The sequence below is a fragment of the Canis aureus genome, chromosome 1 (genome assembly GCF_053574225.1).
Source record: "Canis aureus isolate CA01 chromosome 1, VMU_Caureus_v.1.0, whole genome shotgun sequence".
Classification (NCBI taxonomy): Eukaryota; Metazoa; Chordata; class Mammalia; order Carnivora; family Canidae; genus Canis; species Canis aureus.
This window is the reverse complement of record NC_135611.1, coordinates 100119235-100225449: the sequence shown is the minus strand read 5'-3', so window position 1 is coordinate 100225449 and position 106215 is coordinate 100119235. Positions and strand designations below refer to the sequence as shown.

The 106215-nt window shown below is 50.7% G+C and overlaps 7 protein-coding genes and 1 long non-coding RNA gene across 29 annotated transcripts; 2 read left to right on the top strand and 6 right to left on the bottom strand.

The window, feature by feature from the left end:
* Positions 1 to 5664: 5664 nt before the first annotated feature.
* LOC144322125 (uncharacterized) lies at positions 5665 to 18020 on the top strand. Of its 4 annotated transcripts, XM_077911734.1 has the most exons (5): positions 5668 to 6108; positions 7089 to 7170; positions 7619 to 7745; positions 8088 to 8204; positions 8753 to 18020. In XM_077911734.1, the coding sequence occupies exons 3-5, from the start codon at positions 7625 to 7627 to the stop codon at positions 10204 to 10206; spliced, it is 1692 nt and encodes a 563-aa protein (XP_077767860.1). In that variant the 5' UTR covers positions 5668 to 6108; positions 7089 to 7170; positions 7619 to 7624; the 3' UTR covers positions 10207 to 18020. The 4 variants fall into 4 exon arrangements, with proteins under 4 accessions (XP_077767874.1, XP_077767860.1, XP_077767876.1 ...); XM_077911750.1 differs by lacking the exon at positions 7089 to 7170 and having other exon boundaries at positions 5682 to 6108; XM_077911742.1 differs by lacking the exons at positions 5668 to 6108; positions 7089 to 7170 and adding an exon at positions 7823 to 7941.
* Positions 14170 to 22676, bottom strand: SLC27A5 (solute carrier family 27 member 5). Its single transcript, XM_077911391.1, has 10 exons — positions 21923 to 22676; positions 20935 to 21144; positions 20373 to 20531; positions 17586 to 17710; positions 16594 to 16788; positions 16420 to 16510; positions 15623 to 15821; positions 15298 to 15395; positions 14994 to 15124; positions 14170 to 14910 (listed from the first exon to the last, which is right to left on the bottom strand). Exons 1-10 carry the CDS (start codon positions 22599 to 22601, stop codon positions 14734 to 14736), a joined length of 2064 nt encoding a protein of 687 aa, XP_077767517.1. The 5' UTR covers positions 22602 to 22676; the 3' UTR covers positions 14170 to 14733.
* A 1098-nt stretch (positions 22677 to 23774) lies between these two features.
* ZBTB45 (zinc finger and BTB domain containing 45) lies at positions 23775 to 30352 on the bottom strand. 10 transcript variants are annotated; one of them, XM_077911679.1, is made up of 4 exons: positions 29836 to 30352; positions 29074 to 29207; positions 26442 to 27731; positions 23775 to 24692 (listed from the first exon to the last, which is right to left on the bottom strand). In XM_077911679.1, exons 3-4 carry the CDS (start codon positions 27724 to 27726, stop codon positions 24436 to 24438), a joined length of 1542 nt encoding a protein of 513 aa, XP_077767805.1. In that variant the 5' UTR covers positions 27727 to 27731; positions 29074 to 29207; positions 29836 to 30352; the 3' UTR covers positions 23775 to 24435. The 10 variants fall into 10 exon arrangements, with proteins under 10 accessions (XP_077767805.1, XP_077767824.1, XP_077767798.1 ...); XM_077911698.1 differs by having other exon boundaries at positions 26442 to 27726; XM_077911672.1 differs by having other exon boundaries at positions 29074 to 29177.
* An 8259-nt stretch (positions 30353 to 38611) lies between these two features.
* Positions 38612 to 42475, bottom strand: LOC144322213 (uncharacterized). The gene is made up of 3 exons (XR_013387794.1): positions 41971 to 42475; positions 40388 to 40593; positions 38612 to 38935 (listed from the first exon to the last, which is right to left on the bottom strand). It is a non-coding gene; the product is annotated as an uncharacterized LOC144322213 (long non-coding RNA).
* Positions 42476 to 42866: 391 nt separating this feature from the next.
* Positions 42867 to 48894, top strand: TRIM28 (tripartite motif containing 28). The gene is made up of 17 exons (XM_077911316.1): positions 42867 to 43221; positions 43564 to 43676; positions 43877 to 44009; positions 45603 to 45738; positions 45814 to 45930; positions 46010 to 46124; positions 46283 to 46429; positions 46529 to 46643; positions 46764 to 46870; positions 46969 to 47005; positions 47087 to 47132; positions 47213 to 47465; positions 47547 to 47866; positions 47947 to 48070; positions 48149 to 48235; positions 48312 to 48449; positions 48547 to 48894. Exons 1-17 carry the CDS (start codon positions 42882 to 42884, stop codon positions 48721 to 48723), a joined length of 2505 nt encoding a protein of 834 aa, XP_077767442.1. The 5' UTR covers positions 42867 to 42881; the 3' UTR covers positions 48724 to 48894.
* A 692-nt stretch (positions 48895 to 49586) lies between these two features.
* CHMP2A (charged multivesicular body protein 2A) lies at positions 49587 to 52525 on the bottom strand. Of its 3 annotated transcripts, none has more exons than XM_077911932.1 (6): positions 52366 to 52525; positions 51357 to 51573; positions 50304 to 50483; positions 50093 to 50223; positions 49940 to 50001; positions 49587 to 49867 (listed from the first exon to the last, which is right to left on the bottom strand). In XM_077911932.1, the coding sequence occupies exons 2-6, from the start codon at positions 51522 to 51524 to the stop codon at positions 49602 to 49604; spliced, it is 807 nt and encodes a 268-aa protein (XP_077768058.1). In that variant the 5' UTR covers positions 51525 to 51573; positions 52366 to 52525; the 3' UTR covers positions 49587 to 49601. The 3 variants fall into 3 exon arrangements, with proteins under 3 accessions (XP_077768058.1, XP_077768069.1, XP_077768080.1); XM_077911943.1 differs by having other exon boundaries at positions 51357 to 51569; XM_077911954.1 differs by having other exon boundaries at positions 49610 to 49821.
* A 596-nt stretch (positions 52526 to 53121) lies between these two features.
* Positions 53122 to 56382, bottom strand: UBE2M (ubiquitin conjugating enzyme E2 M). Its single transcript, XM_077911977.1, has 6 exons — positions 55718 to 56382; positions 54431 to 54525; positions 54260 to 54298; positions 54046 to 54149; positions 53723 to 53786; positions 53122 to 53636 (listed from the first exon to the last, which is right to left on the bottom strand). Exons 1-6 carry the CDS (start codon positions 55824 to 55826, stop codon positions 53496 to 53498), a joined length of 552 nt encoding a protein of 183 aa, XP_077768103.1. The 5' UTR covers positions 55827 to 56382; the 3' UTR covers positions 53122 to 53495.
* Positions 56383 to 60477: 4095 nt separating this feature from the next.
* Positions 60478 to 70091, bottom strand: MZF1 (myeloid zinc finger 1). Of its 8 annotated transcripts, none has more exons than XM_077911371.1 (6): positions 69947 to 70091; positions 67843 to 68275; positions 67230 to 67413; positions 66508 to 66578; positions 66273 to 66393; positions 60478 to 62099 (listed from the first exon to the last, which is right to left on the bottom strand). In XM_077911371.1, the coding sequence occupies exons 2-6, from the start codon at positions 68236 to 68238 to the stop codon at positions 60646 to 60648; spliced, it is 2226 nt and encodes a 741-aa protein (XP_077767497.1). In that variant the 5' UTR covers positions 68239 to 68275; positions 69947 to 70091; the 3' UTR covers positions 60478 to 60645. The 8 variants fall into 8 exon arrangements, with proteins under 8 accessions (XP_077767497.1, XP_077767499.1, XP_077767486.1 ...); XM_077911373.1 differs by lacking the exon at positions 69947 to 70091 and adding an exon at positions 69696 to 69914; XM_077911360.1 differs by lacking the exon at positions 69947 to 70091 and adding an exon at positions 69568 to 69707.
* Positions 70092 to 106215: the final 36124 nt, after the last annotated feature.

The following is a 106215-nucleotide window of genomic DNA, read 5'->3' as shown; positions in this document are numbered from 1 at the left end:
GTCAGAAAGGGGCCTAGACACCTTCAAGATGGGGCTGGATGCCAAAGGAACAAAGCTTGTGACCCCACGGTTGCCTTTACTGTTTTACTTACAAGCTTGGGGGAAGGGAGAGGGCCTGGATTGGGGTTAATCACAAATGCTCAATGATTTAGTCAATAATTGAAACTCCATAAAATCTCTCACAGTTCCTGGTTGGTAAACACATCAAGGTCCTGGGATTGTGGTGTGCACTGAGAAAGGGAAGCCCTGCCCATCTTCCCACCCTCATACCTTGCTGTAGGCACTCCTTCCCTTGTGGTATTTCTAAGTTGCATTCTTTACAATAAGCACGTAATAGTACATAAAACACTTTCCTGAGTTCTATAATTTGTTCTAATGAATTACCAACCTGAGGGGCGGGCAAGTATGAAAACCGTGAACCAGTAGTGTGCCAGGCAGAAATGTGAGTAGATTGGGCACCTCATATGAAGTGTGGCCATTCTTGTTGGACTGAACCTTAACCCTCTGGGATATGCAGACTGTGGGCAGTTGTGTCACAACTAAATTGAACTGTCCTATGGCCAGGTGGTGACAGAGAATTCGAGAATCAGTATTGAGACAGAAAAAAAGAAAAACTCTGTTATTAAAAAAAAAAACTCTGTTATTAGAATAATACCTATGCAGAGCCACCAGGAAATACCTAAATATACATTTGTAATAAAATATTTAATATAGAGAGTATACACAGGAGGAAGCAAAGACTGAGCCAACAATTAGAAGACTCTACAGAGCAAAATATGAAGCTAAACAATTGTCAGGATTAAATCTTTTTTAAACAAGATTTTATTTATTTATTCATGAGAGACACAGAAACAGAGGCAGAGACGTAGGCAGAGGGAGAAGGTGGCTCCAAGCAGGAAACCCAATGTGGGACTCGATCCCAGGACCCCAGGATCACGACTGGAGCCAAAGGCAGATGCTCAACCACTGTGCCACCCTGGTGCCCCAGGATTAAATCTTTAATTAATTCTAACACTTATTTTTCAAACAATTTTCTTCAAAAAATTAATTTCTGAATTTTCAGAGTTAAGAAAAATGAATACTAATTATATATTATTTTTAAGTATTTCAAACCAGATCATGAAGTATGACAGATTTCCCTATTTAATAAGAATTCTAGGGTTCTTAACAAATGTCTTATGCCCACCACAATTTAAGGCCATCCATATATGATCAAAGGCAGTAAGACTTTCAGGAAGCCCTGGAACATCTAGAGAATGAGGTAACCTTCTAATACGAGCACACACCTAGGAACACATGGCAACTCCAAGCCGAGCATGGGCAGGCAGGACAGCTGATATAAGGCCAGCAGTGCCAGTTTCCAAATCACTGCCCACTCCAGCAGCCAGCAGCCCTGAGAGATGAAAGGTAGGAGCAAATGAGGTTATGATTCCTGCAGCAGTCAAGAATAGAACCCTCTGAACTAGGATGGAGTGTGAGAGGATGCTGGTGGCTAGAGGCACTTTCTGACTCCCAGACACAGAAGGCTGTAACACTGTTAGGTATGTGGCCCAAGACAGGTGTGGTGATTTCCACAAGTCACAGAGGTGCCCAACATTAATGCAAGGCTGCCCGGGACAGGAGCTGAATGTCAATATTCCCAACAACCTCGAGTTGCACATTCTTAGTCCAGTATTTTAGATGTGAAGAAACTTAAATCACAGACAGGGGACATCAGGGCCCATTATCACACAGGTTATGGTCAGAGGAACTCACCTGCAAACTTAGGTGAGACTGACCTACCCTGGGCCTAAGCTGACTCTCCTCCTCCATGTTGCTTTAAAAAATATATATATATATGGGAGGGACAGAGGAAGAGGGAAAGGGAAGAGCAGACTCCCTGAATTGAATGGGGAGGAGAGCCCAACTTGGGGCTCCATACTTCCATCCATGACCTGGGTGGAAGTCCGATGCTTAACTGAATGAGCCACCCGGTAGCCCCCCTCCATGTTGCATTCTGCATCCAACTGGACATGTGCATATATTTTATGCAAGTTTGAAGCATTTGGGCTTGGAAACACCAGATACAGAACATCTCATTTGATTCTGCCACTCCGAAACAGTGTAGACCTTTCTCTTCCCAAAGTTAGGAGGGAATAATTCTTGCATGTCCCTAATTGTGGATGGTGAGGCCTGTAAGAATGCATCCCATGCTAAGAGGCTTGCCTGTATTTCAAAAAAGATCCCACTTGGACTGTTTGTACACAAGTATGCTACCTTGTCAAAGTGTAACCGAACTTAAGGGATTCACTGCTTAGCGTGCATTAAATTGAACACAACCCAAGGAAGTGTTAAAGAACTTTTTAATTACTTCTTACTAAATAAGTAAGGAACCAGGGCACTGTGTACCTGTAGGGTTAGTACAGGAAGCTTTTTTTTTTTTTTTTTTTTTTTTTTGAGAGAGAGAGAGAGAGAACACAAGCTGGGAGAGGAGCAGAGAGAAGGACAAGCAGACTCCTGCTGAGCATGGAGCCCGACACAGAACTTGATCCCAAGACCCTGAGATCATGACCTGAGCCAAGATCAAGAGTCGGAAGCTTAGCCACCACCCAGGTGCCCAGCAGGCTTTTTATTCAGTGTATTAGGGTGTGGAGACAGGGAGCTTGCATATACACTAAGGAACCTACACACATTGTATTACTTAGGTACTTTGGTTCAACTGTGTCTTGGTTTGCTGTCTTGATGGAAGTAAATTACTCCCTTTGGGTTTGTTGTGTCTTTTTAAACACTAGACATTGCAGAACATCCTCCCACTCTGCTGGTCTCTCCTGATTCCCAGCCCCTTGCTGTGACCTCATATCTCATCCTTTCCCCTCATGCCTCATCTCTTTCTCTCAGGTCCCCCAACACCAGTGTCCCCTTATTGTGTCCTCACTTGGTCACATGTCTTTGAAATGCCTTGTTAACATGCTATTTGATGACATTCATTTGTTCTTTCCAAAGACCAAGACCTGCTGCCCAACATGGTGCTCCTCTGCCACCAGAGGCTAAGGCTGTACCAAACTGCCCAGACAGGTAAGTGAGCAAGGGACCTATCATGTCACTTTGTACTTGCACCTGCGCAGAGTCTCCCAGTCTGGGCTTTCAAACCTAATTCCTGTCCCCTGGGCAGTGACCCCATGGACTCCATCCTGGCTGTGTCCAATATGCACTCAGTTAACTGGCATGTCTCTGTTTTTTCAGCTGTTAGCATGGAGCAGGGGAAGAGCAGGTGTTATATGACCAGAAAGATAACCATCATGAAATATACCCAGAGCCTTTTCCCTACAAAGATATATACTACCAGGAATAAAGCTGCTAGAGCCATCTGCAGCTGGGTGAAGGACATTGCTCCCACTACAGGTCCCTCTAGCCTTCTTCTCTCACCTAAGTGAGAGAGATCATAGTCAGCAGGGGCCAGGGTTTTTAGCAAATACTTTGAGAATGCTGTAGCCAGGGAAGGCAGTTGGGGTCAAGGAAAAAAAAATGAAAGAAAGAAACTACGGTGGTGGAGATATGCTCCTCAGACACAGTGCTACTAAAGATTGGGATTTCATTGGAAGATTTAGTATGATCCTCTCCCCTCTCACCTTTTACACATCAGTGGAATTCCAGTGTAACAGGATTACAACTAAAAGAGATGCAAGACACGGACTCTCTCTGGAGAGGAACACTTACCAGAGCACAAAGTCTACAGAACAGACAAAAACTAGACCACTAGAGGAATTTGAAGCCTCTAGCACCCATAGTTACAACAAACATTAAGTACAGTCCTACTTCGACCCATATTACCAAACCTCCTGTTTACTTTTGTTCCTGTTACCAAACATATTTCTCGCTTTCAACAACAAATGACAAGGCATATCAAAAGGCAAGAAGAAACAGGCTGAGCACACACAAAGCAATCATCAGAATGACAACCAGATAGGACACAGAGGTTGGGAGTATCACACAGGATGTAAAATAACTATGATTAAGATGTTAAGGGTCCTAGTGGAAAAAAAGTAGACAAAATGCAGGAATAGATGGATAATGTAAGCAGAGAGATGGAAACTCTAAGGTAAGATCAAAAGTTAAGGCTAGAGATAGAAAACACTAGTAGTAATGAAGAGTGCCTTCAACTGGCTCATCAGCAGGCTCAACCCAGCCAAGGAAAGAATGGATGTTCAGCACAATTCAGCACAATGCAAATGCTTATTACTATCTGTTTCACAGATGAGGACACAGGGGTTCACAGAAGTCCAACCAGGTTAGCTAGGGTCCCACCACCGGCCCCAGGCAACACCCTCCCCATGCCCCCCACAACCCCCCACCGCCAGCCACCTGGCAGTGCAATCTTGTTCAGGGTGAGATCTGAATCAGGGATATGGAGCTACTCTGTGTACAGAGGACGAGTGTTGCCATTTTTATTTCATTTCCAATTTCATTAAATTGTGAGTTTACCAAACAATTAGCATTTCTCTAAATAGTAGGCAATCAAGATCCTTCTAGTCTAACTAATTACACGTTATAGGGATAATTTTAAAATACTTAGTTTTAAAGAAATTAAATGTCTCCAAACATTCAAACAGTGCTTGAAATGTTAATGCCTCTAAGCTTCTGAATAAGTCACGAGTTTAATATGTTAGATTTTCTTAAACTCTTTCAAAGCGAGCATCTATAGCGGAGATAGATGCATATAGAAGGAGGCAGGAAAAAAAAAAGAAAAAAAAGAAGGAGGCAGGAATAATGAACGAACTTGACACACGTTAATTCCGTATTTCCTTAAAACGGTGGGTAATATGCGGTGGGTAACATGACTGTACCACCTTATGCATGCAGATTACCGACCCTGAAAAAAACCAAATCGTCCCAGTGGAGCAACAGAGGGAAAACCTCTTCTTCTCTGCCAGCAGTCCACCCGTGTGCAGAGACTGCCTTTCCTTTTGTTTTTAGGTGTGACAGACACTCAGGTTGGTCCCGAGGAAAAGACACCGAGGAATCAATATCGTGATGTGCCAACAACACCCAGACGACCCAAAGACAAGCAAGTCCGGGAAAATACATTCTGCGCGGTCCAGTTTAGTAAGGTAAGCAGATGGGTTAGGGACGTCTCAGAGAACAATTCAAACTCAAGAAAAATTTAGGCTGGGGGCTTGCAGCCCTTGGGGTAGAGGCTGCAAAAGTGATATTAACCCTTCACAGGACACAGAGAGGCCAAACCCGAGCCCAGGCCTCCAGAGGCAGCGCTGGGGTGGACACTGCCAGGCTCGCTGCCAAAGCGCCAACGCTCGCACACGCACACAGCCCGCCCGCAACGACACTGGGCTTTGTCCTTAAAGCCCCAGGCTGGGGTCGCCTCCCGGGACCTCAGCAGTTTCCGCTTCTGCGCGTCCAGCATTTAGTGTCGGCGGCCGCTTGGGTGCACGCCGGGATCCCAGGACCCCGAGCGCAGGCCCCCCAGCCGGGCGACTCCCCACCTCACGCGCGTGGGCCCACGGAAGCAGGGTCGTGCCTGCGGGAACCCATCTCCCAGAGCGCTGCGCGGAGATGCCTGACGGTCTCCAGAGGCGTGGGCAAGGATACCGCCCGACTGGCCGCCGAGCCGGCGGAAACTACGCTTCCCAGAAGGCGCCGCGCGTGCGTCCGCAGCGCTCATGGGGCCAATGACGGCTTGCGGAGGCTGGACTTCCGGCGTCCGGGGGCTGTCACTTTGCTGCCGGGCGTGGGGCCACACCGGTGTCGGGGACTGAGGCGCGACCGGCCCGGGCCGGTTTTCCAGAGGCTTGGAGACCCAAGGCGAGGGCTGCGAGGAAGGCGCGAGCGGAGGGCCGCAACGCGCACGCCGTGATCGTGGGCGACGGTCGCGTCCCCCGAGCCTGGGTTTCTCCGGGTGTAGCCTGGGACGCCCCGCAAGGCTGTGGGGCGGTGCCCAGAGTCACGTGTTCTCCGACCCCCGGGCGGCAGGGGCGGCGGCGTCCTGGGCGTCTGTGCCCTCGAACGACGGGAAGACTGAGGCCTGGAGCCGGGACGTCGCGTTGTGCGTCGCTTTCTGCGCGTCCTCAAGCAAGGGTTCTGATGGCGACCGCGGCGCTGACAGAGCCCGCACAGGTGAGTAGAGGAAGCGTGAGACCACCAACCGCCCGCTTCCTCCTCGAGGCACCCGAGCCTCGACTCAGGGAGAGACTTTACTTGGACGTTTTGTCTCCCCTCCCGGTCCGTCCTAGGCCCGGGGGCTCAGGCCAGTGGAGCGTGCACGTGCGAGATCCCCACTTCTGGCAGCCAAAGGAGTGAGGTGTAGACGGAAGTTCCCAGCAGAGGGTCCCACGCGTGCAAAAGCTGGGAGGGGAGACTGAGCCTAGGTGCTTCGGGAACTGAGCTTCCAGACGTGAGCAAGGAAGAGAAATAGCAGGCTGAGGAGTTACGTCGGGGCCCGGGGAGGAATCGAACAGAGCCAGGACATGCTTTAAGTTAGGATTTTTAAAGTATCCCACCGTTTCCTTGGCGGAGAAATGACGCAGAGCGGGGGTGGCTGTGTGCACGGAGCAGGCACTGCCACAGTCCGGGTAGCCGAAGACGGCACCTGCTGCAGGCACGCTGGGCCAGCGGAGACGGAAAAGGGGTTGGATTCCCGTGGGTCTGAGGTCTCAGGTGTGGCGTGTGAGCCAGTGGCCCTAGTAGAGCACAGTCCCAAGTTTTTTGGCCTGAGCACCCAGAGGAACGGAGGTGCTTTAGACAGGAACAGGAATTTGAAGGGAAAGCAGGCTGCGGAGTAAGATCAGGGAGTCTGTGATGTCCCAGGGTGGAGGTATGGTGTGGACCGGGAATTGCAGATGCCTAAGGATAGGGGCCTGACATTCTGAGCCAAGGCAAGGCCTGGGAATCAAACTTAGGAAGGAATCTCGTGGATGCGGCCAGGGATGGGTAGCACTCCAGGGAGATGAAGAAAGGCCGGTAGCCCCCGGGGCTCTTGGTGGGGGATAGAGGGGTGGAGCTTGGCTAGTGGCTGAAGGCAGGGTTTTGGCCAAGGAAATGGGGGAGGGACCATAGTTTGGAGGGAGGGTGGAACCGGCTTCCTGTGTGCCCACCAGATCCTTGGGGCCCCTCCTGTAGTGACTGGAGGGGATCAGCCGGCCAGTCGTTCATGCTGAAGGAGCAGTCTTGGGATGTCAGGCAAGTTCAGCAGAAGGGGGCATCCCTACGAGCATGGGCATGTCCTGCAGGGTCCATAGCTGGAACTTGTACAATTGCTAATTCCAGGAACAGTTAAGGGTATGTCTGGGGAGGTCAGTCTGTGCAAAGGCTGGAGCATGAGTGTGCACTTGGGCCTGCCTTTGGGGTGGTAGCCATCTGAAGGCCGAGAGCTAGCTCTGCTTACCTTGTGTAAGTGGCCAGTCAGGAGGCCGAGAAGGCATCTATGCCCTAGACAGGTAGGGTTTAGGAAAGAGGAGGGAAGTTGCATCTGCAGAGTTGCAGAGCCTGGGGAGAGGAGGGTGAGGGGGAGCAAGGTAAGCCTCTGAGGGATATTGGGAAAGATAGCCCTTGGGACAGGGAGGTGGGTCCTGGGTCGTCATCAGCCATAGCTTAGATCGTGTCCATCCTCCCCTGCCCACTGTTGTAGAGCCTGATGGCCTTTGAGGATGTGGCCGTGTACTTCTCCCAGGAGGAATGGGAGCTCCTGGATGCAGCCCAGAGGGCCTTGTACTGCCACGTGATGCTAGAGAACTTCGCACTTGTGGCTTCACTGGGTAAGGCCCTGGGTTTTCCATGGGAAGCTCTGTTGTTGCCAGCACTAACCCCTTATCTCCTGTTGGCCTATGAGCAGCCTCATACCAGCTGGCTGAGTGTCCCTGTGCCGCTGTGGCGCCTCTGTGTCCAGGCTCGGTCCCTTTCATCTGGTGCTGCCAACACGGTTCTCCTCACAGGGACCATTGAACTCTTCCTGTGAGTCTTGCCATGTGGTGTGTGGTTTTCTTGGTTGCACAGATGACACCATCTATACCCCGTAAAGCCCTGACTTCTGCCATCTGTTGGGCGGTAGGTTGTCCTGAGCTGGGCCTAGCCCCTCACTTGCTTGTCTTTTCTTACAGGGCTCTCTGCGTCACGACCCCGGGTAGTCATGCAGCTTGAGCGTGGCGAGGAGCCCTGGGTTCTCAGTGAGACAGATGTGATGCCAGCCAGGAATGCTCAGAGGAAGGCCAGCCCTGGTGAGTGGGGACTCAGAGGGAGTGAGCTTGGGCCTATCTGCCGCCACGCTTCTGTCCCCTTTCCCTGCCTTCCTGGAGGCTCTCATCTCCCACCTCCTGCCTGACTCCCTCCCGTCCTCCTTATACCATCAGCCACTCCTGGAGGCTCTGGCCTTGGCTTGCCCATCAAGGGGGAGATCCCAGGGTACCCCATGCCAGGCAGTGGGCCACAGCCTTTACCAGGACAGTCTGTGACCCACACTCATGGCACTGGCCACACTATGGGAGAGGCAGTGGTGGTGGTGGAGGGGGGGTGCGCGGCGGCGGCACAGGCAGGGACAGGGTTTGAGAGTAGGGCCTGTAGCATCAGGTAGCTATCTGTGTAAGGAACAAAAGCAGGCTTGAGTCCCCTGGGACAGAAGTGAAGTACATACACTGGTATCTGGCCACTGCGTTTCTCCCCAGCTTGCACACCCAGTCCTTAGCATTCCTTTGCCTGACCACTAGGCATGCCCCAACCATCCCGTCTGGCCAGGATGACCCAGGATCCACCATTTCTGTGCCTTCAGGTTCCCGTCATCTGGCATACGACAGGGTGGTTCCTGGAGAAGCAGCGCTGCCAGGGGCCCTCCATGATGGCTCCCGTCCAGCGCCTACAAGGGTCCTTCCCTTCACTGGCATGTGTGATCGTGGAAAAAGCCTGGAGGACTGGCAGGGCATCTCCCCTTCTCAGGAGAAAAAACCCACAGGGGTGTCTGTAATCTATTGGGAACGGCTCCTGCTAGGTCCTGGCAGTGGGGAGGCCAGTGTCAGCCTCAGGCTGACCTCTCCACTGAGGATGGCTGAGGACAGCTCACCCAGGGAGAAGGCCCTTATGAACCGCCCCGTGCCAGGCAAGCAGCTGAGGGCATGTGGGGGTCAGAAGCCATATGGGCGGGAGGCCCCTGGGAGAGCCTTCCCCAAAATTCCAGAATTTGAGGCTGGTCTCACCTCTGGGCAAGGTGGTAAGGGTACAGCTAGCCACAAGCCTCATGGACTCCCTGCTGGCCAGGAGCCCCCGACCTGGCATCAGCTGGGCAAGGCCCTCCACACAGGCACTGGCCTCCTTTCAGGGGAGAAGCCCTTCGAATGCAGGGCATGCAACAAAGTGTTCGTGAAGAGCTCCGACCTGCTCAAGCACCTGCGCACCCACACTGGGGAGCGGCCATATGAATGTGCTCAGTGTGGCAAGGCCTTTAGCCAGACATCACACCTGACGCAGCACCAGCGCATCCACAGTGGTGAGACACCCTATGCATGCCCAGCCTGTGGCAAGGCCTTCAGGCATAGCTCCTCCCTGGTGAGACACCAGCGCATACACACAGCTGAGAAGTCTTTCCGCTGCAGCGAGTGTGGCAAGACCTTCAGCCATGGGTCCAACCTCAGCCAGCACCGCAAAATCCACGCAGGTGGGCGGCCCTATGCGTGTGCTCAGTGTGGCCGCCGCTTCTGCCGCAACTCACACCTGATCCAGCATGAGCGCATGCACACGGGTGAGAAGCCTTATACCTGTGCTCTTTGCGGTGCTGCCTTCAGCCAGGGTTCCTCGCTGTCTAATCACCAGCGTGTGCACACAGGCGAAAAGCCCTTTGCCTGTGCAGAATGTGGCCGTGCCTTCAGTCACAGCTCTAACCTCACGCAGCATCAGCTACTGCACACGGGTGAGCGGCCCTTCCGCTGTGGGGACTGCGGGAAGGCTTTTGCCAAGGGCGCAGTGTTGCTCAGCCACCGACGCATCCACACGGGTGAGAAGCCCTTTGTATGCACACATTGCGGCCGTGCCTTCCGAGAGCGCCCAGCCCTCTTCCACCACCAGAGGATCCACACAGGAGAGAAACCTGTGCGGAAACCGCGGCGTGGGACAGGCCTGTGCCCCCAGGCCAGGCCTTCTTTGGGAGCATCATCAGAGGGTTCACTGGGGAGGGAAGCTGGGCCCATTCCCACTTCAGGTCCAGCCACAGTTTCAAAGCCTGCTGAAGCCTGAGTTCACAGCTGGTTGTCTAAACACCTGGGTCGCCCACACATCCACATTTTGGGGAAGACATGGCCTTGTACTGTGGTTCCATCTGCACATGGTGATGATGTTTGCCATTTCAGCCACAGGTCATCCCAACGGTCAGGCTGCAGAAATATCGGGGCTGTGTGGATGCTGGGACTTTGGTAGGGCAGAGACCTGGCAGAGTGCTGTTTCATGCCTATTATGACCTGGGTACTCAGGTGAGGAGGAGGAGGGTTGGAGTGCTGGGGAGGTGATCCTAGAAGGTTCCCACGTCTACAGCAATGACTGCCAGGCTGACCCTCAGGATGTTCCTTCAAGACCTCATTTCATCCAAGGCCTCCTGTGAGCAGACCCAGGGGGTAGGAGGTCATGTGCTGTCTGGTGTTGGCCTTGGGCTCTAAGTCTCAGCTTCCACCTCTGGAAAAGAATGGGAAGGAGGGAGGTAGAGAGAGATTCAGGCCTACCGAGGGTATCTGCAGGACCCTGATAGGCAGGATCTTGATAAGGGCCAACATGTGCCCCTTGCCACCCCTGTGAGGTGGCTGCTGTGGTTGGTACCCCACTTCTCAGATGAGGAAACTGAGGCAGAGAGAGGGGATGTGAGTTGCACACAGCAGAGCCAGGACATGGCTCCTGGCCATAGGCTCAGCATCCCGAGCTCAGCACTTGCCCCCATGCTCTGGCACCCATGCTCTAGTCTGCCAGTGTGAGAGCTGGGTGATGCCAGGCCTGGCTACCTGCACCTAGAACTCCCACAGACGGTGGAGCAAGTAGAGGTAGAGGGCCCTGGGTTGGAGAGAGGGAGACCAACATCAAGAATGATGGCTCTTCAGTCATGCTCTTCCATTCAGTTTCTCATCCAAGCCTCAGGATTAGCCACATCCTCTTGTTACCAAAGGCTCCCTTACAGGAGCCTTTATATCCCCACTGCCCTGAGAAGAGGTGATCATAACAGGTTTGGGGGAGACCAGATGGGACTACTTGTTTCTGCAGAGTCTGGTGGACAGGTGTCCACCTGTTCTCTTGCCTCAAGTGGAAAGGGGATTTGCCGTTCCCTAAGGCCATGTGTGTGCCTCCTCCCATCATGGGACACCTCCACATGGCTGGGACACTGAGTCTGATGGGTGGGGTGGGGCACAGGTTTCTCCCTGTGGCTCTCAGCGGACCAGCATCCATTGTGACCTGAGGCTTTACTCCCAGGGATGTTAGTGGACTCTTGGGAACAAAAAAGAAAAGACCCAAAAGTAGAAGTTGGAATGGACGTATATTGTGCAAATCCTTGCACAACACTATGGAAATGCACAGCCTGGCCTCCCCTCCCAACATCCAGATTATGGTTCGGGAGTGTTTAACAACACAGTCTTCACAGAGCTGTGAAGTTTTGCTTCAACCAGGTCCTTTTGAGGGTCTAAAGGTTAGCTACACAGCTTGCCTGTTCCCCAAATAAGGGTCTGGGACGTTTATGTAATGACAGCCAAAAGTTCATGGGAGTCTGCGAAGAGACTTGGGCTATGTTAGACATCATGAAGTTGCCCAAGTCTCTGTTTTTTTTTAATAATTTTTTTCCAAGTCTCCGTTCTACTATAAGATGAGTCTTTGTAGATCCAGGCTCGGCAGCCTGAGATAAGGGGGTACCCTAGTCCCATCACCTCCAAGGTTCGCAGCCTCCTGTCACACAAAATGAACACAGAAATGATGTGTCTCCCCTCTCTCCCCCTCGCATCCACCTGCCAGCACGTTCAGACTTATCTTCCATCTCTGGAACCTCGTAAGTAAGTCCTATAATGAGGGGAGATGTGGCAGCAGTGAGAGATGTCTTGCAGGGAACTGGGTCACCAAGATCGTTGGAGTATAGTTCCACTGAACCAGAACTTCTGGTATGGTGCAGGACCTTGAACCACTGTCCACCCCTCCTGGACTCCTCTGCTCTGACCTTGTTCCTACTCCATTTCCCCCAGATTCACTTTCAGGAGGGTGACTTGAGTAGGCCACAGCCTCACTCCACACTCTGTTCGGAGACCTCTGGGGAATCCATGGGATTTGGGATAAAAGGCATCTGTCAAACACCAAGTGGGTACTCAGCAAATTATATTCAACCTTTTCTTCATCTTCAACTGAAGCTCCTGGAGTCCAGTTGCCAACCTGAGCCCTCCTGACCCTTCGACCCTCCCATCTCCCTATGTGTGAGGCATCCTGCTATCTCTCACTTCCTCCATCTGAAACCACTGCTCCCAATACCCAGGACTTCAGTGGCTCTCACCTTGATCAGCAACTATTATAGTCACCTGCCTTCATCCATGTTTTGGCCTTTACATTGCCCTCCTCCAGTCTTCTGTGGTCATGCTGGGTCCTATCATGCTGGGCTGATTGTTCTGGTGTTAACCCTGAGCAGGCTATGCATGTAAGTTTCCCTGGGTTCCTGGATCAAGATGGACTGAACACACACCTCACTTGGTTCAGAAACCTAATGAAACTTTATGGAGGAGTGTGTTTAGAATATAAACCTACAAGTATTAAGGATGGAGTAAGAGGTGTCAGGCAATGGCATTCTGAAGCTAGGATTGGATGGGAATGGGTGAACCTTCACTGATTTAGTGAGAGCCACATACAAAGTTGCCACTGGGGGAAGTGGAGGGTGGTCCCTGCAGGCTTATGCTTCAGAGCTCCAGAGGGCTTGAAAACCAGCAGCCTCTACCCTGAGTCTCTTTGAGTTACACACCACAGAGTTCTTTGTGACCCCTACCCTCTACCTAACAGCTCCCACAGTGACCCAGGTGTCATTACCAGTATCCGAGCTCTCCAGGCCTACAATCCCAATCTTCGTATCACAGGTGCCGCGGCCTACAACATCTGTAGCAGGCAGGCAGGCAAGCAAGCAGTGATTTCTGCCATAGAGCACAGACCTCTTCACTGAGGATTTTTTTTTTTTTTTGAGATTTTGTTTATTCATGAGAGGGGCAGAGACCTAGGCAGAAGGAGAAGCAGGCTCCCTGCAGGGAGCCTGATGTGGGACTTGATCCCAGGACCCAGTGATCACGACCTGAGATAAAGACAGACCACTGAGCCGCCCAGGTGCCCTTCGCTGAGGATTAATGTGGTATTCCCCTTTTCTTGGTGTACAGCTCTTAAGATACCTGGGCAGCACCTAAAGCCCCTGACATGGGGTGGATTTCACTCCCTAGAGGTTCATTGCCCTCAAATTCTTATCTGCATTTATCCTAATTCCCAAAGAAGTAGTTCCGGTCCCTGAGACAGGATTATGCTTCCATAACGTTTTGCTACTCATGACTCCACCTCTTTGTTTCCTTGGCCCACAGTCTAGAGTTCCATAACAATCAAGTAACATTTAAAGCTTCTGACAGAACATGTACTACACTTTTCTGAAACCAGCAAAAGCATGCTCCTTCCTACAGTTCTCACAATGCCTGGAGGGCTCTTCTGGCCCCTAAGACTGGATTTCATCTTCCAGAGGGCTCTGATCTCCACACCCCCTTGCCTCAGGACTTGCATCAGGGCTTTTGCAGGTTCATTCTGCCAAGGACATCTTTTCTCTAGTTCCTTAGCCCCATGTCCTTGTCTCACCATGATAGCACTTCCCCTTACATACTCCAGACCATATCCACATCTGCTGACTTGGGGCCAGCCCATCAGAGGACACAAAAAGACCTATAGATAGATTGAACCTCATCTCTGAATCTTGGAATGGCTTCAAGGCTGCTATAACCTCCAACACTGGTGGTCTTGCTCAGACAGGCCATTCCCTGAGGCTTGTCAAGATCCTTGGTGGGGAAGCTGTGTGTGTGTGTGTGTGTGTGTGTGTGTGTGGAGGGTGAAGTAAGCTAGGTCCTGAATTCCTTGCTTGTACCTCTCTCTGCTGTTGGGGAAGAATTTCTTCTGCCCTTCAAGGTCTTTCTAGCTTCAATAAGAATGAAATTGACATGAGACATGTTAACAGGAGAATATCAAATTTAATTTGGTTCAGATGAGGAATGCATACAACCATAAAATTCTAAAGACAGGCAAAATAAGGCATACATATACTGAACTGAGAGAGGTCTAGGAATTTTATAGGAAAGAATGCAATTTAAAGGAAGATGAAAGAGTAAATACTCGGTAAACAAATGGTCTTTGGGCCATTCAGAAACAAGACAAGAATGTGATCAAAGAGCCCTTGCTAGATTCCTATCAACATAGTTATTTTTGGGAGAGAAAGCTTCTGAATTTGCTCAGGTTTTAATGCTTTTAACACAAAATGATCTTTATGCCAAAGTGACCAATCTTGGGGCTGTCTGCCCTTGGCCCCTGTACACATAGATATCTGTGTACACATCCAAGTTTATTCTCACTCCACTACTGGGCCTAGCATCATCTCACTCTGGAGCTGGGGTTATGGCCAGGCTGGGATTCATGATGACCTTTACCAGGTTTGAGGGGAAGGTGACCCTGCACAATGGGAGTGGTAGTCAGCATTGGGCACTACCACTTCAGATGTCTTGTGGACTGGCCAGATGGTCAGAGTCTCCAGGTTCCATTGCACACAGCCTGGTACATGTCCACTGTCAGGGGCCGGAAGGCCTTGGCTTGGTTGTCCAACACGAACAAGGGGTCAGTAATTACGCCTACATTGAAGCCCTCACGCACCAAGCGGGACTTCACCAGTTTGAATGTGCTTGTGATCGCTAGAGTGTCCTGCAGGGGTAATAAGCATAATCTCGACTGTGGGCCCCTGTCCAAGACCTCCCATCCACCTACTTCTGTCACCCTGAGCTCACCTGGATGCGGATGAAATGGGGTGCAGCATAGGCAGGGAGCCAAGTGCGGACATGCTGGTACATCCTCTGACCATCAAAAGTCTGGCCGGGGGCCAGCTGCACCGCAGCCATGCCCACCTTGCCCTCACAACCTGGGAAGCACAACAGTCACTCAGCTCATTCACCTCACAGTGCCCATGGCCGACCCTCTCACTTGGCCCATCACTGCTCACTGGCTGTGCCCCAGCAGCTCCCCCCACCTGTAATATCTGGATAACACTACTCTGCCCACAAGGCTGTTTAAAATGAAGCAAATCCTCCACACCTGGTACTGACACACCATAGACGTTCACCTCCTGCAGGAAGTCCACCAGTGACAAAACGCTTTCTACCTCCCGCGTGGACACGTTCTCACCTTTCCATCTGTGGGGTTGAATCCACTGCTAGCGAGCACAACCTTGGCTAAGGGGAGGCCCCTCTTGCCCACCAACCACCAAGCCCCTCTTCCTATGAGATCTGATCACTGGTTCTGCCCAATTTCGGCCCCTTCGGGATCGAGAAGCGATGCCCCTTGGGCCTGGAAGTCCCACTTCTTCAGCCCTCCTCCCTCAAAGGTCCAGGAAGCCCCGGCCACCCGCCCAGGACCTGACCGGAAGGTGTCCCCAAGGCGGTCGCGAAAGTAAAGGAAGCCTTCTTCATCCATGGCCAACACGTCGCCGGTGTTGAAGTAAACGTCGCCCTTGCGCCGCACATCCCGCACCAACTTTCGTTCCGACAGTTCTCGTGCCCCGCGGTAGCCCAGGAAAGGCTGGTGGCGCAAAACCTGGGTCAACAGGAGCCCTGCCTCCCCTAGGGGTAGGAGTTGGAATTAGGGCATTAACCATGGCCAAGAACTGCACAACCCATCAGCCCCCTGTCAGAGGTTTCCAACCGTGGTGGACCAACTCTTCAAAACTGCCAAAGAAGAGACAGAGAGAGACCTAGAGATAAAGATGGGAAGAGTGAGATACAGAGACTGGGGGACAGGAGACATTGGGGAGCCCACTAGAAATAGAAAAAGGATAACAAGGGATGCACAAAGGACAGAGACAGATGGTGGTGGGAAGAAAGTGATATGGCCAAGACCACGAAAAACGCCAGGAGAAAAGACCCTAGGAGAAGGTACTGGACAAGAGATTGATGCCTGGGAGGATATAACTACCACAAATAGAGACCCAGAGACCTAGCAGAACAAGAGATTGAGGCAGGGGATCCAAGCAGAGCTGAGAAGATGAGAGACAGAGGGTCCCAGGCAGTGGTCAGACAAGCTGAGAACAGGGTCCAGGTGAGGGCAGCAGACACCACCACAGGGCACTGACCTCAAGGCTTTGGGCAGCCTGTTCCAGCGAAGGAGCAGATGGTCCCCTGCCCTTCCCACACCCAGGGAAGGTTTCCCCGACCCTTGTACCTGGCCCCACAGGGACGCAGAATCCCCGATTGTCCCTGACAGGCTCCTCCGCGTCCGTGTCAAACTGTACAAGCTCAAAGGGGGACAGCATCTGAGTGGAGGGTGGGAAAGTGTCAGTAGAGGCCCTGTGAGCTCAGTCTTAATCAGGGCCACTGCCCCACTCAACCCACTCACTCGAAGGAAGCAGCTCATCTTGCCCAGGGCCCCACAGCGCCCTGGATAGTTGATGAAGCCAATATTGCCTTCCGTGGAGCCGTAGATTTCCAAGATCTGAATGGGGCCAAAGCGCTGTTGGAAGGACTGCCACACATCTGCCCGAAGTCCATTGCCCATTGCCAAGCGGACTGTATGTGTCCGGTCCTCTGGTCGCTGCAGAGACATCCCAAGAACGGTGAAGAGGAGCATGCCCTAGAACCCTTACCTATGAGGGCTTTTAGTCCTTACCTGAGGAATTACCTGGGAGGTGATAGGGAGGGGGGTATCCATACCTAAGTAATCCACCAAAGGTTCTTACTTGAGAGTAGTTATCTGGAGTCTGTTTATGGAAGTTACCTGAGGGGAAGTTACCTAGAAGCCTTAACTGGAGGGATACCTAGGGGCAACTGAGGCCTTATCTGGGGCTTACCTAGGGGAAATATCTGGGATCTTATATAGGGGTAGTACCTGGAACTGTTACCTGGAGGGGTTACTTGGGGGCATTTACCTGGAGGTAAACGGGGGAGTGACTTAAGTTTCAACTTGAGGAGAGACCTGGGGGTCTTACCTGGAGGTAGTTACCTGAAGCATTTTACCTGGAATCCATACCTCATTGCTGTATAAGTTCACATCTAGTGAGTTTACCCTGAGGCATCCTCTGTTCTAGGCATTTTACATATGTTTTATACTCACAAATACTCTCTTTATTATCCTAATTTTCCAAATGGGGACATTGAGACTGATAGAGGTGAAGTCATTTGCCCAAGGTAGCACTGATGATCATCATACATAGGTAGCCATGTTTGGAAACTGTGTGGGATAAATTATCTGTGGATGTTGCCTAGGGTGTTTTACCTAAGGGACCCTGGTCAGGTCCTGTACCTGAATCTACCTGAAACCTTCACCTGAAATGACATCTGGGATTTCATACCTGAGGTGATCACCATGAAGCCCTAATCTTAGCACCTCACCTGTGGAGTGTTACACAGGTACCGTAGAACCTCGCCCACATACAGGATCACAGTCACACCATGCTGCCGACAGTTATCCCAGAAGCGAGAAGCAGAGAACTTGGGGGCCAGGACACAGGTTGCTCCTGAAGGGGGAGAGGAAAGGGTTTCAAGTCATACTTCCATGTCGCTATGATAAGTTGTTTTGATCAGCTGTGGCCCTCTGACTCACAGGGTTTGGAGTTCATCTGTGTGTCACTGACTAAGCCAGGAGTGCCCACATGAGAAAGGTATAGGTGGGTATGGGGTTGAATCCTATCTTCAGAATATGTAACAAGCTCACTGCTTTGTACAAAGTGAGTACTGCTAAATAATCATTAATGATTATAAATGTTTTATGAATGTCTAGCTGGGCAGATGAATAGGTGGTGGCATAGATGGATGGGTGGGTGAGGAGGTAGGTTAGTAGATGGATGTGTGAGTTGGTGGAAGAATTGTTTTGAAGGATGGACACATGGATTAAGAAATTTTACGGGCCACTACTTATCACTCTGGAAAGTGATCCTTTCTTAGCTGATCACCTCCTCTGCAGCTGACTTTATGAAAGGCACTCTCCCTACCTCAACCCTAATCCTCGACAAAGCCCTGCAAGCTAAATATTATCATCCCCTCACTCAAAGGGACAATTGCTCATGTGCCTGGTGAGGTAGAAAGTCTGTGTCTTCTTTGAGGCTTTATTTTTGTCAGGAGGTAAAATACAATGCCTTCTCTGTGAAAATAGATGCTGGCCCTTGAAATGACAATTTTGTTTGCCACCCCTAATGAAATGCCTGATTCAGGAAAGGTCTTCAAGAGCTGGTAAAACCAGTGCAGGGGTGGGGTGGGGCTGGGTAATGCCTGGGTGGCTCAGCGATTGAGCACCTGCCTTCTGCTCAGGGTGTGATCCTGGGGCCCCGGGATCAAGTCCCGCATCAGGCTTCCTCTATGGAGCCTGCTTCTCCCTTTGCCTGTTTCTCTGCCTCTCTCTCTCTCTGTGTCTCTCATGAATAAATAAATACAATCTTTAATAAAGAAATAAATAAAACTGGGGGGGAATTGATAGGGAGTTTTCCGATTAAACCTCCCAAATATATATTTGTCTAAACACTACATTGTACACCAGAAACTAATATAACATGTCAACTATACAAACATACATACGTACATACATACATAGAGCTCCCTAATTCATCTTAGCCTCTGTAAAGTACAAGAACAGTTATGAGCTGCCTTCAGTGTGATGTATTAGAAAATCAAAATGCAGGGATGCCTGGGTGGCTCAGTCGGTTAAGCATCTGCCTTTGGCTCTGGTCATGATCACAAGATCCTGGGATTGAGGTCTGAGTTGGGCTCCCTGCTCAGCAGGAAGTATGCTTCTCCCTCTCCTTCCCCCTGCTTGTGCTCTCTCTCTCTTTCTCAAATAAAATCTTTATTATTTTTTTTTAGATTTTATTTATTTATTCATGAGAGAGAGAGAGAGGCAGAGACACAGGCAGAGGGAGAAGCAGGCTCCATGCAGGGAGCCCAAAACGGGACTCAATCCCAGGTCTCCAGGATCACACGCTGGGCTGAAGACAGGCGCTAAATAGCTGAGCCACCCAGGGATCTCCCATCAAATAAATAAAATCTTTATAAAAAGAATATTTAGGGATCCCTGGGTGGCGCCGCGGTTTAGCGCCTGCCTTTGGCCCAGGGCGTGATCCTGGAGACCCAGGATCGAATCCCACGTCGGGCTCCCGGTGCATGGAGCCTGCTTCTCCCTCTGCCTGTGTCTCTGCCTCTCTCTCTCTCTCTGTGTGACTATCATAAATAAATAAAAATTAAAAAAATTAAAAAAAAAGAATATTTAAAAATAAAAAAAAAAATTTAAAGGAAGTATAATACACCCCACCAAGGTTCTTGCCAACAGTACATTGAAGTGAATCCAACATCTCTAGAGGAAATTACAGTGTAACAAGAAATGCAGGAGAAAGAGAAGCAGAGACCAAACAAGCAAGTACAGTGAGAGGACTTTAACCTTAATAAAACAATTTGACAATCGGAGGAATTTAAGCATGACCTGTAGCATCAGATGGTATTAGAGCTACTATTAATTTTGTCAGGTGTGGTATCACTACTGTGACAGTTCTTAAGTCCTTATGCATTAGAGATACATACTAAATACTTACAAAAAGATACAGTATCTAGGATTTGTTCTAAAATGATTCAGAAATAAAGAAGGGAATACGTATCAAATAAGATTGGCAATGTGTTAACAACTGTCAAGGGTGAATGAGGATATGTGAGACATCATCAAATCATTTTCTCTACTTTTGCTCTACTGTGTATGTTTGAAAGCAAAATGCTGATGGTGGCTGAAGCTAAGTGGTGGGTACCTGAAAATTCATGTAGAAATATTTAGAAATGTGTATATATTTCAAAATTGTCACAAAAACTCAAAAAGAAAATACTGGAGCCTTCCCAGTCTGAATTGCTAGTCAGGTGTCCAGGAAAATAGCCCAGTGGGATGCTTGGTGAACACCTAACCCTCAATGACTATCCCAGCACTCATATCAGCTTGTCACCTTCTGACAACAGCAAAGCCCTTAGGGACTCTAAGTAACCAAGTCTCTGCCCAAGTAGCCCTGGGGCCTGCTTCTGTGTGTCCCTTGTCAAAGGTAACAACCTTGGCATTGGATTACTTGTGGGGCCTTGTCACCCTGAAAGCCCCACCCTGATGTTGAGTCTGGAGGTCCCATGAATTGGAGGGGTCTTCAAAAAAGGGCTTACCGAGCTCCAGGCAGCTGAGGACCCCAAGGATAAGCCCCGTCACATGGTACAGAGGCAAGACTGTGTAGACCACGTCATCAGCTGTGCCCCCACACAGGGACAGCATCTTGCACATCTGCAGCAGTCGCTCATGTGTGACAATGGCCGGCTTTGGGAGCCCTGGGAAATGGAGTGGGAAGGGTGGGTGGTGAAAGGACAGCACAAGAGGGGGCCAGCACATAGGAGTGGGTCTCCGTGGTCAGGTCTGCAGTGAAGGGCTTGGGGCTCTTAATAGGTGATCAAGTCCGGGCATTAGTGGGTGGGCTCAGGGAAGAACAATTGGATTTGGAGTGCAGAGGGTAAATTCCAAAGCTCGGTTGGGAGTTTCAATGGCTGTTTACTGGGCAGAGGCAGGAATTTGGCACTGACCAGTAAAAACACATTAGGGGTCAGAGTTCAGGCAAGGTGTTGCAATCATAGGGCAGGATGGGTTTCAGAGGTCAAGTTTGAGGCACATGTCAAGCTTGGGGTCAGGGCAGCATTAGGGTTCAGAGGTCAGGGCTAGGGCTGCGGGCACCCTCACCAGTGGTCCCTGAGGTGTAGATAAACAGGGCAGGGCTTTGTGGTGTGATCCCGGCACGTAGGTCAGTGGGCACAGGGTCAGTGGGTGCAACATCAAGAGCTGCTCCCAGAGCCCCCACTCCTGGTGTTGGGGAGGACTGGCTGAGGTAGAAGCATCGGATGTTCTCTGCCTGCAGCTTGGGAAGGACCTCTTCCAGGTTCTCCTGGAGGTCTGCAGGGATAGGTCAGAAGAGAAATTGGGAAAAGGCCCACATTTGAGGTCAGGAGGGGAGCCCCGAGACCCAAAGATAGGGGAGAAGAGCCTATTGCAAGCAACACAGGAAGTAGCTGGCAGAGAAAAATTTACACATTCCTGTGTTTTGTTGGCAAAAAGGATTGAAAGAGGGGTGCCGGGGATCCCCGGGTGGCTCGGCAGGTTGGCACCTGCCTTCAACCCAGGGCATGATCCTGGAGTCCCAGGATCGAGTCCCACGTCGGGCTCCTTGCATGGAGCCTGCTTCTCCCTCTGCCTGTGTCCCTGCCTCTCATGAATAAACGAATAAAATCTTTAAAAAAAAAAAAAAAAAAGAAAAGAAACAGGGGTGCCTGGGTGGCTTAGTTGGTTAAGCAGCCAACTCTTGGATTCAGTTCAGGTCATGGTCTCAGAGTGCTGAGACTGAGCCCAGTGAGCACTGGATGGGACTCCATGCTCATTGGGGAGACTGCTCAAAGATTCTCTTTCCCTCTGCTTCTGCTCCCCCCACCCCACTCACTGTCTAAAACAAATCTTAAAAGGAGGGGGATTGAAACAAACAAGGTAAAGAAAAATCTCTGGTGCCCTCAAAATTACTTTCCAGCAATTAAATTTTGATTCTAATTGCCTGTAAGAGTAGGTGGGAAGCAAGGAGCTCCTTGCCTAGCCCCTACTAGGACACTGTGAACTGCAGTCCTCCACGTCTGTCCCTTGCTCCCTCACTCCTCTGTCTTCTACTAGCCTCTGGGGTCCTCACCTGGATCCACCACCAGCAGCCGAGCCCCAGAGCTCAGCACAGAGTGCACCAGAGGTTCCCCCCGAGCATGCGGATTAATCCAGGCCACCGGGCAGCCCAGCTTGGCCAGCCCCAGCCACAAACCCAGGGCTGGAATGGTCTGGGAATCCAGCACCAAGAGGGCAGCTGACTCCCCGCCAAGCAAGTCCGTGAGGCCTCCCAGCTCAGCCTTCAGGGCCCACACAGCCTGGCATGCCCTGTCGTCCAGCTCCCTGAAAGTGAAGGAGCGGCTCCCTGGCCCCTTCCACACCAAGGGTGCATGGCCCGGCTGTGCTCGTGCTCGCCGTTCAAAGGAATCCACAAAAGTGTCGGGCGGTTGGTGGCTCATGCGTGCTCTGATGTGCAGGCCAAGGTGGAGGATCCTGATGATATAGGCCACATCTGCAGGCAGCCAGCGCAGCCCTGGAGGTGACCGTGCAGGCAGCAAAGTCAGTGTGAGGGCCGCGGCTGCCAGACTCAGCCAGTGGGGCATCCAGGGACAGAGCCAGGGCCGCACCAGTATGGCCAGGCCGAGCAGCACACAGAAGATAGAATCTCCCAGGAGCCAGCGCAGTGCCAGGGCCACAGCAGCAGGCCATGCAGGCTGCTGCAGGCCATGCAGCAGCAACAGTACAAAGGCTAGTCGCAGCCAGATGCCCATCGCACCAGCACCCTCCTCAGAGAAGTGTCTACAGAGTGCTAATAACTTCTGCCAGGGACTGCCTGGCCTAGATATTTGACCCCTTAGTCCCGCCCCCCACCCTTCAAACATGGTAGCCTTGGAGCTGTTGACAGCAATGCTTCTGCCCTCAGGACTCCACCCCCAGCACTTTTTAACCCAACCTGTTTGCTTCACTGTGCCTACCTCTAGCCAAGTACATGGCTGGCACTCAGTAAATACTTTAGGGAACAAATGCAGTGCCTAAATTCAAGCTCAGTTCTAATATCCCCACCCCCACCCACGTGCTGGGTTTTGAGTCTGCCTCTCCCCCTGGCATCCATGGAGACTACCCTTGGGTTCAGGAGGCTAACCTCCCCAACCCCCAACTTGGGCAGAGCAGTCTATGCATGGTTGACCTGAAAGCCTTACCCCCTCACCTCTGGGAGACAGTCACAGATGGGGAGATCAGAGAGGTGCTGCCATTGACCTAGGAGCCCACAGGTCTTCAGCTCAAACTCTGCTCCACCTGCTCCAAATCCTTAAGATAGGGCACCCAAGGTTAGACAACACCAATGCTCTGGAAGCAGAACAGTGGCTGCTTTCTGGGCTGGCAGCTGAACTGATGCGGGGTCTTGTGACGCTGGTTCACTACCAGGAATCAGTATCTTCAGCTGCCTGCTTAGCAGCCCAAGAGTCCTGGCTGCTGCTCCTTCTTTGCCCCCTCTCCCTTGCACTTCAGAACTTCTGGCCAGGGTAGTTATCCTGGGGCTCAGATCCCCACATGGCAACCTGGCCTCAAAACTCCCTTGGACTCTCCCCAAAAGTAAGATACTCAATCACCATGCCCATCAGAATAGGGGAGTGGAAGCCTAAAGCCCAAAGGGCCTTGAGATTCTGTCAGGAAGATCCGGGGAAAGGGGCTTCAAAATCAGCATCTTTCCCACAAATGGCTTCCCTCTTCCAGACACATCTCAAAGCTGGCCTGTACTTCTCCCCACAGAACCTAGGGCTCTAGAAGAGTCAAGTGCCAGTCATATGTGCATCCCACTCCCTCCCAGAGAACAGAGGTATGAGATGGCCAAGCAGGCCATCCTGTCTCTGCCTGGGGAGCCTGGGAGATTAGGTTAGCTGCCTAGGGACGGAAACATTGAGCCCCTACACGCACAGCCAGTCTGTGATGGTGAAAAACGCTTGGGTCTGGGAGCTCACAGCTTCTGGGTTTGGAACCCATGGCCCACAGTACTTTATTAGAGAGTGGGAGTCTCAAGGCCCTGTCCCAGTCCATGATGGGCCCACCTGAGCCCCCTAGATGCCAGATTGAGGGAGGGGTAGTTCAGGGTGGGGAGCCAGGGATCATGCCCGGCTTGGCATGGGGCAGAGGAGCAGCTACAGAATCTACCCACTCACACAAGGAGTCAGAGCCACAAATCTTGGGCCTGGCCCAAGGGTCTGAGCAGCCAGTCTGAGTTTAGGTTGGTGATGATCCAGTTCTCAGGGGTGGTCGGGTCCCTGACCAACCCTAGCCCCAGGCTGCCACCATCAGGAGGGTCTAACCATGAGGAAGGAGAGGAGTATGAAGGGATGGACCCCTGGTCAGGTCTGGAGAAAAGAGTGGAAGCAGAGGGAAGGCCTGCACTTCGAGGAAAGCATGGCTTGGTGATGGGAATGTGGTCAAGGCGTCTAGGCAGGTATGAGCCGGCTCGGCAGGGATGTTACCGGTCCCGCAGTGGTTGTGGGCTAGTTCCATGGGAAGTCCCCTAACACAGAAGAGGGTGGCCTACAGCGCGGGGGCGTGGTCAATTCTGCGGTGGGTGTAGCCAGGCCCAGACCTGGATCAAGGCGCAGGGTGCGCGGCCAGGTGGCGCTCGAGCAGCGCGCGGTGTGAGAAGACTTTGCCGCAGGCGGGACAGGGCGCACGCTCAGGCCGGTGCGTGCGCATGTGCACGTTGAGAGAGCTCTTCTGCGTGAAGCGCTTGGCGCAGACAGCGCACTGGAAGGCACGCACGCCTGTGTGCGTGACCATATGCTTCAACAGGTAGTCGCGCAGCGAGAAAGATCGCCAACACACGGCGCATTGGTGGGGCTTCTCCCCTGTGGGCGACAGGGCATGCCGCGCACGTACGTCAGCTGGGAAGGGGCCTGAGGAGCCTTTGCTGGGCAATGACTCCCCTCTCCTTCTTGACTGCCCATCAACCCAGAATCCCCCGGTCTGTTAGGGACACTCCCTCCCCTCCGGAACCACCCCTTACTCCGGGACCTTCCTGCCCAACAGGGTCCGCCTCTAACATAACCCAGTATGTCACCTTGCTCAGCGGGGAGCCCTTTTCCCAGATCCTTACTGTCATACCAGGATACTATGGTTAGGGGCCTCAAACTCTAACAGGTACTCTCCCAAATGGAAATCCTGGTGGCCTGGGACATCATTGCCCATTAGGACTGACCAGAGTTCTCCCCCCACCTCCTCGGACTTTCCTTCCCCCCACTCCTGCTATGCCCATGGAACATTCTGAATTCTCTGATCACTGGCCACCATTCTGGGGACAGTCTGGCAAAGCCCAGCACTCTTTTATGGGAAGAGACAGAGACATACTTGCCCTCTTCCCACTGGAAGCCCCTGTTGCCCAGAACCTTTGTCTGCTGGCAGCTATAATGCACCTGGAGTGACAGCACAGGCTGCATTGACCCCTGGAGTCACCAGGTATTAACAAAAAACCTATCTCAGTGGCAGAGGACTGCAGGGCAGTGCCTGGGCAAGGCCTGGCACCAGGCTAAGGCTACACAAAGTTGGCAAATCTTGGCTGGTACTACCTTGGGGCCCCTGGCAGCTCTCCACAGGCTGAACACCTATGCCTGTATCCTCTCTCCTTCATCCTCAAGACAGCCAGGTGGGGATTTTAAACTGTAAATCACATCACTCTCCACCTCAGAACATTGATGCCTATCCCACCATTCACAGTGCAATCTCAAATTTCCGGCCCTGCAGAACTCCCCACTCCACTCCCACAGAACTTCCAGCCAAATCTTTGCTTTTCCTAACAGCATCCAGTTCAGCCCTGAAAGCAGTCTTTGACATCCCATACCCCTGTCCTCCACTTGAGCCCCTAGGGAGCATCCTACACATCCTGCAACTCCCCCAGGACCTGCCAGCCACCATCTCAGCACCTAGCTTCACAATCTCCACTGGACCACCCTAGCATACTCTGTACCTCTCCCTCAGCCACTGCAGAGCTGCCTCTCAGACACATTGAGGTTTTAGGCCACCTTTCCGTGGTCTTCACGGACCTTCCTCCTTCTGCAGCTTCAGGGTTCCCACAATGCAGCCCCATCTCCCTTCTCTACCCCCTGATCAGGCTACCTCTCTGCTGACTCTGCACGCTCTCCCTAGGCTAGTGAACTCACCCTCCCTCACATCTAGTCCCAGTCACTGGACCCACTGATAGCCAGGAGACCAGGAAGCTCCCTGAAGCACTGTTCCCCAACCTGGCTATGTACCCCTGCCAAGACTCCATCCCTCCTGACCATCCCAAGCTCCATCCTGGTGACTAAAGGCTCCACTGCCAGCTTTCCAAAAGTTCTGGGCAAGTTCCTGCTCCTTAACCCTGCCTTAGAATTCCCCCAGCATCAATAAATGGAGGTAGGGGATGGGTAAGAGTGCCTGCTTCTCTATGTGAAAGGGACTCCCCTCCGCCCACATCTGGAGCTCAATTTCCAAGCTCCCCTAGGGTCAGGGAAAAGCATCAGAACCTCATGAGTGTGTCCACCCCACTTGCCCAGTGCCCAGTTCTCCCTCAGGCTTGAATCTCCAAAGACCAAGGGGCTCAGAGACTCATCCCAGCTCACCAGAGTGGATGAACATGTGCTTGGTGTAGTTTTTCCGCGAGCTGAACGTCTTGCGGCAGTGACTGCACTCATAGGCAGGCGGCTCGGCCGTACCTGGGGGTCGGGCAGGGGTGGCCGAGGGGGCCGCAGCGGGAGCAGCGGGCGGGGCTGGAGCCTCCCCGGGAGGTGCGCTGGGGGCCGCATCAGGCTGGAGTGCCGGGTAGAAGGCGGAGGGGAGGGCAGGAGCAGGCCCCGAGGGCGCGGGAGGAGGTTGCGCAGGCGGCCCAGGAGCGCCCAGATGAAATGGGAAAAGCGAGACTGGGGGCCCCGGGGTCTTCACGCCCGGGGCATGGGATCCAGACAGGACACAGTCAGGCGGAGCCGGGTTCTCGGTGGCACAGGCTTCCGCGGCAGTGCCATCCTCATCTTGCCAAGCAGGGACGTAGCTCTCCTGGAATACGTCTTCCGCCGCCGAAGCCCCCCTAAGGAAATCCCTCCCAGGGCCGCCGCCGTAGTCAGAGAGGCCAGCAGGTGCAGGCGGCTCCTCGCACGCGCTGGCAGGGGCGGCGGTGAGGAAGCCGGCGGCGGCGCAGTCGGGGAAGGTAGGGGGTGCCTGGCCCTCTCCTGGGCCGCCGCCTTCGCCGTCCTCGCCGTCGGTTTCATCATCGGTCTCCTCGTCGCCATCACCGCCATCATCTGGAGCTGCCGGTAGGGAGGGGTCGACATCTGACCCCTCTGTCTTGGTGGGCGCAGTGGGCGCAGGCAGCTGCAGGCGTGCGGGCTGGCGCTGCTTGCGGCTATGAGCGGCACCGGTGTGGCCCGGAGGGCGCGCGGCAAGCAGGTGGCGCAGGCGATGTCGTAGCTGCGCAGGTGCAAGAGGTGGGGGCACGGGCGTGGGCAGGGGTGCAGGCGCCCCCGGGACCGGGGCACGGGCACGGGCAATGATCTGTGTGCACTCGTCTATGACTGTCTGGATGCGCAGCACCGACGCGGCCGTGAGCACCTGCAGTGCTTCGCCCTGTGCCACCACAAGTGAGCCGCTGTAGAGGAACTCGACAAGCTGGCGCACTGTCTGCGCCGGCACCACCGGTGGCACGCGGATCTCGGAGTGGCCGAGAAGCAGCTTGTCCTGGAAGAAAGGCGAGCCAGCAGCCAACACACAGCGGTGTGCACGCAGTGAAGCCTCGCGGATCCTCACAGTCACGTCGCAGAAGTGACCGCCCAACCGCTGCCCGTTGAGGGTCTCGAGCAGCGAGCGGGAGAAATTCTGCAGGTGTATGTGGTGCACCGCCTCTGCTGCCGCCATCTGCACTGGATGAGGAGGATGTGGGGAGGTCAGCCAGGGACCCCGCCCCATTGTCCCTTGAGCCCTTATCACAGGATAAGGCCCATGGGCACATCACAACCCCAGGCTTTGGGAACCTCAGCCATCCCCAAAAGGCCCCTTGCAGTTCTGTTCCCATACCCAGGACTCCCCTCAACCCCCACTCCCAATCTCCAGGACCTCTGCAGCTCCACCTCCGAAGCCCCCAGCACACCTGTTACAAGGTTGGGAATATCAAAGATCTGCCTCCCTCTCAAGTCTTGCTTACTCCTCAGGGCAGGGTCCAGGGCTCAGCTTCCCCTATATTGCCCCCCTTTCCCCTAACTCCAAATCCATAAACCTCCCCCAAGTCCCCCTCCCAGGGGCAACTCTGTGAAGACTGCAGGGGCCCCCATACCCCATGGGCTGCACACTTTACCCACTCCCCACCCCAGCTAGCTGTGACTCCTCCTCATCTGGCTTCTTTTTGATTTCCCTTTGTCACATCCCCCAAACTTGCAGCATCCGAGGCCCAGTGGAGACCCAGGTCTGTTGGCTCAGAATTGGGTTATGTTAACTAGTGTATACAGAGGTCTTCGAGGGGCTGAGGTGGCACGAAATGACTCCTGGACTAAGCAATTCAGGGTGTGCATAGTCACGAAGGGTTGAGAATAGGTTGGGGATTAGCCTCGCAAGTGTCCTATAAGAGAAAAATACATGGTTTCTGGCCAACCCCAGCATAGCAGATAGGGAAGAACCTCCAGCAGCCTGGTGTTTTTGGAATCTTGATATGGCCTGTAGGACACAAGGTATGGGTGTGGCATAGAGAGGGGGCTTGTGTGGACTGTTCACGGTGTATGATTGGGAGGGCAATGATGGAGCAGCAGCAGTCTCCAGATCAGGATGATTCTTGTGAAAACTTTGGCCTCCTAATTCCAGCATTGATCACCCTCAGCGGAAAGGGGAGGGGATCCCCCCCCCCCGCACCCCAGGAATCTAAGAAGCTCTGCTACTTCCTCCCTCAAGCAGGCACCATGCTCATGAGGACTCAGTCTTCCCTCTATCAAAGTTGGGATACCTGGCTCATCCAGCACCGAGCCCCACACACCTCCAATCTAGGGGAGGGCAGTCAGGACACAGGACACACCCTGACACTTACCCACTCCCCCACCAACCAGGCAGGGTCACACAGCCCTAAAGTGTAGCCTCTCTCTCTCTCTCTCTCTTTTTTTTTTTTTTTTGAGTGTAGCCTCTCTTAACCTTTGGGGTCTAATGGTGTCTCATTACTCTCCCCCCCCCCGTTTTCTCATGCGGGAAGCACCTCCCTTTCTCGCATGCTCCACATCTCACCCTCAGATCACTTGGCACACCTCCACTGCCCCGGTACCGCTGGGAGCGCTGGCCGAGGCTGACGGAGTCATCTCCTTGTGTTCCCCCGCCTCCCAGTCTATTCCCTGCGACAGCCAGAGGGAGCCTGTTGAGACCTGACAGATAGGGACCCTCCAGCGCTCAGAGCCCTCCATGGCGATGAATTAATTCTTGGCAATCCCTCAAACAAGCCAAGTCTTTGCACGTGCCGTTATCTATACCACAGCCCTTTCCCCGTCTTCATTCACCCACCATCTAAAGAACTTCAAATCCGTGCCTGGTCGACTGGGGCGGAAACCCGCGCATCAACCCGGACGGCTTTAAAGCCTGCCTTTTCCGACCCACCTCCGCCCTGCTCCCGGTCTCTGATTCAGTCCAGAAGCTGCACGGCCTTCTTGGCGCTTCAGAACAAAGGCCCACCCTCCGGGTATGGCGCCGCTTCGCGCTGCCACGCCTTTGCCCACGCCATACACTTTGATCCAAGCACCCTTCTCACACTCTGCTCACTTGCTCGCGCCCTCCCCTGAACCGCGAGCCCCTTCTCTGATGCGCTCCGCCTGCACCCGCTGCAGACCCGGACAGCCTGTATTTCCCGCCTCCGCGCGCTTGCCAGAGCCATGCCCCCATCCTGCAGCGCCCCCTCACGTCCACAGCGTGCGCTCCAGGCCCAGCACCGGTACCCCTCCCCTGGCACGCCCCGCCGCCGGTGGGCCCCGCAGCAGGGGGATGCCCGCAAGACCCCACCTCCGGCTCCTCCTCAGGCACCAGGCCGGGACGTGGTCTTCTCCCGCTCGCCACCGACAAGGCCGCACTTTCGGGCTGCGACGCTGGCGGAACCCAAGTCCGCAGGCGCTGTGGAGTTGGGGAGCGCTAGGTCAGAGCACGTTTCCGGTGTTTCTATGGCGATCAGCCGCCGCTGCCAGGCTGCACTTCCGGTTCTAGCAGACTCGGAACTAAAGTCTCAGAGGCTCTGGCGCGGGGGCAGCGAGGAATGTCTGTGCCAGAGGACGCTTTCAGTGTCGCCTTAGGGACGGGGTAGAGAAGGGACCAGCGCTGTCCATCCGCGGGCCACGCCCCCGTGCGCTCCCCGCTGTGCTGGAGCTGGAGCGCTGCGACCCAGGCTGGAAATGCGGTCTGAAGCCCCAGATTGGTCTCGGCTGGCTCAGACTGCACTGCGACCCCAGGTGGCAGCCTTCAGCCCTTAACATGAATGAAAGCAGCAGTAGGGCTCGCCCTCTCTGGTCCACCGGACTCCAGCCCTGCGTGGAGAGCAGAGACATTTCTGCAGCCTACCTCCACTCCCGCCGGCGGCTACGAGTGTAATGAGGGAGCAGACACCACCCCAGGCTCTGGCTACCACCTTCCGCCCCTTCTGTCTCTAAGCCTGAGTCCAGGTAGAAGGTGGAGGTGGCCTGTCTCTATGCCGCCTACCTCCTCACACACACAGCAGGCCCACCTGCCCCAGGGCAGGAGGTGAACAAATAAATGAGTGGATATTGAACTAAGTGCCTTCTGCATGCAGCACTCTGAGAGACACCTCAGAATAAAAGAAGGGCAGGGGTGAGATGGGTGGTGCGTCTGCCAGGATGGTGATGACCAGCCAGACTCCAAAGACCAGAAGTCACTTTAGGGGACAGAATATGTAGGAAGAGCTGTCCGGGCAGAGGAAACAGCCGTGGTCTTCAAGGACCTTGATGGGGTTGGCTATCCAGGATACCGTGAACCAGGCTTGATGGTGAGGCTGGAATGGTGGGCTGGCCTAGTTTTAAGCTTTGTTCATGAGGGCCAGAGGGCAGGCAGGACGACAAAAAAGTCAGAAGATTCCTGAGACCTCAGAGGACCCCATGCCTTGTTCAGTATGTGTGGAATACAGCATGGGGGGAGAAGGGGTGCTGATTTAGCTTCACCTATGAGGACAAGATTAGAGTACCTGCCTCCCACCTTGGGCAGCTGTATTGTAGATGTGTTAAAGGTCAAGAGAGGAACCACTGTCCGTACTGACAGCCTATCCTGTGGCCCATGCCCTGAGGAACCTTATTAAAACTCAAATCTAATGGCCTTAGTGTCTTTCTTCAGAATCTGGGCCCCTCTGGATGGCCTGCCCAGCCTCAGTAGCCCCTCTCCAATCCTATCACTGCTCATTCTTCCTTGGTTCTACCTACCTCAAGGCTGGCTCGTGCCATTCCCTCTTTTTGTAGCACTCTCTCACATAGCTCAGCTGCCACTACCTCCTCCAGGGACTCTCCTGAATGAAGGCCTCCCTGTCTTCTATCACAGGGCCTGTAAGGGTAGGAGTCATCTGTGTCCCTCACCTTGACAGGCAGCTGCTGCTACTACTACTGAATCAGGAAAGGAGGTGCTAACAGCAGCTTCACCCTGTCGTGGGCTGACTACTACTGAATCAGGAAAGGAGGTGCTAATAGCAGCTTCACCCTGTCGTGGGCCTGATTCCACAGGATTCTGGGACATTGTCAGTCACAGGGGAGCAGAATTCTAAAATACCCCTTCCAAGATTCCATGCACTTTTTTTTTAAAGATTTTATTTATTCATAGTCACACACACAGACAGAGAGAGAGAGAGAGAGAGAGGCAGAGACACAGGCAGAGGGAGAAGCAGGCTCCATGCAGGGACTCCATCCAGGGTCTCCAGGGACTCGACGTGGGACTGCAGGCGGCGCTAAACCACTGTGCCACTGGGGCTGCCCATGCACTTTTTTTTTTTTTTTTTTTTTTAGATTTTATTTATTCATGAGACACAGAGAGAGAGAGAGAGAGAGAGAGAGAGAGAGAGGCAGAGACACAGAGGGAGAAGCAGACTCCATGCAGGGAGCCCGATTCGGGACTCGATCCCGGGACCCGGTATCATGCCCTGAGCTGAAAGCAAACATTCAACTGCTGAGCCACCTAGGTGTCCCCCATATCCAGGACTTATACATAGTAACAGTACATGGCAGATATAATTAAGGTTACTAACCAGCTGACCTTAAAATGAGATGATCCTTGATTGCTTGGATAGGCCAAAGGTAATCATAGGCCTTTCAAGGCAGAGGAGGGAAAAAGAGAGAATTGAAGTAGAAGGATTCCAGGGGCTTTGAAACCCCATGTGACAAGAAATATGGGGGGGGGGTGTCCAGAATCTGAAAAGAGGCTCACATGACAGCCAGCAAGGAAAATGGGACCTCAGTCTACAACTGCACAGAACTGGAATCTGCCAACTGCCTGAATGAGCTGGGAAGCCAATTTTCCCCCAGAGTTTTCTGATAAGAGCCCAGTCCTGCCCAAAACTTGATTGCAGCCTCTGTGAGACCTAGAGCAGAGGTCACTGCCTGGATTTCTGACCAGCAGAAAAGTAAGCTAATAGATGTGTGTTGTTTTAAGCTACTGAGTTTGTGGTAATTTGTTAAGTAGCAATAGAAAATGGATTAAGCTGCCAGAGACTCAGGGTCTGCACACAGTAAGTTTCTGATAAATGCCACTGTTGGGATCCCTGGGTGGTGCAGCGGTTTAGCGCCTGCTTTTGGCCCAGGGCACGATCCTGGAGACCCGGGATCGAATCCCACGTCGGGCTCCTGGTGCATGGAGCCTGCTTCTCCCTCTGCCTGTGTCTCTGCCTCTCCCCCTCTCTCTGTGTGACTATCATAAATAAATAAAAAATTTAAAAAAAGATAAAAAAATAAATGCCACTGTTTTTCCATCTGATGAATACCTTCCCCTTGCCTCTCCCTTGCTGAATGCTTCATTTCTGCCTTATCAGCATCTATCAGCCACCTTGGTGGTCTTATTACCCCATTCTACAAGCAGAGGGATGCAGGGGTGAGAAAGGGAATGAACCATTCAGATACATGGCTAGAACAACCTCAGGCAGGTAGAAAGGCATTTATGGGGTTCTGAGAAGAAATAGTGGCTTTCCTAAGTTGAAGAAAGCAAGAGAATTGTGGACTGGGCTGCTATGGGGATTGTGGAGTTGGGAGAGGAGAGCGGGAGGACCCCAGTCCCACCTGCATGTTTGAGGAACTATGGGGAGAGCAATGGATCCAGTGGAGCAGCAAACACAGGAGGCCGAAAGGGCAACAATGGCTGCTCAGACCTCAGCAGGGAAGGCCAGAAGGGGACAGGATAGGGGATAGGATTCAGGGTAGGAAGGAGAGGACATGGGTGGCTTCAGAGAAGGTCTTAGTGGATGAGGCTGAGATAGAGGACTTGGTCCAGTAGGAGGCAGGAGAGAGAAACACAAATCCTGACCAGTCTCAGGCAGCAAGAGAAGTGGGAGCTACAGCCTCCAGTATCACAAGCCTTGAGGAGACATCTGTTTTGCTTTCCTCTCCAAAGGCCTTATCACAGTGGTTGTGGGGGCATTTTGAGAAATAAATAATATATCTAAGGACACAGGTTTAATAAGCCAAGTTAGGATAAATGTGGCCTGAAAATATTGGAAATTTTAGGCCAGGTCCTAGGGTCTTAGTGGCAGTAGGTGAGGAGGGGCAGGTGGCACTAGCTGACAGACCATCAAGGGAAGAACCTGTGAGATTTCAACAGTCACAGACACATGAAAGGAGAGGAAATTAAGGCTACTAATTGACTGGGCCTCCTCAGCTGCCAAGAGGCAGGAAGCCCTGATCCCTCACCCCCTTCACAACCACACACACAGCTTAGGCCAGAAGTCAGAAGGCTCAGTCCCTGCTCCCAGCTCAGGGTTCCCAATCTCCCTCCACCCTCCATTACTAGCTTCTCACACAGGATCTCCTTCAGTGGCAGCCACTGCCCACAGGTAAACACTGCTCAGGTCCCACTGTCTACAAGCCCAGCCCTACCCTAATGGGGCTGGATGGTGCCAGGTATGGGATGCAGGTCCCAAGATTCAAGTACATACCTCAATCTGCCAGGAGCTTCCCCTTGGCCAGGGGTCCGACACAAAGCCCATCTCTGGAAAATGCTTCCCAGTACAAGGCAGATAGGATAGAGACAGGAAGGTCCTGGGCAAGGCAGGTAGGTACCAGCTGTGGAGGGTCTAGCCCTCTTGATAAGACTGAGAGGAAATGGGGAACCCTCTGGGTAGGGGAAGAGTAACGACAGGATCCCATTTCTACACTGATAAGGTCTTGGAAGCTTGGGAGAGGGCTAGGGATAACCCAGCCCCAGGCCCTGGTGAAGTGTATGAAAGATGATAGGAGCAGTAGGTCAGATAATGCAAGATGCCTACAGGACTTATCAAAAAAGAAATATCCAGACAGGGATCAAGGACTGTTGAGGAAGGGGTGGAGGGGGAAATGGACAAGGGATATTTGCGATAAGAGAGAAAATATTTAATTTGCTTTCATATGTAAAAGACCAGAGCATCCTGCTAGTCCTTGGACAGAGACCTGAGGAAATCACAGGGAAAATAGGAGACCTAAATTGAAAGTAATAATCATCATAACACAACTACCATTGTCACTCCTCTCGGGTCCCTGCACAGGGTCCTGTACTGGTTCTTGATTTAATTTTGAAAAGTGAAAAAAACAACAACAATAAGAAACACGAAGTACAATACAGCACACACTGGAACACTCACACCCCCAAATTAACAAATGTTCTTGTTTTGCCTGTTTTCTTTAGAGATCTATTTATTTATTTGAGAGAGAAAGAGCACGAGCCTGGGTAGCAGTAGCGGGAGAGAATGTCCAGTGGACTCCCCTCTGAGCATGGATCTGGACACAGAGCTCAATCTCATTACCCTGAGATCATGACTAGAGTCAGACACTTAACTGGCTAAGCCAACCAGGAGCCCCTGTCCTTTTTTTTTTTTTTCTCCCTACTTTTAGTACACACACACACAAAAGGCAAAAAAATTTTTTTTCTTTCTTTCTTTCTTTTTCTTTTTTTTTTTTTTTTTTAAAGTAAGGCTTGTAGGCAAAGGAGAAAGCCCCTCAAGGTGGCACACCTGGGCACTTCTGTCCCTTAAAGGCCTTTTGTTTCATCCTCAGTTTAACAGATCTACTGAAGCCAGATTAATGTTTTTGGTTTTGTTTAGTTTTTTTCACATGTGATAACTTTTTAAAAGTTAATGTTTAGGGGTACCTGGGTGGCTCAGTCAGTTAAGCATCTGCCTTTGGCTTAGGTTATGATCCCAGGATCCTGGAATAGAACCCCACATCAGGCTCCCAGCTCATGGGGAGTCTGCTTCTCCCTCTACTCCTCTCTCCTGCTTGTGCTCACACAGTCTCTCTCTCTAAATAAATAAATGAATAAAAGTCATTAAAAAAAAAAAAAAGAAAGAAAGTTAGGGATGTCTGGGTAGCTTAGCGGTTGAGTGTCTGCCTTCAGCCCAGGGCGCAATACTAGAGTCCCGGGATGGAGTCCCACATCGGGCTCCCTGCATGGAGCCTGCTTCTCCCTCTGCTTTTGTCTCTGCCTCCCTCTCTCTCTCTCTCTGTGTCTTTCATGAATAAATAAATAAAATATTAAAAAAAAAAGAAAAGAGTTGCACACTCAACTGACTGAACCATACAGGCACCCCTAAGGTAGATGTGAATTGGTACTTCATAATGGTTCGATTTGCATTTCTCTCATAACTAATGGTGTAGAATATCTCTTCATGTTCTTATTATCCAGGACATTTGTATAAAAGCTGTATTAAGGGGCACCTGGGTGTCTCAATCAGTTAGGTATCTGCTGTCAGCTCAGGTCATGACCCCGGGATCCTGGGATTGTGCCTGGAGCTGGGCTCCCTGCTCAGCAGGAAGTGTGCTTCTCCTCCTTCTGTCTCTCTCCCGGTTCTTGCTCTCTAGCTCTCTCTCTCTCCAATCAATAAATAAAATCTTAAAAAAAAAACCAAAACCTAACTCTCTCAATAAAAATAAATAAATAAGTAAAAGTTGTATTAAGGTATAGTTTATATGCCATAGAATACACCCATTATAGATATTCTTCAAAGAGTCTTAGCAAATTAATATTCATCATTGTACAGCTATCACCACAATCCAGTTAATTTTTATTAAAGATTATTATTATTTTTAATTAGTCTGTATGCCCAATGTAGGGCTTGAACTCACAACCCCAAGATCAAGAGTTGCATGCTTTACCAATTAAGCCAGCCAGGCAACTTACCACGATCCCGTTTTAGAACATTATTCTTTACCTTAAAATTTCCTTTGTACAGTCTGCATCCGTTTCTGCTTAGAGTGACTCCCAGTGTCTGGCTACAGATTTATAGGCCCCTCTGGGAAGACAATTAAAGAATAGTAGACCTTAGTTTCTGTCAGGACAACCTCTACTCCTGGATGGGCCCACTGGCTACTTGTTTCCTTTCCTGTAGCCTTTCATTAGCTCCCATGAATGAGAAACTAGCTCTAAAGACTTAGGTTTCAGGCAAACACTGGCGAGAACCTCTCAGAGAGTGTTGGATGGGTCCCCTTGTATCTCATGAACAATCTTAGTATTGCTGACCTTAATGTGGGAGTGACAGCCTATCTACTGCCCACTCATGTGCCCCCCTTCAGATGATCGTATTCATACCACACCCTCTCTCTAGTCACCTCATAGTGTACACAATCGATAATCCTGACTTGCTCAGGAATCTTATTATGGGTTGGGGAATAATATTTTCTGAATTCTAGAATTTAAGTATCTAAGCAAGAATTGGAACTGAAATACAGTTCCCCTTGGAAAGGCAGAATCAGTGCTGAATTTCCAGTGAGGGGCTGGCTTAAAAGTGACATCATATGTGACAGATGGGCTTACTTTCCTGGCTCTTTGAGAACCTTTAAGGATTCATTGTATGTCAGCCAATGACAGTCACTATTTTTTTTTTTTTTTTGATGCTTGAATTGTATCATCAGGTTTGGTTTCTGTGTCCTTTTAACATGTTCCTGTCATTCTTGTCATTCTTTGGGCACTTATTTTGTGACAAAAACAAGATGTTCCAGGCTCACCTAGGACTCTTCCTGTTTAATCTTGGAATTAGTAATTTCCTTCAGGAGCCCTGGTTCCTCTTTGCAGGAAAAGGGATGAAATTCTGGGTTATGGATGTCTCCTGTCCTTTCCCTCTCTGCCCTTCCTGGGAGCTGCAGATTCCCTTGGGAAGGAAGCAGATGGAAGGGGTGAGGGCATCCCCCGAGCCCAGGATTAGGTTGGACTCCTACAGATTGTGGGGCTATGGACAACTCCTATTTTCTGGGGATTAGTTTTCCCATCTGTGAAATGTAGACTTCAGCAGGCAGAAAAATGGTCCCCAAAGATGTATACATCCTAATCCCTGGCCCCTTGAAATGTTATCTTATTAAAAAGAATCTTTCCAGTTGTAATTAAAGATCCTGCAATGAGGAAATTATCCTGCATTATTTGGGTATGCTCAGATGTAAATTCACATGCATCCTTATAAAAGTGAGGCAGAGGGAAATTTGTCAATTAGTTTGCTCAAGCTGCCATTACGAAGTACTATAGCTGAATGGCTTAAACAACCAAAATTTACTTCTCACAGTTCTGGAGGCCCGGGAAGTCCAAGATAAAGGTGCTAGCAAAGTAGGTGTCATTCTTAGGCCTCTTCTCTTGGCTGGTAGGAGGCTGCTATATCATTGTGTGCTCACATAACCTCTTCTTTGTCACCACAGTAAGCTCATTTAAAAAAAAATTTTTTTTAAGTAGGCTCATACCCATTGTGGGGCTTGAACTCACAACTCTGAGATCAAGAGTTGCACGCACTACAGACTGTGCCAGCTAGGCGCCCCTAAATTTTTGTTTTAAGCTATCTACCAATTTTATGGTCGTATGTTACAGTAGCAACAGGAAACTAATGGAGAAAATATAGTGATTTAAAAGGGCAGTTTAGAGGATCTAGTGCCTGGCCTGCATGGATGCTTATCTTCTGTTTTCCATTTCCCACCCATCCATTCCCCACCTGCGACCCTGCACATGGGAGTTGCATTATGTCATCTTCCGATAAAACCTTTTATTAGCTCCTCATTACAGTTACAGAAAATCCTAGCTGAAAGACCTGTATGGGGCCAACATCCATATTTCTAATAGCACCAGCAGGAGGGAGATCTAAGTGCAGTCAAGAAGAGAATGTGTAAACATATTCCTTATTCCCTATTTCCTCTCTCACCAGCCCCTGGCAACCGCCAACCCACTTTCTGTTCTATGAACTTTTTAACCTTTTGATGAAGGCTTGTAATATAGAGAGAAAAACATACACATTATTCCTACAGTAAGCACCCTGGGTAATCAAGTCTTATAGCAAAAAGTGGAATGTCTTGGGCTCCCAGAAGTCCTTTGTGCCTCTCATAGCTATTGCCATCTTGAGTTCCACCACAGACAAGCTTTGCTGGTCCATATGTAGAACCACACAGCGTTTGCATGTCAGTGTCTGGCTTCTTTTCCTGAGTGCACATCTATGTCATTGGGGCCCAAACTCACAACTCTGAGATCAATAGTAGTGAATAGCATGCTTTACTGACTGAGCCAGACAGGTGTCCCAAGAATCAACTGTATTTTATTTTATTTTATTTTATTTTATTTTATTTTATTTTATTTTATTAATTTTTTAAAAATTTATTTATGATAGTCACAGAGAGAGAGAGAGGCAGAGACACAGGCAGAGGGAGAAGCAGGCTCCATGCACCGGGAGCCCGATGTGGGATTCGATCCCGGGTCTCCAGGATCGCGCCCTGGGCCAAAGGCAGGCACCAAACCGCTGCGCCACCCAGGGATCCCCTCAACTGTATCTTAAAGTATACATGAGGTGTCTGGGTGGTTTAGTTGGTTAAGCATCCGACTCTTAATTTTGGCTCGGGTCATGGTCTGAAGGTTGTGAGGATTTTCTCTCCTCCTCTCTCTGCCCCTCCTTGCTTGCATTCTTTTTCTTTCTCTAAAACAAAAACAAAAACAAAACATAAAGTATACAATTCAGTGGCATTAAGTAGATTCCTGATGTTGTACAACTATTACAACTACCTAGTTCCCAAATGAAATCTGTGAAGGTGGAGAAAGAGATTGAAGTGATGCAGCCACAAGACTTCCCCAGGAAACGGCTTTGTCAGTGACACCTGAAGCTTACCAGGAGAGCCAGGTGCAGGTGTGGAGTTTGGGGGAAAAGAGAAAATGGCTTCCTGCAAGTAAGGTAGGTGCTCAAAAGAAGTAGTGGGCAGGCCATGGCTGGCCTGGGTGCAGTCTAAGTGACTCTTACGCATTGTTTTATCCCTTGAGTTCTGTCTGCAAGGTCAGAGTATAGAGTTTCCAGTGGTCCAGGACTGGGAAGGGTGAGATGCTGTAAAGGGTGAGTAAGGAGCACAGAGGATGAGAGTATAAGGTGCCACTGACTACTTGGTCTGGCCTGGTGCGAAGAGGTACCCATGTCCTGTCATACACATCTGGACTTCTGAGCAAGATGTCTGCCTTGGCCTTGCCCTCCTGTATGCATATTCCACTTGTCCCCGGGTGCCCCCTTGTGCTTCTCAGTCTGACTGAACCTGGTTCCCAGTTGATTCCCTCTCTCTCAATGTAGTCCTGGCACTTCCAGAAGACTTGGTTTGGGCGTTTGGACAATGGAGCTGGCAGTGGCCCCGTACCTGGTAAGGCGGTAGAGGGAATCTTCAAGGCCTACTGCTGGTACCTGATTATACCCTGATTCTGTGGCTGCCATGGACTGGAAGAGAAACTACTGGGCCCCAGGAGGAAGGAGGTACTGTTTAGAGAAAAAAACATGAACCACTGAAACCACAGGGTCAGTTGCCATAGTCTATAGAAGAGTCCATAACGAGGGGCAAACCAGAGGACACAACCTTTTTTCTTTTAATAGTTTTTTATTTTTTATCTATCTATCTATTTATTTATTTTTATTTATTTATGATAGTCATACACAGAGAGAGAGAGAGAGGCAGAGACATAGGCAGAGGGAGAAGCAGGCTTCATGCACCGGGAGCCTGACGTGGGATTCGATCCCGGGTCTCCAGGATCGCGCCCTGGGCCAAAGGCAGGCGCCAGACCGCTGCGCCACCCAGGGATCCCTAGTTTTTTATTTTTATTGGAGTTTCATTTGCCAACATATAGAACACCCAGCACTCATCTTGTCAAGTTCTCCCCTCAGTGCCCGTCACCCAGTCACCTCATCCCCCCGCCCACCTCCCCTTCCACTACTCCTTGTTCATTTCCCAGAGTTAGGAGTCTCTCATGTTTTGTCACCCTCTCTAATTTTTCCCACTCAGTTTCCCTCCTTTCCCCTATAATCCCTTTCATTATTTTTTACATTCCCCATATGAGTGAAACCATATGATTGTCCTTCTCTTTTTTTTTTTTTTTGATTGTCCTCTGATTGACTTACTTCACTCAGCATAACACTCTCCAGTTTCATCCATGTCGAAGCGAATGGTGGGTATTCGTCATTTCTAATGGCCGAGTTATATTCCATTGTATATATAGACAACATCATCTTTATCCATCATCTGTCGAAGGACACTGAAGCTCATTTCACAGCTTGGCCATTGTGGACATTGCTGCTGTGAACACTGGCAGAGGACACATCCTAACCTATCCAGAGCAAGCTGTTCAGCAACCTGCAGGCCCCCTTCAGCTATCTCCTACTCCTCCCTACTTCACTGCTCTCTCAGTGCCTGGTCAGGACTTCTGCAGTTGTTTCTACCCAGAACGGTGCTTCCACAGGTGTTTGGAGGTAGTCGCCTAGGGGAGTCCACTCCCACAGTCTTTACCATCACCTTCATATTTGGACTGTTTGGCCCTGACACTCTGGTGTCTGCTCCAGAGGTCTGGGTAGGTATGGGTAGCTCCTATGCCCCCTTACCGGTGATTTTGGGTCACAGGGAGGGATGGGGGCGTGGGAAATGCTCAGCCAGTATCACTAATGGATGCCACACCTCACCCCGTGCGCCAGCCAACTTTCCTTCCCAATTCTGAGAGAAAGGCAGCAAAGATCTGAGGCCAGAGCCTTGGGGTAGCAGCATGGAGGGGGCGGGCCACTCAATGGGGGCGTGGCCCCGCGGACCCGGTGGGTGGGTAGGGGGCAGAGGCTCGTAATAGCTCAGCTAAGGGGCGGGGCGGGGGCCGGATTTGGGGGCTGCGGCCAGGCTGGAACAAAGGCAGGCACAGAGACAAAGCCCCACAGCCCCCCAACTCCCTCCGGGAACAAAGGCCACACCCCGCCCAGTAGGGCCAGACGCGCCTCCACTGCCACCACGCGTGGGCGCCTTGCTCTGCCCACGGTTTTATGTTTGAACCCAGAGTCGCGGAGTAGGGTCCTGGGGCCAGACTTGCCAGCCAGCATGCTCTCTGCATCCTCTCAAAAGCTGACCGCCGCCCCCTCCCCGCCCCCTTTAGCCTTGTTCTGAGCATAGAGATCTCAGCACCAGGAACCCTGCAAAAGGGCTCAAGGGCCACTCCAAGGACCAGCTCCGAGGCATCCATCCCTTCAGCTTTCTTCTTGCCTCAAACACGATCCCCTCCCAGACTGCTCCATCTCAAACAGGATCAAACAGGATCTTTCGGCCTCCACCGGCCTCCACCGTAGGCCCTGCTTCCCAGCTCAGACCCAGCTTCTCTCCCTCCCGCACCCCCCAACACCCCCCCGACCCTGCCTAGCACCCAGGATTCTTGCCACAGACTGCTTCCTCCTCAGACAGGATTCCCACAAAAAGGCCATGGTTCTCTCAAACAGGGTTCCTTCCACTCCTCACAGGCCTCATTCTCCCCATCTGACAGAATTATCCCCAGACATTCTGCTTCCTCCCCCAGACAGAAACTCCTCTGCCCCTCCACCCCCAGGCCCCCGCATAGATGCTGCCTCATTCTCTTACGGATCTTGCTTCCTCCCTCTGATAGGGTTTTCCCTACACAGACCCTGCTTCCTTCCTTAGAATTCCTCCACTGTTGCTGTTCATTCGGTTCGCCCACCTGGAAAAGCATCCAAGTCAGCGCAGCGGTTGCCTAGAAGATGGGAAGGGGGCGCTTGGGGGGCCAGGCGGGATTTCACAGGACTCGCTGCTCTGTAGCCCCTTGGAATCTGTTTGCTTTAGGCAGGTTTTAGTGCTTGCAAGCTAAACAATAAAGCGATTAAAACCCAAAAGTCAACCACTTGGCTTAGAAGTGGGAAGGGGACTCTCGGCCTCTCTCTCTGAACGCAGCCTTTCTCCCCAGCACTGGCAGACGCCAAGACTGGAGACTTCTTTGGCCTTGGCCTAAGGGGCGGGGATTGAGGTGGCGGCCTGGACTGCCAAATCGCCTGCGCAGAACCGCGGTCAGGGGCTGGGACTAGAGGGGGAGCAAGCGCATGCAAAGGTGCGCGCGCCCCGCCCGGGCACAATGTTGCGGCGGTGATATCAATAGTTCCGCCCCTGCCGCACAGGCGGCGCCGAGGTGGTGGAGGCGGAGGTGGGAAGACCCGGCTCCGGCGCTTGCGTATTCGCATCCCTGCTCGGGGCGGCCAGCCCGGGCCCCGCCCCCGGGCGCAAGACGCCCAGCGCGCTTGCGCGGCGGCGTCGGCGCCAGTTATTTCTGTCCCGCCCCCCGGCCGCGGCTCTTTCTGCGAGCGGGCGCGCGGGTGAGCGGTTGTTCGCGTGGCGTGTGGCGCGGTGTCTGGGCGGCCTCTAAAGAGGGATCGCGGTCGTCGTCGGCGGGAGGCTAGCGGGCGGCTGCCGGCCGGGCTTCGACAGCGCCCCGCGCGCAGCGGGCAGTAGCCCAGGAGGCGCGTGGCGGCGCTCGGCCTCGCGGCGGCAGCGGCCCAGCCGTTGGCGGCGAGTGCGTCTGCGCCTGCGCGGCGGGCCCCGCGCCCCTCCTCCCCCCTGGGCGCCCCCGGCGGCGTGTGAATGGCGGCCTCGGCGGCGGCGGCCTCCGCGGCGGCGGCGGCAGCCGCCTCGGGCAGCCCGGGCCCGGGCGAGGGCTCGGCTGGCGGCGAAAAGCGCGCCGCCGCCTCGTCGGCCGCGGCCTCGGCCTCGGCTTCGGCCTCGGCGTCGTCGCCCGCGGGGGGCGGCGGCGAGGCGCTGGAGCTGCTGGAGCACTGCGGTGTGTGCCGGGAGCGCCTGCGCCCCGAGAGGGAGCCGCGCTTGCTGCCCTGCCTGCATTCGGCTTGCAGTGCCTGCCTCGGGCCCCCGGCGCCCGCCGCCGCCAACAGCTCGGGGGATGGCGGTGCAGCGGGTGACGGCGCCGGTGAGTACGGTCGGGCCGGGGCAGCCCATCCCCCCACCCCACAGGCTTTGATACCCACTCGGCGTCGGGATTGGGGGGTCTGTTCCCAGCGTGACGATGGCGGGGGATCGCCTGAGCGAGAGGATAGGGACGCGGATAGTAGTTGGTCAGGTTGAGTATGGGCAGTGGGTTCTGTCCTGGGCGTGAGCTCATATGCTGCAAGTTCGATGAAAGAAGGGTTTGGTTTCTGCTCCCTAATGAGAGGATTTGGCCTTCTTTGGGATGAAGGTTGGGCTCATTGGGGGGATGGGTTACGACTTGGCTGTGAGCTCATAATCTCATTATTTTGTTTGTTTTTGGCAGTGGTCGACTGTCCTGTGTGCAAACAGCAATGCTTCTCCAAAGACATTGTGGAGAATTACTTTATGCGTGACAGTGGCAGCAAGGCTGCCACAGACTCCCAGGATGCAAATCAGGTATGTCCTGCCCTAGCAACCCCTAGGAGGCCTCAATACATGTAATCAGTTCCAGACTTTATTCTTCTCATACTACCAGTGTTTCGGCAAACTGTATAGATTAGGTGAAGGCAACACTTTGCTTAGGTTGTGTTATCTGGGGTGTAGACGTGGATCTATTTGGCGTTTTTGCCTCTTCTCACTCTGCTTTTGCCCATTAGTGCTGCACTAGCTGTGAGGATAATGCCCCTGCCACCAGCTACTGTGTGGAGTGCTCTGAGCCACTGTGTGAGACGTGTGTGGAAGCACACCAGCGGGTGAAGTACACCAAGGACCACACCGTACGCTCCACTGGTATGCAAGGCAGAGCAGAAAGCCTTGGTTATCTTGCATATGTTCTCAACTGTTTATGGTGCTGGTTACTGATGATGGATGGGTCCCAGGGAGCTTTATCAGGGTACCTCTGGAAGGGTCTGAGGGCAGAATTAAAAAATGGGGATGCTGGGGCTCAGGTGTGTGGGTCCAGTGGGAGGGAAATGACCACAGAAGTGTGAGGGGGTGCACTGAGGATTCAGGCAAGCTCATCAGGCCCCTCCCCCCCCGCAGCACACAGGGGATAAGCCCCAGTAGTGGAGGGGCTGGACTGGGGTTCCCTGGCAACTTGTTATGGTTCTGTAGGGGGAAATGAGACCTCTGAGCCACTGTGTTTAAGTTGCACAGGCCCTGAATAGCATTATGGAGAGTCTTAGAACTTTGGGTTATACATGTTCAGCTCAGGTAGGTATTTAGAGAGTGTTTCACTCAGGTAGGTATTAAGAGACTCCTGTAGACGCTGGTAGTGGCAAAGAAAAGGGCTTGGGATCTTTCTGAGTTTATCCTGTTTTTTTGTTCCAGAACACTCTGGGTCGCCTTTTGGTAGTTACATTGTGGCTTCTCAGTCCTAGAGCAGAGCATTGGCAGGAAAATAATAATGGAGATGGTGGTTGTGGGGGCACGAGGAATCAGGAGCCAGGAGCGAAGAGCAGGGATTTGTAGGAGGTCCTGGCTTAAGGCAAAGGGCAGAGTACAGGAGGCGGCAGTATTAGAGGATCCATGGTCTGGCTGATTTGTATCTCAAAGTCGTGTGTTTTGGGCTGGGATGATACAGCCAGGTTGTAAATGGGATTGGGTAGGAAAGAGAGATAGATTGTCTCAAGCAGCTTTTTAATGATGGTGACAGGTTGGGGGTGAGGTAGTATATTGGTCTTTAGGTGGTATTACTCAAAGTACCAGGACTCTCCCCTCAGAAGAGGGGTTCTGACATCTTTGTGAGGGTTGTGGTCTGACATTTCACCTCTTCTGAGAAGGCTTTGTAAGGCCTGGATCCTTTGTAGGTCTATGGGTTATAAGTGGTTTGTGCATTTTTTTTTTTTTACTCGAGAGGGTAGATCACCAAAGTATGGCTTCTAAGGAAGCTGTGCTTGAATAGTGTCTCTAGTTTCTGATTTGTTTTTGTCTACACCAGCAAGCAAACATTTTATATGCTTGGATGGCACAGTAGCCAGAGTGCCTTCCTCTGCTGGACAGAACCTACTGCGAGTGGAGGAGTGGAGCCAGTGGTGCTTTTCAAGGTGGAAGAGCTCTCCTGAGTATCCATTTGGGAAGGTTCTAGTAGAGGGAATAGTAAGAGGAAGGTCTCTGCCAAAGTCTTCAGATTTTGTTGTCAATATCAGTAGCTAGAAGGAGGAGTGATTTTTCTGGGTCAGGTTTGGACTGAAGATTTTGAGAGGAAAGATTTAGGTTTACAGGCCTGTCCTTTACCCTGGCCACTGTTGCAGGGCTTTGAGTTTTCCCAGCAGACAGCCCAGGGTTGCAGGACAGGCAGGAAGCAAGGCCTCAAGTTCTGTCTTCTACTTGAGTTGGAGATGGCTGAGGATGAGCTTCAGCCTCATGGTTTCTCTTCTCCAGGGCCAGCCAAATCAAGGGACGGTGAGCGCACGGTGTACTGCAATGTGCACAAGCACGAACCCCTTGTGCTGTTCTGTGAGAGCTGTGACACCCTCACCTGCCGGGACTGCCAGCTCAATGCCCACAAGGACCACCAGTGAGTACTGAGGATGCTGGTGGGTTTGTCTGTTAGCATGGTTCAGCACCCAGGCCCACTTCTGTCTGTCCTCAGATACCAGTTTCTGGAGGATGCAGTGAGGAACCAGCGCAAGCTCTTGGCCTCGCTGGTGAAGCGCCTTGGGGATAAGCATGCAACACTGCAGAAGAACACCAAGGAGGTTCGCAGCTCGTAAGTGTGGATGCCAGGGCCGTAGTTGGGCGCAGTTCTGGGGGATCACCTTCTCGACTTGGTTCACTCTGCCTCCCAGGATCCGCCAGGTGTCTGACGTACAGAAGCGTGTGCAGGTAGATGTCAAGATGGCCATTTTGCAGATCATGAAGGAGCTGAACAAGCGGGGCCGTGTGCTGGTCAATGATGCTCAGGTATACCCTGTTTGAGGGGGGAGGGATTCTGGGTCCCATCTGCTGGCTGATGACCCCATCTGTGGTAGTCGGATCTTGGGGACTGGCGTTCTCTGCTGGCTGTTGATGCCATCTTTGGTGTCTTCTTTCCTTGATTTCTTTGTTCTGTCTACCTGTAGAAGGTGACTGAGGGGCAGCAGGAGCGCCTGGAACGACAACACTGGACCATGACCAAGATCCAGAAGCACCAGGAACACATCCTGCGCTTTGCCTCTTGGGCTCTGGAGAGTGACAACAATACGGCCCTGCTGCTCTCCAAGAAGCTGGTGTGTGCTGGTGGGCACTCAGTGGTGGGTTCCAGGCAGGTGCCACTCAGTACCCTGCAGCCTTGTTTGCTGTGTGTTCATGCACTGCTCTATCTCCAGATCTACTTCCAACTGCATCGGGCCCTCAAGATGATTGTGGACCCTGTAGAGCCACATGGCGAGATGAAATTTCAATGGGACCTTAATGCCTGGACCAAGAGTGCAGAGGCTTTTGGTTTGTCCTTTTCTTTATCCCGCTGAATATTGCTATTGCTATTGCTCCAGACACTGGGTCTTTTTTTTTTTTTTTTTGATTGACACTGGGTCTTAAGCTGATTTTATCTCATTTTTGCAGGCAAGATTGTGGCAGAGCGTCCTGGCACCAACTCAACAGGCCCTACGTCCATGGCCCCTCCTCGGGCTCCAGGGCCCTTGAGCAAACAGGGCTCTGGCAGTAGCCAGGTGAGCAGGGGAGGGGGGGGAATCATGGGCTGGGGAGGGTGGGGGCATGGGGTCCTATGGGACACCTGCCCACTGAGGTCCACCTGCTTTACCCACAGCCCATGGAGGTACAGGAAGGCTATGGCTTTGGCTCAGGTAAGTACCTTGTAGGTGGGAGAGCTTCAGTGCTCTAGGTCTATCCCTAACCTACTATCTCTTTCTGTATTTTCTGAGCAGATGATCCTTATTCGAGTGCAGAGCCCCATGTGTCAGGTGTAAAGCGGTGAGTTTGGCTATCCTTTTGTGGAGCCAGATGGGCAAAGGGATGGGTGTCCTAACATCATGCTGCCCCTGTACCCACAGGTCCCGCTCAGGTGAGGGGGAGGTGAGTGGCCTCATGCGCAAGGTGCCACGGGTGAGCCTCGAGCGCCTAGACCTGGATCTCACGGCTGATAGCCAGCCACCAGTTTTCAAGGTCTTCCCAGGCAGCACCACTGAGGATTACAATCTCATTGTTATTGAGCGTGGTGCTGCAGCTGCTGCTGCTGGACAGCCTGGATCTGCTCCACCCGGGGCCCCTGGGGCCCCACCACTACCTGGCATGGCCATAGTCAAGGTGAGCCTGTCTCAAGTGACTGTGAGTAGGAAATGAGCATCCAGGTCTGCACCCTGCTTAACACCTATTACATCCTTGTAGGAGGAAGAGACAGAAGCTGCCATTGGAGCTCCGCCTGTTGCCACGGAGGGTCCTGAGACCAAGCCTGTGCTGATGGCTCTGGCGGAGGGCCCTGGTGCCGAGGGCCCCCGCCTGGCCTCACCCAGTGGCAGCACCAGTTCAGGTCTAGAAGTAGTGGCTCCAGAGGGCACTTCAGCCCCAGCCGGTGGTCCAGGTGCCCTGGATGACAGTGCCACCATCTGCCGTGTCTGCCAGAAGCCAGGGGATCTAGTCATGTGCAACCAGTGCGAGTTCTGCTTCCACCTGGACTGCCACCTGCCTGCCCTGCAGGATGTCCCAGGGTGCGAGGCTTGTGTGGGGTCTGTGCAGGGTGGAGGGCTGGGCCAGGTTCTTTGCAGCTCCTCATTCTCCTTCCATCCAGGGAGGAGTGGAGTTGCTCTCTCTGCCATGTACTACCCGATCTGAAAGAGGAAGATGGCAGCCTGAGCCTGGACAGTGGTGATAGCACCGGTGTGGTGGCCAAGCTCTCGCCAGCTAACCAGCAGGTGAGGGTGGGGGCCTATTCCCTTAGGAGTAGCTCAATAGTCCTACCCTCCTGACTCTGTTCTCTGTCTTGTCCATAGAAGTGTGAGCGTGTCTTGCTGGCCCTATTCTGTCATGAGCCCTGCCGACCTTTGCACCAGCTGGCTACTGACTCTACTTTCTCCCTGGTGAGTCTTAGGACTTAGAGAGGGTAGGGGGAGGGACTGCCAGGCCTCACTTTCAGCCTGTGGGGTCTGTCTACAGGATCAGCCTGGTGGCACCCTGGACCTGACCCTGATCCGTGCCCGTCTCCAGGAGAAGTTGTCACCCCCATATAGTTCCCCCCAGGAGTTTGCCCAGGATGTGGGCCGCATGTTTAAGCAGTTCAACAAGCTGACAGAGGTGAGCTTGGGGAGAATAGGGTTGGGAGGGGGGTAGGGTTAGGGGTGATGGGAGGAGGGAGAGCTAGGATCCATCCACTGCAATCTGCCCGGCTCAGGACAAGGCAGACGTGCAGTCCATCATCGGCCTGCAGCGCTTCTTCGAGACTCGCATGAACGAGGCCTTTGGTGACACCAAGTTCTCAGCTGTGCTGGTGGAGCCCCCCCCCCTGAGCCTGCCTGGTGCTGGCCTGAGTGCCCAGGAGCTATCCAGTGGTCCTGGTGATGGCCCCTGAGTCTGTGGCCTCTCAGGCCAACCCGGCCTGGCAATGTTCTCTGTCCTGTCAAATTCCCCTCCCCCTACCTCCCCCTCTGGTGGCCTGGCTCCTACTTCTTGGTGGCCCCATCCCCCAACCCCTCACAATATGGTTTTTACTTATGTGGATTTAATAAAAACTTCACCAGTTCCTCAGGCATTTGGTGGTGGGGGGAGTGGTCCTAGGGCTTGGTCTCTGCAATTCCCTCACCATGCCCTGGTAGATGGAGTAGGTGTGGGGCACTCCTGAACCATTGAGCCATTTTGGTGTCCAGGGAGTAGGGAAGAGCATCCCCCTTGGGCTTTTCCAGTGTCTTGGGTAGGTGGGAGGGTTGCATGGTACACATCCTGTAGGCTTTTGGGTGCCCCTGTAGGTGGTAATGGGCAGGCAGGGTGTAGCCCCAAATACACAGCTGCATGGTGGTCATTCTTTCTGAGTACTTCCTGGACTTGGGTGTAACCATTTCTCATCAGATGGCACCACAGTGTGGGTGGGCTGAGGATTCCTGGCAGATGAGCCCAGACTTAAGGGTATCTGGGAACCCGACTGTTTTGGAGGTGATAGGCACTGATAGGCCAAGGCACTGGAGGCTTTGGGAGGGGTATGGAAGCAGAGCTCACAGATGACCTTCAGCTCCCAAACCCTGAACATGTGGAGACGACCTGTCAATTCCTGCCACAAATTGGGAGGCAATCCAGCCTACCTTTTCTTATATCCCAACAACTCTGGTACTTGGCCTTTGGCCACGTGTCAACTGCCCCTTTACCAAACCCTGTATGTGTCCCCTTTACCAAACCCTGTATGTGACCTCTGCCAAGGGACCCCAGCCTGGCCCAAGTCCGGTCAGTCACACAGGCCTAGGAACTAGTGTCCAATCTTTTATTACAGAAGTAGTACAGCAAAACTGGGCATCGATTGCCCACCTCCCACTCATGGTAGTATAGGGTGATTAGTCCCTCCGCAGATTCTTGAGCCGCTCCTCCAGGTCTGCGTCGGCATCTACTAGGGCTGAGGCTGCAGCCTCTGCTTTCTTCCCACTGGCAGCCACACTGAGTGAGCCTCCGGTGGAGGGGAGGTCTACAGAGAGTGGGGGTTAGGAGAGCTCCTGTAGAAAGGAATAATGCTGTGGGGGAGGGGGTCAGGGGTTTTGTCTGGACTGTTGGGTGGGGCAGGGCCCAAAATTGGGCGCACTCACTTGACAGCTCATCTGTCAGGCTCAATCCCAGCTCATCCAGGACCTGGGATACAACAGCGTCACTTGGGAAGAGAGAAGAAGTTTATGAGGGCCTGGTTATGTTTGAGGACCCGGCATCCATCCCCACCCTTCCCACACCTGGTGTCCCCTAACCTCTCCTCTTCATCTTCTTCATCACCCATGGCATCATCAATGGCATCATTCATCATTTCCTCCTTCATGTCCATGATCTCGGCCTGCCGCTCAAATTCCATCATGATCTTCTGGATCTGAGGCAACTTTAGCTGGAAGTGATGTGGGGGGAGGGTTAGTTGGGGACTAGTTGGTGGGGGTGGGGTGGGGGGGATGCTTGGGAGAGGCGTACCTGTCTGTTCATGGTGCCCATGGCTTTGGTGACCCCCTTCATAGCTTGTGCCATTGAGTTGTTGGACTTCAGCGTCTGGATCTTCAGGGACACCGCCTGGATGTTGGCCCGCATCAACACAAATTTACGCACATAACGCCGAGTGCGCACCAGGTCTTTTGCCATGATACGCACGGCGTCCTGAAGAGTGCACAAAGGTGGCAGGGATGGGCCAAGATGCTTTCAGATATTTACGTGTGGCTTAATCCAGTGTTCACTGGCCCCTCCCTCCTCCCAACCTCATCCTCATGCCTCTTGGGTCATGACTCCACAGGCTCCTCTGTACTCTGACCTCTCTAACCCATAGGTGCTGGAAGGAAGGCTGTGCTCACTCCACATAGGGACCCTTTTCCCTCCATATCTAGAGTCATTCTCTTAAAATGCCTATTTCTGAACTACTATCCCGGCTGAAGAGTGCCTCTCTCTCCATCTCACAAAGGCTCACACCTCAAGCTCTACCCCAAATGAATCGATCCATAGCTTAGCTTTTGACTTCCCAAATGCTTGCCTTGCCTTGCCTATTCCGGGAAATGGAACCACTTCAACCTAGCTGCTCAGGTTCAAACTGTCATAGGTTTTGCTCCCTACTGGTTCAGGCTATTCCCATTCTTTTACTGACACTCAGGTCACAGTGTATTCTGGGCTACATCTCTCTTGCATTAAAACTAAACCCTTTGACTCACTTCCCACTGTGGCCCAGGATTTCAACTTGTGTGGCCTACCATCTACTCTGAATTCAACTATAACTCCCTCATGGAACATGTGGTTCCTCATCTGACACACTGGTAGTTTGGATCTTCACAGGCTCACTCCTCATTACTTAAGGTTTGTGGCTCTGGCATCCCCTCCTGGGAAGAGCCTTTCTGGATCCCCAAAAATAGGGAAGCCCCATACTTGCCCTTAATTTCTCTCAAGGCACCTGTTGGTATCCTGTCATGCTCTATAGTTATAGCAGTACCTGACCCAACTATAGCCCCTGATCCTGTGTCCCAACCTGTGCCCAGCTGAGCTCACCATCTGGCCCTGCTTGGCCATCTTCTTGATGTCTGCGATGATTTTCTTCTCCTGGGTCTCTAGCTTCTGTCGTTCACGGTCCAACTCTCGCATGGCACGGTTCAGGGCCCGCTGGTTCTGCCTCAGCAGCTCCTCCGGTGTCTTCCGGCGCCCAAACAACAGGTCCATGATAGCAGTAGCCCACTAATGGGCCTGTGACAAGTGGTGTGAAGCCTAGCTGTGAAGTGGTATGGGGCCCAGAAAAAGCAGAAGCAGAGCCAGGGTCACAATGTATATTGGCAGGGTGGTGCAAAATGCGAAGGGGCTAAGCAGGAAGAGGAAACCTTAATAGAAGGCTAAAACGCAGCCAGGAACACTGAAATTATTCCACAGAAGTGGGGGCAGCAAGATTTGAAAGTCCTCCACAACATACCCACCCCATCCCTTCATCATAGAGCCCCCAAGGAAGTTCAAGGCTTCAGCCTGCCTCTCCAGCCCAGAGGCCTTGGAGTCTGACAGGCTCAGAATGGAGGTGGATGTGTGAGGGTGCACTGGGGCATTTGGGACCCTGAGCGCCAAGGACGGGAATTGTGGGGGCCCTATGGGATGGCAAGGCAGGTGGACAACCTGAGTACCAAGAACAAAGTGGATATAGGGGTTCTGAAGCTTCAGAACGTATGAATGCCATTCGGATTTGGGGGTCCCTGAGTGGGGAGGGAACCTGGGTACGAATAATATGGCTGCAGGGTGTCTGGGCACCCAGTACACTAAGGACATGATAGACGTTAGGGAGTTCTGTAGATCTGGAAGAGTCTGGGGTCCAGGAACGGGATGGTGGGTGTTGGGGCGCCTGGTTCACCCAGGACAAAACCTGGAGGGTGTTGGGAGGCCCGCACCCAGAGAGCAAAGTGGCTAGATGAGGCCAGGGTCTCGGGGATGGGCGAGGCAGTCGACATCCCGGCGAAGAAGCCCTCATCTGCCGTCGCCCACGCACCCACCCGGGACCCGCGGCCCGGCAGGGGCCACTCACCGTAGCTGGGACGGGAACCCGCTTCCGCTTCCGGGTTACGCTCCTCTCTACTTGGATCCTCGGGCGCGCCCACCAACGATAGCCCCTCGGTTCTTTCTGCCGCCGCCGTTTCCGGAAGAAGTGGTCTGACGTCACACGCTCCACCGGCACCCGGAGCGATGGGCGGGGACAAGAGCGCGCGTGCGCACGCCTCCTGGAGCAGGCATGCATCCAGGCGCATGCGCGCCAGCTTCCGTCTCTCCAGAGCCTGCTTGACGGTGTTCCATAGGTTCCAGGACGAGCCAGGCCTGGGATCCTAGACGTCGTTGGGTTGGTGCATCTTTGGGCACCTTCCACCCAGCCACCCCATCCCACCACCGCACCCACCAGAGGGCCCAGCCCATCCGACGGACCATGGCATTTCCGTTTCTGGATCTCAGGCACCTGGTGACACCAGGGAGGGTTCCTTGGTGGGCCCAACCATGGCAGAAGGGGGCAGAACTGGAGGTGGCATGGACTTTCCTTTATACTGGTTTACCAAGCAGGAAGCAAGTGGTTACTGGATCCTGCCCCTCATTGGTCCCAGACTGGGATTCATCCCACCCAGCCTGAGGCTGAGGTATTCCTGCCCCCTTTTACCCCCCAAGGCTGCTCCAGGAACTGGGTAGCCTGCTGAGGGGTGTCCTAGTGCCACCTGTGACCACATATCTCCCACCACTCTTGCTAGTGTATATGACCTGCCCCTCCCAATCCCACAGAAGTAAGAGGCAGAAGCCATGCAGTAACATTCCCCTTTAATAGCCTGGTGGGACCTCCAGTGGTGGAGGGGTAGGGTGCCCGAGCCCCAGCCACCCAGTCCCCTTGGCCACCCACCCCAGAGCCCAGAGTGGGGGGCTGGACAGCACCCAGCTGGGGGCTAGACAAGCCAATTCATTTCCCATTGCTGAGTGGGTCGGAGGCAGCGCCGACCTTAATCACATGGTGGTTTAAAAAAAAAATAATAACTAGGAGCGGGTGGCAGGGAGGGGAGGCAAGGTCAGGGCATGGGATTCCCCCACCGGCCACCCATGCCCCCCACCTGTGGCCCCCAATAAATATTTGCAGGGGACGCCGGGGCTGGTGGCCCTGGCAGGGGTGGGTGTGCGCAAACCCTATTTCAGGCAGCGCTCGAAGTAGGTGGAGCCGATATAGCCACCCCGCATGGAGCGCTGCACATTCTGCTCAAACAGCCGCCGGTTGTTCTGCAGGACCTCGGCGGCCTCCTTGTTCAGTGGGTCTTCGGGGTTGGGCTCCTGTGGCCGGTATAGGTGGGGGTCAACAGGCCCTTAAAGCAGAAAGGGCCAACCTTCCCCAGCCTTCCCCACCTACCCCTACTCACCAAGAAGAGATACTGCAGGCCATAAATTATGGAGTTTATCGTAAGGACTGGCTTCCAGTCCTCTCTGTGGAGGGAGAATCAAGGTCAGGGGCTGGTGAGTGGATGGCCAACACAGAGCCTGCTGGGACTGAACAAGTCAGCTCCAGGGCACGGGACAGTGCAGATGTGAGAGGCTAGGAGGAGGGCGCACAGCAGGACAGGCCAGGGAGAAAGCTAAGGTCAAGACTTGAGGAAGAAAACATGGAGATGAAGACAGAGGACCACAGACCACAATAGGGAAGGAAGGGACAGAGACTTGTGCAATCCAAAGTCACAGCCCTCACCTGAGGATGTTGAGGCAGACATTGCCCTCGAGGTCAATGTTGGGGTGATAGACCATCGTCTCACACTTCACCTTGGGGGGGTCATGTGGGTAACCCTGGCCCACCTGGCTCCAAGAAGGGAGAGAAGATAGAAAAGTGCCCCAGCAGTGCCTGGCTGGGGCCTCAGCTGTTGCCTCCTCAGCCACGGAGGTATCCCTGCCCACCTGGGACTCACCTTAAAACTGAATACAAACTTCCCACTCTTGTAGAAGCCCTGCAAAGAGAAAGAAGAAAGTGTTAGGACATCATCCTGCAGCGCCTGGCAGGTAAACTAAGTCTCCCAACTCAAAGTGCTCTCCCAGACCCCTTGGCCCATGCCTCAGAGTCCAACTAAGTGTACCCTTACCTCATCAGGACAGATAACCAGCTTGAAGTTGAGGAGATCGTCTGGATCTGAGAAGCTGATGTCACACGTCTTGGGCAGGTTTAGCTCGTTTATGTCTGGGTTTGCATAGCAAAGAAGGGGAACGATGAGAGGGAAAGGGAGATGGAAAGACAAGGGCATTCGGAGGTACAGGTGCCAGGAGAGCACCCATGGCCTCCTCCAGGACCCTCAGGGCTCTGTCCTGGGCTGTGCCCCACACCCCCAACCCTCTCCCTACTCTTTCTGCTTTCTAGTCTCCAGGCAGGCTCTTCTAGATCCACAGCACAACTCAAACATGAATTGTAAACTGTGGTTATGCTCTAGCTCCCGGCCTGGGATAAGTTCCAACTCTTCCGAATCCACAGCCTAAAGTCTCAGCGTCCAGCAGCTGCGTACCCAACCCCCCAGCCCCCAAATACTCCCACCCCTGTGTGGCCCCCCAAGAGCCTACAACTACCCCAAACACCAGGATCCCCAGCCATGACCTCCATTTTCTAGTAGACACTGCTGGTCCCCACCTGACCACCCAAATCCAAGGACCCTGCCCCTAACCAATGCCGTCCCCACCATCCCTCCTCTCCTCTGCTTGTCATCCTAAATTCAGGTACCCATCCAACCCTCAGACATGTGAATTCCCATTCCTGTACCCCCTCTAAACATTGCCTCTAAGATTCCCAGCACCCAGCATGTTAGTCTAAATTAACCCTACCCCCATCTCCAGTCCCCAGCACACACTGTTCTTCCCTCCTCCACGTGTCACCCCAAACCCCAAATTGCCATGTGACCCCCCCAGACCCACAAATCGCAGTGCCCAAAACTTACTTCACTCCATCTCACTCTGATTCCCAATGACCCCAATATACTTCACTAAATCCTCTCCTACCCCTATCTCCAATCCTTGGCCCCCACTATCCAATCTCCTCTGCCTATCACCCATGTTCTCATACTCTGTGGAGTCCCCAGCTTCCTACTCGCCTTCCATTGCCTGACTCTCTGATTCTTGGTCCCCAATGCAAGATGCCTGGCTTTCCGAGTCTTGTAAGTGCCCCACATTCGGCCCCCCATCTCTGACCCCTCGGTGACTGCATTACTCACCCCTGATCCCCCATCACACCGAAACCCAGGCCCTAACCTCCTACCTCCACATTTGCGGCCACATCTCTGACATCTCTGACCCCCCGGTGACTGCATTAACTCACTCCAGACTCCTACATCACCCCATCCCAGCCGCTGACTTCCGACCCCCACCCCCATCCCCCGACCCCCTACCCTTCTGGATCCGCAGCTGCGCAGCCGACGCCTTCTTGCTGCTGCCCTTGGTGCCGCCCGCCGACTCCTCCTCCTTCTTCTGCTGCTTCAGCGAGAACAGCTTGATCATCCTGCCGCCGCCGCCGCTGCCGCCGCTGCGGGGCCCGGGACCCCGGCCACCCGGCCCCCTGCCGCCGCCTGCGCCGCCTCCGCCACTCGAACCCGCCTTCGCGGCCTCCTCCGCTGCTGCTGCCGCCCGCCCGGCCTGCCGCGCCGCTCCGCGCCCACCGCGCGGCCCGCGTCGGCTCCCGTAGTCCGGCTCTGGCCTGGCCCGGCGCCTCGGGCTCGCTCGGCGGCGCTCGGGCCGACTCGGCTATTCTCGGGCCCGCTCGGCCCCGCCCCCAGCCAGCCGCTTCCTCCTCCCCCTCGCCAGCTTAGGTCCCCTCAGGCCCAGCTGCGGCCGCGCCGCTTGTCTGTTCACTTGCTCCCACCGCGAGGGGCTGCGGCTCGAGGGGAAGGAGGAGGCGGCGGCCGCGGTGGCGGCTGCCGTGTACTAGAAAGGCTCGGCTTCCGCGGCAGCAGCGGCTTCGGCGCAGAGGTCCGCAACGGCCTCGGGCGCCCCACCGCTTCGGATATTTCCGCCGCTGGCACTCTTCGGCTCTTCTCGCCCGGCCTGCGCTATGCGCCTGCGCAGAAGCAGCAGCCGCCGCGGCCGCCGCGGCCGCTGCCGCTGCCGCCGCCGCCGCCACGGCCGCCGCCACCCCCGCCCCGCGTTGCTCAGCAATAGGTCTTAATATTCGGACTTTTTCGGCTGGACTCGGGTATTTCCGTTTGTGCCGCCTGTCCCGCGGTCATTTCCGGGGACGCTCGCGGGTCCAGTCAATGGCGGTGCCACCGCCATCTTTAAGTAGGGCAGTTGATGGTCACTTCGTAGGCAGCCCACCCTTGCAGATTGTGGTGGGGGTGGGTCACATGAGGTCCTTGCCCCTGGAGGTCACAGAGGCAAGGTGATCACGGCGGGCCAGAGCCCGGAGAGGCCATAGCCTTTACTCAGAGAGTGCGGGGTCGAGCAACCTCGATGTCCCATCGCAAAAGCAACTGGCTCGCGGAGATTCTGGATGAGGTAAACTAGTAAATAAAACGCGTATTGTGCTAGTGGTAAGCACTTTGGGGGATTACATGGGTGGACACTAGATGGGACGTGGGGCGGGGACCCTCTCGGAGCAGGTCCCGAGACCCAGCGGACACGCTTTGCGATCTTCCGCTGTGTGGCCAGCCTCCACAACGATCGCACACAGCTCAGCGTGCCTCGGAGGGCGGGAGGACGCGGCGTGGGGCGGTTCTATGACGTCCGGCTGTCGCCATGGAAACGGTCGGGCGGGTGTGCAGCGCGGCACCGCACTCAGTGGGTGGGTGCGGCCGGTGCTCAGTCTCTCAGCATCTCTGCGACCCAGTGCGGCTCCCGCTGTACGTCCCCGTCTGTCTCTGAGGCCACCTGCCGTCATCACCTGGAGCGTTGTGGAACAAGTAGTTTTGGCGGTCCGGTTGAGCCGGCCCTGGGGCTGGGCAGGGGTGCTCACGGGGTCCTCTCAGCCGTCGACCTCTGCCCAGGCTCGCAGTCCTCCCCTCGGGGGAGTGGCCGTTCCATGCCCTGCGCCTCCTCAGACCCGACCTGGCGTCCATCTCGACACGTATCCTCGCTTCAGGAAGTCACCTCCACCTTTTCGTATCTTGGGCTGGCCCTAGCCTCCTTAGAGGCCCTACCCTGTGGGTCTTCGGGTACCACTGAGGTCCCTGGGTTCCACGGACTGATCGCAGCCGTGTCTCTGCAACTGCTACCTCTTTAGGCCCTTCCATTCACAATGCCACCATCTCCCACACTCCTTTCATTCTTCTGGTTGTCCTGTTATTCTAGCCTTGCATTTCCAGCATCCTTTCTTGACTCCTTTGAGAGTTAAGTGCTAGAGAGGTCCCAGGATGAGAACTGGGACTCAGAAGCATCAAACAGCTCAAGTTTGGGGTTGACATTGCAGCCATCTCAGTGTTCTTTCGGTTCAGACATGGCTGGTCATGGGACTCAGATGGTCCTTCCAGATTCAGTCTTCCTCTTCCTTTATCCCTTCCTCTCTGTTCTTCTCAGCCACTCTGCTTTTCCTATCTATGTTATATCTATTGGGCCACTGCCAAGTTAGGGTTGATGACCATATTCTGTTTCCGGCCAAAGTCTTGGGGGTGTTGCCTGTTGGTCAGTCTAAACTATGTGTCATTTACCTCGGGCCAATTTCTGAGGCCCATCAGATGATGGGGTTTTGGTTCCCTGAAGAGTTGATGGTGCACTAGCCAGAGCTAGACTCGTGTGGTCTAGGAACTCAAGGCTTTCCCATGGTCCAGGGAGGAGGGAATGGCTGAGTTGAGGCAGAGGGGTGGGCTGGAAGTGGCACACCTGTGTTTTGTTACTCTCATGGCAGAGGGGCACAGGTAGTTTGGGTGGCAATGGTGCCTGTACCCCTTGGGCCTGCATCCTCTTGGTAGGCAGCATAGGGCTCAGCTTATCAGAGGTCCTAAAGGAAGCTGGGGCTGGCACCTGGAGGGATTGGGCAGCATATCACAGGTGAAGAGTGAGGGTGTAAGTGCACTTGGGACCTGTGACTGGGAAGCTAGGGACTCTCTTGGAAAGGAGGGACCAGGAGTGGGAAGGGACGCTGAGTGCTATGGGCCTCCAGGCTGGAGATGGGTGGCTGGGATCAAAGCAGTGCTGGGGGATGAAGGGAATTGGACAGATTTGGGAAGCTTGGGGTTAGAATAACTGGGTGGATGTGGCACAGGGAGGCTGTGCTTGGAGCAAACAGTATGGGCTCATGATCCAGGGACAGGTTAGCTGGGCACTGTTGTAGCTTTCCCAGATGACCAGTACCTTAGGGGTTCCTCTCCTGGCTTCCCCCAGTGGCTCTGAGTGAGGCCAAATGGTTATTCTCTCCAAGCCCTCAGCCCTGCTGATACTATGGTAGTACTTGAGTTCATAACCCCCAAGCTTGGCTTGCAGGTATGTCCCTAGCCAATTGTAGAAATGGCCTTTTGTAGGAGGCTCTCACATCACTCTTCATGTTTCTTTCTTAGAAGACTGGTTTAGCAGGTGGGTCTGTGGACTTCTTAGGACTTTGGACATGGGGCCTTGGCCTCATGTCTCTAAGCCTTTCATGTGTGTTCTAATTTTTCCTGTGTATAATTTCAAGTTCTTAGTCATATGTGTGCAGATTTCTCTCCATGTTTTTCAAACATCATGATGATCAAAAACATGAAAGTGGACTTTCTTGTTTGGTTTCTGAGTATAAAATTCACACAGGTATTGAAAAGAATCCATGTTACAGGATTTATAAAGTTCTGGGAATACTCCTTAACCTCGTAATACTAGCTACTTCACTGTTTGTGTGCCCTTCTTAATCTGACTCCTAGCCTCCACCTAGGGACCCAGTGACTGTGTTCCTCCCCTCTAATTAGTATATCCCAGATCAGAGTCCTCAGAGTTCCCTTTGTGGTTGGAGAGGACAGGAAGTGTTGGCATAGGGCCCAGGGGACAACCCCCCAACTCCGACTGTGTCACATGGGGAGCTGTTCTTTGCCAGATGTGGTAGATGCCAGAGTGTCCCTGGTCCTGGCTGGGTTAGGCCAGGGGGGAGGTGGAAAGATGGGTGGAGTAGGGGAGGGAAGGAAGCAGGGAACACATCTCTGGGATGGCCATTGGCTGATGGCCATCTCTGGCCAAGGCTGGCTTGTCTTCTTTCTCTGATTTCAGGATCTCAGTCTTGTAGCAAAGTCCAGCCATATCCCTGGAAAAAGCTTGGACACATGAGGCTCAAAGGATTGTTCTTAGAACCCCTTAGGCCAAGGGCAGGCTAACACCTGTCCAGAGTGGCGTTTAGGTCCCAAGCCAAATCGTGATGCATGAAGGTCTTTTCTTTGGCACTGCTTTTCATCCCGCTTTCGGCAGCCAGTGTACCCACTAGTTGGAGGTGTAGGGGGCACTAGGCCAAGGGCCTGGACAATGGGATGGAAGGGGAAGATAACTAGGGCCAAGAGTCAATGGCACAGGAAAAGTCTAGAGGGTTCCAGAGATGCCATCCCAGTCTGGACATTGAATCTACACTGGCAGGTATACTTTCATGGAAGCTGCTGCCAGCTGTGTTTCCTGTGACTTGCCAGTGAATGCATTCCTCATAGAGACCACCCAGTATGGGGGAACCCTTGGGGATTGTGCAGCTGGCCAGGCTTGTCAGCAACTGCTCCATGGAATGTGAATGATCACTGGAGGGCTAGGGAACTGGCCTGGGGCCTCCAGTGGTCATTGATTTCTGGACTGGTCAGGGTTCTATCCTAAGGGGAACCTAACCTTAGCACTTGCTGGTAGTTAAAATGCATGAAAGAATCTCGATCTCCATATAAAACCTAGTTTTATGCCTAAGAAATGGCTTCCTAAGTTTAAAGTTTTAAAAAACATATCCCCAGCTCTGGCCAGTTTGCTTTTTATACTGCACTTGATGATCTTGGCTGGCTGGGGAAAACTGGGCCAGTTCTTGGCCCCATGGTTGTGTGGGCTGAAGGCATCATGGACAAATAGCACAGGAGCCATGATACAAGGTGGCACCCACAGATGTCGGGAGGTGCTGTTAGGAGTCCATGGCTCTCACAGAGACTGCCTGGTTGGGGAAGTGCTGGATGGGTGGGGTGGGCAGACTGACCCACGGAGGTAGGGAGGCACTGAATGGGTGATCCCCAGACCCAAGTTCCGTCTACTATTTATTGAGCACCTACTAGAGGCTAGGTCCTGGGTGGGCCTGCCTGTACCTAAATTTGATCACAGGCCTCACAACAACCCTGTGAGATAAGTTTTCTGTGTGCATACACTGCCCTCCCCCAACAAAAGGCCAAAAGCCAAATACAGTGAATGCTGCTTACTCTGCACTATGGATGCGCTGGTGCTGGATGAGCTTAGTACTCTGGTGGAAGCGGCGGCCACAGTCCTGGCAGGCAAAAGGCTTCTCACGCCGGTGGGTGCGCAGGTGCTGCGTGAGTGTGGGCCGCTGGCGAAATGCCTTGCCGCACTCCGGGCACGCATAGGGCCGTTCGCCAGTGTGGATGCGCCGGTGTTGTGTGAGATTAGCATGCTGCCGGAAGCTCTGGCCACAATCAGGGCAAGCAAAGGGCCGCTCACCTGTGTGGATACGCTGGTGTTCAGTGAGCCTTGAGACTTGTGTGAAGCCCAGGCCACACTCACTGCAGTGGTATGGTTTCTCCCCGGTGTGCGTCCGCTGGTGGCGCGTGAGCTTCAGACGCTGGCTAAAGCGCTGGCCACACTCGGGGCAGGCAAAGGGCTTCTCGCCTGTGTGCACGCGCAGGTGCTGCGTGAGTGTGGGCCGCTGGCGGAAGGCCTTGCCGCACTCTGTGCAGGCGAAGGGCCGCTCACCTGTGTGGATACGCCGGTGCTGTGTGAGGTTGGAGCGCTGCCGGAAGCTCTGGCCGCATTCGGCACAGGCAAAAGGTCGCTCACCACTGTGTACTCGACGGTGCTGCAGCAGCACAGAGCGGCGGCCGAAGCGCTCACCACACTCCACGCAGCCAAAGGATTTGTCACCCGTGTGCACTGCCTGGTGTTCTAGGAGCACGGCACGCCGCGTGAAACTCTCCTGGCACTCACTGCAGGGGAAGGGGCCTGGGGGCTCCGGTGCCCCGGGAGGCGTAGGGGGCGTGGTGGTCACAGAGCCCGGTCCCGGGGGGTCCCCATGGATGCGCTGGTGCTGCAACAGGTTGGAGCGCTGCCGAAAGCTCTGGCCGCACTCAGCACAGTGGAAGGGCTGTTCACCTGTGTGCACTCGCCGGTGCTCCTCCAGGCGCGCGCTGCGCACAAAGCCCTGGCCACAGTCGCTGCACACAAATGGCCGCTCCTCAGTGTGTGTGAGTTGATGGCGCAGAAGGTGTGAGCTTCGGCTGAAGCTTCGACCGCACTCGCTACACACGAATGGCCGCTCTCCTGTGTGTATTTTCTGGTGCCTCAGTAGGTTGCTGCGTTGGCTGAACACCTTCCCGCAAACGTCGCAGCGGCCACCTCGTCCTGCCCCGGGGCCTGTGCTGGGGCGGCCTAGGTCTCGGCCTCGACCCCGGCCTCTGGGCACACGCCAGCGGGCATTGGCCAGTATGGGGCCCAGGAGCTGGCCCGGATCCTCGTTCATGGGCTTCTGCTCACCTCCAGGGCCATTGGGGAGCACCACTGCATGTGAGAAGCCACTTTCACAGGAAGGTGACTGCAGTTGGTCAGTGAGGCCAGCCATGCTGAGGTCCCAGGGAATGTGGAGGTGGGGGCTCACAGTGCCTGGGCCAGCAGAGACACTGTCCATGTGGAGCGCAAACCCTGCATTGCACAAAGGGATCCATACCAAGGGAACTGTGCCTGAACCCACTCTGGCCCATGGGAAAGATTGAACTAGAAGGACCTGAAACTAGCCAATGAGCCAGAGGTGACAGGCGCAAGGGTTCTATCTGTGCAGGCCTCCCTAAGGTGGAAACAATGGGACAGAACCTAGCATGAAGGGGAAGATTCAGAAGATTGGGACAAGCTTTCTAGGCCTGGCTTAAGTTTGCAAAAATCGCCTTTCTGGAAGTGCTGTAGGGCAAATATGGGGCAAGAGGCCCTGCACTAGTGATGATGGTTTCCAAATACACAGAAGTGTGAATAGGTCTGAGAGTGGTGGGATGGGAGGAGGGTAGGCGGCAGGACTTTGGTCTGATGTGCCTTGCTTGAGATGTCCATGGGGCATTTGAGGGACAGAAACTGCATACAGGCTATAGGGTGCAGGAGCTGAAGCTCAGTCTTCAGAGAAATGTGAACATGGGTGCTGTGGTATATGCATGGCACACAGAGCCCTGGCCCTGGGTGTGATCAAGTAAGAGTGGGTGTCTATGGAAGGGAGCAGGTCCTAGCCACACTGGACCACTCCAGCATTAGATCCTGTGAGGAAGGAGGTGTGAGCAAATGCAACTGAGAAGCAGGGGCTAGAGAAAGAGGAAGGCTGAAGGAAGTTAAGGAGACTTAAGAGAATAGCAAGGGCTTCAGTCGGTGACAGAAAAGTCTGTAATATGTCAAAGAAAAGTCCTAAATTATACTGCATCAAAGGAAATCATTTGTGCACAGCAAAGACAACCTCAGAACCAAAAAACGAATGACAGATTTTCCAGAAGCAAAGGGTTAATTAAGCTTCTAAGTAAAGAACTTAGAAGACCAGTGACCTGAAAAACAGGCAAATGATGTGAATAGGAAAGGAAATGTAACTAATGCTATATTCCATAAAATATGCTGAGTTCATTCCTAGTAAGAAACTGCCAGTTAGAGCTGTACTCAGCTATCATTTTCACACCCTCCTTGGAGGGACCCGAGTGTTTGCATGCCTTGCTGGTGAAGATTAAATGGGAAGCCAGTAGGGCAAAACTACATTAAAATGGCAAACTTCTCATACTTTGATCAGCAATTTCACTTTTATGCACTTCAACAGTTGTGTTCCCCACTGTCCAAAATGACCTATACATGAGGTTTTTCAGTTCGTCACTGAAAAATTCCTCCAAAGGAATATCAGTAGGAGCCTGAAGGACAAACAGGTATCTCCACAGTGAGCCACAGTTGGGATCCATGCAGCTGTTCAGAGACAAGTGTACTTGCTGCTGTGTGAAGTGGGAAGATGCACAAAAAATGTCAGGTGTGAAACCTGGTGATTAGGCCTTCACATGTGTTTTAAAGGGAAGAAATATGAACTTGAATTTGTGTCTGCTCTTTTATGAACAAAATCTTTTTGGAAGAACACCCAAGATGATAATGTTGGCTACTGAGAAACAAGACTGTGTAACACAGGCAGGACAGGGAGGGGCATTCTACTGTGTACTCCCTTGTGCCTTTTGAATTTTCTATCATATCATTAGCTATGCAAAATAACATGATGAAAACAATGGCTGCAGAGATGGTCAGTTGAGGGGCAAGGAGAGCAGGCAGGGGTCCTGATGGAGAGACCAAGGTAACTGAAGGGAATCAGTGTTTGAAGCTGGGAGCTGCAGTTGTCAATGGAGAGACTGAGAAGGAACCCACCATGGAGTCTGAGGTGGTGCCACTGGTGTGGATGGAGAAAACTGAAAGACTGTGGGGTTGTGAATTGAGAGAAGCAGGTCCAATCTGGAAGCAGTGGTCAGCCACAAAGCACAAGGCTAAGCCTGGCCAGCCAGCTGAAGACTAAAACAGCAGATGGGGGATATGCTAGATCCTACTCTTTCAACTCCAATGTCCAGAAATGACAACAGAACCTGAGAAAAAATTTTAAAATATTTTGGGCTACTTCAAAGGAAGAAAGGACAGTTGGTGAGGTTTAGGAATCCTCAGCCTGGGGATGCCTCGGTGGCTCAGCGGTTGAGCATCTGCCTTTGGCTCAGGGTGTGATCCTGGAGTACCAGGATCGAGTCCCACATCAGGCTCCCTGCATGGAGCCTGCTTCTTCCTCTGCCTGTGTCTCTGACTCTGTGTCATTAAAAAATAAATAAATAAATAAAGGAATCCTGAGCCTGTGCAGTGAGCTGTAAAGCTCCTGGGTCATTAGACCTAGGGATTAAAGCCAGGCTCTATCATGAAGCTGGAGTTTGAGGATATGGGCTAGGTTAGTACAGTTGATCCACACAGCTGGCCAAGAATAAGCTGCTTGCTTTGGCTGGGTTCCAGAAGTATCTTCACTCAACGTCCTGGGGCCCAGATGATCTTTCCATTTCAGGGTTATGATAGATCCTGTGGCAGACTCACCTACCATGATACTTAGGGTAGAGACAAATAAGAAGCTTCTATAGCTATGAAGGGCAGACTGTCAATGGTTGGAGAATTCACACCTGGGATCCCTGGGTGGTGCAGCGGTTTGGCGCCTGCCTTTGGCCCAGGGCGCGATCCTGGAGACGAATCCCACGTCAGGTCGAATCCCACGTCAGGCTCGCTGCATGGAGCCTGCTTCTCCCTCTGCCTATGTCTCTGCCTCTCTCTCTCTCTCTCTCTGGGTGACTATCATAAATAAATACAAATTAAAAAAATAAAATAAAAATAAAAAAGAGAATTCACACCTGAAGAAACCAAACTAGCTAACCAGCCTGGAAAGGGCACTGAAATATGTCCAAATCCTTGAAGGATGGATCAGCATCCACAAAACAAGGACATTATGAAAAACGAATGATGAGAATCCTTATTGACAAAACATAGTGAATAAGGAATTCTGGGTATCTATGTTTGTTCCATCCTGAGACAACAGTAAAAACCACAACAAAGCTTTCTGTTTCTTAAGGCATAATATCCACAAAGATTAAAGAAGAGGAAAGGAAACAAACTCCTGACATCTTCTATTCTGGAAAGCTGAAGGGTAAATAGTAACCTTGTAGCAGATTGTAGAAGGTGAATACCAAGCCAGCAGTGAGGAAAAGGAGGGAAAAAAATCAGTTTGACCTTAAAGACGACTTGAAAATTTTGGGAGTTAGAAGTACCAGGTAGCTCTGGCCATGGAGGTGATGGGACAGGGGCACCAAGCATGTTGAGGAGACTGTTCAGAAGCAGAAGCTGGGCAGGACTATTGCATGGAACAGCCCTGGGCTCTGTCAGCACAGAATTCTAAGCAAATAGTGGGCACTGCTATAGCTCTGATGCCTGGATCTCTTCTTCCATCCTGGCAAAAGGCTGGGTGGAGGGTGAGACACCATACCAAGGAAGCAATATAGCCAACAGTGAAGTGATACACATTCCAGAAACAAGGAACAATAGAGGGAAAGGAAATCAGAGAAACAATTCAAGCGTTTCCCATAATTGAGAGAAAGGAATTTTCAAACTGAAAGGGCTTATCAACAATGATGATGAAAAAGCTTTGAAATTTAATTAATAAAAATTCTTCATGCAGCCCAACTAACCTAATATAGAATGTTAAGTAAGTGTGTTTTAGAGATGTAGCATCTCAAAACTTTTTATCTCCCATACCAGAGTTTGCAGGAAGGTCCGCCAGAATAAGAGAGTAAACCAAGAAAGAGGAGGGGTCTAAGAAACAAGGAAGAAGAGGCAGGGAAACTGGCTGATGGCAGACTGAGAGCAGTACAGCTGAGGGGCCTGCTGTCCTGCTTGATCCATGCCCACCCACTGTCCACTAACCTGCTGTCTTTGCCAGATCCAGACCCTCCCTCCCCTGCTACTCAATCAGTAGGAATGCAAACCTAGAATCTATGGGCCATCCAGGATGCCAGGGCTGGGAGAAGTTGGGGATATGGTAAAAACAGGCTCTGCTCTCTAGAGGTTTTACTGTGGTGAGGAGCAGCAGCTGGAAGGAACCTGAAGTCAGCAGAGGGCTTAATGGAAACCCCAGCAGCCTACTCCATGCCAGTGGAGAGCAGAGAAGGAACAGTCCATAGAATGGAGGAGCCTAGAGATACTGGAGTAAGAGGGCTACATGAGCAGGGCCAGGAGTGGGATAGGTAGATGTGGTGCTGCCCATGCAGAGGGCCCAGGCCCACCATGCCCGGTCTCACTCACCTGGAGGGAAGATGCCCCCAGCTTCCTCCTGCCACAGGGCCCCAGGATGCACCCTCCATGAAGGCCCCTCAAGCCCAGTCTCGCTGTGGGGAGAGGCCTGGTCCAGCACTATCTCACAGCCCTGAAACCACAGTGGTCACTGCTCGTCTGCCCAGCCAGGCTTAGGGAGGGACCTACCTGACCCCCACCCACTGAGGCTCCCCAGAGAGAGGAGCATGGCCTGTATGGGACTCACCTGGGCCTCTTTAGGCAGGAGAGTAGAAGTGGCTTCCTGGGGAGTGGCTAGAGGCCCAGAATCCAGAAGCTCTGTAGAGGAAGGTTGGGGTCAGGTGGCCCAAGGGTGTCCCCACCCCAGTGCCCTCCTCAGTGGTATGCCAGATGCTGGAATCCACCTTGAGGTTGGAGTAAGGCAGAACCCCCTGGAAGGCCATAGGAAAAGCTGTACAGGATGAGACAGGCTCAGGTCTGTGCCCTGCACCCCTGAATGAGCCCTGAGCAGGATGGCCAGTGAGAGTGGAGAGAAGCACTGCACTAGGGTCCACAAAGGAATGATGGAGAGTGTGGGTGGCCAGCTCTAGCATCTGCCTGGAAGGAGTAAAATAGGGAGGGGCATACCTCCCAACACCCTGAGGTCCTCCTTCAGCCATACCCACCCATATTCAAGCCTGCTGCCTGCTCCCCAGAGACCAGCTATTATCTCCCGATGGAGCTCCTTGGAGAGTAAACCCCACATGCCCTCCCAAGCCAAAACCCCAACATGTCAGGGGAGAACACAGAACCATAGCTGTGACAGTCACACTTGGCATGTGATGAGCAGATGGCCACTGGCTAGGCAGGATGTAGGGGACACCACTGCATAAGAACAGTTCTACCCAGGTGACCTTTAGGCTATTGACACCAGGCAACTCTGGTCTACTCAATCAGGCTTTGGATCATGCATGCCTTTCCCACCCTTACCTCGGTTCTCTGTAACCGTGGGCTCCTCTTTCACCCGAAGGCCAAGTGGTGACTCTTGTCTGACTTCAGATGGTGTCCTAGGGCCACATTCTGGAGTCTGAGGCTTGGTTTGAAGGAGGGGCTGGAAGTTGGAGGGCTCCATCTTCTCTGATAGCACCTCCTGACCCTGCACTTGGACTGTGACCTGGGGAGGTGTCCCCCACCATCAGGGGCCCATGCAGAGAGTCGGGCTGGGCACAAGCAGGAGGTTCATGGGCATCTACCCCATCACAGGACCTGACCCACTAGATTCTCAAGGACCCACATCCCCTCAGCACTGAGGAGTGAAGGGACCACGTGCAGTTTGCTCTCCTGCTGCTTACACCCATGAATGCCTATTGGTCTCCCTTGCTCCCCACCCTGCATCCCTTCCATGTCCATGACTCCAGGTGATATAGGGATGGGCCTGAGAGGCTGGCTGTGGAACCTTGTCTACTCTCACACAAGGTCTACTCCAAGGGAGCCACTTCCAAACCACAAGGAACAGGTGTCTGGCTGAGCATGGCACTCCCCAGGATGAGGCAGAGCTGGATGCGGTTCCAGCCTGGGCCCTGGCTCAGGACCACTGACTCACCCATCTCCGGGGGCCTCCTGGCTCCCGGCGCAGCCCCTCAACCAGGGCAGCGGCCTCCTCAGGGCTGCCTGGCTGCTGTCCCTCCACGCAAGCTTGGATCTCAGGGGGCAGTGCACACAGGAACTGTTCCAGTACCAGGAGCTCCAGCATCTGCTCCTTGGAGTGCACCTCTGGTCGCAGCCACTGGCAGCATAGCTCCCGGAGCTGGGCCAGGGCCTCTTGGGGACCCACTGCCTCCTCATAGTGGAAGTGTCGAAAACGCTGGCGCGCAGCCTCTGGGCCAGGATCCCACCGGGTGGCCTCACCCTCCTCCTCAGAGTCCTCCAGCTTCACCATGACAGGTCCCTCATCTTCCAGTGATGTGTGACCTGGGGAGCCTAGTGCTGCGGGTCTCATTGGAAAGACTGGGCTGGGGTTCCGAGGATATCTTCCCCTAGGAGAGGAATATGATGAGGCTACTGCAGGGAGAAACTGTGGCAGCAAATGCTTATTAAGCATCTACTGTATGCTTCGTTGTTCCATCTTCAGACCTGCACCGAGTGGAAGGCAGATGAGAAAACTGAGGCACAGAGAGGTGGTCACATGCTAGACATCTGTGTCTCTGGTCTCTAGCTGAGACTTACACAGTCTCTGGCATTCCTTTTCTCCATATATAGGGTGCTTCTTAGGCACAGTAAGCACTCCTTCTTCCCTAAATCCTGCCCTTCAACACACACCACCTCATCCCTGCCTTGTGGCTCTCCCCCTGCCAAGTAAATGACATCTGCAATGTAAGTGCCACTACCACCCACCCTCCAGGACTTCCCATGCCCACCCAATACCAGCCCATCATTGCACCACCCACTCTCCCATCTAGTCTCTCAGACCATTCCCTTCTGCGCTCAGTCCCATAGGGCAGCCTCTATCTGTTCCCCACCCCCAGAGATGGGCAAGATCAACTGGGCAAGGCAGCTTCCCCTCACCCCCATTCAGCCTCAACCTCTGAACCGGCCCAACTTATCACACAAGGTAATGCCCCACCATCTCTTTAGCTTCCCGATTTAGGCGGGTTTAGGTGGTGATGGGAGCTTACGGACCCAAAAAGGTCCCAAAACAACTGGACCAGGTGCCTGCAAGCAAGGTGGGAAAATCTGATCTTGCCTATTAGCTATGTAACCTTGGCAGATTTCTGTGAACCTCAGTTTCCCCATCTTTACCATCCCCGATAAGTGGGGATGCCCCTCCCCTTCCCCGCCATTGCTGCACCTTTCGCAGCTGGGAGTAATGTGCGGGTTTTGTGAAGGAATCTGAGTTTATTAAGTGAGTAGATTCGATTTCCAGGGCCTCTGGATCCCGTGAGTCAAACTTCCGACCTGCAACCTTGGGAGAAAGTTGGACCGTTTTTAAGCCAGCTAGCCACTGCGAAGCTTTCTGAACTACAGTTACCAGAAATCTTGGAGGGCAACTTCCACTTTAGAGAGCATCCCATCCCTACCTCCCCAGGCAGGTCAAGTGCCGCCATGGCAACCAGGGGGCGGGGCTCCCAGTCCTTGTAGCTGTGGTAATGCAGTGAGTGAAGAGCGTCGCGCGACAGCGCCCGGCTCGCTGAGAATGAGTGCCTAGGCCCCTACTCCGCGCTCCAGATCCCGCTGGATAGCTGGAATCCAAGAGTCCGCAGCCAAGAATCCGCAGCCACCAACCGGGTCCCTGCCCAAGCCTTCCCCGTCGGGAGGCCTCCGCCCTCACCTCCACGCTCAGCCGGCCGCTCCGCGCTCCTAAGCATGCGCACTCGCCGACTTCCCCCTCCCCGGCCGGACTATGTCTCCCAGAATGCTCCACGCATCAGCCCGAGTGCCACCTTGCCCTTCCCCTACCCTCGCCTCCTTTTCCACCCTCTCCCCTGTTCCCCGGGGTAGCGTTGTTGCAAAGATCAGATCAGACGACCGTCCGCCTCTTCCCGCGCTCCCCGCCTCAGATCCAGGCGTCCATGCCCCGTCGACGTGCGCAACCTTCTTTGGGGACAGCGGACAGCAGCACCGTCTTCCCAACCGCGCATGCCCCCCACCACGTTTTCCTCAATTCTTTACGGGCCTTCCAGAGATTAGCAGGGTTCTGCACCAATTACCGCTCTCGCTACGACGCCGTCAGATCACATCTCCATGGAAACCACCTGCAGAAAAGGTGGGGCACCGCCTCCACCGCCCGCTAGGACTTCAAATTGAAAAGAGGCTCGGCCCAGGGCTTTCTGGGAAGTGTAGTCGGATGCGCCGTCCGTGCGCGCTTGCGTCGCGCGACGCCGTTCCTTTGTGTTGGTGAGCGGTAGGCGGGCCTGGGAGACTCCATGGTAACCGGTTGGGCCAACCCGTAGGTCTTCAGCACGACCTTGCGGGACCTGGTGGGCGTTTGAGAGGCGATGGGGGTCGTGGGGTAAGGGCTTGGGTAGCCGACAGGGGCAGAGAAGCCGAGCAAGACAGTGAGGAGAGACAGACACAAAGACAGGGCAAGGAGAGGCCAAGGGCCCACTGGGGGCAGAGAGAGAGCTGAGGAGAGGCAGTGTTCAAAGTAATTGAACAGATACAGAGACTGAGACACTGGTAAGAAAGAAAGTCAACAGAGAGGAATATCTACTCTCAGAGACCTAGAGAATGTGAAAAGAAGCCAGAGGATCAGAGAGTCAGGGCCGGTTAGACAGGAGTGTCAGAAAAGTTAGAAAGAGGGAGGGAGATCAGGAAGGGATGGATATGAAAGAGACAAAGAGGGTGAGAGAGAATAGATTCACAAAGACAGTGCAAATATCGAGATTCAAGAGATAGACAAGGAATACTGGCATACAGAGAGACAAGAGGAGAGAAAGGGACAAAACTTTGAAATACAGCAAAGATGGAGAGTTTTCAAAGACCTAGAGAAGGGGGACAGCAAGAAGTGAGACAGTTGGAGGTAGACTTGTTAGGAAAACTTATCCAAAATTTGACGGGGGACGCCTGGGTGGCTCAAAGGTTGGGCGCCTGTCTTCTGCTCAGGTCTGATCCCGGAATGCGGGATTGAGTCTCGCATCGAGCTCCCTGCGAGGAGGCTGCTTCTCCCTCTGCCCGTGTCTCTGCCTCTCTCTTTTAGTCTGTGTCTCTCATGAATAAATAAATAATAAAGTCTTTTAAAAATTTTGACAATAGGACAAAAAGATGATTGGGAGCCCTCTCTGCGTTTCCTGGCATTGTCTATCAAGCCAGCTTCTGATTCCCGAAAACGAAGTAACACTTTCTCTCTTAAGTACCTTAAAAAGGTTTTTTTTTTATTTATTTATTCATAGAGATGCAGGGAGAGAGAGAGGCAGGGGGAGAAGCAGGCTCCACGCAGAGAGCCTGACGTGGGACTCGATCCCAGGGCTTCAGGATCACGCCCTGAGCTGCAGGTGGCGCTAAACCGCTGCGCCACCGGGGCTGCCCTCCCTCTTAAGTACCTTTTGATCAGAATCCAGGCTGCAAACGCTTGTGGTTAGAGTTGTATATCACCTCTAGGACACCGAGCAGAAACTGAGACACCCGGGCCCCCACCTGTGGGGCACTACTAATTCGACTTTGGGCTTTTATTTCAGTGCTCCTTTTTCTCACCTTTTCTGTTCTTTCTCATCTTTCTGGAACCACCTATGTCATCCTGCTAGTTCCCTCCATGAGGTAATAACTTTTTGACACGCAATCATAGAGCTTATTTTTAACTTTTAAAAAATATTTGACAGTATGAGCGGAATGAATTCTTCAGGATGGGAGACAAACCGAGAGAAAAAGAAAACGGACATAGCCGGGAAGGAAAGGACATAGGGAGGATGATGGAAAGTCACACAAAGTAGGCGGCGGGAAAAATTCGAGAGAAATGAAGCAGCTTCGGGCAGAGAAAGCCTCCGGCGCCCCCGGCTGGACTCTACGCGCAGCGCCCCCGTCGCCGAACTACATTTTCCGGCCGGCCTGGGAGCGCCGGGCGCAGGGCTCAGAGCCGTCAGGGGCGGGACTCCTCCAATCTCGCCAGTCCCGGTCAGTCTGCCGTCTCCGCGGATAACATGGAGGCTGAGCTCAGCCGCCTCCAGAAAAAGGCACTGTAAGGCAGGAGATGGGGAAGAGCCACAGCCCCACCGGCCCAGCAGAAGCAGCTGGCCCGCGTCGCGGTCTGGAGGTGAGGACGGTCGGCCGCGCGGGGGTCCGGTCTCCGGTGGCGGGGGCTGGGACGCCGTTTCCCTTGGTTCCGAAAGGCGGGATGGGAATGGAGAGAGGCCGCTGCGCGCTCAGCCGGGTGGGCGCGGATGGGCCAATCGGAGCTTCCCGCGGCCCCGCGGCTGTCGGGGAATTGTAGTCTCACCGGGACGAGCCCTGTCTCCCATCCAGACCTTGGGCAGTGAGCCTCTCCGCTTGGGGCTTGGAGACTTTCTCTCAAGAGTGAAAGAGGGAATGAATGAATGAACATATCGGTGAATTAATTAAAATTTTTGGGTGAGCAGAGGAAGGGATGGATGTTGGAGAAAGAACAATGGGGCGTGAGTGGTTCAGAATCCCGAGACTCCTTCCAAGCTAGAGGAGCCTTTCCCATGCCCACCCACCTATCTCTGCGTCCCAGGCTCGAGGGTCCTGTGGCCTGTACTACCTTGTTTCAAGCATGTGCAGCCCATGGATCATTGAAGGTATTGATGCTATACCTATAGGTGCCATAGTCGGCGCAAAAACAGACTTGTCACTCATTTGTCCATGCTTTCACAGGCAGTCCTTCAAAAAAAATTTTTTTTTGATCAGGTGCTACTTTCTCATGGTTCAAAATGCAAAAGGGACAAGGTGAAAAACCTGCCTCCCACCGCTGCACTTTATTTAATAATTTCTTCAGCAAACCACTACTGCACACACTATTCCTGGGCCTGGACACAAGGGAAAGATCAGCAGACACAGCTACTATCTTCAGGCAGCATGTGACAGATGCACCAAAAAAATGTCGATGGGGAAGGCCTCTTTGATTAGGTTACTTTTGAGCAGAGATCTGTAGGAGAGGGAACAGGCCATGCAGATAACAGGGAAGAACTGGGCCCTGGGCGGAAGGAAACAGGAGCACACTTAGTTGGCCCCAAGGATTTGGGCAGGAGTGAACAAAGTAAAGGAGGAGGCTTTGAGGTGCTTCACCAAGCGCTTGGTGAGGATTGTGGCTTTTACTTACAGCTGGGAGGTCTCTGAGCAGAGCAGGGGTAGGATCATAGTGCTTACTGAATCTTTGTGGCTACTGTGTGGAGAACCACCTTTGTCCTCTATTCCCAGGTGCTCTATGATTGATGGCATGAATTAGGTTGGCTTCCTTCTGCTTTAGTTTATGACTGGTGTAACATATTACTGAAAAAATGAGGGGTTTAAAACAACAAATATGTATTATCTTAGAGATTTGGAGGTCAGAAATCTGAGATGGATCTCCATGGGTAAAATCAAGGTATCAGCAGGGCTAGTTCTTTCTGGAGGTTCTAGGCTTCAGTGGTCACTTGCCTTCTTCTGAGTGAAATCTTTTGCCTCCTCTTGCAAGAACCCCTCTGATTACATTTAGGACCCATTTGAATAAACCAAGATAATCTCCCCATCTCAAGATTATTAATTTAATCACACCCACAATATCCTTTTTGCCATGTAAGGTAACTTATTCATAGGGATTAGGATGCCTAGTGCCACCTCCGGAAAAAGGCACTGTAAGGCAGGAGATGAGGAAGACCCGCAGCCCCACTGGCCCAGCAGAAGCAGTTGGCCTGCATCGCAGTGTCTAGACTATCTCATGGTTGCAAGAGGTCTGCTAGGGGAAGAGAGCAGAATCTCCTAGCAGATTCTCTTGATCTCATAAGTTAAAACTAAGTGACATGCTCCTCTAGATATAAAGAATGCTTGGAAGTGAGTGTGCAGTGTTTTTAGCAGTCGGGAAAGAAGGGACTGGGCATGCCTCTGAGGCAATGGTCAGCAGTGGGGAGTACTCTGTTGTCAGAGCATGGGAAGGCCAGCTAGTAGTTGGGACTTCCAAGTACTCACGCATTAATGCCCATGTGTCCTTGTCCTACAGGTAGAGGCAGGTGTGGCAGGAGAGGCCAAGAGGCTGCCATTGTGGGCACACACTGGACAGGCACTGGGGAGAGACCTCATCAAGGCACGTGGCTCAGGGAGGCGGAATGAAGACAACTCCCCGGCTGCAAGTGTCAGGGAAGGCACCCCTTGGTGGGATTGGTCTCCGCCACAGTGCCAAGCGGGACCGAAAGTCCATCACACTGCATGTAAAGTTAGAGGTGCTTCGGAGGTTTGAGGAAGGTGAGAAGCTAACTCAGATTGCCCGAGCCCTGGGGCTGGCCACCTCTACCGTCGCTTCGATCCGTGTCAACAAGGACAAGATCCGGGCCAATTCTCAGGCAGCCACACCTGTCAGTGCCACACAGCTGACCCGCTGCCGGGGTGTGGTGATGGGCCATATGGAACGCTTGCTCAGCCTATGGATTGAGGAGCAAAAGCGGCAGAACCTGCCCATCAGCACACTGCTCATTCAGGATAAGGCACGACGGCTCTTTGTGCAGCTGCAGCATGAGCAGGGCAATGGCACTCAGGCTGAGACCTTTGGGGCCAGTAATGGCTGGTTTGCCCGATTCAAGGCTCGCCACAATGTGCTTTTGACAGATGAGCCATCCGTGGCTGACACCCAGGCTGCTGCCCACTACCCCCTAGTGCTGCGCACCATTCTGGAGGAAGGCTGCTACTCACCACACCAAGTCTTCAACGTGGACGAGACGGGCCTGTTCTGGAAGCGGCTCCCAGAGCGCATGCTGCTGGCACTGGAAGGGGCAGCTGGGCCTGGCCTCAAGGCCTCTAAGGACCACCTGACCCTGCTGCTTGGTGGCAATGCAGCTGGTGATTTCAAACTGAAGCCTCTGCTGGTGTACCCCTCAGAGAACCCACGTGCTCTCAAGGGCTGCTCCAAGGCCAGCCTTCCTGTGGTCTGGCGCTCAAATCGCAATGACTGGCTGACACCCAGCATCTTCCAGGAGTGGTTTACTGGCTGCTTCTGCCCTGCTGTAGAGAACTACTGTGCCAGCCACGGCCTCCCACACCATGCCCTGTTGCTCCTGGATGGCGCGCCCTGCCACCCTGCTCACCTGGATGGCCTCTCAGCCCATGTGAGAGTTGAATTCCTGCCCAAGAACACATCGGCCCTGATCCAGCCCATGAACCAGGGTGTCATTGCCACATTCAAGGCCTATTACCTGCGCCGCATGCTCAGCCAGCTAGTCCAGGAGACAGCTGGTGAAGACCGACCCTCTGTGCAGGAGTTCTGGCGAAGCTATACTGTTGTGACCGCTGTGGACAATATAGCCGAAGCCTGGGCAGAGCTGCAGCCTGTCACCATGAACAGTGCCTGGAGAAAGCTCTGGCCCGAGTGTGTCCCTGCTGGCACACCCGAGCCTGACACTGTGCCTCAGCTCCGCCGCAGCATTGTTGCACTAGCTAGCCATGTGGGCCTTGGAGATGCAGCTGAGGCTGATGTTGCCAACCTACTGCAGGCCCATGGGGAGCCCCCCCGCCACGGCATCCCCCAGGATACAGAAGATGGGGACATCAGTGGCTCTGGGTTGCCTTGGGAGGCAGGGAAAGGCTCAGTTTCCAGAAAACCAGAGCCAGATTTCACAGAGGCTGTGGTGGGTGCAAGGACTGAGGAAGCTGGTGTGGGTGCTCTGAGCCCCGAGCACCTGGCCCAGGCCCTGTCTCACTTTGCTGCTGGTTTACGAGTCCTCATGGAGAATGATCCAAACCGGGAGCGCAGCCTGCGGGTCTCTCGGGGTGTCCACTGTGCCCTTGCCCACCTCTGGGAGCTGCACCGGGAAGGGAGGCGACAGGCTCGGGCAGCTGCATCCTCAGGAGGCCTCACTGCAGTGGCAGCAAGGGAGTTGGCAGGAAACCTGCCTTTGCCCCAAGTAGGGCCCGTAGAGGGTAGAGAAGTGGTTAAGGGCACACGTCCAGAAGGGCAGACCTCTGGCTGTCCTGTATGATTTGGGGCTTGGACTTGACCTCATGTGATCTCTGTCTAGTGATGTTTTGTTTCTGGAGGTCAGATACTGCTACTTCTCCCACATGGTTCTCATATCTCATGATCTGTGGTCTCTGTATAGTGACATACAGCTCCAGGCTTGGGGAACAGAAGGGTGGTGGTCTCTGATTGGCAGATGAATTGTAGGGCCCAGGAGTGCCCTCCCATGACAGGGACACATCCTGTAGTATGGTAGTTGCCCAGCATAGCCTGCCAGGGCAGCTTTCCTTGTGGTGAGAGGCCAGAAGTAAGATCAGCCTCTTCCATTTTCCAAACTTGACCTCTCCCTGCACCATTGTGACCCTTCCTTGCCAACTTTAGATGAGGGTTTCCTGTTCTGGGCATGTCCGTTCTCACTTTTCATGCCATCCTCACGTCTTCTGGCTTCCATGGCCTCTGTTGACCCGGGTCTCTGGTACCTTCTCTGTGCCTGAGCACTTTGATACTGTGGATTTTGATACCAGGGATCACTTCCTTTGGAGATGTTTTCTTCCTGAGTTTCTGTGGTATAGTTGTCTTGGCTTCCTTCCATCCTCTGAGGTTGAGGCTTTTGTGACTGTGATGGTCTCCCTATTCGGGTGCTCTTTGAAAAATACCATCCACTCCTAAGAACTCAGTGATCAACTCAGGGTTAACTCCTAGTACATTAGTTACAGCCCAGCCTCTCCCTGAGTTAGATCCAAAGCTCTGATTCTGATGGACACCCACACACACACAGTTTTATTATCTCCCCTAATTCCAGTTTGTTTTTCTGTCCCTCAAACTGTAACAACGGGCATTGTGGGGTGTCCATCTGACTGCAGAAATACCACCTGGGTCACCAAAACACATGAGCTGCATGAGCCATAGGTGGTGGGACAGGGGTGTCTGGGCTTTTGAACTCCTTTCAAATACAAGTGCACATACACACACTCACACCAAGTAATAAAGATGAGAGAAAGGATTCCTGCTACTTCTGTCAGCTAACACTGCATTGATGGGCTTGCTGTCATATCACAGGGGCTGGGGGCCAGGGAGAGACTTGAACGGCCAGCCTTATTGGGAGAAAGGTCATATGAGGCCCCATGCTTGCTTTCCTGGGGAAAGTGGTAAGAGGGATGACAAAGAGAAGGGAAGCTTTTCTTAGGATTCTGGTGACAGACTGGATTAATTGATTGCACAATTTGTGAGTACTTGTAATATGCCAGGTGTTGAGGAGACCAGAGTGAGACTGACTTCAGGAGCTGCCAGTCCAGAAGTTATTGCATTCTATGTGACAATGATACGGGAGAGCTTGGTTCTTGTCTCACGGAGTCGAAGAATGAATCTCGTGGACACAGGAGAGTGAGTAAAGTGATAAAAGTTTATAAGTAAAGAAACAGAGAAAGCTCTCAGGAGTGAGAGGGGTCCCAACAGGGTTGCCCCTGAGGGCTTGTAGGGTTGGTCTTTTATTGGAAGCCTAATCTGGGAACCTAAACCCCTTTTTTTTTTTCCCTAAACCCTTTTAACATTATCTATTGACATCACATTGAGTAAGGACTATTGATAACATCTTTAATGGCATACTTCTTTGGGGTCTGGTTATTCTTTGTTGGTCACAAGTAGCTGTTATTACAAGACACCCTCCCCACCCACACCTTAGGGCAGGGTGGTCTGGCTTGTTCCTTAATCTCTGGTTTCCTTACAACTCAGCAGTTTTAGGATTTTGTGTGTGCTTCCGTGGCGCCCTACCTAGCCCTGTTTGTCCCTAACTCAACAAGGCTATGACAGGTGACTCAGGAGAGACCCCCACCTAGCCCGGGATAGAGGGTAGGACATAATAGATAGGCTTTCTGGGGAAATGGTATCTTAGCTTTCAGGGACCTTGCTGACAAGAAACTAGTCATTTCAAAATGCTGCGTGTTACAGAGGGGCTTGACAGAGGCAGCCCAGTGTAGTGGGGTGATGATTGGTGAAGCCTAAAGACCAGGAGAAAGGGGTATCCTCTGTGGAGGCTGAATGCGGTACAGCAGCTGAAGGAGACAGGTGACCAGGTGGGAATCGTTAAGGCCAAATCTGAATGTGTGGAAGGAATAGTTACATGACCAGCCAATCGTGGTCATCCAGGCGTTGTGTAGCGGAGATGAGGCACGCATGGGCCGGTCCAGGCAACAGGGCTTGTTTTTTCAGAGCCAGGGACAGCGCCTGACCCTCAACAAACGCGATGCGGGAGACCCTGGATTCTTCGACCAGCAGCCTTCCCAGGCCCCTGAACATTTCAGAGTGGCCCTGGTGGTGGATCAGGGAAACCCGGTGTCTTCTGGGAAATGCAGTGCCTGCAATTCTACAGGCTGGTTCTCCGACACTCTTGGGAACTACATTTACCAGAGAGCCTGGCCAACAGACTGTCTTCCGCGCCTTTCACTTCCGGGCGTGGGCCGTTTCCATAGAGACTAGAAGCACCTGACGCCAGTTTCCCTCACCTCTTGGCGTTTTTGCGCGGAACGGTCGAGTGGGGGGCGGGGGTCGCACGCGAGGGGAAGGGCACAGGCGCCGGAAGCGTCAGTGGAGGGGCTGGCAGCTTCTGGTTCTCGTTGCCAGGCTGGGGTTGGTTGCTGTCCCTGCACAGTGGAGCGGTCACGTGTGGCTCCCGGGGGTGGGGAGTGTGTGCGTGAGTCGCGCAGTGCAGCCACAAGTATTCGAAAAGGCCTGGGTCAGGGTGTGTGCCGCCCGGCGGAGGGCGGCAGCGGAAGTGGTGAACAGAAGCACCGCCGGTTTCCCAGAAAGCCCTGTTAGTCCTCGAGGAAGGGGATCCGGGGCGCTTGGGATGCGGAGTGTTCCATGATCGCATCCTGACCCGGAAATGATTCCGGGCTGAGTTCGTCTCTGGCCGCTCCTTCGGTTCTGCCCTCCAATGGGCGCTGTTAACCTCCCTGAGCCGAATTTCTCGGGCTTCTCTACAGCAGTTCCCTTTTAGATGGATACCCAACCAAGCTCTTTCAAAACTGTTCTTACTTCCTCTGCGGAGGTCAATTTCCGTAGCCCAGGCCTGAATTCCCTCTTTGCTCCCACTACGCGTCCTGCCGTCTGTATGTGAGAGTGCTCCGGGAGGGCACTCCACACTCCAGGATTAAAGTGCAGACCCTTACACGGCCGAAGGCTCTGCAGGATTGCCCTGGCGACAGGGCTCTGGCCTGATCTGATCCCACTCCCCAGAATGTTCTCTCCTGTAGCTTCCTCAGGACACCTGACAGCCGGGTGGGTGGGTGTGGGTGGGGGGGGAGGGCGGCGGGCGCGGGAATGGAGCTGCCGGGGTCTGGGGAACCCTGACCAACCTTTTTAAAAACACGTGCTGGCAATGAAAATAGTCCCTTTGAAAAGTTGCAGTGGTAACAAATGGCCGTTCCCCAGCTTCCCAGATATCTGACGGTATGTAGAGATTTATAAAAGAAAAAAACGATGTTGGCCTCCAGCTACTTTACCCAGGTTTGCCCATTGGGGGTTGGTTCTTCAGGCGCCATTTCTGAACATTTATAACAGCTCCTGCGTACGCTCACACACATATATACCGGAGAGGTTTATGGTTTTAAAGTGTTAACATTAGTGGAATCACCGGTGGGGAGGTCCACAGGTTACTTTCTTGTTTAACATTGTAGAGTGGAAATCTCTCCTTGTCATTTTTTGATCTTACTGGTTTGAGCTGAGCCTTTGAGGTTCTGTAGGAGTCTGCCATGGGGGGAGGAAGGCCTTCCAGTGTAGGAGTCAGCTATTGCCATCCCTGTGCCTGGCCCATGCTAGCTGCACTGCATCTGTCCGTAGCTTCATCTTGCCCTTCCAGTCTGTCCCCCACATCACTCTTCCCAGTGCGTGGCAGATTGCATCCTTCACTTGCTCAGACCCTCCCTCAGCACTGACCCTTTGCTTGTTCTCACCTGCACTTCTGCTTGACTACTGGTGAGGTTCTCTTAGTTCATCGGAACATGACAAATCCATGCCCCCTATCCTCAGGAACAACTCTTCTATCTTTACCCAGTCTGGCATCAGCTATTGTAAACTTCTGCAGGGGTGAGTTTGCTCTCCTCTTAACCAGATTCCCAGTGCCAGGTGTTCTTTTAAGGGCACAGATGGGGAGGCTGGAGGTATCCCCTACCAGGTTGCCAGCTGGCAAGACTTGAGGGGCCCTGATTGGGTAGGCATTTGTCCCAGGATGATGGTGTGTGGCCTGAGTGAGTGCAGGGGAGGACAGCTTCCCAACGTCTCACCATGGCAGCCCCACTGAATGCATGCCATGTTTCAGGCCATATAAATCAAGCAGGGAAGGAAACAAGATTTCTGCCCTATTGAAACTTAGTCTATTTGGAGAGTTGGATAGTGAGACCACCAGTCACAATTAGGGTGTCCTTTCTCTGGATGGGGTGGAGGCACAAGGAGGTGAGCACAGAGGTCAGCCTGGCCAGGGATGGCTTTGCATTTCCTGCCATGTGGCATTTTCACCTTAGCTACAGGTATGCCTGTATGCCTGTGAAGAGGGGATAACGATGAAACAGGCAGGAGAGATGGTTGGTTAGGATGCCATCATTCATCCTGGCATTTGTTCACACATTTGCTACGCATAACCTATGCAGTGACTTTTACTTTCTTGGTTTTCTGTATCAAGAGGTAGAAACCATAGCAATTAAAAACAAAAACAGTTTTACTAAGTTATAATTTACATACCAAAAAAAGTACAGTCCCTGGATTTAGTATATTTATAATATTGTACAACCATCACCATTGCCTAATTCCATAATTTAAGCATCTCCAAAGAAACTCTGGAGTCACTCTCCATTCTTTTCCTAATGCCCTGGCAACCATAAAAAAAGAGATAATTGGGGATCCCTGGGTGGCGCAGCAGTTTGGCGCCTGCCTTTGGCCCAGGGCGTGATCCTGGAGACCCGGGATCGAATCCCACATCGGGCTCCCTGCATGGAGCCCGCTTCTCCCTCTGCCTGTGTCTCTGCCTCTCTCTCTCTCTCTCTCTGTCTCTCTCTCTCTGTCTCTGTGACTATCATGAATAAATAAATAAAATCTTAAAAAAAGAGATAATTATGTACCACAACATAGATGAACATTGAAAACATTACACTCATGAAAGAAGCAAGTCATAAAAAGCTACATACTGCATGATTCCCTGTAATGAACTGTCCAGAATAAGCAAATCCATAGAGACACAAAGATTTTAATTTCTCTTGGTTATTTACCTAGAAGTAGAATTGCGTGGTCATATGGTTAGGTTGTTTGACTTTTTGAGGAATGGTAATGCACCACTTGTTTTAATAGAGGGGATTTTAATGTAAACAATTTAACCAGTTATTGAAGGAGGAGAAAAGTAAAGAACTTCAAGGTATCATGGCAGTAAGGACTGCAGGGAATAGTATCTACTCCTAGAGCTGTGGGAGCAAAGGGAAGAGATTGGAATTAAGACAATTAGAAACTGAAGGGAGGTCCTGAGACCCAGACCCCTGAGCAGAGGCCACTGCTGGATGGTGCTGGGGTCTCTGAGGGGGACATGATGAAGCTGGTTCTGCATGTGTTGGAAAAGCTGCAAACTGGATTAAGTTACTGTTAAGGGGGGGAAAAGTTACTCTTAAAGGAAAACCTTGATAATGCATGACTTTTGCCTAGGCATGAACGTGAGGTGCAGGTGAAGCATTTTGGAGGCATGTAGTCCCTGTGGGGTGTTCAGTTGTGCCCTTTTCTAAGCCTGTTACCAATGTTTGGAGGTGGACTGTCTCCTGACCAACATCCAATGTTTGCTTCCTCCTTTGAGGTTTGTCTCCCAGTTCTAGTTCCCAGCTTCCCACTGAATGGATGCTTAGGTGATGCACACTGTAAGATTTTGCAGGGCACCTGGCTGGCTCAGTCAGAAGAGCATGGGACTTTGATCTTGGGGTCGTGAGTTTGAGCCCCGTGCTGGGTGTAGAGATTACTAAAGAAAGAATAAAGTTTAAAAAAGAGAGCGATTTTGCATCATAACATTGTGGATGTTGGAACAGCAGCTTACTGGTCACTGAATGGACTCAGGCCTGGTACTCTGTGGATCTTGTGGGGTGTGCATGGTTATGTCCATTCATCCTTGAAATCAGATGGTTTCAAGTTTTCCACAGTTCACACTTACATGAACACTCCTGCCTTTGCTTCAGGCGCTTACCTGATCCTGGCCTGTTGCTGGCCCCTCCAATGGCCCCATGTGAGAGAGGGTAGAGGATCCGGCCCTTGCTTTCTCTGAGTGGCCTTGGAGATTATTGCTGTAATGCTCTCAGGAAGTTCAGAAGCCTGATGTCTCAGACTTTTTCCCTTGGCTATCAATGTCAAGATGTGAGGGGAGGAGGGGTCCTCAAGACCACTTTTGGCTTAATGATTTGCTGTAAGGAGTCACAGAATTCAACAAGGCTTTTCTACTCATGATTATAGTTGATTACAGTGAAAAGATACATATTAAAATCAGCAGTGGAGAAAGGTGCATAGTCTGGGATGTAGTGGGCATGAAATTCTACATGTCCTTTCCCAGGGTACCATGTGGACCGTGCTTAATTCTCACAGCAATGACATGACAATGCAGCAACCAGGAATGTTTACCTGAGCTCTGGTGTCCGGGGTTTTTATTGAGGGTCAGTCTCATAAGCATGGAGCATACTGACTTTAGTTACTCAATCTTAACTCCTTCCAGAGATCAAATTAGTACAGTGTAGCCCAGGGTCACTACTATAAGTCACATTGTTAGCATGAACTATCTGGTTTGGCCCAAGTACTTAGGTAAACAAAGATGCCTTTTTTTTTTTTTTTTAAGATTTTATTTATTCCTGAGACAGAGAGAAGGCAGAGACATAGACAGAGGGAGAAGCAGGCTCCTCACAGGCAGCCCGATGTGGGACTCGACCCTGGAATTCCGAGATCATGCCCCGGGCCAAAGGCAGACGCTCAACCGCTGAGCCACCCAGGCATCCCACAAAGATGTCTTTAACAGGCAGAATATTCCAAGGGCTGAGAGGTTACCTCTTAGGAGCTGGTCAAAGGCCAAACTTTTGGAACGTGCAGGGTTTGGACAAACCAGGCCCGCTGAGTCAACCCGTTACTGAACATATCTGGCTGCAGCCAAAGGAAGGTTCTCATCATCGTTTCCTTGGTGTTTCAGTGACTTGGGTTTCAGGGGCCTTGGTTGTATTCTTGAGGTCTGTATGTATAAAAATGGGAGCTGCATGCTCGTCAGGGCAGGGTGTTCTGTGTGGTTTGGAGGGCAGGCCCTTGTCTCATCCAGCTCAGAATCCCAGACCAGCAAGTGGTTACATGTAAACTGACTGATTGATTGATTGATTGATTGATTGATTGGCCTGGGTGCCTGACCACTGTGTCCTTAGGGTGAGGCTGAGGACACCAACTCTTTCCTCTCCCCTCAGCACTGGCCAGGCCTGTCCTGAGGACCAGGGGCCTGGAGAGCTGGCAGAGCTGTCCAAACCCTTCATGGATGTAGCTCAGGTGAGCTATGAGTCCTCCAAAGTCAGATGCCACATCTTGCTGACCACTCGCCGCCCCTCCCCCCCACCCCCGCTGCCCCGATCCTCCCCAATGCCTCATAAGCTTTCCTTGGAGGGTCACTTCAGCAGCTGTGCCCAGCCTCCCCTACTTCCCCTCACCCTTAGGCTTGGCCCAGGAGCCTGCCCTGCAGCCTCTTTCAGCTCCTGGTTGTGAGGGTGGAGTATACCCAGGCTTATACTTCTGAGTAGTAGAGTGAATGCTTGTCCTGAGGTCCTGGGATCCCAGTGCCCAAATCCAAAGGCACAAGAGTGAGACTGGGGCACAGATGGGGTTGCCTGGTCTCAGCTTCTTTTGGGTATGGCTAAACATCGCTGTCAGGAAAGCCCAAATCCAGGTTGTTATTGTTGGCACCAGTTTACAATTTAAAACAGCATTTGATAGGCCCACAGGACATGGCTGTGGCCAGGACTGATTGCTAATTCTTCCTTTCTTCTTGTCTCCCTTGCTCTTCCTGCCTTGCACTCCTTTTCTACTGGTTTCCATTTTACTCCTGCTATGCCACTTTGACTTTCTTCTCCCTGTGGACATGGTGTATTCCAGACAGTGGTGGCATTTGGAGAAAAGGCCAAATCTGGATCCCACAAAAGAAGACTGGGGGCCACCCAGTGCCCTGCAGAAGGCAGCCTTCAGGAATGTGACTGGTTTGGGTAAGGATGTGGATTTTGGGGAGTGGATTGGCCTTATTGCCAGACACACAAGCCCTCAGATGAGTGGTCTGTTTCCAGCCATGGGTTCCTGCTGCAGAAAACCTTTACCTGAGCCTATCCACTTTCCATAGGAGTGGGGAGAGGGAGGGCTAGCTTAGGAGATTGTTTATTGTTTAAATTTGGCCTGAATGTTTTGCTGTGGATCCCAGATGCCCACACATCTCACATCTGCCTTCTTCATCTTTTTGGGGGTGGGGGGAGTTTAATTTGCCAACACATAGCATATCACCCAGTGCTCCTCCTGTCAAATGCCCCCCTCAGTGCCCGTCACCCAGTCACCTCAACCCCCTGCCTACCTCCCTTTCCACTACCCCTTGTTCGTTTCCCAGAGTTAGATGTTTCTCATGTTCTGTCACCCTCTCTGATATTTCCCACTCATTTTCTCTCCTTTCCCCTTTATTCCCTTTCACTATTTTTTATATTCCCCAAATGAATGAGACCATATAATGTTTGTCCTTCTCTGATTGACTTATTTCACTCAGCATAATACTTCCCCTACTTCCCCTCACCCTTAGGCTTGGCCCAGGAGCCAAGTTCCATCCAGTTCCATCCACATCGAAGCAAATGGTGGGTATTTGTCTTTTCTAATGGCTGAGTAATATTCCATTGTATATATATACCACAGCTTCTTTATCCATTCATCTTTCAATGGGCACCGAGGCTCCTTCCACACTTTTCACATCTGCCTTCTTTTTTTTTTTTTTTTTTTTTTTTGTTTTTACTTTTTTTTTTTTTTTTTACATCTGCCTTCTATACACACCTATGTACACCTGGCTGAGGCATGCCCAGACTTGACCTCAGATTACATGCAGGAAATGAGTACCACCTGCTGGCTGAACCTGTTGCACCTGAGCAGGAAACTCTTCTGCCCCAATACTTGGACCAGCTCTGGGTTCTCCTCGGAGTGGCCCCCGTGGGTTTATCTTGGGATCCCAAGTTGCTGGTCAGCTTCTCCCATTTGAGTGTCTATACCACTTAATGTAGAATCAGAGTCAAATGAGAGACTGACTTTAAACATGACCCTTGGGTACATTAGTCAGATAAAGGAAGGGTCACTTGCCATTAGTTGGCCATGGGGCATGTGGCCCATCTTCATTTAGGAATCCAAGCCTGCTGGTCAGTGAGTGTCCACCTGCCCTGGCAGGGAGACCTGGCTGAGAATTTCCAGTAGACTGTACCTGTGTTAGTTTCCAGGCAGCACAGCTCCCCACCATTCTCACAGGATCTTGGGTGTGATGCCAAACAACAGTTTTATCACTGTTTTAACTTTTTACTGTCTAAAAAAAGAGGAGAAATACAATTCCATGTGTTTCACAAGTGACAAGTACAGTGAGATACTCGAATAAGTGAAACATACCAAATAAAAAGAGGGATCTACTCTCCCGCTCCACCAACTGAAGTGATTTGTCATCTGCATTGGGAATGAGGAAATGCTGATCTTCCCCCTGTCAGAAGGCAATGTGGGCTTTTGCTATGTCAAAGAATGAGAACATGTAGGATATGCTGCATGAGGCCCATGTTAGCATTGGGCATGGAGGGAAGCATAGGATGCTGGCAGAGCTGAAGAGCTACAAGAATGTGACATAGGAAGCTATACTCCTGTACTTGAAGATATACAGACCCTGGTAGCACAAGTTGCATCCTGTGAAGAAATGTATGTTGAAGACTAATATTTGTAGAGACAAGGAGCTGGTGCCGGGTGGACCGTATTGAAATGCAATTTAAATTTATCATGGTCTACCAGAGTCCCACCACCAAATTTGTCCAGTGGAGGCTTCTGACCAGCAAAAGTGCTGGGGATGTGGACAGATGTCTGCTAGATATATTCATATCTTTTTAAAAAGATTTTATTTATTTTAGACAGCATGAACCAAGAAGGGGCAGAGGGGGAAAGCGAAAGAGGCATACTCCTCACTGAGCCCTATGCAGGGCTCAATCTCACAACTCTGAGATCATGACCTGACCTGAGCCCCCATGTCCAGGTCAGTCACTTAACTGACTAAGCCATCTATGCACCCCACATCTTCTGCATCTCTGGGGCCCTTTCTATTCTTTAGTCTGGAAATGGAAGATACTTTGTAAATGAGGTATGTGGAGTGGATTAATGATCATGACCAGGAAGCACCATCTGAGCCAGAGCCCAGGCAGCATGGAGTGGGGCCACCAAGACATCTACAATATTGTGACTTGGTAGAGGGGACCAGTGTGTGGACCTGGGAGCTGCACTTTGTTCAAGTGATGAAGAACAGAATTTTGTTGTTGTTTTATTTTTTTTAAAGATTTTATTTTTAAGTAATCTCTACACTCAATGTGGGGTCTGAAGTCACAACCCTGAGATCAAAGCTCAACAATCTTGAGCTGCAGCCCAAGAATAGAATATTTAATGAGAGCATCTGCAGCTCATCTTATGAGGGGATGTTCGGTCATGACATCAAAATGGGCCTGTTGACATCCTCGGTTCCCAATGGGGCAGTCAGCCAGCTGGAGGCAGAAGAGGATCTGTAAGAGCTGCTGCAGAGTGTGAGGATGGACAGGTCTGAGAATGAATGCAATGGCCTCACTGTCTTGTTGCTGGAGGTGCCAAGAACTGGAGTGGTGCTTTGTGGTGTATGCCCTATGGGCTGTGGGGAAGCCCATGTATGTGAATCCTGCATGACATATGTGGACTCGTCCTGTGGCAGAGACTCTCAGGCTATGAGAATGGTGACTTGGGCATGGAGGAGAGACTTCTTGCTTCCCTCAGTATGCTTCCACTCCCATTTAAGAATGTGTAGTTGGGAGGATCCCTGGGTGGCTCAGTGGTTTGGTGCCTGCCTTCGGCCCAGGGCATGATCCTGGAGTCCTGGGATTGAGTCCCACGTCGGGCTCCTTGCATGGAGCCTGCTTCTCCCTCTGCCTATGTCTCTGTCTCTCTCATGAATAAATAAATAAATCTTAAAAAAAAAAAGAATGTGTAGTTGGACTCTATCAAAGCACTTTCTGCTCCTGGCATTGGTCACACTATCAGAATTTCCATTCTGGATTTAGACAAGGAAGGCTGAAGTCAGAAACATCCTATGTGTGATCCTTTCCATCAAAGATGGGCAGTTATATTTATTAGGCAACAGATTGAGAACAATTGAGCAGTTTTTCATGAGGAGTCTATTCACAATGTATTTAGAGGCTTCAGTTTTCTTTTTAAAGATTTTATTTATTTATTCATGAAAGACACACACAGAGAGAGGCAGAGACATAGGCAGAGAGAGAAGCAGGCTCCATGCAGGGAGCCTGATGAGGGACTTAATCCCAGGACTCCAGGATCACACCCTGGGCCTAAGGCAGGTGTTCAACCGCTGAGCCACCCAGGCATCCCTTCTTCTTCTTCTTTTTTTTTTTTTAAAGATTTTATTTATTTATTCATGAAAGACACACAGAGAGGCAGAGACATAGGCAGAGAGAGAGGCTTCAGTTTTCATCAGAGAGGTCATACCTGAGAATGGTCCCTGAGTGAAGTCTCGAGAGTCCTGTCTGTAACTGGCAGGGAGGGACACAGGCTGTGTGTGTGTAAAGCCAAGTGCAGGACCAACAAATGTCCCTGCCAGGGTCTATCAGGTTCCTATGTTCCTCCAATCATTTGGGTTCTGCTGTAATTAATGACCAGCTGCTGATGAAGTTCTGTATAGCCCTCCTCTCATGTCAGAAACTGTTGACATGAGGAGCCTGGAACCTGGGCCTCTGCCTTGCTTTCCTTGCATTGCTGTGCTGACCTCTACATGGACTTTATCTGTGATCAGGAGTCAATTCAGTAAAGAACTGCTTTTATTGGTGTGTATTAGGTTCTGTCTAGGGCTTGTTTCATCAGGACACACCCTTGGGTTGGCGTTAGGAGGGACAGGAGAGGAGAATGGCAGTGAGATCAGGTAAGTGATGAATATGGTGTTGGGACAGGGAGGAAGAGCCCAACTCCCAGCTTCACTGAGGAGACTGTCCCTGGGATGTGGCATTCAGCTAGAGATGGACCATGCCTCTCTCAGGAGGAGACTCACACAGCTAGAGGTGCAATGAATAGGGCTGGTGGCTCATGGAAAGTGTGAGCAGATCTTGGCTCCAGGGATCCCTGGATTTGGCCTTTGCTATGAGCTCCCACTCAATCCCCCAGGATCCTTTCCTGTCCTTCAGATATCCAGCCAGAAGAGAGAACTCTGTGTAACTTCTGAGTCTATAGAAAGGTAGTATGGGCCCAAAGTGAAGGCCTGAGGATAGAGGGGAAGTCCATCCCATAAAGTCCATCAAAGTGAGGATGTCCATCTTGAGCCAGATATGGAGGCAAGTGACTAGGTACCTGCCCAGCCCAGCTTTCAGCTGCCCATGTTGGGTACTTGGACCATGCCATGAATCAGCAAGCATCCTTGCCTAGAGGAGCTCCTGGAAACCATCAATCTTTGAGGGTGTGCAGGTACCCTGGGGGCATGGAGAGGTATCTACCATAGAAGGCCTCCTGCAAAAGAGTGAGTGAGGCAGTGTGGGTTGAAAATGGGTACAGGAGAAGACATGGTGTGCAGCACCCGTGGCTCAGCAGTTTAGCACCACCTTCAGCCCGGGGTAGAATCCTGGAGACCCAGGATTGAGTCCCATGTCGGGCTCCCTGCATGGAGTCTGCTTCTCCCTCTGCCTGTGTCTCTGCCTATGTCTCTGTCTCTGTCTCTCTCTCTCTCTGTCTCTCATTGGTAAATAAATAAAATCTTTTGAAAAAAAAAAAAGGAGAGGACATGGTGAGCAGAGAATTGCCTTGAAAGAAGGCTCAGAATGATAGATGCAACTTGCTGTTTGAGCATTAGAAGCCTTCTAGTCTGTGAGGCAGATGTGTTGGTGAGTCACAAGGCCATATAAAAATGTAGGTGATGGGTAATGAATAGCAATGAATACTAAGCCATGGTATATTAGCTATCTATTGCTGTGTAATACATCACTCCAAGTGGCCTAGGACAACACATCATGTCATAGTCTCTCTGGGTCAGGAATTTAGGAGATTTTAGCTTTTTTTAAGATTTTTTATTTTATTCATTAGAAAGAAAGAGTGAGCACAAGCAGAGGGGAGGGTCAGAGAGAGAGGGAGAAGCAGACTCCCTGCCAAGTGGGGAGCCCAACACAGGGCTCCATCTCAGGACCCTGGGATCATGACTTGAGCCAAAGGCAGATGCTTAAATGAATGAGCCAACCAGATGCCCCTGGTGTTTGGCTTCTACCAGAGCAAGTAAGCCAAGAGAGCAAGACAGGATCATTTATAACCTAGGTTTGGAAGTCACAGACCTTCATTTCCACAATACTTTACTGGCTATCCAGGTCAACTCTGTTCAGTGTTGGAGGTGGTAACATGAATATCAGGAGATGAGAATCCCTGGGCATCATATTGGAATCTGGCTACCACACATGAGGAGCTGTTTGAGAATCTTAAGCAGAAGAGAAAGGCTAAGATTTGTTTAGGCTATCGTGTTTTGACACATTGTGTGACAGTCTCATCCAGTCTTACTTGCACACCTGCCCAATTCTTGGCACCTGACAGTATATACTTGCAGAGGGATGCTGGGGAAGTGGAAAGGGAACCTTAGTATTATGATACTGGGAAAGGCTCCCTATGTGACTGACCTCTGGTGTGAGATTTGAACAATTAATGAGAGAGCAGGGTAGATAAGATGAGAGAAGAGTGTTGAGAAAGTGGATGTTTGTCCTGTACCACTCTGTCTACCTTCCAGCTCCCCACCCTGTGACCTACCTCTCCCTGCCCAAGCTCCAAGGAACTCCAGTCCGTAATCTTGGACTTCCCTTATGCTTCACCCCTATATCCCAACCATTTCCTTCATCATCTGGCTCTAAATGGAGGGGATGAAAATCTGGCTGTGCCTAGTTTCTGCTCCCCCGCAACAGCCCTCTCAGATATTGGTAGTTTTTCCCCCCTTTCAGGTGCCCGTATGGTGCTCACTAAGTATCAGGTTCAGAAGGTGGTTATTTTAGGGCAGGGAACAATGGTGGAAAAAGCTCCTTCAGCTGCCATTCCAAGAGGGCACTCTGAACATTTCTAAAAGAAAGATATTGTGGTCAAATATGTATGGGATAGGCTGCATGCTCTAGCCAACCTTTATATTTGAAGGTTAACTTTCATTCTCTTCCAAACCCCATTAAAACTACAGAACACATTAACAACATTGAGAAATCCTTGCAAGAGGGTATTTGTATATGTTTAATCTAGCATGTTCCAAATAATACCTAAATTTTTTCTTTGTGGGAGTGTGGTGGGGTGGAGAAGGAGTTCTTGCAATGTGTCAAGGCACTGCTTTAATGCTTTATAACCTCCCCAGGAGATAGGTACTATTGTTATCCTTACTTAACATACAAGGAGACTAAAGCATAGATGAGTAGGATCTAGGAAGCAGCAGGTCCAAAATTGGAACCTAAATATACTTGTATGGAGTTGGAGCACCTCCTCACTTTTCAAAAATATCTATTGGAAAAAAAATCTATTGGTATTCCAAAAAATGATTGGAAAATGTTAACCTAGGCAAAGGTTTTATTTTGTTTAAGTTTTTATTTAAATTCCAGTTAGTTAGGGGTGCCTGGGGGGCTCAGTCGGTTGAACGTCTGACTCTTGATTTCTGCTTGGGTCATGATCTCAGGGTTGTGAGACCAAGCCCCATGTTGGGCTCCTTGAGGAGTATTCTTTCTCTCCCTCTCCCTCTACTCCTCCCACTCATGCTCTCTCTCTCTCTCCTCTCTCTCAATAAATAAATAAATCTTTAAAAAATGTCAGTCACTCAATCAACTGAGCTACCCAGGCACCCTGAATAAATTTTACATTTTAATGGATCCATCTTCAAACTTCCATCTTGCATGCTTTCTCCAGTCAAAAATCCCAGGGAAAGAAAAAATTTTCAGATACGATCTTATATTTACTTGGGCTGATACAGCATCATCCTCCAAGAGGAACCCAAAAACATTTGAGTTTAAAGAAATCACAGATTTATTCTTTAGGATAAAATGCTGTTGTACAAAAGCTAATTCATTGAAGGCTTTCTCAAGATCCATATAGTATGAGTTCTCTGCTATTGATTCAGACTAGGAAGGTTATTGTCTAAGACTTTGAATATGTTTTTATAGTTACTTTCCATGATGAATTACATGATGCTTTTAAGATGTGAGTCCTGGTTGAAAGCTTTGCAACATTCATTTTTTTTTCATTCATTTGTTTATATGGTTTTTCTCCAGTATGAATTGTCTGATTTGTAAGGTATAGACTCTAAAAGGTTTCCCACAGTAATTGCATTTATAGCATTTCTCTTGACTGTGAGTGCTCCTGTAAGGTATGAACTGTGTCTGAAGGTTTTGAGATATTCATTGCACTCAGAGTCCCTCTCTTGAATCGGCTGCCTGATGTGCCTTTTTTTTCCTGAAGCATTTCCCACATCCATAATGTCGATAGTTTCTCTCACATGTGAATTCTTTGATGTATTGTAAAGTGGGAGGTCTAGCTGAAAGCTTTGCCACATCCCTTGCCCTTGTAGGGTTTCTCCTCAGTATGTAATTTCTGATTTTAAGTGAAACCCAAGTGGCCACAGATGTCATTCTCACACTCAAAACATTCACATGGACTGATGTTATGGGCTACAAGGTCACTGAAGAAAGCTTTACACACCAACCATATTTATAATGTTTCTCTCCAGAATGGATGCTCTGATGTAGAGTAGGACAAGATTTCTGGCTGAAAGCTTTATCATATTCACTGCATTCATAGGTTTTTTTTTTCCAGCGTGAATTCTCTAATGTTGAGTAGCAGGTTTTCTCTGACTAAAGGCCTTCTCACAGTTGCTGGATTTATAGATTTTCGCTCTCTAATGAATTAACTAATGTTGAGTGAATAATGTGAGGCTGAATGCTTTTCCATATTCATTACACTGAAAGGGTTTTTCTCCAGAATAAATTATCTGGAACTGCGTTGAAGACCTCTCTGCAGCTGGAGACCTTGCTGCATTCTGTGTTTTCTAAAGGTTTCTCTCCAGCACAAATTTTTTGATGTTGAGGTATTAATGAGTTATGGTGAAAGTTTTCCCACATACATTGCACTCCAAGTGGCTTTTCCCAAGTATGGATCTATGATAGTCAATAAAGGGAGAATTTTAATGGAAGGTTTTCTCATATTCACTTCCTTCAAAAAACTTCTCTTTGGTATCATTGTGTGCTTGAATAAAGAGCACTTTCATATTAGGGACATTTCCATATTTACCAGGATCCTTTTGAGCATGAATTATGTTTCAGAGGGAAAAACTGGTTCCCTGGCTGAAGGCATTTCCACATTTACTACATGTACATGCTTTCTCTCCATTTTGGGTTCTGCAGTGTCCAAAAAAGGGGCTGAGCAGGCACTCTGTATGTTGCCACATTTACTGTATTCCCAAAGTTTCTTCTCTGATATAGCTGGGCATTCTATTTCAGAAATCTCTTTCCTGTAGAAATGCTGGTCTGTCTACATGGAAGTGACTCTGAATGCTGGAAGTCTTTCTGTCTATCACCAATATCTGAGAGGTATTTGTTACTTGCCCCGGATCTCTATCCTTATTTGCCTTCTGCACCCACTCCCCAACTCACCCTGGCACTCTCAGGCCTCATCTACTTGGATATCTGGGAAATAGTTCTTGGTAAGGAGGAATTCTCATCCTAAGTGTCCTCTTTGTGAAGCCTCCAATCTAGAGCTACAAACTATTAAAAAGTATCTTGAGTACTGTGCTGGGAAGTAATATGGCAATAATGAATGAGATTGGGGTAATAAATCAGAACCTAATGCCTGCTGAGAGTAGCTACCATGTCATTAAAACCCACAACTAGAAGAGTTTCTAATAAGTAGATGCTTCCTATGAGCTAGACACACTTTCTAGCACTTAATATGTAATTAACTCACACCACTACACTCAGAGAGGTAGGTGCTACCATTATCTCCATCTTATAGATAATGATATTGAAGTAATCGCTAAAGGTTATACTACTAATAAAGTACAAACAAAAGCAGTCTAGCTGCACAGATGTTGCTTTAAAGTACTTTGTTAGGGCATCTGGGTGGCTCAGTGGTCTGAGCGTCTGCCTTCAGCTCAGGTCATGATCCCAGAGTCCTGGCATTGAGTCCTACACCAGGCTCTCCACAGGGAGCCTGCTTCTCCCTCAGCCTGTGTCTCTGCCTCTCTCTCAGTGTCTCTCATGAATAAATGAAAAAAATCTTTGGAAAAAAATAAAGTACTTCATTACACAGAGAAAAATCTGAAATAAACCAAACGTCCAATGGTGTAATATTCTATTACATGGAAATGTTGAAAATAATGTGGCCTAGTTAGATGTCCACTCTTATGTTAGATTAAAGTAGCAGACCAGAAATTACTTACACGTACACTTTTAAAAGTCATGTTAAAAGCCATTTATAAAGGGGCACCTGGGTGGCTCAGTTGGTTCAACAGTTGATTCTTGATCTTGATCTCAAGGTCCTGGGATTGAGCCCTGAGCTGGGCTGTATGCTCAGTGGGGAGTCTGCTTGAGGATTCTCTCCCTCTTCCTCTCTCTCTGCTCCTCCCTCTGCTCACGTGCCCTCCCTCTCTTTCTCTAAAAATAAATAAATAAATAAATAAATAAATAAATAAATAAATAAATCTTTGTTTTGTTTTGTTTTTTTAAAGATTTATCCACTCATGAGAGACACAGAGAGGCAGAGACACAAGCAGAGGGAGAAGCAGGCTCCATGCAGGGAGCCCGATGTGGGACTCGATCCCTGGACTCCAGGATCACAACCTGGCCCGAAGGCAGTCACTCAACCACTGAGCCACCCAGGGATCCCCATGTTTTGGGTTTTTTTAAAAAGCCATTTATAAAAATGAAAATAGCTCAACTTCTGGGGAAGATGGTGGAATAGGAGGATCCTAAGCTCACCTCATCCTCTGATACAACTAAGTAATACTTACATCAGTGTAAATAACTCAGAAAACTACCCAAATATTGGCAGAACATAATCTCCACAGCTAAATGTAGAGAAGAGGCTACATCGAAGAGGGCAGGAAGGGTGGAGATGCGGTTGGGAGACCACCTGACCCATGGGACTGTCTGTAGGAGGAAGGGACACTATGGGCAGGTGTGGAGAAGGGAGAGAAACAGACTCTCACAATAGGCACCTCAGGCTTAGGGAATCCATACAGGGAAGATGAATTCCCATAACATTTGGCTTTGAAAACCAGAGGGGCCTAATTTCGTGAGTTCTTACAATTAGTGGGGCTGAACATCTGGAACTTTAAAAATCAGCAGGCTTGACTCTGAGAGAGCTGGAAAGCAAGAGGAAACAGAGTCAGCTTCACTGAGATACAGCATAGAAGCAGCAGTTTGAAAAATGCTTGGGGTGTATGGGAAGGAGATGTTTACTAATCTAATTTGTTTACTAATCCAGCACACTTGAAGGGCAGAAATCTTTGGAATACTTCAACAACAAAAGAGCTGGCAAGCACCATTTCCTTCACCTACATGGACATTTGTGGGAACAGCCTAGCATGAACACTCCCCATTTAGCTTGCTAACAGTGTGCCCTGCCACCCATGCTCTTCTGTGGATCCACCCCCTCCATCTCAGCCGAGGCAAGCATTTTCCTCAGGTGGATGCAGGTCCCTCCTGCAGCATACCTGTGTGGACCTTGCTGGCACTGTGCGCCCCACCTCCACACTCTTCTGCATGCCTGCCCACCCCACCCACCAAGCCTGATGACAGGAATTTTCTAAAGTATCTCCAGCAGAAAGGCAAAAACCTTGCTAAAACCATGCACCTCCCTGCTCCTCCCGTGTTCTCCTATGAACCTGCCATCAGCAGGTGTCCATCCAAAGCAGTGCCACAAGCATGGCAGTGTGCAAGTGGCCCCAACAGTGGCCAGCACCACTTCAAAGCATCTCCTATCCCTTTGGGGAAAGGGAAAGATAACCACAGAGGCCAGACTGCAGCCCCAGCAGTGGGCTGAGGGCAAACATCTGATCTGACTGTAGGCACTATTCTACATTTGTGGAAAACCACAAATTACCAAAACTGGAACAGGAAGAAATAGAAAACCTGAACAAGTAAATAACCAGGAAGGAAATTGAAGCAGTCATCACAAACCTCCCAAGACACAAAAGTCCAGGGCCATATGGCTTCCCAGGGGAATTCTATCAAACTTTTAAAGAAGAAACAATACCTATTCTACTAAAGCTGTTTCAAAGGATAGAAAGGGATGGAATACTTCCAAACTTGTTTTATGAGGTCAGCATCACCTTAATTCCAAAACCAGACAAAGACCCCGCCAAAAAGGATATTATAGACCAATATCCCTGATGAACACGGATGCAAAAATTCTGACCAAGATATTAGCCAATAGGATCCAACAGTACATGAAGAGTATTATTCACCATGACCAAGTGGGATTTATCCCCGACATGCAAGGTTGGTTCAACACTCGTAAAACAATCAACGTGATAGATCATATCAACAAGAGAAAAAACAAGAACCATATTATCCTCCCAATAGATGCAGAGAAAACATTTGACAAAATACAGCATCCATTCCTGATCAAAACTCTTCAGAGTGTAGAGATAGAGGGAACATTCCTCAGCATCTTAAAAGCCATCTACAAAAAGCCCATAGCAAATATTCTCAATGTGGAAAAACTGAGAGCCTTTCCCCTAAGATCAGGAACATGACAGGGATGTCCACTCTCACCACTGCTATTCAACATAGTATTAGAAGTCCTAGCCTCAGCAATCAGGCAACAAAAAGAAATAAAAGGTATTCAAGTTGGCAGAGAAGAAGTCAAACTCTCCCTCCTCACAAATGACATGATACTGTACGTAGAAAACCCAAAGACTCCACCTCAAGATTGCTAGAACTCATACAGGAATTTGACAGTGTGTCAGGATACAAAATCAATGCCCAGAATTCAGTGGCATTTCTATACACTAACAATGAGGCTGAAGAAAGAGAAATTAAGACATCAATCCCATTCACAATTGCACCCAAAAGCATAAGATACCTAGGAATAAACCTAACCAAAGAGGTAAAGGATCTATACCCAAAAACCTACAGAACACTTCTGAAAGAAATTGAGGAAGACATAACCAGATGAAAAACATTCCATGCTCATGATTGGAAGAATTATTTTTTAAAGATTTTATTTATTTATTCATGAGAGACAGAAAGAGAGAGAGAGAAAGAGAGGGGGAGAGAGAAAGGGAGAGAGAGGCAGAGACACAGGCAGAGGGAGAAGCAGTTCCCTCCATGCAGGGAACTCGACATGGGACTCGATCCCAGGTCTCCAGGATCATACCCTGGGCTGAAGGCGGTGCTAAATCACTGAGCCACCCCGGCTGCCCAGATTGGAAGAATTAATATTGCGAAAATGTCTATGCTATCTATGCAATTTACATGTTCAGTGTGATCCCTTTCAAAATACCATGGACTTTCTTCACAGAGTTGGAACAAATAATCTTAAGATTTGTATGAAATCAGAAAAAAACTGAAATAGGCGGGGGAATATTGAAAAAGAAAACCTATGCTGGGGGGCATTATAAGGCCAGACTTCAAGCTATATTACAAAGCTGTGATCATCAGGACAGTGTGGTACTGGCACAAAAACAGACACATAGATCAATGGAACAGAATAGAGAACCCAGAAATGGGCCCTCAACTCTATGGTCAATTAATATTTGACAAAGCAGGAAAGACTATCCACTGGAAAAAGGACAGTATCTTCAATAAAAGGTGCTAGGAATATTGGACAGCCACGTGCAGAAGAATGAAACTAGACCATTCCCTTACACCATACACAAAGATAAACTCAAATTGGATGAAAGATCTAAATGTGAGACAAGAATCCATCAAAATCCTAGAGAACACAGGCAACACCCTTTTCGAACTTGGCCACAGCAACTTCTTGCAAGATACACCTATGAAGGCAAGGGATACCAAAGCAAAAATGAACTCTTGGGACTTAAGATGAAAAGCTTTTGCACAGCAAAAGAAACAATAAACAAAACTAAAGACAACCTACAGAATGGGAGAAGATATTTGCAAATGACATATCAGATAAAGGGCTAGTATCCAAGATCTATAAAGAAATTATAATTCAACACCCAAGAAACAAACAGTCCAATCATGGAATTGGGCAAAAGACATGAACAGAAATTTCACCAAAGAAGACATACACATGGTCAACAAGCACGAGGGAAAAAATGTTCCGCATCACTTGCCATCAGGGAAATACAAATCAAACCACAATGAGATACCACCTCACACCAGTGAGAATGTTGAAAATTAACAAGACAGGAAACAACAAATGTTGGAGAGGATGTGGAGAAAGGGGAACCCTCTTGCACTGTTGGTGGGAAAGTGAACTGGTATAGCTACTCTGGAAAACTGTGTGGAGGTTCTTCAAAGAGTTAAAAATAGAGCTACCCTATGACCCAGCAATTGCACTGCTCGGGATTTATCCCAAAGATAGAGATGCAGTGAAAAACCAAGATACCTGCATCCCAATGTTTATAACAGCAACGTCCACAATAGCCAAACTGTGGAAGAAGGCTCAGTGTCCATCGAAAGATGAATGGATAAAGAAGATGTGGTCTATATATACAATGGAATATTACTCAGCCATTAGAAATGACGAATACCCACCATTTGCTTCGATGTGGATGGAACTGGAGGGTATTATGCTGAGTGAAATAAGTCAACCAGAAAATGACAATCATCATATGGTTTCACTCATATATGGTTATAAGAAATAGCGAAAGGGAAGTAAGGGAAAGGTGGAAATAAGGGAAAGGAGGGGAACTGAGTGGGGAAAATTAGAGAGGGAGACAAACCGTGGGAGACTCCTAACTCTGGGAAACGAACAAAGGGTGGTTGAAGGGGAGGTGGGTAGGAGGATGGGGTACTGGGTGATGGGCAAGGAGGAGGGCACTTAATGGGATGAGCACTGGGTGTTATACTATATGTTGGCAAACTGAACTTCAATTTAAAAAAATATAAAAAAATACATGAGATGGGCAGCCCAGGTGGCTCAGCGGTTAAGCGCTGCCTTCAGCCCAGGTTGTAGTCCTGGAGACCTGGGATTGAGTCCCACTTCGGGCTCCCTGTATGGAGCCTGCTTCTCCCTCTGCCTGTGTCTCTGCCTCTCTGCCTCTCTCTCTCTCTCTCTGTGTATCTCTCATGAATAAATACATAAAATCTTTAAATAAAAAAATAAAAAAAAACCCACATGAGAGACTCCTAACTCTGGGAAATGAACAAGGTGTAGTGGAAGGGGAAGTTGGTGGGGGTTGTGGTGACTGGGTGACCGGCACTGAGGGGGGCACTTGACAGGATGAGCACTGGGTGTTATATAAGTTTGATATGTTGGCAAATCAAACTCTAATAAAAGAATATACAAAAAATTAATAATAATATTTAAAAAAATTTTTTAATGTAAAAATAAAAACCAATAAAAGAAATTGGAAGCCAAGTAACTTGTGCGGAAGGAATACACAGAAAACTTTGGGTGGTTTGGTTAGAGTATGACTAACGCATACTATAACTATGTATAGGCTAGATTTTTCTGGTTTTCAAAAATTGAATTGTAATTTTTTGATATGCTATTTCAATTTTGGGTAGCAAATGTGTGTGTAAAGGATCTTATTGAAATTGAGACTTATTTGAAAAAAAAAAGTCTCTTATGGTTTGTCTCCCTCTCTGATTTTGTCTTAATTTTTTTCTCTCTTCCCCTACAAACCTCTGTTTTGTTTCTTAAATTTCACATGAGTGAGATCATATGATAATTGTCTTTCTCTGATTGACTAATTTCACTTAGCATAACACACATTGCAAATGGCAAGATTTCTTCCTTTATGGCTCAGCAGTGTTCCATTTTATTTATATATTTTTATTTATTTATATTTTATTTTCTTATTTATATTTATCTACATTATATATATATATATATATATTTCTTTATCCATTCATCTGTTGTTGGACATCTGTGCTCTTTCCATAGTTTGGCTACCGTGGACATTGGTGCTTTAAACATTGGGGTGCAGGTGCCTCTTTGGACCACTAAATTTGTATTGTTGAGGTAAATACCCAGTAGTGCAATTTCTGGGTTGTAGGGCAGCTCTATTTTTAACCTTTTGAGGAACCTCCTTACTCCTCTCCAGAGTGGCAGCACCAATTGCATTTCCACCAACAATGTAAGAGGGTTCCCCTTTCTCTGCAACCTTGCGAACATCTATTGTTTCCTGACTTGTTTTTTTTTTTTTTTCTGACTTGTTAATTTTAGCCATTCTGACCAGTGTGAGGTGATATCTCATTGTGGTTTTGATTTGTATTTCACTGATGCCGAGTGATGTTGAGCATATTTTCATGTGTCTGTTGGCCATTTGTATGTCTCCTTTAGAGAAATGCCTGTTCATGTCTTCTGCCCGTTTCTTGATTGGATTGTATGTTCTTTGGGTGTTGAGTTTGATAAGTTCTTTATGTATCTTGGATACTAGCCCTTTATCTGACAAGACTTTGCAAATATCTTCTCCCATTCTGTTGATTGTCTTTTGGTTTTGTTGACTGTTTCCCTTTGCTGTCCAAAAACTTTTTATCTTGATGAAGTCCCAGTAGTTCATTTTTGCCTTTGTTTCCCTTGCCTTTGGAGATGTCTAGCAAGAAGTTACTGCAGCCTAGGTCACATAGATTGCTACTTGTGTTCTCCTCTAGGATTTTGTTGGATTCCTGTCTCATATTTAGGTCATTCATCCTTGTTGAGTCTATTTTTGTGTATGGTATAAGGAAATGGTCATGTCTCATTCTTCTGCATGTGGCTTGTCCTTTTTCAAGATTGCTTTAGCTATTTGGGATCTTTTGTGGTTTCATATAACTTTCAGGATTATTTGTTCTAGTTCTGTGAAAAATGTTGGTATTTTTTATAGAGATTGCATTAAATCTTTCATTTAGGTAGTATGGACATTCTAACGGTATTTCTTCTCCCAATCCATAAGCATGGAGTATCTTTTTTTAAAGATTTTATTTATTTATTCATGAGAGACACAGAGAGAGAGAGGGGCAGAGACACAGGCAGAGGGAGAAGCAGGCTCGATGCAGGGAGCCTGACGTGGGACTTGATCCTGGGTCTCCAGGACCACACCCTGGGCCGAAGGCAGGCTAAACCTCTGAGCCACCCAGGCTGCCCCAGCATGGAGTATCTTAACACTTGTTTGTGTCATCTTCAACTTCTTTCATCAATGCGTTATAGTTTTCAGACTACAGGCCTTTCACCTCTTTAAGTTTATTCCTGGGTATATTATTATTTTTAATGCAATTGTAAATGGAACTGTTTTCCTAATTTCTCTTTCTGCTATTTCATTATTAGTGCATTGAAATGCAACAAATTTCTGTATATTGATTTAGTATCCTGCAACCTTTCTGAAATTCATTTATCAGTTCTAGTAGTTTTTTTGGTGGAGTCTTTAGGATTTTCTAAATCACATATCATGTCATTTGCAAACAGTGAAAGCTTTACTTCTTCCTTACTAATTGGATAATTTTTATTTCTTTTTCTTGTCTGATTGCTAGGACTTCCAGTATTATATTGACTAAAAGTGGTGAGAGTGGACATCCTTGACTTATTCCTGATCTTAGGGGAAAGGCTCTCAGTTTTTCACCATTGAGTAGATTAGTTGTGGGTTTTTCATATATGGCTTTTATTATGGTATATTCCTTCTAAATCTACTTTGTTGAGAGTTTTTTTTAATCACAAATGGATGTTCTACTTTGTCTACTTTTTCTGCATCTATTGAAGTGATCAAATGGTTTTTATCCTTTCTCTTGATATGATGTATCATGTTAATTGATTTGCAAATATTGAACCACTCTTGCATCCTAGGAATAAATCCCTCTTGATCATGGTGAATGATTTAATATATTGTCAGATTCTATTTCTTAATATTTTGTTGAGGATTTTTGCATCCGTATTCATTAGATATGTTGACCTGGTATTCTCTCTCTCTCTTTCTCTTTCTTTCTCTCTCTCAGGATATTTATTTGGCTTTGGTACCAGAGTAATTCTGGATTTGTAGGATGAATTTAGAAGCTTTCCTCCCTCTTCTATTTTTTGAAGTACTTTGAGAAGAATAGATATTAACTCTTCTTTAATGTTTGGTACAATTCACTTGTGAAGCCATTTGTCCTGGAATTTTGTTTGTTGGAGTTTTTTTAAATTACAGATTCAATTCCTTGCTGGTAATCAGTCTGTTTGAATTTTCTACTTCTTCTTGATTCAGTTTTGGGAGGTTATATGTTTCTAGGAATTTATCCATTTCCTTGAGGCAGTCCAATTTGTTGGCATATAATTTTTCATAACATTTTCTTATAATCCTTTGTATATCTGTGGTGTTATTTCTCCTCTTTTTGATTTTATTTGAGTCCCACCCCCCTATCTCTTTGGATGAGTGTGGCTAAAGGTTTATCAATTTGTTTGGTCTTTTCAAAGAAACAGCTCCTGGTTCAACTGATCTATTCTATTGGTTTTTAGTTTCTAATTCACTTATTTCTGCTCTGATCTTTATTTCCTTCTTTCTACTCGTTTGGGTTTTGTTTGTTATTCTTTTTCTTGCTCTTTTAGGTATAAGGTTAAGTTGTTTATTTGAGATTTTTCTTGCTTTTTGAGGTACGCCTGTACTGCTGTAAAATTCCCTCTTAGAAAAGGTTTCCCTGCATCCCAAAGATTTTGGACTATTGTATTTTCATTTTTCATTTGTCCTTATGTATTTTTTAATTTCCTCTTTGATTTCTTGGCTGACCCATTCATTGTTTAGTAACGTTATGTTATTTAACTTCCATTTATTTGTGCTCTTCCCAGATTTTTCTTGTGGTTGATTTCTAGTTTCATAGTGTTGTGATCAGAAAAGATGCATGGTATGACTTCAGTCTTTTTTAATTTATTGAGACTTGTTTTGAGGCCTCACATGTGTTCCATGTGCACTTGAAAAGAATGTGTATTCATTCCACTGTTTCAGGATGCAATGTTCTGAATGTATCTTTTAGATCCATCTGTACCAATGTGTTAAAGCCACTGTTTCCTTATTGATTTTCTGTTTGGGGTTTGGGTGATCTATCCATTGATGGAAGTGGGGTGTTAAAGTCACATACTATTATTTATTACTATTGATTACTCTCTTTGTGTTTGTTATTAGCTGCTTTATGTATTTGGGTGCTTCCATGTTGGGTGCAGAATTATTTGGAATTGTTATGTATTCTTGTTGGACTGTTACCTTTATGATTGTACGGTGATCTTCTTTGTCTTATGTTAGTCTTTTTTTATTAAGATTTTATTTATTTCTTCATGAGAGACAGAGAGAGGGAGAGAGGCAGAGACATAGGCAGAGAGAGAAGCAGGTTCCATGCAGGGAGCCTGATGTGGGACTCGATCCCGGGACTCCAGGATCATGTCCTGGGCAGAAGGCACATGCTTCACTGCTGAGCCACCCAGGCATCCTGTTACAGTCTTTTTTTAAAGTCTATTTTGTCTAGGGTCACTGGGGTAATTCAGTAGATTGTCTGACTCTTGATTTCAGATCAGGTCTCGATCTCAGGATCATGATTTCAAGCTCCATGATGGGCTCCACACAGGGTGGGGAGTCTACCTTACAAACAAACAAACAAACAAACAAACAAATAAATAAATAAATGTCTTTTTTGTCTGATATAAGTATTGCTACCCAGCTTTCTATTTACTTCCATTTGCATATTAAATGCTTTCCCATCCCTGCACTTTCTTTTTAAGATTTTATCTATCCATTTGAGAGAGAGTACAAGTTGGAGAAGGGGCAGAGGGGGAGAGAGAAGCGGACTCCCCATTGAGCAGGGAGCCTGACATGGGGCTGGATCTCAGGACCCTGAGATCATAACCTGAGCCAAAAGCAAACACTTAACCACCTGAGCTACCCAGGTACCCCTCTTATCCTTTCACTTTCAAAAAACAGTTTTTTTTAATTTTTTTTTTATTTATTTATGATAGTCACGCAGAGAGAGAGAGAGGCAGAGACATAGGCAGAGGGAGAAGCAGGCTCCACGCACCGGGAGCCTGACGTGGGATTCAATCCCGGGTCTCCAGGATCGCGCCCTGGGCCAAAGGCAGGCGCTAAACCGCTGCGCCACCCAGGGATCCCTCCTTTCACTTTCAATCTGCATATGGCTTTAGATCTGAAGTGAGTCTCTTGTAGGTAACATATAGATGAGCCTTGCTTTTTTATTCATTCCATCATCCTGTCTTTTGACTGGAGCACTTAGTCCATTTACATTCAAAGTAATTAAATATGTACCTACTTGCCATTTTTAAAAAAGATTTTACCTATTTATTCATGAGAGACACAGAGAGAAAGAGAGGCAGAGACACAAGCAGACTCCTCACAGGGAGCCTGATGTGGGACTCGATCTCGGGTCTCCAGAGTCACACCCTGGGCTAAAGGCGGTGCCAAACCGCTGAGCCACCCCAGCTGCCCTACTTGCCGTTTTGTTATTTGTGTTATGATTGGTTTTGTAGCTCTTCGCTGTTCCTTTTTTTTCTTGCTTTCTTCTCTCATGGTTTGCCACAGTTCAATCAGACCAGGCATTTGCTAGAGCTGTGGTAGCACCAAACTGCAGGGCACTCTATATATGTTGTCTTCTGAGAAGAGGATAGTGCCTACAGTCAGATCAGATGTTTGCCCTCAGCCCACTGCTGGGGCTGCAGTCTGGCCTCTGTGGTTATCTTTCCCTTTCCCCAAAGGGATAGGAGATGCTTTGAAGTGGTGCTGGCCACTGTTGGGGCCACTTGCACACTGCCATGCTTGTGGCACTGCTTTGGATGGACACCTGCTGATGGCGGTTCATAGGAGAACACGGGAGGAGCAGGGAGGTGCATGGTTTTAGCAAGGTTTTTGCCTTTCTGCTGGAGATACTTTAGAAAATTCCTGTCATCAGGCTTGGTGGGTGGGGTGGGCAGGCATGCAGAAGAGTGTGGAGGTGGGGCGCACAGTGCCAGCAAGGTCCACACAGGTATGCTGCAGGAGGGACCTGCATCCACCTGAGGAAAATGCTTGCCTCGGCTGAGATGGAGGGGGTGGATCCACAGAAGAGCATGGGTGGCAGGGCACACTGTTAGCAAGCTAAATGGGGAGTGTTCATGCTAGGCTGTTCCCACAAATGTCCATGTAGGTGAAGGAAATGGTGCTTGCCAGCTCTTTTGTTGTTGAAGTATTCCAAAGATTTCTGCCCTTCAAGTGTGCTGGATTAGTAAACAAATTAGATTAGTAAACATCTCCTTCCCATATACCCCAAGCATTTTTCAAACTGCTGCTTCTATGCTGTATCTCAGTGAAGCTGACTCTGTTTCCTCTTGCTTTCCAGCTCTCTCAGAGTCAAGCTCGCTGATTTTTAAAGTTCCAGATGTTCAGCCCCACTAATTGTAAGAACTCACGAAATTAGGCCCCTCTGGTTTTCAAAGCCAAATGTTATGGGAATTCATCTTCCCTGTATGGATTCCCTAAGCCTGAGGTGCCTATTGTGAGAGTCTGTTTCTCTCCCTTCTCCACACCTGCCCATAGTGTCCCTTCCTCCTACAGACAGTCCCATGGGTCAGGTGGTCTCCCAACCGCATCTCTACCCTTCCTGCCCTCTTCGATGTAGCCTCTTCTCTACATTTAGCTGTGGAGATTATGTTCTGCCAATATTTGGGTAGTTTTCTGAGTTATTTACACTGATGTAAGTATTACTTAGTTGTATCAGAGGATGAGGTGAGCTTAGGATCCTCCTATTCCACCATCTTCCCCAGAAGTTGAGCTATTTTCATTTTTATAAATGGCTTTTTAAAAAAACCCAAAACATGGGGATCCCTGGGTGGCTCAGTGGTTGAGTGACTGCCTTCGGGCCAGGTTGTGATCCTGGAGTCCAGGGATCGAGTCCCACATCGGGCTCCCTGCATGGAGCCTGCTTCTCCCTCTGCTTGTGTCTCTGCCTCTCTGTGTCTCTCATGAGTGGATAAATCTTTAAAAAAAAAAAAAAAAACAACACAAAGATTTATTTATTTATTTATTTATTTATTTATTTATTTATTTATTTTTAGAGAAAGAGAGGGATGGCACGTGAGCAGAGGGAGAGGAAGGGCCCAGGGTTCAGGAGCAAGTGCCATGGGTCTCCAGCCTAAGATAAAGCCAGGGCATACATCCCACTTCGAAGGGGATAGCTGAAAGATTCATTCAAGGAACGCTAGTTTCTCAGCGTTATGTTGCATGGTCATTCACCTCCACAACAACTGAGGAGAAGTTGTGCTAAAATACCCCGGTGACAGACTCCTTTTACGGACAAGGCCAGGAAACCTGCTTTCTCAGTGAAAAGTACCTGACCTCTCCGCTGGCTCTCCATCTCCAAGGCTGTGGTAGCTGCTAAACTCCCTGTGAGGGCTTGTTAAAAGGTTCCCTCAGAGAGGGCTTCATCCTCAGACTGAAGCACCACAGCCTTGCCACTGCTGACTGCTGAGCTAAGAGATTTGACTTTCTTCATAGAATAGGCCAATGGAGAGCTGCACTCAAGCAACTGTGGTGTCCCAGAGGCCCTACAGCACTTTTGGACCGCCCCTCCAAACCTTCTGGAGAGACACATTTGAACTCCCTTTACTGAGAACCTAGCTTTCTGGCAGGGTCTGAGCCTCAGAACTCAGGCCAGCTTATTTCCATTGTATCCCCACAGCTGCTGGGGAGGCAGAGTCTCATAGGCCTCTGGGAGAGGATAGTGGTGAGCTTAGTCAGGGAGAACTTTTTCGTCAAAAGACTGTGACCTGCATTCCCTTGGCGCCACCACCACTGCTGAGACACATGACCCAACTTCCTGAGATGAGAAACTAGACGCAAGATGCACTCCAGGAAGTCCTATGTCTCCTAGAGCTAGACAGTGCCTCCTAGGGCACCTCCAAACTTCCTGAGGAGGTGGAATCTCAAGCCCTTCCTGGAGAGACCAGTGGAAAGCTGCCTCACTGGATCCTTGGGCCCAGGGTTCAGGACAGTGAGTGTCATTG

What these genes read in the sequence shown, in the direction of transcription:
- LOC144322125 (XM_077911750.1), top strand. Translation starts at nt 6,076, where the DNA reads ATGGCGACCGCGGCGCTGACAGAGCCCGCACAG. An exon ending in CGCTGACAGAGCCCGCACAG is followed by an intron (nt 6,109 to 7,618) that starts GTGAGTAGAGGA and finishes CCACTGTTGTAG; the next exon opens with AGCCTGATGGCCTTTGAGGA. An exon ending in CGCACTTGTGGCTTCACTGG is followed by an intron (nt 7,746 to 8,087) that starts GTAAGGCCCTGG and finishes CTTTTCTTACAG; the next exon opens with GGCTCTCTGCGTCACGACCC.
- SLC27A5 (XM_077911391.1), bottom strand. Translation starts at nt 22,601, where the DNA reads ATGGGCATCTGGCTGCGACTAGCCTTTGTACTGTTGCTGCTGCATGGC. An exon ending in CGCCTTGGGGACACCTTCCG is followed by an intron (nt 15,396 to 15,622) that starts GTCAGGTCCTGG and finishes TCAACCCCACAG; the next exon opens with ATGGAAAGGTGAGAACGTGT. An exon ending in CCCATTTCATCCGCATCCAG is followed by an intron (nt 14,911 to 14,993) that starts GTGAGCTCAGGG and finishes TTACCCCTGCAG; the next exon opens with GACACTCTAGCGATCACAAG.
- ZBTB45 (XM_077911639.1), bottom strand. Translation starts at nt 29,710, where the DNA reads ATGGCTCTGGCAAGCGCGCGGAGGCGGGAAATACAGGCTGTCCGGGTC. An exon ending in TCAGGGGAGGGCGCGAGCAA is followed by an intron (nt 29,178 to 29,598) that starts GTGAGCAGAGTG and finishes TGGCTGTCGCAG; the next exon opens with GGAATAGACTGGGAGGCGGG. An exon ending in GCACATGTTCATCCACTCTG is followed by an intron (nt 24,693 to 26,441) that starts GTGAGCTGGGAT and finishes TGTCGCCCACAG; the next exon opens with GGGAGAAGCCCCACCAATGC.
- TRIM28 (XM_077911316.1), top strand. Translation starts at nt 42,882, where the DNA reads ATGGCGGCCTCGGCGGCGGCGGCCTCCGCGGCGGCGGCGGCAGCCGCC. An exon ending in TGCAGCGGGTGACGGCGCCG is followed by an intron (nt 43,222 to 43,563) that starts GTGAGTACGGTC and finishes TGTTTTTGGCAG; the next exon opens with TGGTCGACTGTCCTGTGTGC. An exon ending in AGGGCTCTGGCAGTAGCCAG is followed by an intron (nt 46,871 to 46,968) that starts GTGAGCAGGGGA and finishes CTTTACCCACAG; the next exon opens with CCCATGGAGGTACAGGAAGG.
- CHMP2A (XM_077911932.1), bottom strand. Translation starts at nt 51,524, where the DNA reads ATGGACCTGTTGTTTGGGCGCCGGAAGACACCGGAGGAGCTGCTGAGG. An exon ending in GAAGAAGATGAAGAGGAGAG is followed by an intron (nt 50,002 to 50,092) that starts GTTAGGGGACAC and finishes TCTCTTCCCAAG; the next exon opens with TGACGCTGTTGTATCCCAGG. An exon ending in CCTGACAGATGAGCTGTCAA is followed by an intron (nt 49,868 to 49,939) that starts GTGAGTGCGCCC and finishes CCTCCCCCACAG; the next exon opens with CATTATTCCTTTCTACAGGA.
- UBE2M (XM_077911977.1), bottom strand. Translation starts at nt 55,826, where the DNA reads ATGATCAAGCTGTTCTCGCTGAAGCAGCAGAAGAAGGAGGAGGAGTCG. An exon ending in GCAGCTGCGGATCCAGAAGG is followed by an intron (nt 54,526 to 55,717) that starts GTAGGGGGTCGG and finishes ATGCAAACCCAG; the next exon opens with ACATAAACGAGCTAAACCTG. An exon ending in GCCTGCAGTATCTCTTCTTG is followed by an intron (nt 53,637 to 53,722) that starts GTGAGTAGGGGT and finishes TACCGGCCACAG; the next exon opens with GAGCCCAACCCCGAAGACCC.
- MZF1 (XM_077911329.1), bottom strand. Translation starts at nt 68,340, where the DNA reads ATGCTTAATAAGCATTTGCTGCCACAGTTTCTCCCTGCAGTAGCCTCA. An exon ending in CAGGAGGCCCCCGGAGATGG is followed by an intron (nt 67,414 to 67,842) that starts GTGAGTCAGTGG and finishes ACACCTCCCCAG; the next exon opens with GTCACAGTCCAAGTGCAGGG. An exon ending in TGGGGGCATCTTCCCTCCAG is followed by an intron (nt 62,100 to 66,272) that starts GTGAGTGAGACC and finishes TGTGCAATGCAG; the next exon opens with GGTTTGCGCTCCACATGGAC.